At 43.3% G+C, this 127469-nt stretch overlaps 2 protein-coding genes across 27 annotated transcripts; one reads left to right on the top strand and one right to left on the bottom strand.

Annotated features, from left to right (window-relative positions):
• Positions 1 to 7654: 7654 nt before the first annotated feature.
• FBXO10 (F-box protein 10) lies at positions 7655 to 93639 on the top strand. Of its 26 annotated transcripts, none has more exons than XM_067039719.1 (14): positions 7655 to 7806; positions 18035 to 18127; positions 31487 to 31613; positions 50594 to 51184; positions 54473 to 55294; positions 60037 to 60186; positions 62707 to 62843; positions 68000 to 68070; positions 69727 to 69879; positions 71238 to 71504; positions 73451 to 73761; positions 74898 to 75079; positions 77259 to 77642; positions 93099 to 93639. In XM_067039719.1, exons 4-13 carry the CDS (start codon positions 50597 to 50599, stop codon positions 77431 to 77433), a joined length of 2856 nt encoding a protein of 951 aa, XP_066895820.1. In that variant the 5' UTR covers positions 7655 to 7806; positions 18035 to 18127; positions 31487 to 31613; positions 50594 to 50596; the 3' UTR covers positions 77434 to 77642; positions 93099 to 93639. The 26 variants fall into 26 exon arrangements, with proteins under 26 accessions (XP_066895820.1, XP_066895822.1, XP_066895826.1 ...); XM_067039729.1 differs by having other exon boundaries at positions 7693 to 7806; positions 74853 to 75079; XM_067039707.1 differs by lacking the exon at positions 18035 to 18127 and adding an exon at positions 19585 to 19643 and having other exon boundaries at positions 7702 to 7806.
• A 1257-nt stretch (positions 93640 to 94896) lies between these two features.
• On the bottom strand, positions 94897 to 115797 carry POLR1E (RNA polymerase I subunit E). The gene is made up of 12 exons (XM_059073265.2): positions 115617 to 115797; positions 114946 to 115049; positions 113659 to 113735; positions 111919 to 112004; positions 107833 to 107891; positions 106909 to 107053; positions 105078 to 105185; positions 104351 to 104447; positions 102481 to 102614; positions 97296 to 97377; positions 96391 to 96522; positions 94897 to 95236 (listed from the first exon to the last, which is right to left on the bottom strand). The coding sequence occupies exons 1-12, from the start codon at positions 115690 to 115692 to the stop codon at positions 95077 to 95079; spliced, it is 1260 nt and encodes a 419-aa protein (XP_058929248.1). The 5' UTR covers positions 115693 to 115797; the 3' UTR covers positions 94897 to 95076.
• Positions 115798 to 127469: the final 11672 nt, after the last annotated feature.

Raw genomic sequence — 127469 nt, 5'->3', positions numbered from 1 at the left:
TTATAAGATGTTTCAATTTGTGAAAACCCAGCAAGTTGTAGACTTAGGATATTTGCATTTTTCTATAGTTACATTATATTTCAACATATTTTTTTTTATTACAAGCTCTTCGACACTCTATACCCCTCTTCTTTATTTTTCTTCCTGGCACTTATTTAATATATTTTTTTCCTTATTTATTTTGTTAATTGTCTCCTTTCGCTAAATATATGCTTGATGAGGACAGAGGTTTTATCTTACTATGTTCACTGTAGTATCCCAGTACCTAGAAGAGTGCCTGGTACCTAGTAGGCACTCAGTATTCATTGAATAATAGAATGGAAGTAGAGTGGTTTTAACTAGTTGTGTGAAGTGTGAGAGTGAGCTAACTAGAAAAAGGTCAGATGGTATTAGAACCCCAGTTAAGATAGGTGATCATAAATTTGCAGTGCTTGGATGTGGGCTTTTTCTCTAGCACTGCTTTGCTGCCTAAGCTCAGAGAAGGTGGAGGGTTGGATTCTTCGGTGGGTGGGGCTTGCCACGTGGATAAGATGATCTGACAGGACCAGGGAGTGACTGAAATAATGCACAAAGCATCTAAGCTTGGATAAGGAGGAGAAAGCAGGAGGGAGCTGATGGCCAGGAAGAAAACAGAAGGGTCAGTCCTGCTAAGGGCAGCTGTAGGAGTGGGAAGTAGCCCTGAAGACTTGTTATGCCCAAAATACCTTTCCTTCACTTTCATTGGAGAGAAAAGTTCCTATCCTGAAAAACAGAATCCATTCATTTTGTTTTCCGAAGAGAGATGTAATCTCTAACTTGTGGCCTTTCAAGCTGTTAGCACAGGATCAGAGTTTGTTTGTTTCACAGCTAAGCATATATGGAGTAATCTGACAAGGACTACATCTAACCTACTACCACAATTTACCCTCCCCCAAGTTATATGTTTATTTAGGAGGAAAGAAAGTAGCTAAGTGCAGATATGTTCATGATACCAAGAGACTGAAGACTAATTTTTATGGGACAATGCGAAACATAAGGAAGACTACTGCTGGGTGTAATACGTATGGCAAATAGGAGGTTATATGATGCTTTTCTTCCCCAAATTCCAATTGCATTGTCTCTGATTATTTGAGCTGATAGAAGGGAAGCTTAAAATAATAAAGATATTTCAAAAAAAGTTTTTAGAAATATGGTAGATAAGAGTTAAAGCTAGGAGATGATCAAATAAATTGCTCATCTTAACATCATTAGTAAAATTCAGCATTTATATGTTTTCAGTGTACTTCTGAGTAAAATTTAATAAGCTTACTATTGAATCTTTACGTCAATTATAGAATTTCATACTCTATTTTTGTAATATCCATTGTTTTCATTGGTCACAAGCATGTGAAACAAATGAGAAGGATTCTTTACTGAACATAAAAGTGTAAGTAAAATCTCAAACCTATTAAATAAAAAAAAGTCATTCTTAGTAAAATACTTTTGTTAGCTTAGTGAAACAATGATGCTGTTACAGAAGTTGAAGAGAAATGCATTTAGTTTAACATCTACTTTTCCCTCTTTAACCTAACCCTCCCTGTTAGCAAGCTTTCTACTACTGTTTAGAAATTCATCACCATAGGGCTTCCCTGGTGGCACAGTGGTTAAGAATCCGCCTGCCAATGCAGGGATCACAGGTTCGAGCCCTGGTCTGGGAAGATCCCACATGCCGTGGAGCAACTAAGCCCGTGTGCCACAACTACTGAGCCTGCACTCTAGAGCCTGCGAGCCACAACTACTGAGCCCGTGTGCCACAATTACTGAAGCTTGCGCGCCTAGAGCCCATGCTCCCAACGAGAGAAGCCACTGCAATGAGAAGCCTGCACACAGTAATGAAGAGTAGCCCCCGCTCACCGCAACTAGAGAAAAGCCTGCCTGCAGCAACAAAGACCCAACGCAGCCAAAAATAAAATAAATAAAATAAAATAAATTAATTTAAAAAAAGTTCATCACCATAAAAAGAATTTGTATTTTTTACATTGTTGTTCCCTAAGTTGCAAGGAGCTTATTTATTCCTGATCTGACAGAAAGCACTTAATTTTTTTCAGCCTGTTTTCTTAAGTGTATTGAACTTAGATCACTCTTAATTATCTCACCTTCCTTGAGTTTACACAGAATAGCAGAGGAAGAACTGGGGGGAGCCTAGAAACTGCTAGATACTATAGACTCAGACTATCACTTATTTCCTTCTTCCCAATTCCATGTGTAAATAAGATGGTAAAATAGCGTATTTTTAATACTTGTTTCTTAGTAGGAAAAGGACTTAAGATAAATATGTCTTCATGTTTATGGGTAACTGATGTTCTTTTCACACAAAATTTAAAGAGTAAATGGGTGCTAGGTGTCATGTACTTGGGAATTAAAGAATGAATACTAGGGACAGTTGGGAGCATTTTCATGCACAGATACCTGCCAAAGGAGAAGTTCAAGTATAATAGGGAAAAGAACACTGGCAGTGTCAGGCATCATGTGCAGAGGTCTTTTCCAAAACAAGCTGCAAACCACACAAGAAGCTTTTAAACAAAGACCTACTGAATCAGAATTGCTATGGATGGAGCACAGGACTCTATTTTGTGAAGCATCCAGGTGACTTAATTGGCCCAGGATCTGCTTTGGGTAACCAGACCTTAAATTAAGGTCTTTTCATGTTCTGAAATTCTGGACTGGTTTAGGAATAAGATCAAGCAAAATTAAAGATGAAAGCAATTTTTTAGGTTGCATTAGTAAAATTACAACACTAAGGTCTCCGGGTCTAACAGATGCCTCAGGAGTAGCCCCCTTGGCAGAGTAGAGTTTGGCACAGTACTGAAGGTATCTGGAAACCATGCTGCTAGAGAGATTGAAAGAATTAGAGGTGGTTAGCCTTGAAAAGACCTACAGTAGGAGTTTGAGAGCTGTTTTTTAAAAACTAAAAGGGTTGTTATGTAAAAGAAAGTAATGGTCCCAGAAGGCACAATAGGATAAAGGTTTGGAAGCCAAGAGGGAAGATTCCTTCTTGAACTCACTAACAACTACTGTGACCAAGATGAGCTGGGTCACAGAAGGGGCACTTCTTCACTGGAAATGTGTAAGAAGCTGAACATGGATACCCTACAGCAGGGAAGGGATTGCCACTGCGAGGGAAAAGTTTTTGTCATTGTCTTTTCCTCTTGAATACAAGTATTATCCCACATTTTTCTTCCCCACATAATATCTTTACAAAGAAGGGGCTGAATTGAAGGCGGAAAGATTGACTTTCGGACGCTACCTGTTGTCCAGGCCTCCAAAAAAATATTCCCAGTCTACCTGGTGGAGGTGTTCACAATCACAGATATTTATTTAGTGACTACAGAGGACCAGGCACTGTGGTAGGTGAGGGATACAGAAGAGAAGAATGCGGTCATTGTACCAAACCTTAAGAGGCTTACAAAATAGCAGGGGAGTCGCACATTACCTAAGTTCATCAATAATTATGTCATTATATAAACTGCTAGGAGAGTGAAGTAAAGATAGCTGTGAGAACATGGAATAAAGGAACCTGGCCTGTTGGGTTGGGGAAGAAGCAGGGAGGGCTCCCTGAGGAAGTGACGAAGTAAGATTTGGATGAATGGCGGGGGGAGTGGGCTTTGAAAAAGTGTTAAAGCATATATGTTTAAGGAAGAAGAAGGCAAGTGTGACTTAAGTGTGTTGTGCACAGAGGAACAAGAAGAACTTCAGTTCTTTCAGGAACTCCTGTTATTGTGTTTTCATACTTCAGTCTTAAGAAAGAGATCCCATGCTGACATCTGCTGGCTAGTATATATACAACTCCAAAATATACTACACAACAAAGCCTTAGTAACCTTGTTTTTTAAGGGCTACAATAATAAACTAGAAATAAAGTACCAGGTCTCTTCCCTACTCTATTATAGATGTCACCCAGGAGACCATGAACAGTTGCTACTTCTGTGCGCTCAGTTTTACAGCTATGCTTATGTGGTGTCATTTGCCTGCTTTTGTGCAAGTTCACGAAAACATAGAAATCACATGTATAAAAGTTGAACAGACTTGTTACTGAGAGGTAAAAACATTACACAATCACTTATACACTTTGTCTTTTTGTTTTTTTGCGGTACGCGGGCCTCCCACTGCCGTGGCCTCTCCCTTTGCGGAGCACAGGCTCCAGACGCGCAGGCTCAGCGGCCACAGCTCACAGGCCCAGCCGCTCCACGACACGTGGGATCGTCCCGGACCGGGGCACGAACCCGCGTCCCCCGCATCAGCAGGCGGACTCTCAACCACTGCGCCACCAGGGAAGCCCCACTTTGTCTTTTAAACACAGTATCTTATGAAATATTTTCAGATTTATAAAAGGTTCTTAAACTGTTTTCTTCAGAAACACACAGCTGGCTTTAGTCCAATAAGCATTCTGCTAAGGCTAAAGATCTGCTTTAAGCATGTCTGATTATTTTCAGCTTTTTCTCTGTCACATTAGTAGTAGTATTTTCATTTTCCATTTTATGCCTATAATGGACAAAAATACAAAAAAAATTCAATATTACATAAACAACTGTACAGTGATACTGTTACATCTGAAACTGAATGTTCCACTGGCAGCTGCCTCACCATACAATTGCTTGAAATATTCATTAATCAGCTGACATTAAAAGATAAATTTGGTGAACAAAGGGTGATTTAGAGACATCGATATGTAATGTAGAAAATGTGGATTGTTGGAGAATACAGATTTATGTTAGGAAGGAACACTAGAAATAGTTCAAAGTCCTCAGCTCTGCTATTAGTTATGTGACTATATGAGTCAGATTTTTAACTTGTAAACACCAAAATCCAGTTTTAGTAGATTTAAGGAGAAAAGTAATTCATTAAAAGGATTATAGGTAGTTTAGCATCACCAGGAGGCCTGGAGACTAGGCAACTGGAATATCACCCTTTGTCACCTGGTCACTCCACACAACTGGTGCAGTGAGGACACCATCTCTGCTGAAGATTAGATGCCACTACTTATTACCAAGGCCACAGTTCCCTGGACTATGATAGCAGCCAGTATTGCTCAAAGAACTTCATCTTGCTGTATCTGTCATGGTCACCAAAGAGAATTACTCCAAGATACAACTTTGCTGTGTCTCTGGCTCCCAATTCAAAGTCCGAGGAATATTTAATTTGTAGTGTCAGGGTCACGTGGAGAAGTAAAGAAAAAAAATCAATTTCACTTCTATAGTGAAAGGCATGCTCTGATTCCCAACAAGCTCTCATAAGATGGGGAATTCCCAAATGTGGGAAGGGAGTTCAGGTACTGGGCAGTCAAAAAGGAATGACAGATGTCTACTATGTTGACCCTGGGCAAATCACTCTGAGCCTCCCTTTTCCATAAAACAAGGTAAGTAAAGTTCACATGGCTGAGGAGATGCTGTATGTGTACTTACTCATTTTATAATAAATACCAACTATGTATCAGGATGCAAAGATGAGCAGGTCCTCTCCAGTCTAATGGAGGAGAGAAATCAGTAGACGTCAAGTGGTAGGATAGAGGCAAGCTCAGGTGAGATGAGGGCAGAAAGAAGAGGGGACTCAACTGTGGTTTACAAATGATGTTCTTATAGTTAAGTACTTATATTTAAAAACATTTTCTATGTGACAAGTGATGTTTGCACCGCTAATAAGAAAGACAGACAGCATGCTCTTATAGAAAGCAGCTGTTGTACTCCCTTGAAAGGCTTAGCTGTTTTATAGAAATGCCAAAACAATAATGTTGGCTGACACAAATCCGGAAACTCGGGCTTTTGATTGCTTTTTGACAGACATCTAGACTACCAGTTTCATACAATGGGACACTCTTCAAAGGATTAAACATGTTATAGCTTTGCCAGTCATACATAATGAGATAAATCATCATGCTCATTGTAGCGTGAACCTCACCTGTTCTGATCTGATCTGACCTAAGTCAGAGTGGTCTACTATTTGTATCTAGCTACTGTGTGTACAGCTTTGTCTTTGCTTAAAATAAATTGTTGGCCTTAGGGTGTGTGTTTCTTTGTGGTTTTTTTCCATTTATAAAAGAGAAGCTGCATAGTAACTTGGGCCTCACCTCAGTTTAGTAATAATACTAAATTCATCATATGATAACAATTGATGTAATATATTTTTATAGAATACACTCTGTAGAACTAAGGACTGAGATAGGTCAATGGGATCACAGAGATCAGCTGTTACAAACCTCAACAATGATTTCTTTTTCACAGCAGTCTTAAGTTAGATTTCTGAGGCTTACATTCTCTTCTAAAATCCAGAGGTCTGTATCCAAATGTGTTTTGATCTCTTCATTTGGATGGCACACAGGCATTTAAAATTTAACTAGTCAAACATTGAGTTCTTGATCTTCCACCCTCCTCCCCAATATGTTCCCCTTACAATAGTTCACTAAATAGCACTTTCATGGGCCCAGTCAGGAGATTAAGCTAGAACACTGGGGAATCCCCTTAATTTCCCACATCAAGCCAGATTGACTACCTCAAAAAAATATCTCAAATCTATTTCTCTCCATCTTCACTACCATCACTACCATTACTCCAGTCCAAGTCTTAACCAATCTACTTGCTTCCACCCTTCTGTGTATTCTCCACATAGTAGCTGGCATACTTTTTTTTCCCAATTACTTTTTGAAATATCATACTTTAAAAAGAAAAAAAGTGTCAAATCACTTGACAAATCACACCCTCCACCCTTTCAATGGCTTCCTTTTATATAAAATTTGAAAATCCTTATTGTGACCTAAATGTTGCATGATCTGGTCCCTACCTGCCTTTAATTTCACTTACACTGTTCTCTGTCAACACAATGAGCTTCAGACAAACTGGACATCTTCCATTTACCCAAAGGGCAATCTTCTTTCCTCTGCCCCACTCCACCCAAGAGCTTTCACACAGGCTTTCCCTGCCTCTCTTCCAGCTGGCTAACTCCTTACCTTTCTCTGAAAGGTCTTCCCTGACCACCCTCCCTTGCCCCCTAGTTTTAAACCTGAGTTCCTTCAATGCACTTACCACAAATTAAAATACATATTTATTTAAGTGCTATCTGATTAATGTCTACCTTCTCCAATCAAAAATTGAGGACAGAAACCATATCAGCTTTGTTCTCTGTGCCCATAATAATAACAGCAGCAACAACAACACTTAGGTAACATTTACTATGTGGCAGGTATTGTGCTATACATAAAATTATGTACTATATACTCCCAGCATATTGTTTGGACCATAGCCAGCGGTCAGTTTGTTGAATGCATGAACCCAGCCCCTATGTGCACACCTACAAAGCTGCTCACTACCTCCTGGAACATCCCATTACACTGATAGATAACTGGTGATTGGAAGAATCTTCTTTATATCGACCCCAGCTGCCTCCCTGCAATTTCCACCCAGTGATTCTATTTCTGCCCCTATGGGGCCACGCAGTACAAGCCTTAATTGTCCTTCCGCAAACTCGACTTCGCAGCACCTGAAGACTCATCCTCCCCGGCTACCGTCTCCCTTCCTGACCCTCCCTGCGCAGACTCCGCAGTGCTCCTTTCCGCCGCGGTGGGCCGGAAGCCCAGCCCTGCCGCGCCACCGCCGCTCCCGGCATCCCCTGCCCTGCGCGTCACGTGACAGCGCCGCCTCGCAACGGCCCAGCAAATACCGCCCCTGGGCGGGGCTCAAGGCGTGACCGGCAGCCCGTGGCCGGCAGCCGGTGGCCGCGCGCCGGCGTCTTCGTTGCGGCCCCGACGCCTGCGGCCGTTACTTCTGTGGGTGAATGTCCCGGACAGCTCCCGGCGAGGTAAGGGGGGACAGCCCGCGGAGGCTGCAGGCAAAGTGGTTTTGCTCGCGTCCCCGGGATGCCCCGGCCCCGGAGCGGGGAGCGGCCTGGGGGAGGGGGCTCGGGCGGCCGGGGGCTGCCTTCCGGGGACCTGGGGCGTTTTGTGAGGCGCGCGGCCGAGGAGGCTTGGTTCGGTCCTGCCGGAGGCTGAGCACCTGACCCCGGCGGGACCAGGAAGGGTGCCCTCAGGCCGTCCTGGTCCCCGCGCTCCCGCACTCTGGGCACCTGGAGGCTCAGCTGCGCCGGAGAACAGCTGTGCCTTGGTTTCCGCTCCTGTGAAACGACCGGGCCGGGAGGGTGGATCTCTGCGGTTGCCTTCAGCCTTGAGGTTTCGCGAGTGTGTTAGTGAAAGTGGAAGAGGAAGAAGCAGACTCGAGATGGGAAGAACCCTCACCTAGGAACGCAGGAGCGAGTGTCTGAGGCCGGGCACCTTTTAAGTGTCTTTTGTATTTTGTGCAAATCGCAAGCCTCTCCCGAGACTCGGTTTCTCTATTTTTACAGTAAAGACGATAACCCCTGACCTCCCTTGCTCACAGGACTACAGTGAAGAACAGTTGGAAAAGCCATTTGAAGAGCCAGAACTCAGGAGTCAGTTACACCTGGGTTCAGATCCTAGTTTTGCCACTTACTATGCGTTTTCGAGCCAGATAGAACCCTCCTCTGTTAAAAGAAGATAATAACCTTAACAGCTCATGAGATTGTTGTGAGGATTGAGTGTAATAGGACTTAGCACAGTGTCCGGCAGAGAAATGCTCAGTAATTAGTGCTGTTTGTACAAGTGTTAAATTAAAAAGCTAGAGAGACATTCACGTGAGGGATGTTTAGAATAATCACACAGCTGTTTCTGTATATTTAGTCCTAAAAAGAGTGCTGTTTTGATTTCCTAAGAAAGGGGCCAAGTGGAACCCTTTCCCCTTTTTTCTGTCTGGTCCCCCTTTGCCTTCTCATTTACATTGGCATGTGAACCCGTTGTTTCTACCAAATGAGTCAGGCAGGATGGGAACATTACTGGAGCAGACGGGTATCAGATTCCCTCTGAGGGGAAAGAAAAGTGCCAGGCATGTGCTGCCACCAAAAAAAGCACAATACAGTGATTGACTGTCAGAGCTGGAAGATGCCTGAGAAACCATCTGATCCAGCTGTCTCCTTAGGCAAATGGAGAAACTGGACCCAGAATTGAGGACAGGACTTTGATTTTCTCAGGACCCAACAGAATGTTGGCACTGGGTGGTGGAAAGAACACACACTGTTTACCAGACGCTTTGCTTTCCGTGAGTTCTAGCCTGATTCTTCATTTATTCAACAGGTATTTATGGAGCACTTTGTGCTTGTATACCTGCTAGGAGCTGGAGAGTAAATACACATACACACATTCCTCTGCTGGGTTTTGGTACAATTTAAAATAATAAGTTCCAGCTCCCAGGGAGCCTTCTTCATAGCAGCTGGCCCCAAGGGACAGAGAAGCACACAGAGAGGCCTGAATTGTTTCATGATCAGTCACAGCAGTCCCAAAAGCCCTTGTTGAAGCCTGGTGAGATTTTAGAGACTGGAGAAAATGCTGCTTTGTCAGGGCTTTTAGTGAAGGATTTCCTCTGGCCTGCAGCGCTTGGATTTCTTTTTCTGATTTCAGGCCTCTTACTGTTTTTAGATTTCTGAAAAGAGCCACCCTCACCACAGTGCCTTCATTTTGGTTTCCATGGTTATCAGATGAATTGTATTTTTATGATAGCACAAGTAGCTGTTAAGTAATATATGGTCAAGAAGTCCCCATTTCCCTATGGGTTTGTTTTCTGATGGTGGTTCTCTGTTTTTTTTTTTCAGTTACAATGCAGTCATACTATTCTTTCCTCCCTCCCCGCCTGTTTCCTTTAACAATCGTGCATCAGTGGCAGGGCCAAGAGGAGTGGGAATAAGTAGAAACAGAGATAAAAACACGTATAGACCCTGGTTTAGGTATCTCAGAACCTTTGGAGGGATAATCCAAAGGCATTACCACATGCAAGGGGCAAAGCAGTGGGGCTCTGCTAAAGATGTAGATTGCAAGCCAGCAAGAGCTTGCAGAGGTGGGAAGGATCCTGTCCTGGGCAACCAAGAAGACATCACATACTGAGAAGCTTTTCAGGGAAGATGTAAAAGAAACAAGTTCCTTTTACGTATGTTAGTCACATAGTAATAATAGACAGTACAAGAAGCATTTTGTTCTTTCAGTTTGCGTTAATGAATGAACCTTCTCTTAAGTCATCTATCACGGGCTGATGTTTCCTTATTTCTCTCTTTTTTTTTTTTTTTTTTTTTTTTAAACATCTTTATTGGAGTATAATTGTTTTACAATAGTGTGTTAGTTTTCCCTCTACAACAAACTAAATCAGTTATACATACACACATGCTCCCACATCTCCTCCCTCTTGCATCACCCTCTCTCCCTCCCTCCCTATCCCACCCCCCCAGGCGGTCACAAAGCACAGAGGTGATCTCCCTGTGCTATGCAGCAGCTTCCCACCAGCTATCTAATTTACATTTGATAGTGTATATATGTCCCTGCCACTCCCCCACTTCGTCACAGCCCACTCCTCCCCCTCCCCATATCCTCAAGTCCATGCTCGAGTAAGTCTGTGTTTTATTCCCGTCCTACCACTAAACTCTTCATGACATTTTTTTCCTTTAGAGTCCATATATATGTGTTAGCATACGGTATTTGTTTTTCTCCTTCTGACTTACTTCACTCTGTATGACAGACTCCAGGTCTATCCACCTCATTATAAATAACTCAGTTTCATTTCTTTTTATGGCTGAGTAATATTCCATTGTATATATGTGCCACATCTTCTTTATCCATTCATCTGTTGATGGACACTTAGGTTGCTTCCATGTCCTGGCTATTGTAAATAGAGCTGCAATGAACATTTTGGTACATGAGTCTTTCTGAATTATGGTTTTCTCAGGGTATATTCCCAGTAGTGGGATTGCTGGGTCGTATGGTAGTTCTATTTGTAGTTTTTTAAGGAACCTCCATACTGTTCTCCATAGCGGCTGTATCAATTTACATTCCCACCAGCAGTGCAAGAGGGTTCCCTTTTCTCCACACCCTCTCCAGCATTTATTGTTTCTAGAGTTTTTGATGATGGCCAATCTGACCGGTGTGAGATGATATCTCATTGTAGTTTTGATTTGCATTTCTCTAATGATTAATGAGGTTGAGCATTCTTTCATGTGTTTGTTAGCAATCTGTATATCTTCTTTGGAGAAATGTCTATTTAGTTCTTCTGCCCATTTTTGGATTGGGTTGTTTGTTTTTTTGTTATTGAGCTGCATGAGTTGCTTATAAATTTTGGAAATTAACCCTTTGTCAGTTGCTTCATTTGCAAATATTTTCTCCCATTCTGAGGGTTGTCTTTTGGTCTTGTTTATGGTATCCTTTGCTGTGCAAAAGCTTTTAAGTTTCATTAGGTCCCATTTATTTATTTGTGTTTTTATTTCCATTTCTCTAGGAGATGGGTCAAAAAGGATCTTGCTGTGATTTATGTCATAGAGTGTTCTGCCTATGTTTTCCTCTAAGAGTTTGATAGTGTCTGGCCTTACATTTAGGTCTTTAACCCATTTTGAGTTTATTTTTGTGTGTGGTGTTAGGGATTGTTCTAATTTCATACTTTTACATGTAGCTGTCCAGTTTTCCCAGCACCACTTATTGAAGAGGCTGTCTTTTCTCCACTGTATATCCTTCCCTCCTTTATCAAAGATAAGGTGACCATATGTGTGTGGGTTTATCTCTGGGCTCTCTATCCTGTTCCATTGATCTATATTTCTGTTTTTGTGCCAGTACCATATTGTCTTGATTACTGTAGCCTTGTAGTAGAGTCTGAAGTCAGGGAGCCTAATTCCTCCAGCTCCATTTCTCGTTCTCAAGATTGCTTTGGCTATTCGGGGTCTTTTGTGTTTCCATACAAATTGTGAAATTTTTTGTTCTAGTTCTGTAAAAAATGCCAGTGGTAATTTGATAGGGATTGCATTGAATCGGTAGATTGCTTTGGGTAGTATAGTCATTTTCACAATGTTGATTCTTCCAATCCAAGAACATGGTATATTTCTCCACCTATTTGTATCATCTTTAATTTCTTTCATCAGTGTCTTATAGTTTTCTGCATACAAGTCTTTTGTCTCCTTAGGTAGGTTTATTCCTAGATATTTTATTCTTTTTGTTGCAATGGTAAATGGGAATGTTTTCTTAATGTCACTCTCAGATTTTTCATCATTAGTGTATAAGAATGCCAGAGATTTCTGTGCATTAATTTTGTATCCTGCAACTTTACCAAATTCATTGATTAGCTCTAGTAGTTTTCTGGTAGCATCCTTAGTATTCTCTATGTATAGTATCATGTCATCTGCAAACAGTGACAGCTTTACTTCTTCTTTTCCTATTTGGATTCCTTTTATTTCTTTTTCTTCTCTGATTGCTGTGGCTAGAACTTCCAAAACTATGTTGAATAAGAGTGGTGAGAGTGGGCAACCTTGTCTTATTCCTGATCTTAGTGGAAATGGTTTCAGTTTTTCACCATTGAGAACGATGCTAGCTGTGGGTTTGTCATATATGGCCTTTATTATGTTGAGGAAAGTTCCCTCTATGCCCACTTTCTGCAAGGTTTTTATCATAAATGAGTGTTGAATTTTGTCAAAAGCTTTCTCTGCATCTATTGAGATGATCATATGGTTTTTCTCCTTCAGTTTGTTGATATGGTGTATCACATTGATTGATTTGCGTATATTGAAGAATCCTTGCATTCCTGGGATAAACCCCACTTGATCATGGTGTATGATCCTTTTAATGTGCTGTTGCATTCTGTTTGCTAATATTTTGTTGAGGATTTTTGCATCTATGTTCATCAGTGATATTGGCCTGTAGTTTTCTTTCTTTGTGACGTCTTTGTCTGGTTTTGGTATCAGGGTGATGTTGGCCTCATAGAATGAGTTTGGGAGTGTTCCTCCCTCTGCTATCTGTTGGAAGAGTTTGAGAAGGATAGGTGTTAGCTCTTCTCTAAATGTTTGATAGAATTCGCCTGTGAAGCCATCTGGCCCCGGGCTTTTGTTTGCTGGAAGATTTTTAATCACAGTTTCAATTTCAGTGCTTGTGATTGGTCTGTTCAAATTTTCTATTTCTTCCTGGTTCAGTCTCGGCAGGTTGTGCATTTCTAAGAATTTGTCCATTTCTTCCAGGTTGTCCATTTTATTGGCATACAGTTGCTTGTAGTAATCTCTAATAATCTTTTGTATTTCTGCAGTGTCAGTTGTTACATCTCCGTTTTCATTTCTAATTCTATTGATTTGAGTCTTCTCCCTTTTATTCTTGATGAGTCTGGCTAATGGTTTATCAATTTTATTTATCTTCTCAAAGAACCAGCTTTTAGTTTTATTGATCTTTGCTATTGTTTCCTTCACTTCTTTTTCATTTATTTCTGATCTGATCTTTATGATTTCTTTCCTTCTGCTAAATTTGGGGGTTTTTTGTTCTTCTTTCTCTAATTGCTTTAAGTGCAAAGTTAGGTTGTTTATTCGAGATGTTTCCTGTTTCTTAAGGTATGATTGTATTGCTATAAACTTGCCTCTTAGAACTGCTTTTGCTGTATCCCATAGGTTTTGGGTCGTTGTGTCTCCATTGTCATTTGTTTCTAAGTATTTTTTGATTTCCTCTTTGATTTCTTCAGTGATCACTTCGTTATTAAGTAGTGTATTGTTTAGCCTCCATGTGTTTGTATTTTTTACAGATCTTTTCCTATAATTGATATCTAGTCTCATAGCGTTGTGGTCGGAAAAGATACTTGATACGATTTCAATTTTCTTAAATTTGCCAAGGCTAGATTTGTGACCCAATATATGATCAATCCTGGAGAATGTTCCATGAGCACTTGAGAAAAATGTGTATTCTGTTGTTTTTGGATGGAATGTCCTATAAATATCAATTAAGTCCATCTTGTGTAATGTATCATTTAAAGCTTGTGTTTCCTTATTTATTTTCATTTTGGATGATCTGTCCATTGGTGAAAGTGGGGTGTTAAAGTCCCCCATTATAATTGTGTTACTGTCGATTTCCCCTTTTAAGGCTGTTAGTATTTGCCTTATGTATTGAGGTGCTCCTATGTTGGGTGCATAAATATTTACAATTGTTATATCTTCTTCATGGATCGATCCCTTGATCATTATGTAGTGTCCTTCTTTGTCTCTTGTAATAGTCTTTATTTTAAAGTCTATTTTGTCTGATATGAGAATTGCTACTCCAGCTTTCTTCTGATTTCCATTTGCATGGAATATCTTTTTCCATCCCCTTACTTTCAGTCTGTATGTGTCCCTAGGTCTGAAGTGGGTCTCTTGTAGACAGCATATATATGGGTCTTGTTTTTGTATCCATTCAGCCAGTCTGTGTCTTTTGGTGGGAGCATTTAATCCATTTACATTTAAGGTAATTATCGATATGTATGTTCCTATTACCATTTACTTAATTGTTTTGGGTTGTTCTTGTAGGTCTTTTCCTTCTCTTGTGTTTCTTGCCTAGAGAAGTTCCTTTAGGATTTGTTGTAGAGCTGGTTTGGTGGTGCTGAACTCTCTCAGTTTTTGCTTGTCTGTAAAGGTTTTAATTTCTCCATCAAATCTGAATGAGATCCTTGCTGGGTAGAGTAATCTTGGTTGTAGGTTTTTTTCCTTCATCACTTTAAATATGTCCTGCCACTCCCTTCTGGCTTGTAGAGTTTCTGCTGAAAGATCAGATGTTAATCTTATGGGGATTCCCTTGTGTGTTATTTGTTGTTTTTCCCTTGCTGCTTTTAATATGTTTTCTTTGTATTTAATTTTTGACAGTTTGATTATTATGTGTCTTGGCGTGTTTCTCTTTGGGTTTATCCTGTATGGAACTCTCTGTGCTTCCTGGACTTGATTGACTATTTCCTTTCCTATATTAGGGAAGTTTTCAACTATAATCTCTTCAAATATTTTCTCAGTCCCTTTCTTTTTCTCTTCTTCTTCTGGGACCCCTATAATTCGAATGTTGGTGCGTTTAATGTTGTCCCAGAGGTCTCTGAGACTGTCCTCAGTTCTTTTCATTCTTTTTTCTTTCTTCTGCTCTGCAGTAGTTATTTCCACTATTTTATCTTCCAGGTCACTTATCCGTCCTTCTGCCTCAGTTATTCTGCTATTGATCCCATCTAGAGTATTTTTAATTTCATTTATTGTGTTGCTCATCGTTGCTTGCTTCCTCTTTATTTCTTCTAGGTCTCTGTTAACTATTTCTTGCAAATTGTCTATTCTATTTCCAAGATTTTGCATCATCTTCACCATCATTATTCTAAATTCTCTTTCAGGTAGATTGGCTATTACCTCTTCATCTGTTAGGTCTGGTGTGTTTTTATCTTGCTCCTTCATCTGTTGTGTGTTTTTCTGTCTTCTCATTTCGCTTATCTTACTGTGTTTGAGGTCTCCTTTTTGCACGCTGCAGGTTCGTAGTTCCTGTTGTTTTTGGTGGCTGTCCCCAGTGGCTAAGGTTGGTTCAGTGGGTTGAGTAGATTCCCTGGTTGGGGGGACTAGTGCCTCTGTTCTGGTGGATGAGGCTGGATCTTGTCTTTCTGGTGGGCAGGTCCTCGTCTGGTGGTGTGTTTGGGGATGTTGGTAACCTTATTATGATTTTAGGCAGCCTCTCTGCTAATGGATGGGTCTGTAGACCTGTCTTACTCTTTGTTGGGGATAGGGTGTCCAGCACTGTTCTTTGCTGGTCCTTGATTGAAGCTGGGTCTTGGTGTTGAGATGGAGGTCTCTGGGAGATTTTCGCCGTCTGATATTACGTGGAGCTCGGAGGTCTCTTGTGGACTAGTGTCTTGAGGTTGGTTCTCCCACCTCAGGGACACCGCCCTGGTGCCTGGCTGGAGCGCCAAGAACCTTTAATCCACACGGCTCAAAATAAAAGGTAGAATAAATAGAGAGGAAAGAAAAGGAAGGAAGGAGGGAGGGAGGGAAGGAAGGAAGAAAGGAAGGAAGAAATGAAGGAAGGAAGCAAGAAAGCAAGGACGGAAGGTGCAGAGGAAGAAAGGGAGGAAGGAAGAGAGGAAGGGAGGAAAGAAGGGGGGAAGGAAGGAGGGAAGGAGGGAAGAAAGGAAGAAAGAAAGGGAGAAGACAGAGTAGTATAAAGTATAGTTATTAAAATGAAAAATAATTATTAAGAAGAAAAATTTCCTTTTAAAAAAACAAACAAACAAACAAACAAACAAAAAACAGAAAAATGGGTCGGTCTAACCCTAGGACAAATGGTGCAAGCAAAGCTATACAGACAAAATCTCACACAGCAGCACACACATACACACCCACAAAAAGAAAAAAAAGGGGGAAATAATAGTATATCTTGCTCCCAAAGTCCACCTCCTCAACTTGGGATGATTCGTTGTCTATTCAGGTTTTCAACAGATGCAGGGCACTTCAAGTTGATTGTGGAGCTTTAATCCGCCGCTTCTGAGTCTGCTGGGAGAGACCTCCCCCTCTCCTCTCTGTTCGCACAGCTCCTGGGGTTCAGCTTTGGACTTGGTCCCGCCTCTGCGTGTAGGTTGTCCGAGGGCGACTGCCCTTCGCTCAGACAGGACGGTGTTAAAGGAGCAGTTGATTCGGGGGCTCCAGCTCACTCAGGCTGGGGGGAGGGAGTGGCACGGGGGCGGGGCGAGTCCGCGGCGGCAGAGGCCGGCGTGACGCTGCACAGGCCCAAGGCGCGCCGTGCGTTCTCCCGGGGAAGCTGTCCCTGGATCCCGGGACCCCGGCAGTGGCGGATTGCACGGGCTCCCGGGAGGGCCGGTGTGGAGAGTGACCTGTGCTCACACACAGGCCTCTTGGTGGTGGCAGCAGCAACCTTAGCGTCCGACACCCGTCTCTACTGTCCGTGCCGACAGCCGCGGCTCGCGCCCGTTTCTGGAGCTCCTCTACGCGGTGCTCTTAATCCCCTCACCTCACACCCGAGGAAGCAAAGAGGCAAGAAAAAGTCTCTTGTCTCTTCGGTAGCTCCGCGCCCGGTTCTAGGGCTCCTTTAAGTGGCGCACTTAATCCCCTCTCCTCGCGCCCAGGCAGGAAAGAGGGAGGAAAAGGTCTCTTGCCTCTTCGGCAGCTCCAGACTTCTCCCGAACTCCCTCCCGGCCAGCCGTGGCGCACTAGCCCCCTTCAAGCTGTCTTCACTCTGCCAACTCCAGACCTTTCCCCGGGATCCAACTGAAGCCCGAGCCTCAGCTCCCGGCCCCGCCCGCCCCGGCAGGCGAGCAGACAAGCCTCTCGGACTGGTGAGTGCCGGGCGGCACCGATCCTCTGCGGGAATCTCTCCGCTTTGCCCTCCGCACCCCTGTGGCTGAGCTGTCCTCCGCGGCTCCGGAGCTTCCCCCTCCGGCGCCCGCAGTCTCCGCCCGCGAAGGGGCCTTATTTCTCTCTTTACTCTTTCTGTTAGCTTAGTGATGTATTAGTTTCCTACACATACACATGATATTGTGTACGTGAAGGTAGATAAGCAGAGACTTTTGGTTAAGATTTTGTCTGTTTCATTTTGGATGTTTAACCTGTGTGTCTCATTTCACCAGTTGGGTTCTAAGCAGTCACATATTTCTTTATTTTTCCAAATAACCTCCCAAGTCCCTTAATGCCCTTTTTAGTGAGAATTCCGATGTCTCCCACTTCCAAGCCCCACGGGGGCTCAAACACTCCAAAGAAGTCAGTCAGTCTTCCACTCTCCAGAGGGGAGAGAACTGCAGAGTCTGAGCTGTCCACCCACATTGTTATTTCTGACACAGCTGTATCATGTCTCAGTTGAAGAGCTGCCCTGCACGGTCTAAGGATGTGTGGTCACTGCTGCTCAGTGCCTTTATTGGACCACGTTCCTGCCAGCTTGATCCCATGCTTGACTTCCAAGTTTAGAGCTTTTTCAGTTTATGCTGATGTGGTTAGCCATTCTCCCAAAGCACCACACTCTGGGCCACATGTGGAGCTTGTCACCAGGCTGGGTTCCTCCAGTCTCCCCTGTTTGGGCGGCACATAGGGCCCTTTCTTACTAGCAGCCTTGGTCAGGGTCACCCCAGACCACCCAATAGATTTCCCTATTTTCAATCCTTTCATCAGGGTTTGGAGGCTGAATCCCTTCTCTGCCTAACCCTAACCCAAGGCTTTTTGGCACATTGCTTCTACTCTCCAGGATTCTGCCTACTGAGGATACTCAGGAATGCTAACCTTTAACCAAGATATCTACTCCAGGACTTTGGGTGCCTACTCACCTCACCTTTCGTAGGTAAGAGGAATCCTCTGGTGACTCTTGGAAAAGCATATACCTGTTCCCGAGAGACTCTGTCCCCCTATAGTCCTAAGAGAAGCAGGCATTATTGAAAATTTACTTGACATGTATCCTGTTAGGGATTTGGGGTGCAAGTTTTTAATTTATAAATGAAGGATTTTCAGTTCCCTCAACTTGCCTAAGAACCAAAAAATAATCAGTATGTTTATTTCATTGTCTTTGTTTTAAACATTTAAAAATATGAGATACAACAAGAGTACAAGTGAGTAAAGCCCATAAGTGTATAGTTTAACAATTCTAAGGAAAATACACATGTAACTACCGCCTGTCAAGAAATAGAACATTGCCAGTACTCAGTACCCTTTCCAAATCATAAGTGCCTCCCCAGAAGAAACCACTGTTTTGACTTTTGTGATAATCATTTCTTTGCTTTTCTTTGTAGTTTTGTCACCTATGTTTGCATTCCCAAACAATACAGTTCATTTTTACTAGTTTTTTATCTTCATACGTATAGAATCATACTGTGTGCATTTTGTGTTTGCTTCTTTTGCTCAGCTTGTTTGTGAGCTGAATCCATGTGTTGACCGCACTTATTTTTATCGCTAACAGTGTTTTATGTTATGAATGTCACAATGTAGTTATTCATCCTATAGGTGACACATACTTGGTATTCAGCAACTATAAGCAACACAAGAACAATGCAGCCAAGAACATCTTTAGACATTTTCTATTGTGTATGTGAACGAGTTTATATGTGTTGAAGTGGAATTGCTTTGCTAGATAATGCCAGACAGTTTTCTAAGTGATTGTACCAATTTACTTTCCTACCAGCAATATATGAGAGTTCTAGTTGTTTCTTATCCTTGCAAATGACTCGGTATTGTTGGTTTAAATTTTTTAAACCATTCTCATGGGTGTATAATGATATCTCTGTGGTTTTAATTTTCTTTCCTTGGTTACTACTGATGAGCACTTTTTTGTTGGTTAATCAGATGGCCTGTTTTGTAAACTGCCTATTAAGTCTTTTTCCTGTTTTTCAGTTTTCTTATTGATTTATCGGAGTTCTTTGTAAATTTTGGTTAGTGGTTCCTTGTCAATTATATGTTTCAAAAGTATGTCTTACTCCGTGACTCTCTTTTCATCCTCTTAAATGTTGATATCTTAAACCCTATTCTGTAGAAGCAGGACCTGAAGTGGGGATTCATGCTCAAATGCTATACTGGGAGAAGTGCTCAGGAAGAGAATGAGGGAAGCAGGATGGGAAGAGGAGAGGAAGAGAACTAGTTGAGGTGGCAGTTTTCTGGAGAAGGGACCTCTGTGTGTTGTTATCAGCTGACACTTCTATCTGGGGAATGGATGTGCTAGCCAGTAAAGAGGATCTGGGTGGGACACCAATGGTTTTCTCTATAGTCCATCTGATACATTCCCTTCTATGTTAAATTAATTCCATCCAGATACAACTTCTCCAGGATTCCGGTTGGTCACAATTGCTGGGGAAACTTACAAGAGGAAGGTTAGTGGGACAAACTACAATCCCTGATGCTGTGGTTAGTCCAGAGATCAAACTAATGCCCATCTTCTTCCACCTCCACCATCCATATTAGTTTCCCCTCCTTTGTCCCTTGAATGTTGGAGAGAACTCAGTGATGAAGCCACCTGGGTCTGGAAGTTTATTTTCTTATGTTATTTTTAACCATAGATTCAACCTTTTTAATGGTTCTAGGACAATTTTTTCAATTTCTTCTTACGTTAGTTTAGTAAGTAATATTTTTCTAGGAATTTGTCTCTTTTAAGGTTTAAAATTTATATAAAGTTGTTTATAATATTTCCTTATTCTTTTAATGTCTGCAACATCTGTAGCAATATCCCCTTTTCATTCTGATTTCATTTTTATGCTTTCTCTCTATTTTTTTCTTCTTGAACTTCAGTAGAGGTTCCTTTCAAAGAACCAACTTTTGTCTTCATAGGTTTTTATCCGTAGTAAGTTTGTTTTCTATTTCTTTAAGTTCTGCTCTTTAAAAAAAAAAACTGGGGGGCTTCCCTGGTGGCGCAATGGTTGAGAGTCTGCCTGCCGATGCAGGGGACACGGGTTGGTACCCCGGTCCGGGAAGATCCCACATGCCGTGGAACGGCTGGGCCCGTGAGCCATGGCCACTGAGCCTGTGCGTCCGGAGCCTCTGCTCCACAACGGGAGAGGCCACAGCAGTGAGAGGCCCGCGTACCACCAAAAAAAAAAAAATATTTTACTTTTCCTTGTATATATTTTGGTTTTTCTTCTAACGTTTTGAAATGGATGCTTAGTTCATTAATTTTTATACTTTTTATTCTTTCCATTTAAGGTTAAACATTTTTCTCCAAATACCGTTTAGCAAGAGCTCACGAGTTTTGATAGACGTAGTATTTAATCATTTATTTCTAAATATTTTCTAGTTCCCGTTGTGATTTCCCCTTTGACTCATAGGTATCTTAGAAATGTGTTTCTTTTTTTCTTTCTTTTTTTTTTTTTTTTTTTTTTTGCTGTACGCGGGCCTCTCACTGTTGTGGCCTCTCTCCCGTTACGGAGCACAGGCTCTGGACGCACAGGCTCAGCAGCCATGGCTCACGGGCCTAGCTGCTCCGCAGCATGTGGGATCTTCCCGGACCGGGGCACGAACCCGTATCCCCTGCATTGGCAGGCGGACTCTCAACCACTGTGCCACCAGGGAAGCCCAGAAGTGTGTTTCTTAATTTTCAAACATATGAGTATTTTCTAATTATCTTTCATTAATTGATTGTAGTCAGTGAGCTTGTTCTGTATAATCTTAATCTTTTAAATTTGTTGATATTTCTGTTAGGGTTCTGTTTATGGTGAGTTTTGATAAATGTTACATGTGTGCTTGAAAATAATATGAATTCTAAAATTATTGGATTTTATGTAATGGTTCTATGTAATGCCAGTAGATCAGGTTTATTAGTTATATTCATATCTTCATCCTTACTGATTTTTTGCCTATTCTAGCTATTATAGAGAGAAATGTGTTAAAATATACAACTGTGATTATGAATTTGTCTATTTCTCCTTTTTAATTTTTTGCTTTATATCTTTGAGCCCAATTGTCAAGTGCATACAAATACAACGTTGTTATACTTCCTAGTGTGCTAACCTTTTATCATTATGAAGTTGCTCTTTTTATTTCTAGTAAAAGAATTTTTTAGCCTTAAACTCTTTTATCTGATATCAGTATAGCTACACCATCTTTTTTGGTTAATCTATGCAGTGTATATCTTTTTCCATCCTTTTAGTTTCATCCTTTCTGTATATATGTGTTTTGGATATGTCTCTTATAAATAGCATATAATTGGGTTTTGGTTTTTTATAGCCTTTGTCTCTTAACTGGAACATTTAGTCTATATTCATTTTATACAACCACAGATGTATTTAGGTTTAAGTTTGTCTTCATATTTTATGCTTTCGGTGTGTTTGTCCTGCTAGAACTCCATTTCATTTTAGCTCATTTTCCCTTTTTTTTGAGGTGGAGGGGCACTATTTTTAATCATTTGCTTTTTTTCCTTCTAGTTTGGACATTATGCACTAGCTCTTCTTTAGTGGTTACCCTTGAAATTTTAACTTAACCAAAGTTGATAAATTATGGAAGTGATAAATAGCCCTACTCTCCTTTTGGACAGTACTGAGACGTTAGACCACCTGAACTGTCTTTTCCCCTTGATGCTTAGTGGTAGACTTGTTGTAATACAATGTGTCAGCTTTGATTAGAGTCATTTAAGCGTCCACAAATGGAACAAATGAGATGAGGGAGGAAAAAAGTGAGAGAGCAAAGAATTTCCTTGAGAAAACTATGTGTATATTTGTCAGGACTCTTGGTTGCAAGTGACCAGCTTAGGCACTATTAACTTTAAAATCTATTGGCTTATAAAACTGCATAGCTGGATCCAGGGGCTCAAAAAATATTTTTAGGGTTCTCTCTCTGTCTCTCTCAATTACTCAACCTTGCTTGTCTTAATTTGGCTTCATTCCTCATATGGACTCTTCTGAGTTGTCCCCATCTCTGGCAAGGGGGAGTGGATATTCTGATCACCTACTTTGGGTCAAGTATCCATCCTTGGTAGATGGAGGACTGAGGCACTCTGAATGACAGCCCCACCAGGACTAAATGAAGTGGGAGTGGGGTTCTTCTAAGTGGGGTTCTTCTAAGAAACCAAAAGAGGGAAGGTGTGCCAGGCAGACAAAAGTTACAGCTACCAACCATCCCTACACTGAGTAATGGCTGAAGGAGAGATACAAAGAAAGAAGAGTGTTAGAGAGGTTGCAGTTGGAATTAACTCAGTTAATCTGTACAAGAAGAAAAAGGGGAGGACATTACCTGTTCATGAGCCCACTGACAGGGAAGGAGGAGGCTGGTCAAATTACCCCCTCCTTCACCCACCAGCATTGGTCACTTCAGCATTGTTGGCTGAAGACATCTTGGTGGTCCACAGCAGCAGAGGTGTGGGGCTCTCTAGTATGTGGAGATGTTTTCAACATGTCAGCCATGGTGCTTGCTATTCCCCCAGCCTTTTCTAAGAAATTTCTACATCCACAACTCCTGTTCATGAAGGGGCAGCCCCAGACATCCATGTTTCTAACATAAAATCTTGCTCTATCCCTGCCCCCTGGTCAGAACTTACTGAACCAGAGATGGACATCAGACCCAAGAAGAGCCAATTCATAGTCTCACCAGGGACCTCTGATGTGACCTAGTGGAAAGAAAGATGCATGTTCTCTTAGAAATTTGAACTGGAGACTACAGTTGGACACTTAGCTATAGAAATTGAAGCTGAAATGGTATATAGAAAGAAGCCACGAGGTAGAGTCAAGCCTTTGAGGAGTCCTGTCTAGCTGATCTTAGGAGGAAGCAGAAGCAATGAGGTAGAGAAAATTTTATGTAGCCTCCAGGCACAAAGAGAATGGAGCAGACCCTTGGAGAGTGACTGAATCATGCGATGAGTGAAGACCCAGACTCCAGCTTCTGAGGGCCTTGGGGCTGCCATCGATCCAGACCTTTCTAGACTCTGGGAAGCCCAGACCTACTATGGTTCTACTCTTGTATTTCCATAAAATCCTATACCCTTAATACCACATATACTCTTACAATAAGCTCTCCCTTATTTTCATTTGCAGTCAGAAGACTCACTAGAACAGACATTCAGAACTTGGGGGCAGTGCCTACATAGGTGGATTTCTGTCGCTGCCAGTGCTCTTCCAGTACTACAATTCTGAAAAGAAAACTCATGCTCTTTGCTGTCAGATGGTCGACATCTACAAACGTTGTTAGCTCAGTTACAATGAAGAATCCTGTACACCCAGCACTTGGCCTAGTGGGGTAGTTGGTTCGGGTTGGTTGGGGCCGGCTTAAGGTCTGTATTCATTCCTCATTGCTGCTGCACAGCTCCCTGCTGGCCACAGGTCTGCTGCTGGCCACAGGTGCCTTGATTTTCCCAAAATCTGGCTTGAGGTCCTAAATCTTTGGGCCAGGCTTCCTAACAGAGTACTGCTGTGTCACATCCAACTCAGCCACTATGTGATACTCTACTGCATAACAGTTGCAGGAGTAAATTCATTCTTATTTCATGATCTGTTGAGTTTATATGTAATGGTGAGGATAGAAGGTCCTTGACTATCATGTCACAAGTTAGGAACCCCAGAACCTCAGAAAGGAAACTAGGAAGCAGGAAACTAGGAGGCAGGCTGTTGTAGTGGAAAGAGCAGGGGCTTTGGACTCAGTCCAGGCTAGGAACAGCAGCTCTGCTGCTTGCTAACTAAATAAAAAATGGGTTAACCATTTATTCCTGGAATTGGGCATAAGAAGACTACCACCTCTCTGGTTGTTAGAAGTGTTTATTGAGATGACATACAAAAAACACCTGATATTTAATGAGCCCTCAACACACCTTTCCCTGCCCCCTCAAGGTCACCCAGTGAATTAGAATCAGGACTAAAAGCCAGGTTTTGGGCTTCCTGACCCAGGGCACTCTCCTAGGTGAGAATGAATGGGCAGTGCATTGAAGGAGGGAGAAAGGGTCTTTACAGCTCCCAGCCACAGTCAGAACACACTATACGTGCATCAGAACACAGCATTCTGGTCTGTGTTACCAAATTTCAGAGCTGAAAATAAGAAACAGTGTTTATTTCTCAGGCTGAAGAGAACTGAGATTTGAAGAAGTGATAAAAAGCCCAGATGACATTTTTGTCGTCTTCAAAGTTTTAAGTTTTGTTTCATTTTCCAATAGTGTGTGTAAGTGTAGGTATGTGTATGGGGCTCTTTCATGGTTCACCATATTTTAATCTCTGTACTTTTAAACTAAAATCCACAAAACTTTAGGAAATGTACTTTGATTTGAAGAAAAATCTAAAATCATTAACCCATTACAGTTCCTCAACGAATGCACTTTGTATAATAGTTATTTGCCCTGGTGTTTAGTATGTCTCATAATGTGGGAGGAAAATATCTTTTTTTCCCTTGAAAATATTAAATAGAGTTCTGAACTGTCCTGGCTTTTCCCCCCACCCCTTTTTTATTAAAAGCAAAATTCCCACCACTTTGATACTGATGTGGCCTCCCCTAAGTGCATTCTTTTTTATTATACAAAGTTGGGACATGAACACAGAGTTAAGTCCCTGCCTTCAAGATTACCCAGTGAGAGAGAGGCAGAGCCCCAACTAGAAGCCGTTTGTGTCCCTTTTGTCTGACTCATCTCAGTATGGGGTAGGGCCATCTGTGCTGGGTCTCGAGGCAGCTCCTCACTGCCCCTCAAGTTAACAAAAACTGCGTGAACTGATCCAGCTGATCTCTCTCCCTGACCCCTTTAGGCTCTCAGAGCTTCGGCCAGACGGAGCTTCTCCTTACTGTGTCCTCAGCCCAGCTGGAAGTTTCCTGCCTGGAGGCTTGGCTGACACTGTTTCCTCTGCCCACACAGTCCCCCTTCCTGCATTCTCTGGATGCCCCAATTTTACCCATATCTCAGAGTCCAGCTCAGATGCCAGCTCTTCCATGAAGTTTGGCTTAATGGTTAAAAACCCAGACTTTGGGGTCAGGTCTGGCTTCAAAAGGGGGCTCTGCTGCAGTCTAACAGAGTGATTTGGGGTAAGCCGTTTGTCACCTAAGTTCTCTCACTTAGTTTTTTTATCTGTAAAATGAAGACACATACTTTAAGTTAGTGCTTCTTAAACATATGGTACATATGGATTCTCTGGTGAAATTGTTAAAGTGCCAATTCTGATCCAGTAGGTATGGGATGATGCCCAGGAGTTGGCGTTTCTAACCAGTTCTTAGGTCCTGGAAACAACATTCTGAGTTGTAAGGCTTTGAAGAGATGTTGAGAGAATAAAAGGAAATAATAATGCATGAAAGTGCTTAATGCTGTTCCCTTCAGACAGTCGTGCTAAGTAAACGGTAGCTCCTGATGTTTTTGCTGCCTTCTATTATAACTGGCTGATTCCACTAGCTAAGGGTCACATTTTTATTCACACACATTTTTATTTACACACGGGCTTTCCCTCTTTTATGGCACTTAGCACTTTTTCCCTGTATTGTGGGGTTTTCTGCAGGGGTGGGGGTGGCGTGTTGGGAGTGATATCTTTGTCTCCTACCAGACTTGAGGGTGGGGTCTCTATCTGATTCCTGACTCCTCGAAGTGCCTACCACACAGTCCTATACATAGCAAGTGTTGACTACATACTTGGGTTTTATTTACTTTTTTTTTTTATTCCACAAAGATCTATCTCGCAGTATGGATTCTATAGCTGAGACTATTCAATAGTCTCAGCTGTTCTGATATACCAGATAATGATGATGGGATCATTCATTCATTAAGTGTTTATTGAGCACCTACTGTAGGTCAGGCATAGTTCTAGACATAATACAAAGCAGTGATACAGAGTTTCTGCCCTCAAGGAGCTTACATTTTACTCAGGGGAGACAGACAATAAATAAAAGTATTATATAAAATGTAAGTTCCTTGAGGGCAGAGAATGTCTAGTTTGTCACAGTGAATTTCTTCACAGCAGGTGTTCAGGCCATGTGTCACCTGGCCGCCCTACATCTGCATGTGCTGTGTCACTTCTCACAGGGGTAGTCCCTGTGCTGTAACTCGGTACTTCCTCGCGTCCCCTTCACCCACCCCACACATCCACTCACACAAAAGCGTTAGTGAGTTGCAGAGATGTCACTAGAGGTTTTATTCCTGACCCTAACTTGCCGACCCATCATGATGCTCAGTGACCTAAATGGGCACAGCAGCCACCCTCTCAGAAGCAGTGGCAGCCTAGACAGCAGAACAAAGCACAGCAATGCTTTGGTTCTGGTGCCTCACGTTGCCCAGAGTTCTGTACAGTTTTCTCAGGGTGTTCAATCCCAATCTCTCCTTTATCAAGTCCTTTTCTCATGCCCTTTAGATGTTAGGCTGGCAAGGCCTTGGTCATCTTCACTCTCTCTAGTGATCTTATGCCATGGCTTTAAATGTCATTCAGGTCTCTGTTCAAATGTCAATTCCTCAATGACCTTCCTTGACAACCCTATCTAAAATAGCACATGTGGGGGGTTTCCCTGGCGGTCCAGTGGCTAAGACTCCATGCTCCCAATGCAGGGGGCCTGGGTTCCATCCTTGGTTGGGTTGCTAGATCCCACATGCATGCCCCAACTAAGAAGTCTGCATGCTGCAACTAAGAGTCCACATGCCACAAGGAAGATCCTATGTGCTGCAACTAAGACCCAGTGCAGCCAAAATAAATAAAATAAATACTAAAAAAATAAAGTAGCACATGTGTGCATGCATGCACACATACATGCCTTAGCCTGCTTTATTTCTCTTCTTAGCATTTATGTTATTATTTTTTAAATGTATTGCCTGTCCCTGAGGGTCTTGTCTTATTTACTACTTGTCACTACTTGGAAGAGTGCCTAGCATAGTAGTAGACAATTGACAAATATTTGTTGAATAAATGATTTTTTTCCTTTGGAAATTCTCAAAATTCTCATGAGGGGTAGCAAGATAGCCATCTAGCCTCTTTACAGATGAGGAAATAGGCTCACTTTAACCTCACTTGAGGTTAAAGGATTTGCCTCAAGTCACGGGGCTGGGAAGCAGTAGAGTCTGCTTGTCGAGAGCCAAGTTTCATGGAACTCATCTCCCAAGAGGGTGGCCTCTGCCTTCCCCACTGAGGCTGGGGACACCAGGTGGCCCAGTGGCATGTGGATCCCTCCACTGTGCAGTTAGGTAGAGGCCACACAGAAACCTTGAGTTCTCACACTCTTGGGAACACATTAAAAAAGGAACAGCTTGAGGTCTACCTCAGGACCTGCTCCCTCCCATCCAAACAAGTTCCCACTGTTGTTTTTTTACAGGCACAGGCCTTGGGGGATATTTGTTTCTTTTAATTCCATAGCTCAGAGGCCCCAGTGGCAAAAAGAAGGGCAAAACTTGAATACATTTTTAAAAATTGAAGTATAGTTGATTTACAATATTGTGTTAGTTTCAGGTATACAGAGTGATTTAGTTATATATATTTATTTTTTAGATTTTCTATTATGTTATTGCAAGATACTGAATATAGTTTTCTGTGTTATACAGTAATTTCCTGTTGCTTATCTACTTTATGTATAGTGTAATAGTTTGTGTCTGTTAACCCCATATGCCTAATTTACTCCCCCCCTGCCCTTTGGTGACCATGAATTTGTTTTCTGTGTGAGTCTATTTCTATTTTGTGTATAGATTCATTTGTATTATTTTTTTAGATTCCACATATAACTGGTATCATGTCTTTGTCTGACTTACTTCACTAAGTATTGTATAATATTCTCTAGGTCCATCCGTGTTGCTGGCAAATGGCTGAGTAATATTCCATTGTGTATATATACCACATCTTCTTAAACCATTCGTCTGTTGATGGGCACTTGGGTAGCTTCCTTATCTTGGCAATTGTAAATAGTGCTGCTGTAAACATTGGGGTGCATGTATCTTTTCAAATTAGAGTTTTCTCTGGATACATACCAAGGAGTGGGATTGCTGGATCATATGGTAGCTCTATTTTTAGTTTTTTAAGGAACCGCCATACTGTTCTCCATAGTGATTGTACCAATTTATATTCTCACCAACAGTGTAGGAGAGTTCCCTTTTCTCCACACCCTCTCCAGCATTTTTTATTTGTAGACTTTTTGATGATAGCCGTTCTGACTGTGTGAGGTGATATATCATTGTGGTTTTGATTGCATTTCTCTAATAATTAGTGATGTGTGGCATCTTTTCATGTGCCTGTTGGCACATGTCTTATTTGGAGAAATGTCTATTTAGGTCTTATGCCCATTTTTTGATTGAGTTTTTTTTTGATATTTAGTTGTAGGAGCTGTTTATGTATTTTGTATATTAACCCCTTGTTGGTTGCATTGTTTGCAAATATTTTCTCCCATTCTGTAGATTGTTGTTTCATTTTGTTGATGGGTTTTTTTTGCTGTAAAAAAGCTAAATTTTGCTTTTATTTCTTTTGCCTTGTGAGACCTAAGAAAACATTGCTATGATTTATGTCAGACAAGGTTTTGCCTATGTTCTCTTCTGGGAGTTTTGTGGTGTCATGTCTTACTTATAGGCCTTTAAACCATTTTGAGTTTATTTTTGTATATGGTGTGAGAGAGCGTTCTAATTTCATTGAGTTTACATATAGCTATCCAGCTTTCCCAACACCACTTGTTGAAGAGACTGTCTTTTCTCCATTGTATATTCTTGCCTTCTTTGTTGTAAATTAATTGACTATAAGTGTGTGGGTTTATTTCTGGGTGCTGTAATTTCTGGGCTCTCTAGTCTGTTCCATTTGTCTATATGTCTGTTTTTGTGCCAGTACCACACTGTTTTGACTACTGTAGCTTTGTAGCATAGTCTGAAGTCTGGACGGGTTATACTTTCAGCTTTGTACTTTTTTCTCAGGATTGCTTTGACAATTCTGGGTCTTTTGTGGTTCCATATAAATCTTAGGATTATTTGTTCTAGTTCGGTGAAAAATGTCATGGGTATTTTGATAGGGATTGCATTAAATCTGTAGATTGCTTTGGGTGGTATGGCCATTTTAACAATATTCTTTTTCAATCCAAGAGCCTTGGATATCTTTCCATTTCTTTGAATCATCTTCAGTTTCCTTTATCAGTGTTTTATAGGTTTCAGCATTTAGGTCTTTCACCTCCTTGGTTAAATTTATTCCTAAGTTCTGTTTTTGGTTTTTTGGGTTTGTTTGTTTGTTTTTTTGACATGATTTTAGACGGGGGTCGCTTTTTTACTTTCTCTTTCTGATATTTCATTGTTAGTGTAAAGAAATACAACAGATTTCTGTATATTAACCTTATATCCTGCTACCTTGCTGAACTCATTTATTCTAATAGTTTTTGTGTGGAGACTTTGTGTAGAGAGAGTATCATGTCATCTGCAAATAGTGACAGTTTCATCTCTTCTTTTCTAATTTGTATACCTTTTATTTCTTTTTCTTGTCTGATTTCTGTGGCTAGGATTTCCAGTACTGTGTTGAATAGAAGTGATGGGAGTGGGTATTCTTGTCTTGTTCCTGAATTTAGCAGGAAGGTTTTCAGCTTTTCACTGTTGAGTATCATGTTGTCTGTGGGTTTATCATAAATAGCTTTTATTATGTTGAGATATAGTCCCTCTATACTCACTTTGGTGAGAGGTTTTTTTTGTTTGTTTTGTTTTTTTTGCGGTATGCGGGCTTCTCACTGTTGTGGCCTCTCCCATTGCGGAGCACAGGCTCTGGATGCGCAGGCTCAGCGACCATGGCTCACGTGCCCAGCTGCTCCGCAGCATGTGGGATCTTCCTGGACCGGGACACGAACCCGTGTCCCCTGCATCGGCAGGCAGACTCTCAACCACTGCGCCACCAGGGAAGCCCTGGTGAGAGTTTTTATCATGAATGGATGTTGAATTTTGTCAGATGCTTTTTCTGTGTCTATTGAGATGATCATGTGGGAACACATTTTTTTTTAAGTGTTACCTGGTTATAGAAATCCCTGTTGCTCTGTGGATCCCCATGATTAGTGTTGTAAAGATATAGTAAATAATGCCAAATGGAACAACAGAGAATAGGACGTTTTCATGAAAGGAAATCCTCTCTAAGTTCAGAGGGCTCTTGAGGGGAGAACTGTCAGCCCCAGTCTCGATTTAGCCTTGCGGTATTGCCTAGAGTTGGGGACATGGGAAATTTTGGAGGAAGACAACTGCTGAAGGATGGAAAAATCCCCTGCTGGGAAATCCTCCTTCCCGCAAGAGGCCAGATCCAATACCCTTTGCTTCCCACTGTGGGGTGAGCTTCTTGGAATCCCAAGAAAACTGAAGCCCTAGTATTTTCTGTGTCAGGCACATTTGCCCCAAATCCACCAGCGACCCTCACATCATCCTGAGGGAAAGAAACTGTCATTTAATATTTGCAAAGTTGTGAGTTTCTTCCCTCAGTGTTCCACCCAACATTACTCTCCTGGATGGATCTCCTTAAAATGCAGCTCTAATCAGCCACTCCCTCCTGAGGAAGCTACAGTAAGAGTACAAGCTTCTGAGTTTGTCATCTAATGCTTGTACCAAATATGCAGCATATATAAGGGAGCAGAACTCCAATGACCCCAGGGGGATACAACAGAGACCAACTGAGGAAGTAACTAGGATCCAGATTTCAGCTCAGTATTGGGAAATATGATATTGAATCACTACAGACAAGCCATGGAACGGGTAGTCTCCAGGAGCTTCATAATAGCACTCTTTAGAGTTTCACATGCTCTTTTATCAGTCAGGAAGGGCAAGGTTAGCTGTAGTAATAAACAGTCCCCAAATTCTCAGTTCCTTAACCCAACAGACAGGATTATGTTTCATGCATGGTATCCATTTTGGGTTGGCAGGGGAACTCTGCTTTTCCTAATCACTCAAGGACCCAGGCTACCAGAGTAGCCATCATCTCAAATGTTGCCAGTTGCTGTGCTGGAAAGAAGAGAGCTCTGGATGATCTTGCACAGGCAGTGAAGTGCTCCAGTTAAGAAATGACACACATCCCTTCTCAAAACTCATTGATTAGTACTGGTCATGTGACCCTACCCAACCAACCACAGGAGGGACCAAGAGTGCAATCCTGTCATGTGCCAAAAGGAGGGGCAACTGGAAATAGCTGGTAAAGAGAACTAATTATCAACACAGTATGCATTAGATCTTTTAATCCACACAGCAATCCTTTGGGGTGATATCAAGCTCCCCAATTTACATATGAGGAAACCAGGCCCAGGGATGTTAAGTGACTTGCTCAAGTTTGCATACCACTTAATCCTAGGTCTTCTGACTTTGCAGGATACTGGGAGAGCCACTCACCAAAAGGGTTGAAGCTGAGGAGAGCCCTTTACTGGGAGTGCTGCATCAAAGTGTGGAAAAGGGGCCCTTTCCATTACAGTCACCAGGGATCTTGGTAAAGTTGCAGGTAATTGGTTCCATTCCAGAGATTCTTTTTTTTTTTCTTATATTTTATTTAATTTTTTTTTTAATTGAAGTATAGTTCAGTTACAATGTTGTATTATTATTATTAGTTTTGGGTGTACAGCAAAGTGATTCAGGTATATATTATATATATATATATATATATATATATATATATATATATATATATACACACACACACACACTTCTTCAGATATATGTACTTCTTCAGATTCTTTTCCATTATAGGTTATTACAAGATATTGAGGATAGTTCCCAGTGCTATACAGTAGGTCCTTGTTGTTTACCTATTTTATATATAGTAATGTGTATATGTTAATCCCAAACTCCTAATTTATCTCCACATCCCCCAACTGTCCCCTTTGGTAACCAAAAGTTTGTTTTCTTTGAGTCTATTTCTGTTTTGTAACTAAGTTCATTTTTTTAGATTCCACGTATAAGTGATAGCATATGATATTTGTCTTTCTCTGTCTGACTTCACTTAATATGATAATCTCTAGGTCCATCCAGGATGCTGCAAATGGCATTATTTCATTCTATTTTATGGCTGAGTAATAGTCAATTGTATATATATATATACCACATCTTCTTTATCCATTCATCTGTCAATGGACCTTTAGGTTACTTCCATGTCTTGGCTGTTGTAAATAGTGCTGCTATCAACATGGGGGTGCATGTTTCTTTTCACATTAGGGTTTTCTCCAGATATATGCCGAGGAATGGGATTGCAGGATCAGATGGTGGTACTGTTTTTAGTGTTTTTCTTTTCTTTTTTTTTTTTTTTTTTTTTTTTTTTTTTTTTTTTTGCGGTACGCGGGCCTCTCACTGCTGTGGACTCTTCCGTTGCGGAGCACAGGCTCCGGATGCGCAGGCTCAGGCGCCATGGCTCACGGGCCCAGCCCCTCCACGGCATGTGGGATCTTCTCAGACTGGGGCACAAACCCACGTCCCCTGCATCGGCAGGCGGACTCTCAACCACTGCGCCACCAGGGAAGCCCTGTTTTTAGTTTTTGAAGGAACCCCCATGCTCTTCTCCATAGTGGCTGCACCAATTTACATTCCCACCCCAGAGATTCTGATTCTGGAGATCTGAATTGGAGCTAGGAACAGGCCCTGGGTGATTCTGAGGGGGAATGGTCAAGAGCCATGTTTTAAGAACCTCTGGGAAGTCCCACCAAGTCTGGTTTAAAGATTTTCTTTCCTCTTGAGCTCTGTAAGCTGCAATTATGCTTAATACTTTCTCTTTCAGGTTGTTATTAGCTGTGTCCATTTCCTGTCACTTCTTTCTCATCCTAGAATCCCTCACATAGCCCTCTGTAAGGGCTATGTTTGCAAAACAAAAGAACAAGAAATAAAAGGGATTTTTAATTCTCTAATTTTTTAAATTCACAGTGAAACTTTAAGAATTTCTGTGTAAGAATTTCTGTGTAGATGCAGGAATTTTGTGGGGGGAGAGAGGGCCCTTGAAACTGTGTTTATATAGTAAATTTATATAAATTTGCAAAAACTAATTATTCACCAAAAAATTGGGGTAGAGGCATGATGGCAATTTACTTCTGTTCATTCATTTACTTAAAGTCATGCTTTGTGCTAGGTATTAGATGGTGTGTTTGGTTCTTGCTGTATTCTCTATAGCTCAGTTTTGGTGGCCCAGTGTATTCCTTATTGATGGGCTGATGTGGCGACTCATCTGGGACAGGAGTTGGCAGTGCTGGGTACTGTGGGATGTCAAATGGAGCATTCAGTGGGTTGACTGGGTTGAACACTAGTAGTGAAATAGGTTCAAGTCAGCAGTGAGGTTGGATGCAGTAATCGGGCTTGGTGGTCGTAGTTTGAGTAGCTGTGATTTGGGTCTCTACATTCTCCTGAGAATTGGAGTAGTGACCATTAGCACTGGGTCCCAGAGAGGGCCCTCCTGGGCAGACTTGCATGACGCCATAGGGAAGCCTGTCACCTGGAAGGCTGTTGAGATTGGGTTTCTTTAGGATTCTCTGATTCACTCTTGAACACCTGTCAGAGTTGTCCCTTGTAGAAGGAAAGAACATTGTGGATACGGCACATTGGAAAGTACACATTAGATGGTGCCCCTGGAAGAACAGCATACAGTTATAATCAAAGATGCTAATAAATTGGAAAGTGAGAGGTGGGGATGAGGAGAGCAAGGAGTCTGAGAAGTAGGTCTGAGTTCTTAATAATGACTGAAATACTCCTTCCACATGCAGCAAGTGGTCCTTCCTGGGATGGGATCACCCTCTGGGAAGAAATGTTTGGGTGGTTGACTGTTTGTATTCTTTTATATAGGAACTTGTTAAAATGGTGATAACAGTGTTCTTCTGGTGGTTTTAAATTGAAGTAGCAGTATAATAAGGAAAAAAGAAGTGAAGCAAGGACAGAGAAAAATATTGTAAATGAGCTCCTCTTAATAGGGAGATAAAAAATTTACAAAGATAAATGTGAACTGTGTGGGACACAGGGTAATCAGAGGAGGCATCTGTTATGTGGAAGAAGGAGGCTAAATCTGAGGTTTCAGGAAGGGACTGTGTGAAGGGTCAGGGTTAGAAGAAATGTGACATATGAAGTCACTGAACTCAGAGAATCATGTACAGGTCACCAAGACCTGATGGACAGGCAAGATAACATTTTAAATTAAATTACCTCATAAGTGAGCCAAGAACCTAGTTGGAGGAGAGGCCCACCTAAAACTGAACTGCATTCAACCCACTCAGAGTCCTGGCATCAGAGCTCCTCCCTCCTGCAAATGACACTGTAATGAGAAGAGCAGCAGTCAAATTAGGAAAGGTGCAGTTAGAGGCAGAGTTGCAGAAGGTCTGGGAGATGTTTGGGAGGAATGTGGAGTGCAAAGATAAGAAGTTGTGAGGGAAAAAATGAGTTATGTGAGAGTTGAATATGAAAGTGTTAACTTAATCTTACCAGAGGTACTGCTGACTTGTTTTTTTCTCCCAGTGACTCTGGTCAAGTCACCTGTGGGTAATAATAAATCATGTACTTTTCTCCTTTGGTTTACTTATTGGCAGCATTTCCTGAAAGAACTTAGAGCCTCAGAAAAGTCAGAATCCCACTCTCATGGTACCTGAGACATGTGGACCCAGTGTTGCAGTAATCTAGGCACTCTGTGGCTTAGAGTGATTTTCTTTCCTGTTGCTCTGAATGATTGGAGTAGAGAAGGGGGTCAACACCAGGTATTGGGTCTTCAGAGAGCAAGGTATCCAGTCCTTGCCAAAGAAACCCACATTCTGGTGGAGGAGACAGAAGTCTGCTGAAAAGGCTTAGAAACCATGACCAAACCTAGTAGAAATAAGCATCTCTAATACCCAGATTGTGGTCTTGAAATGTTGCTTCTACTAAAAGAAACCAGAACACTAAGCTCAACTGATTTTTGACAAAAGTAGAAAAGCAATTCAATGGAGAAAGGATAGCCCTTTCAACAAATGGTGCTGGAACAGTTGGACGACCAGAAGTCCAAAAAAAAAAAAAAAAATGAACTTCAAACTAAGTCTTATACCTAAATCAAAAATTAACTCAAAATGGATCATAGACTTAAACATGAAGGGTAAAACTATAAAACTTTTAGGGAAAAAGAAAAAATAGGAGAAAATATTTAGGATCTAGAGCTAGGTAAAGGGTTCTGGGACTTGACACTAAAAGCCCAATTTATCAAAGGAAAAATGTAAAATTGTAGTGTGGTGCTGGCATAAGGATTGACAAATAGTTCAATGAAACAGAATAAATCACCCAGAAATAGGTCCACGCTACTGTCATTTGATTTTTTTTTTTTTTTTTTTTTTTTTTTTTTTTTTTGTGGTACACGGGCCTCTCACTGTTGTGGCCTCTCCCATTGCGGAGCACAGGCTCCAGACGCGCAGGCTCAGCGGCCATGGCTCACGGGCCCAGCCGCTCCACGGCATGTGGGATCTTCCCAGACCGTGGCACGAACCCGTGGCCCCTGCATCGGCAGGCGGATTCTCAACCACTGCGCCACCAGGGAAGCCCCTGTCATTTGATTTTTGACAAAGGCACTAAAGCAAGCCAATAGGGAAAGGAGATTCTTTTTAACAAATGGTGCTGGAATAACTGGATATTCACATAAAAAAATTAACATCAGGCCTTCCCTGGTGGCGCAGTGGTTGAGAGTCCGCCTGCTGATGCAGGGGACACGGGTTCGTGCCCCGGTCTGGGAAGATCCCACATGCCGCAGAGCGGCTGGGCCCGTGAGCCATGGCCGCTGAGCCTGTGCTCCACAACGGGAGAGGCCACAACAGTGAGAGGCCTGTGTACCGCAAAAAAAAAAAAAAAAAAAAAAAAAATTTAACTTCAACCTCCACCTCATACCATAACAAAAATTAATTCATGATTGTATCATAGGTCAAAATGCAAAAGTTAAAACCACAAAGCTTTTAGAAGAAAATATAGGAGAATATCTTCATTATGTGGGGAGTAACAAAGGCTTCTCAGGTAAAAGAAACCAATAATCATTTTTTTTAAAGAAAAGGTATGTTCAGCTTCATCAAAATAAAAAACTTCTCATCAAAAGATACTATTAAGAAAGTGAAAAGACAAGCTACAGAGTAGAAGAAAATATTCACAGAACATTTATCTGGCAAAGGATATATAAAGAAGTCCTATAATTCAATAATTAAAAAGATAACCCCATTTTTAAAAAACTAGACAAAAGATTTGAACACTTCAGAAGAGATATATGAAAGGCCAATAAGCACATGAAAGTGTTCAACATCATTAGTCATGAGGGAAATGCAAATTAAAACCAAAATGAGATACCAGTTTCGAAAAAGATACATGCACCCCTATGTTCATAGCAGCATTATTCACAATAGCCAAGACATGGAAGCAACCTAAGTGTCCATCAACAGATGAATGGATAAAGAAGATGTGGTATATATATATATATATACAATGCAATATTTCTCAGCCAGAAAAGAGAATGAATTATTGCCATTTGCAGCAACATGGTTGGACCTAGAGATGATCATACTGAGTGAAATAAGTCAGAGAAAGACAAATATTACATGATATCACTTATATGTAAAATCTAAAAATAATACAAATCAACTTATTTATAAAACAGAATCAGACTCACAGACAGAAAACAAACTTACAGTTACCAAAGGGGAAAGGGGAAGGGGAGGGATAAATTTAGGAGCATGGGATTAACAGATACATGCCATTATATATAATATAAATAAACAACAAGGACCTACTGTATAGCACAGGGAACTATATTCAGTACTGTATCTTGTAATAACCTATAATGGAAAAGAATCTGAATCTGTAACACTATATTGTAAATCAACTATAGTTCAATAAAAAAATTTTTTTAATGAGGTACCATTACACATCCACCAGAATGATACAAGACTGACCACAATAAATGTTAGTGAAGTTGTGGAGCGATGGTGTTTCTTATACATTCATGATGAGAGTGTAAAATGTTCTTTGGAAAAAGAACCCAGCAATTTCCCTTCTAAGCATTTACTCAAAAAAAATTAAAACATATGTCCACAAAGCACTTGTATAAGAATATTCACAGCAACATTATTCATAATAGCACCAAACTGGAAACCGTTTTGCTTTCTACCAATAGGAGGATCGATTTTTTTTTAAACTGTGATATATTAATGTACAACGAACTACTACTCAACAATAAAAAGGGATGAGCTACTGATACATGCAGCAAAATGGATGAGTCTCCAAAATGTTCTTCTGAGTGAAAGAAGCCTTACACAAAAGAATACTGGGCTTTCCTGGTGGCGCAGTGGTTGAGAGTCTGCCTGTCGATGCAGGGGACATGGGTTCATGCCCCAGTCCGGGAAGATCCCACATGCCGCGGAGCGGCTAGGCCCGTGAGCCATGGCCGCTGAGCCTGCATGTCCGGAGCCTGTGCCCTGCAACAGGAGAGGCCACAACAGTGAGAGGCCTGCATACCGCAAAAAAAAAAAAAAAAAAAAAAAAGAATACTTACTGCATGATTCCATTTATATGAAATTCTAGAACAGACAAAACTAATCTGTGGTAGAAAAGTCACAATAGTGGTTGCCTCTTGAGATTGGGGTTAGGGATTGACTAGGAGAAGTCATGAGTGAACTTTCTGGGGTGATGGTAATATTCTATATTGGTGGGGTTTGGCTTAGATGTGTGAATGCATTTGTGAAAATTCTGCAAATGTACACTGGTGCATCAACACTGTGGAATGCTACTCAGCATTCTAAAGGAACAAAACTAGTGATACACAGACTTGAATGCATCTCCAAGGAATAATGCTGAGAGAAAAAAGCCAATCCCATCCTTACACACTGTAAGATTCCATTTACATGACATTTTTAAGTGACACAATTTTAGAATGGAGGACAAATTAATGGTTGTCAGGGATTAGGGATGGGAAGAGGAGTCAGGAGGGTGGTAGGTGTGATTATGAAAGGGTAGTATGAGGGGTCCTTGTGTTGGAACTGTTGGTGTCTTGACTATGGATAGTGGATACATGAACCTACACAGGTGATAAAACTTGTACGGAATATAATATAGACACACAAAAACGAGTATAAGTAAAACAGGAAATCTGAATAAGGTGGTGGATTGTATCAGTGTCACTATGCTGGTTGTGTTATTATGCTGTAGTTTTGCAAAATGTTACCACTGTGGGTAACTGGGCAAAGCATACAAGAGATCTCTATTATTTCTTACAATTTCATACAGACCTACAATTATCTCAGTAAAAATTTCAATTTAAAATAAACACAAATTCTTTCTTAGAGAATTGTCTGATACCATGTCTGGGCAAGAAATGTAAAAAGTGAGCCAGAAACATCTTGAAGTACCACATAGCAAGGAAACGATCAAAGATTACTGAGGTTGTGCCAGAAGCACTGAGGAACTAAATCGATGCCAAAGCTGGCTCAATTTGAGCTTCAGGAAGAATAGCAAATTCAAAGACTTGAAAGCCATAAAATATGTTTAAATCCATGTGTTTATAATAATAGTTTAAACACACACACACATGCACACACAGACCCAAATTGGTTACCTTCAAAGTGTAACGGGACAAATTCATCATCTTGAAACCTGGGAAATGAAAGAGTCAAGCTGGTCTTTCCTAAGTGGACTGTACCTCTGGGTAACCAAATGATGGATGAAGAGAAGACTCTCCTATTTGCTGAAACTTATTTCAGCAAATAAATAAAAACCAGATGATCCATTTGGAGTTTCACCGTTTTTTTAACCTCCAGGGAAATGAATGGGTCTAGGCATTGGGCATCAGTGGGCACTGACATCAAAAAAGCGACAGCCAGACTTGTGAACATCTCCTGATAAAAAGATACACCACCACTTGTAGACTTGCTAAAGGGATGGAACCTGAGTCTAGTCTAGCCCCTGATCCAGCTGCCAATACGCAGGAAATCAGCTGACAGGGCAAAAAAGTGAACTCTCCCATGAGAACATACGCAGTCGGCAAGTCCAGACTGAGAAACTTTGGTCAAATGGTTCAAGTTCTTCAACAGATATGTAGTAAAGAAAAGAAAAGGATGGAAGGGGAACCTGTAGATGGAATGAGAATCAAACACTTATCAAGCTAAAAACCTAAGGACAAAACTAAAACTGTACTATCTAAGAATGCATGCTTAGGTGATAGATCCACAAAGAAACCTAAGGAAGGGATTACTACAGACTCAGGAGGAAAATGTTTACTCTGGGGGGCAGGATTGGAATGGGGCACATGGAGAGGCTTCTGGAAGCTTCTGGCTGGCAAAATTGTTTTTTGACCTAGGAGGTGGTCAACAAGATGTTTGCCTTATAAATCAGTTCGCTAACCTACACATTTGCTTTGTGTCCTCTGTCTTGTTTTACATTTCAAAGAGGCTGTGATAGAGCTGTTCTCAGGTTGCCATTGGAAGCCACAGAGGCACTTCATATCTAAGGAGAGAGGATGAGGAAAGGCCCTCTGTAGAGATATTATTGGGAGAGTGAGGGTAGGGTGGGAAGAATGTCAGGGATGAGGCCAGAGAAATAAACAAGCTCATGACCTGTCTTCTGTACTAGACTTTATCCTAGAAGCCATGGGGGGGCCACTGAGGAATTTCACACTAAGTGACCAGACCAGATTTATATTTTAGAAAGATTCCTCTGGCAGCTGAATGTCAGATGGATTGGATGGAGGCAGGGGTGGTTCCAGAGAGACCGGTTAAGACTCTACTCTAGTAATCCAGACTAAAGATGGTGAAGCCAGAAATAACACAGTGACAGAGAGGGTAGAGAGCAAAGACTAATTAGAGAGTACTTCAGGAGGCAGAAACATAGGGCTTGAGAGGCTATCTGGGAGAGAGAGGGAGGGAAGGAGACAGAAGAGAAATTAAGGAGGTTTCCCTGAATTTGAGACAAAGTTTACACACAATAAAATGCACAGAACGGAAGCATACAGTCCAGTGAGGATTTTTACATGTATGTACCTATATAACTCACATACCAGTGAAGCTGTAAAGCTTTTCCTTTACTCCCAAAGTTTCCTCTTGACCCCTGCAAGTCAATCCCTACCCCATTGGCAAGCACTGTTCTGATTTTTATCACCATAGATGATTTTATCTGTTTTTGAACTTCACCTAAATGGAATCGTACAATATGTAGTCTTTTGTGACTAATTTCTTTTGCCTAGCACATTCTTTTTGCAATTCATCCATGTTGTGTGTTATCAGCAGTTCATCCCTTTTTATTGCTGAATAGTATTCCATTGTACGAATACACCATTATTTGTTTATCCACTCTTCTGTTGATGGACATTTGGGTTGTTTCTAGTTTTCTGTCTGTTTGTTTTACTACTAGGAATAAAGCTGCTGTAAACATTCTTATAACAGTCCTTTCGTAGATACACATTTTCATTTATCTTGGGTAAATATCTAGGAGTGGAATTTCTAGGTTACAGGATAGGTATGTGGTTTTTTTATGATTTGTTTGTTTTTTAAAATATTTATTTATTTACTTTTTGGCTGTGTTGGGTCTTAGTTGCGGCACACAGGATCTTTTGTTGTGGTGCCCCGGCTCTTCGTTGTGGTGAGTGGGCTTCTCTCTAGTTGTGGCTTGCAGGCTCCAGAGCGCATGGGCTCTGTAGTTGTGATGCGTGGGCTTAGTTGCCCCATGGCATGTGGGATCTTACTTCCCTGACCGGGGATTGAACCTGTGTCCCCTGCATTGCAAGAAGGATTCTTAACCACTGGACCACCAGGGAAGTCCCGGGATAGGTATATGGTTTAACTGCAGAAGAAATCGCCAGTTTCCTAATGTGCTTCTAGTATTTAATACTCCTACCAACAATGTATGAGAATTCTGGTTACTTCACATCTTTGATGCTTTCAGTGTTCTTCATTTTAGCCATTTTAGTGTGTGTGAAACACACATTTATCATCATGGTTTTAATACAGATTGAGTAATAATGAATACTAATGATGTTGAGCATCTCTTCATGAGTTTATCGGCTGTTCATTTTTCTTTTTGAAGTTTCTATTCAAATCTTTGCCTGTTTTTTTATTGGGTTTTGTTATTACTCAGTTGTAGGATTTCTTAATATATCCTGGATTCAAGCCCTTTGTCCTGTATATGTTGTATTGCAAATATTATTCCCTGTTCTATCATTCTCTTTTCCTAATGATATCTTTTGATAAACACAAAATTTTAATTTTGATAGACCAATTTACTAGGTTTTTTTTAATGATTAATGCCTTTTGTGTTCTCAGAAATCTTTGCCTACCCCAAGATTGCAAATGGATTTTCCTATATTTTCTTCTAGGAGCATTATAGATTTAGTTTTTATGTGTATGTCTATAATCAATCTTGAGTTACTTTTTCATGTATGGTGTGAGGCATGAGGCAAAAGTTCTTTTTTTTTTTCCATACAGATATCATTTTTCCAGCACCATTTGATGAAAAGGCTTTTCTCCATCCACTGAATTGCATTGACGTTTTGTGAGAAATCAGTTGACCAGTATACGTACAAATCTATTTCTGGATTCTCTAGTTTTCTTTTTTTTTTTAAGTTTCATTTTTATTTTGTATTGGAGTATAGTTGATTTACAATGTTGTATTAGTTTTAGGTGTACAGCAAAGTGATTCAGTTATACATATGCATATGTCCATTCTTTGTCAGATTCTTTTCCCATATAGGTTATTACAGGATATTGAGTTGAGTTCTCAGTGCTATTCAGCAGGTCCTTGCTGATTATCTATTTTATATATAGTAATGTGTATATACAGAATGTATATGTACATTTATCCCTCCCCTCTGCCACCTTTCCCCTTTGGTAACCATAAGTTTGTTTCTGAAGTCTGTGAGTCTTTCTGTTTTATAAATAAGTTCATTTGTATCATTTTTTTTAGATTCCACATATAAGTGATATCATATGATATTTGTCTTTCTCTGTCTGACTTACTTCACTTAGTATGATAATCTCTAGGTCCATCCATGTTGCTGCAAATGGCATTATTTCATTCTTTTTTATGGCCAGGTAATATTCCATTGTATATATGTACCACATCTTCTTTATCTGTTCCTCTGTGGATGGACATTTAAGTTGCTTCCATGTCTTGGCAATTGTAAATAGTGCTGCAGTGATCATTGGGGTGCATGTATCTTTTTGAACTATGGTTTTCTCTAGATATATGCCGAGGAGTGGGCTTGCTGGATTATATGGTAGTTCTATTTTTAGTTTTTTAAGGAACCCCCATACTCTTCTTCATAGTGGTTGTACCAGTTTACATTCCCACCAACAGTGTAAGAGGGTTTGCTTTTCACACCCTTTCCAGCATTTATTGTTTGTAGACTTTTCAGTGATGGCCATTCTGACCAGTGTGAGGTGCTACCTCATTGTAGTTTTGATTTGTATTTTTCTAATAATTAGCAGTGTTGAACATCTTTTCATGTGCTTTTTGGCCATCTGTATGTCCTCTTTGGAGAAATGTCCATTAAGATCTTCTGCCCAAATTTTTTATTTGTTTGTTTGTTTGTTTTTATATTGAGCTGCCTGAGCTGTTTGTATATTTTGGAGATCAATCCCTTGTTGGTTGCATCATTTGCAAATATTTTCTCCCATTCTGTGGGTTGTCTTTTCATTTTGTTTATCGTTTCCTTTGCTGTGCAAAGCTTTAAAGTTTAATTAGGTCCCATTTATTTATTTTTGTTTTTATTTTCATTACTCTAGAAGGTGGATCCAAAAAGATATTGTTGCAATTTACATCAAAGAGTGTTCTGCCTATGTTTTCCTCTAAGAGTTTCATAGTATCCAATCTTACATTTAGGTCTTTGATCCATTTTGAGTTTGTTTTTCTGTATGGTGTTAGAGAATGTTCTAATTTCATACTTTTACATGTACCTGTCCAGTTTTCCCAGCACCATTTATTGAAGAGACTGTCTTTTATCCATTGTTGTAGATTAATTGACCATAGGTGCATGAGTTTATTTCTGGGCTTTTTATACTGTTCCATTGATCTATATTTCTGTTTTTGTGCCGGTATTATACTGTCTTGATTACTGTAGCTTTGTAGTATAGTCTGAAATCAGGGAACCTGATTCCTCCAGCTCCATTTTTCTTTCTTAGGATTGCTTTGGCTATTTGGTGTCTTTTGTGTTTACATACAAATTTAAAAATTTTTTGTTCTAGTTCTGTGAAAAATGCCATTGGTAATTTGATAGGGATTGCATTGAAACTGTAGATTGCCTTGGGTAGTAGAGTCGTTCTGACAATATTGATTTTTCCAATCCAAGAACATGGTATATCTTTCCATCTGTGTCATCTTTGAATTTTTTCGTCAGCATCTTATAGTATTCAGGTCTTTTGTCTCCTTAGGTAGGTTTATTCCTAGGTATTTTATTCTTTTTGATGCAATGGTAAATAGGATTGTTTCCTTAATTTCTCTTTCTGATCTTTTGTTGTCAGTGTATAGAAATGCAAGAGATTTCTGTCCATTAGTTTTGTATCCTGCAACTTTACCGAATTTATTGATGAGCTCTAGTAGTCTTCTGGTAACATATTTAGGATTTTCTATGTATAGTATCATGTCATCTGCAAACAGTGACCGTTTTACTTCTTCTTTTTCAATTTGGATTCCTTTTATTTCTTTTTCTTTGATTGCCATGGCTAGGATTTCCAGAACTATCTTGAATAAAATTGGCAAGAGTGTACATCCTTACCTTGTTCCTGATCTTAGAGGAAATGCTTTCAGCTTTTCACTGTTGAGTACCATGTTAGCTGTGGGTTTGTTGTAGATGGCCTTTGTCATGTTGAGGTAGCTTCCCTCTATACCCACTTTCTGGAGAGTTTTTATCATAAATCAGTGTTGAATTTTATCAGAAGTTTTTCTGCATCTATTGAGATGATCATATGGTTTTTATTCTTCAGTCTGTTAATGTGGTGTATCACATTGATTGATTTGCAGATATTGAAAAATCCTTGCTCCCCTGGGATAAATCCCACTTGATCATGGTGTATGATCCTTTTAATGTATTGTTGAATTTGCTTTGCTAGTATTTTGTTAAAGATTTTTGCATCTAGGGTTTCCCTGGTGGTGCAGTGGTTGAGAGTCTGCCTGCCAATGCAGGGGACACGGGTTCGTGCCCCGGTCCGTGAAGATCCCACATGACATGGAGTGGCTAGGCCCATGAGCCATGGCCGCTGAGCCTGCGCGTCTGGAGCCTGTGCTCTGTAACGGGAGAGGCCACAACAGTGAGAGGCCTGTGTACCGCAAAAAAAAAAAAAAAAGAAAAGATTTTTGCTTCTATGTTCATCGGTGATATTGGCCTGTAATTTTCTTTTTTGTGCTATCTTTGTCTGGTTTTGGTATCTGAGTGATGGTGGCCTCATAGAATGGGTTTGGGAGTGTTTCTTCCTCTGCAGTTTTTTGGAATAGTTCCAGAAGGATAGCTGTTAACTATTCTCTAAATGTTTGATAGACTTCACCTGTGAAGCCATCTGGTCCTGGACTTTTGTTTGTTGGAAGTTTTTAAATCACAGTTTCAATATCAGTACTTGTGATTGGTCTGTTCATATTTTCTATTTCTTCCTGCTTCATTCTTGGAAGATTGTACCTTTCTAAGAATTTGTCCATTTCTTCCAGGTTGTCCATTTTATTGGCATATAGTTGCTTGTAGTAGTCTCTTATGATCCTTTGTATTTCTGTGGTGTCAGTTGTAACTTCTTCTTCATTCTAATGTTATTGATTTGAGCTCTCTACCTTTTTTTCTTGATGAGTCTAGCTGAAGGTTTATTAATTTTGCTTATCTTTTCAAAGAACCAGCTTGTTCTTTTCTATTGTTTTCTTCACCTCCATTTCATTTATTTCTGCTCTGATCTTTATGGTTTCTTTCCTTCTACTATCTTTGGGTTTTGTTTGTTATTCTTTCTCTAGATACTTTAGGTGTAAGGTTAGGTTGTTTATTTGAGATTTTTCTTGTTTCCTGAGGAAGGTTGTATTGCTGTAACCTTCCCTATTTGAACTGCTTTTGTTGCATCCCATAGGTTTTGGATTGTTGTGTTTTCATTTTCATATGTCTCTAGGTATTTTTTAATTTCCTCTTTGATTTCTTCAGTGATCCATTGGTGGTTTAGTAACATACTGTTTAGCCTCCACATGTTTGCTTTTTTGTGTGTGTGGTACGCGGGCCTCTCACTGTTGTGGCCTCTCCCCCTGCGGAGCACAGGCTCCGGACGCGCAGGCCCAGCAGCCATGGCTCACGGGCCCAGCCGCTCCGCGGCATGTGGGATCCTCCCGGACCGGGGCACGAACCCGCGTCTCCCGCATCGGCAGGCGGACTCTCAACCACTGCGCCACCAGGGAAGCCCTGCTTTTTTTTTTTTTTTTTTTTTTTTTTTACTGTTTTTTTCTTGTAGTTGATTTCTAATCTCATAGCATTGTGATTGGAAAAGATGTTTGATATGATTTCAGTTCTCTTAAATTTACTAAGGCTTGCTTTATGGCCCAGCATGTGATCTATCCTGGAGAATGTTTTGTGTGCACTTAAGTAGAATGTGTATCCTGCTGCTTTCGGATGGAATGTTCTATAAATATCAATTAAGTGCATGTGATCTAATGTGTCATTTAAGGCCTGTCCTTCCTTATTGATTTTCTTTCTGGATGATCTGTCCATTGATGTAAGTGGGGTGTTAAAGTCCCCAACTATTATTGTGTTACTGTCAATTTCTCCTTTTATGGCTGTTAGCATTTGCCTTATATGTTGAGGTCCCCCTATGTTGGGTGCATATATATTTACAGTTATATCTTCTTGGATTGATCCCTTGATCATTATGTAACCTCCTTCTTTGTCTGTTGTAACAGCCTTTATTTTATTTCAGATCTTTTTTTTTTTTTTTTTGCGGTATGCGGGCCTCTCACTGTTGTGGCCTCTCCCGTTGCGGAGCACAGGCTCCGGACACGCAGGCTCAGCGGCCATGGCTCACGGGCCCAGCCGCTCTGCGGCATGTGGGATCTTCCCGGATCGGGGCACGAACCCGTGTGCCCTGCATCGGCAGGCGGACTCTCAACCACTGCGCCACCAGGGAAGCCCCAGCCTTTATTTTAAAGTCTATTTTGTCTGACATGAGTGTTGCTACTCCAGCTTTCTTTTGATTTCCATTTGCATGGAATACCATTTTCCATCCCCTCACTTTGTCTGTATGTGTCCCTATATCTGAAGTGGGTCTCTTGTAGACAGCATATATACGGGTCTTGTTTTTGTATCCATTCAGCCAGTCTATGTCTTTTGGTTAGAGCATTTAATCCATTTACATTTAAGGTAATCATCAATATGTATGTTCTTACTGCCATTTTGATAATTGTTTGGGATTTGTTTTTGTGGGTCTTTTTTTCTTCCCTTCCTCTTTTGTTCTCTTCTCTTGTGATTTGATGATCTTTAGTGTTGTGCTTGGATTGCTTTCTTTTGTGTGTGTATCTATTGTAGATGTTTGGTTTGCGGTTACCATGGTTTTGGTATAGCAGACTATATATATGCATGATTGTTTTAGGTTGCTGATCTCTTAATTTCAAATGTGTTGCAAATATCCTGCATTTGTATTCTCCTCCTCTCAAAATTACTGGTTTAAGTATCATATTTGTGTGTGGATGATTTCCTACCTTAACTGTATGTTTGCCTTTACTGGTGAGCTTTTCCATTCGTAATTTTCTTGTTTCTAGTTGTAGCCTTTTCTTTTCCATCTAGAGAAGTTCCTTTAACATTTGTTGTAAAGCTGGTCTGGTGGTGCTGAATTCTCTTAGCTTTTGCTTGTCTGTAAAGCTTTTGATTTCTCCCTAGAATCTGAATGGGAGCCTTGCTGGGTAGAGTATTCTTGGTTGTAGGTTTTCCCCTTTCATCACTTTCAATATATCGTGCCACTCCCTTCTGGCCTGCAGAGTTTCTGCTGAAAAATCAGCTGATAACCTTATGGGGATTCCCATGTATGTTATTTGTTGCTTTTTCTCTGTTGCTTTTAATATTTTCTCTTTGTCTTTAATTTTTGTCAATTTGAATAGTATGTATCTTGGCATGTTCCTCCTTGGGTTTATCCCCTATGGGATTCTCTGCGCATCCTGAAGTTGAGTGTTTCTTTTCCCACGTTAAGGAAGTTTTCAACTATTATCTTTTCAAATATTTTCTCAGGCCCTTTCTCTCTCTCCTCTCCTTCTGGGATCCCTATAATGTGAATATTGGTGCATTTAATGTTGTCCCAGAGTTCTCTCAGACTGTCCTCATTTCTTTTCATTCTTTTTTCTTTATTCTGTTCTGCAGCAGTGATTTCCACCAGTCTGTCTTCCAGCTCACTTATTTGTTCTTCTGCCTCATTTATTCTGCTAGTGATTCCTTCTACTGTATTTTTCATTTCAGTTATTATATTGTTCATCTCTGTTCTTTAAATCTTCTAACTCTTTGTTAAACATTTCATGTATCTTCTCAATCTGTACCTCCACTCTTTTTCCGAGATCTTGGATCACCTCTACTATCATTACTCTGAATTCTTTTTCAGGCAGATTGCCTATTTCCAGTTCACTTAGTTGTCCTTCTGGAGTCTTATCTTGTTCCTTCGTCTGGGACATATTCCTCTGCCACCTCATTTTGTGTAACTTTCTGTGTTTGTGGCCTCCATTCCTCAGGCTGCAGAATTGTAGCTGCTCTTGCTTCTGGTGCCTGCCCACTGGTGGGTGGAACTGGGTCTTAGGACTCTCTAGTTTTCTTATGCCAACATCACAGTATCTTGTAGCTGACATGTTGAGGGAGTCTAGATTATGTTGTCCTTTTTTTTTTTTTTTTTTTTTTTTTAGGACTGTTAAATTTCATTCTAGCAGGCATAAGTTACTGGCAGAACCCTTTGATCCTATGAAGCTTGACTTTATTCTTCCAATTTGAATTTATTCCCATGGCACATCCTTTTTGAGTCTCAGTATGAATGCTCCATATTCTGGGTGGAATTCCATGATCTCCCAGCTCTGCCTGATCTCAGGTATCACCACTTACCCCAGAGAAGGCAATTTCTACTAGGTCTGTGGAAGTCCCATCCTGTACATGTGTGGTCCAGCTTTCAGCCAAGAAACTGCCCGCCAAACCCACCCCCACTCTGTCGCTCACTCCCTCTGGAATACCCTGCCTCGCAGATTTCAGCCACTTCAGCCCAGAACTCATATCTGCCTGCTCGGTAGATTTATCACTCTGCCTGGGCTCCATCTCCCTACCTTACAATGAGAAGGCACCCCAAGATGACAGCTGGAGCAGTCATGCACTCTCCTCCTGTTCCTTTGCTCTCTAAGATCACAGTCCTGTGTGGCTTGCTATTCAGTGCCTGAGAGCATGTATTCTGTTGCCTCATTTGTGGCAGGCGGGAGAATCCAGTTCTGAGAATTCTGTCATGGCCTAAATTGGAAGGTGAGGTTCCATTTTAGATACGATGCTGAGTTTTAAGTGTCTGTGGAACATTCAGGTAGAAACGTCTGGCCAGCAATTGGGTGTTCATGTATGGCTTGAAAGAGACAGCTGGGGCTGGAAATTCAGGTTTTGAGGTCCTGAATTTACACTGGTAGTTGAAATCAAGGGAATGAATGTGATCACTTAGCTAGAGAATAGTTAGAGAAGGGATAGAAGAACATTCTTCTCCTTAAAAGGCTGGGAAGGTGTGGCTAAAGAAGGGATGAGGAACAGGAGACACGGGTGTCACAGAAACCACCGTGAGTAAAATTGCGTTCGCCTGGGGGAGTTGCAGTATCAGGAGCCCAGCCTTTTTCCTCTCTACATCATGCTTACCATTCCAGAGCCAGCTCTTCTCCAGTGCTGCTGAGAACTTCATAAAGTCTCACTGGGTGATCATGATGGAAGAACCTGCATATCTGGGCTCTGATACTAATCTGTAGAGTTAAAGCCATACCTGTGTGGAGGAGGCTCAGAATTTCTATCAGATGTAATCACACATCTGTGTTTTTAGCCTTCTTGGGGCTAATGGCTGACAAGTTTGATCATCATTTTTATAAAGTTGAGGGGAAAACTAAGGCCCTGGAGAGGTGGACAACTTGATTATTAAAGTCAGTGATGGAGTTGGCCCTGTTTCCGGTTTTAGTTTCTAGTTGTCTAGAGACCTTACAGGGTTCAGACTTGGAAGTTGCTCTAGGTCATCTAATTCAGCCGCCTTGTTTTTTAAGTGGGTAAACTACTGATAAATGAGAGAGCTTAAACAAGGTGTAAACAACAGAAATGCAGTGAAGCCAGCTTAGGCAAAAAGGAGAATTTGCTAGAAGAGTACAGAGGTAGCTGAAGGGATTCAAAAGGCAAGGATGGAGCTGAGCTTTGAGAGTAGACTGGAGCTGTGACCTGCAGTGCTGGAGAAACACTGGGATGCCCCTTGTTTCTGCCCTTTTCTCTGCTTTTTTCTGTATCTCTCATTCATCCTCCTCTCAATGCAGACCAGCTTCTTCTGCTTCCACCCTCCCCTGCCCCCAGAGAAAATGGTCATCAACAACTATTCCTGAGTTTATAGGTTAGGAAACAAGCCATTCATTCCCCTCTGTTCAGGAAAGAAGTCAATCTGATTCTAGAATTGCAACTCACGTTCCCCTGAAGATCTCAGTGGCCCAGTGGAGCCATCCAGAGTCCAGTCATTTGCAGCCAGGGGTCTGGCTAGTGTTATTCCACACACACGGCTGCGGAAAGCCCTACCTCTATAAGCAAGTGGTGTAAACTGTTGGTGGGGGGAGGGGTATTTTCCCCCAAAAAGTCATGGGAGCAAATGGTTGGGCAGTTAGCCCAGTAGATGCTTGGGACACTAAGGTTATGTCAGTAACCATTGGCAGAGCCAGGACCGAAAACCTCAGCAGCAGTTTTCCTGAGGTTGCCTCCCATAAGGATTTGATCTGTGATGAGGAGAGACAGCTCTAGGACAGTAACAGCCAAAAGTGGGTTTCCTCTGTATTAGTCCAAACTCTTAGCTACAAGTTACAGAAATTGAAATCAAACCAGCTTAAGCAGAAAGAGAATTTATTAGAAGGCCATTGAGGTACCTCACAGACTTGAAGGAAAACTGAAGATTCCAGGGCATCTTCAAGAATACGGAATCATACCACCAGGGCACATACACACATACTCACTATGTTTCTTTCTTTTTCAATTTTCATCTTTCATCTCCTCATTTCTCCTTGGCTTTGGTAACACGAGGTTTTATCCATAAGGTAGGGAACACGGCTGCCAGCAGTTCCAGGGTCATATCCTTATAGTGTCTTTAAGAGAAAAGAAAGTTTTCCCTGCTGATTTGCAGGTAGAAAAATCCCAGGGAAGGATTCTGACTCAGTGGGTGGAGTCCTGTGATTGGCTGGGCCTAGGTGCCTATTCACTCCTGGGGTCAGAAGGCAGGGGATATTTTAAGAAGGCGGACTGTAAGCAGCGTAGACAAAAACCTCTTTTGTTCTGTGTCTGTCTCCCAGGTGATGATGGAGGCTGGCAGCCTCCCCCTGGAGCTGTGGCGCATGATCTTAGGCTACCTGCCCCTTCCTGACCTGGGCCGTTGCAGCCTAGTGTGCAGGGCCTGGTATGAACTGATCCTCAGTCTTGATAGGACTCGCTGGCGGCAGCTGTATCTGGGCTACACCAAGTGCCGCCACCCCAACTGGCCCAACCAGCCTGATGTGGAACCTGAGTCTTGGAGGGAGGCCTTCAAGCAGCATTACCTTGCCTCCAAGATGTGGACCAAGAATGCCGCGATCTTGGAGACCTCTGTGTGCTTTTCTTTATTTCGCCGGAGGAGGACACGTCGTACCCTGAGTGTCGGGCCAGGCCATGAGTTTCACAGCCTAGGCAGTGCCCTGGCCATGTCCAGCCTATTTGACCGAATCCTGCTGTTCCCAGGTCTGCATGAAGAGCAAGGTGAAATTATCTTGAAGGTGCCCGTGGAGATCGTAGGCCACGGGAAGTTGGGCGAAGTGGCCCTGCTAGCCAGCATTGACCAGCAGTGCTCAACCACACGCCTGTGCAACCTCGTCTTCATGCCAGCCTGGTTCTCACCCTTCATGTTTAAGGTGGGTGTCTACCTCAGATGGATAGCCTCTCCCAGCCTGACACTGGGCCTTGGCCTCTTCTCAGTGGGTTTGTAACCCTTTTTTTTTTGTTGGGATTAAAAAAGAGAGAGAGTTCAGTCATTAGTCCTATAACACACTCCTCTGAGTTCTGCACCAGTTGAGAAAGAGGCACAGGGATCATTAGAGATCAACATTCTGCTTTATTCCTGAAAAAGCTGTACGTTAAAAAATGAGCCTTGCACTGGAGGCTAAAATTGCTTTGTACTTCTTCTTTTCCAACCTGGACCAACTGGGGCCACAGGTAGAGCAGCCAGGTTCCAGGAGCATACCACATGGTGACCGGAAGCAGAGAACAGGCAGCGTTCCCAGAGAGATGACCAAAGAGGGGGGCTCTGCAGGCCAGTGACCTTCAGCACATTAGCCCCACTCTGCAGAGGGTCATGGAAGGTCGGGCTTTTGCCAAGGGTGACTGGAGAGAGGGTCAGGAAATATCAGGAGAACACATTCCTTCTAGGAACAGAGCAGTTGTTTTCAAAGACAAGCATGTGTTGGGATGTTGGTAGCTTCTGGCAGAACAGTCTAGAGCTAATAGCTGTAGACTGCCAGGAGCTGCATTGCCTAGAAAACTGATTGTGATACATGGATTTTGTACCTAGTCAACAAAAATTATATTGCCACTATTCTACCAATAACAACCAAATTGTCTCTCACGTTCGTAATAATCATTATGCCACCAATCACTTATGATGCACTTACTGTGTGCCAGCCACGTGCTTTACAGCCATGATTAAGATGGATAGTGTCAGCTGGCTTTATTGATGAGGAAATGGAGCCTCAACAAGAGTCTCAGACTTTGTAAGGGACAGAGGTAGGGTCCAAAGCCTGTAATCATAAGATAGGTGACTTTCCATTTGTGGCCTCGTTTGATCCCCACAACAAACAGTTGTGGTAGACAGAGTAGGTGTGTCCCCATTTTGCAGATGGAGGACACTGAGGCTCAGAGATGCTGAGTAACTTTCTCAAGTGGATAATTAGTGAGGTTAGAACTCAAATCCAGGCCTTTGAGTCTAACCACTTTTGAAATTACATTGTTCTGCATTCCCTGGAAGCTTAAAAGGCTGTTTGCTACTTAGAACGTTTCAGAAGAACCGATGGGGTCCTTCTGTGCTCATCTGCAGATCTGGAAGAACGGTTATTTTCCATACCTTCCACATTTCATAGTCATTTATTCTTCAGCCTCCACTTCCCCCTCACAGGTGCAGCTGCAGATCCTCAAGGGGTGGGTCCTGGCCGTAGACTTCTTTGTAGCCCAGCCCACCATCTGGCTTAGTGATTGGCATATATTAGTACTCAGTCCATGCTTGTCTTTTTTTTTTTTTTTTTTTTTTTTTTTTTGCGGTACACGGGCTTCTCACCATCGTGGCCTCTCGCGTTGCGGAGCACAGGCTCCGGACGTGCAGGCTCAACAGCCATGGCACACGGGCCTAGCCGTTCCGTGGCATGTGGGATCTTCCTGGACCCAGGCGCAAACCCGTGTCCCCTGCATCGGCAGGTGGACTCTCAACCATTGCGCCACCAGGGAAGCCCCATGCTTGTCTTTTAACTAAAAGCAGGACAAGGGGCTAGGATGACCTTTCCTGAAAAACGCAAAAGCCAGGGTGACTTCACAGCCATTTTTTATGACTTCTGAGGAATGCCAAGACGCAGAGCAATGGCTCTGCGTCTCTAGAGAGCCGGAGGTTTTCTACAGAGCGGACCAAGTAAGAGAAAATAGACTTAAATTGCAGCAAGAAAGTTAGGTTAGCCATAGGGAACAACTAGAGAGGTTAAGGGGAGTTAAGTTCTGGGACAAGCTCTCAAGGGGAGGTCACTGCTAGAGAATGTAAAATTGTCCAAGGATTACTGAATGGGATCATGAGACACTACTACCTCATTTTGTGGTTCAAGTACATCTCATGGAGCTTGGCGTGGAATCCAGAAGCAGTTCTTCAGGAATGCAGAGTGGCTGGGCTTCTCCGTCAGGCCTGGAGGGCTGAGGGTCTCAGGTGGGCTGTTCTGTAGGGCCGAGCAGTACCCCCACCCCAGAGAACTCTCTGCTCTCCACATCTCTTGACCCCAGATGATAACAGCTGGCTTTTCTCACGTGCCAACTTTGTGCCTGGCTCCGTGCCTGGTGCTTTGTTAGTTTGTGAGCCCCGTGTTACAGACAGAGAAACTGAGGCTTAGAGAAGTGATATGTTTATCCAAGATAACATACCTGGAAGAGGCAGAGCTGGGAGCTGGGCCCTGCAGCTGGAGCCCAGAGCCCACACTTAGCCACTGCTCAGGGCACTCACCCAGTCATGGCAGTATACATTGTCCCTCTCTTTAGGGACGTGGCCTGCTGTCTCCTGCCGTCGTTCTGCACCAGCACCAGTTCCCACGCAGACTTTCCCAGCGCCTGTGTCTGGGCCTCCCACTGCTGGCCCAGCCCCAGCAGAGCTCAGCCCCTCCTGGCCCAACCTGGCCTCTGTCAGCCCTCCAGCTTTGCCCAGCCCTGTCCTGAGTCCACACTCCAGGCTGGCCTATGTGGTGAACCTCAGGGCTGCAGGCTCAGGTGAAGCAGGCTCGCAGGGCCAAGGGAGGATTTGAATGAAGGGATAGTGCTTTGGAAGGAGAGACCCGGAGGAACACCACCTGGTGGGACACAGTCTCTGTGTAACCGAGACACCACGTGGGACCCTCGCCCATCAGAGGGCTTGGTAAAGTTGGGCTCACATCCCAGCCAGTTCCTGTGTTTGTGAGAATCTAAAGCTCTCCCCCATCATTTCTTCCTTTAGCGACGGTCTCCTGGTTCATCTCCAGTATTAACATGTCGATTCCATTTCACGCAGCATCCCTCTGAGCATTCAGCATCTTCCCCCTTCTCCATGTTACCCCTCCCCCAAACTCTTTATTCTCGCTAAGTGCTTCATGAGCACTGGTGGAATTTACTTGAGATTTGAGAGTTTGGGGAAAGGCCCTGCTCCAGAAAGTGAACTTTTCTGCCATTATCCGTTTCCACTCTTGTCCCCTGCCCTTTGGGATTGGAAGGAGGGAAGGGCAGGCAGCTCCAAATGATCTTCCTGATGCACAGCAGCTCCTGGTTCCTCCTGGAGCTGGCAAGACCCTTGCCCTGTGGGGAAGGGAACATGACCAGCAGGACAGATGGCCTTTCCAGGTGCCACCCCCTTACAGAACAGTTAGAGCTCTGACTAGCAAAACAGATCTTATCCCTGTTACACCCACTTTCTCTCTTTCATTCCCCAGACAACTTCAGGTCACGTCCAGTTTGACAACTGCAACTTTGAGAATGGACACATCCAGGTCCATGGTCCGGGCACCTGCCAAGTGAAGTTTTGCACCTTCAAAAACACCCATGTTTTTCTGCACAATGTTCCCCTGTGTGTCCTGGAAAACTGTGAATTTGTGGGCAGTGAAAACAACTCTGTGACTGTTGAGGGCCACCCATCCTCAGAAAACAACTGGGCCTACACGCATCTCTTAGGGCTTATCAGGTCCTCTCCCAGCGTGCTCCCGACAGAGGACTCTGACTCTTTAATGTCCTTGGACCTGGAAAGCAGGGACCAGGCCTGGAGCCCAAGAACCTGTGGCATAGTCATTGAGGGTAGCCAGAGCCCTACCAGCCCAGCAACTGGCTCCCCCAAGGCTGGCTCACAGGAGGCAGAGGTGGGCAGCGATGGGGAAAGGGTGGCCCGGACCCCAGACAGCAGCGATGGAGGCCTGAGTTCCAGCGGTGAGGATGAGGATGAGGACCAGCTCACGTACAGACTGTCCTACCAAGTGCAGGGCCCGCGGCCCGTCCTGGGGGGCTCCTTTTTGGGCCCACCACTGCCGGGAGCATCCATCCAGCTGCCCAGCTGCCTGGTGCTGAACTCACTACACCAGGAGCTGCAGAAGGACAGGGAGGCCATGGCGCTGGCCAGCTCTGTGCAGGGCTGCCTCATCCGCAAGTGCCTGTTCCGGGACGGGAAGGGAGGCGTCTTCGTTTGCTCTTATGGCCGAGCCAAGATGGAAGGAAACATCTTCCGGAACCTGACTTATGCGGTGCGATGTATACATAACAGCAAGGTGCGATGTATACATAATAACAAGGTGCTGTCATAAGGCTTACTGTACAGACCCATGAGACCTGGCTGGGTCACAAGGAACATGATTTTTGAGTGGTGAGAGGGCTTCAATGGCTGTATGCAGGAGGGCTTGGATGGTGCTAGTATGCATTTTTTTTAAAAATCATCTTTTAAGCTTATAACACACACTTGCCTCATGTCCATCTGATTTTTTTTTTTTTTTTTTTTTTGGCGGTACACGGGCCTTTGTTGTGGCCTCTCCCGTTGCGGAGCACAGGCTCTGGACGCTCAGGCTCAGCGGCCATGGCTCACGGGCCCAGCCGCTCCGTGGCATGTGGGATCTTCCCTGCATCGGCAGGCAGACTCTCAACCACTGCACCACCAGGAAAGCCCTAGATGCAAAAATCTTTAACAAAATAGTAGAAGGAACAAGGGCTCTTTATCCTGGATGCAAGATAATTTTGCGAAACGTGATTGCTGCCTGTGATCCAAACTGTGTGGATAGTTGAGAAGGCTTCCCAAATGAGGAGATGTCTAAGCTGAGTAGGATGAGGAGAGGAGAACCAGGGAAAATGGGCTGCATGTGGTGAAAAGGAGGTGCATTGAGGGTTCAGGCAGCAGACATCCTGTGCTGGGGCCTGAATGTGAGGCCAAGTTCAGCAGTGTGGTGGGGACTGTTGGAAAATGAGCAGGGAAGGTGAGCAGAATCCACCTTGCCCAGGGCCTAGAAAGCCCCGTTGAGATGTATGGACTTCATACTAAGAATGGGTCATCCTGCTCTGCATGCCATCAGCGCCTTGTACCTGCAACCCCCTCAGGCACCACAGGACAGTAACAGCTCAGGATGGGAAAGGCTTCTAAAATGAAAGACAGGGCCTTTTAGAAGGAAGCATGACATAGCTCCTAGGTTTGAGTCTTACCTCTCCTCTAATTCACTGTGAATGTTGCCTTCCTCTCGTGTGAAATGGAAATACTGCCCCACCTCTTTGACTGGGGGTTTGTGAGGATCCAGTGCCATAATATTGGCAAAAGCACTTAGAAAACTGAAGGGCATTGTGCAGATGTCACATGTGAGTCTTGCAGGTCTTTGAAGGCTTCTAGAATGGTTAATAGCAATTGCATGTTAATTGTATTTTACCCATTTCCAAAGAGGATTTCAGGTGGTGTTACCCTGAAAAGACAATATAAAACTGTGCTATGAACAGAGAATAAAAGGTAAAGGTCAAATAAAAGGGGTGGGTGACAGCTTTGCTCTCAGGGAGACCACGATGAAAGGATCTGGGGTGAGCCCTCAAGGAGGGCTTTCCTCCTTGCATAGTTATTAAGAGAGTGGCTTCTGAGTCAAATTCTGGCTCTGCCCTTTATTAGCTATGTACCCTTTGGACTAATGATACTACCTACTCCAAGGTGTGGTGAGGATTGACTGAGGTCATATATATGCATATATATATGTAAAGTGCTTAGCAGTGTGTCTGGTGCATAGAAAGTATTCCGTAAATATGTTTGGTGTTTTTTTTAAGACTTAAAAAAAAAATCTTTCCCGGAGGAACGGTGCCTGGCCAAGCTGTCTAGGAAGATGAGGAGTTGGCAGGGTGAAGCTGTGAGGCAAAGAAGGCATGTGGGAAGGCCCAGACAGACAGAGGACACAGGACACTCAGGGAGTCGCAAGTAACCTCAACAGCCAGAGCGTGAGGTGAGGGCTAGTCAACAGGAGTCAGTCATCTCAGGGGCAGGTGTCTTGTCAGAGGGATGGGAATTGTCTTGAGGGCAGTGGGAACACACTGAAAGATTTTAAGCAGAGAATTGTGGTCAGATCCGCATTTGGAAAGCTCCTCTGTCAGCTTTGTGTGGAATGGAGTGGAGGGGAACAAGACTGGAGACACAATCAGTGCAGGGCAGTGGGTAATTAGGGTCCATACATGGAGAGGAGGAACAGGGCAGTCCGGAGAGGTGGCGAGGAGAACCTCGGGAGGGGGTGGTCGAAGTTATGTGGCTAGATTTCTGGTGCGAATGGCTGAGGCAAAGGTAGGAACTGAGAAGCCAAGAAGGTCAGGATGTGGAGAGAAAGATGCTGAGCGTGGTTCTGGGCACGTTGAGTTTGGAGCATCAATGACATCAGGCAGAGGTGCCATCTGGTTATGTGGGGCTGGAGCTTTGAAGAGAGATGTGCCCTGACGTGCAGACTTGAGAGCAGGTGCTAACTGGAGTCATGGACAAGGAGAGACAAAAGTTAAACAGTTTTCGTTGTAGCCCTCTGGAACTGTTCCCCCTAGGGAACTTGTGGCAGGAATTGTGCAGCCAACTATAAGTGAGTCTCCAAAAAGGAACTTGAAAAGCTGATTTTGGCTGACTTTTGACTAAAACAACCCATGGTGTCTTGTGAGTATGCAGCTTTCGGGAACACATATATCAAATGGCATCAATACAAGTGGGGAGCTGTGGGTGGGAGTGCCGGCTTACTGAGCTGGTCCCTGTGGCCAGGAGCAAGGCCTTGTTGATCCAGTGGCCAGAGATCAGCCGCCCTAACTCTGCCCTCCAGAACATTCCTGAGAGGGTTAGAGGCTGGCAGAGGGAATGAAGAAAAGTATCACTGACCATGATTTTTTTTTCTTGCTTCTTTGTGTATCGTAATTTTTAGTTGGAAGTGAGGTAACTTGTATAGACGGTGGAGACAGGTAAATGGTGTTTACGTGTGGGAATGGGCATGCCTCTGCTGTGACGCTTGGATTTTGTTGCTACGATTACCTTCAGTGAACCACAGGCTCCTGATTCCTCCTGCATTACTTTGGCTGGTTTGCCAGTGGACTTTTCTGTTTTAGTTCTTCCCTTTGCATCTGCTCCTCTGTGCTCTTGCCCCTCCCAGCAGCAGGCCACTGCCATTGCTCTCGCTGGCCAGCCTGGTGGCACAGTGGGTGGTAGGGAGCCTCTCGTGTCCGCATTTATCCTTAGTCTTAGGAAGGTGCTGTGTCGGTGGATATAGGACCTTGGCACTAGGCCCTTTTCAGTGGTCCTGCCTCACCCGCCAGCACTAGAGGGGCTCTAATGATCGAGGCCTAAGATATTTTCCTCCCACCTCCCTGAGGGGTAAAGCGTTTATTGTTTTTCTGTTCCCTCCCTTGAGAGCCACAGGGTTTGCTGCCCTTCCCCCAGCTACTTAAGGCTTGTTCTTTGGGACAGTTAGGGGAGAAAAATCCAGGAGGGGCTTAGTGCTTTTCCCACAGTGGCTGTACTTTCCCCCAAGCTCCCACCAGGAGGGATGCTGTCTCCCGTCTCTCGTCCTGCCCTCAGTCTTTCTCCATGAGCACCTGGCGAGGTCCATGGAGAAGTGAATAGATGCAGCTGCTCCCGGGGCTTCTGTGCTCTCACTAGTTCACAACTGGCTTTTAACAATTCATGGAAACGGTTAGCTGAACTCTTCTTACTGGCCAGTATGGCATCTATGTCTTTTCAGACAAACAAGTACTCACGTCTTGTGTCCTTTGAAGGTGCCTGTTTCCCTTAGATTCCAGGCTAGTTGGTTGTCCTGCAACCTCAGCTCACTGATGGATTCAAGAAAGGTTATGTTTTTGTATCTTCTTGTTGTAAGTGTGGGAGCAATGCTCTTTCCAACTTTCCCCATCCTAAGCAGAAAGCTTCTCCTTGAAATTGTACTTCCATTATACTTTACTCCTCCCAGAGTTTTATCCTAATGTAATACAGTGTTTATTGTTAGTACACAATTTACCTTAATGTAGTACATTTCATTGTTAATACATAGTTGTTTAAAACAATATGTATTCTAGATTTTTAGAATTGCTAAAAAGAGAATATAAGTGGCAGTGCATCCCCTTAATAAGCTGTTTACTGAGTTATGGTACCTTGTTTTAAAGAGGCTTCTTTATCTTATACCAACACTTGGAATTGTCTCTTAGCTTGGAGTTCCATTGGTTTTTCCACCCCAGGATAATAATTCAGCAAGAGAGATGCAAAACGGGCAAGAATGGGTGTTTGTCTTAAAAGTGGAAAGCAGGGGCTTCCCTGGTGGCGCAGTGGTTGAGAGTCCGCCTGCCGATGCAGGGGACACAGGTTCGTGCCCCGGTCTGGGAAGATCCCACATGCCGCGGAGCAGCTGGGCCCGTGAGCCATGGCCACTGAGCCTGTGCGTCCGGAGCCTGTGCCCCGCAACGGGAGAGGCCACAACAGTGAGAGGCCCACGTACCACACACACACACACAAAAAAAGTGGAAAGCAAAAGGGAAGGTGGGAGAGGACAGCCTACGAGGTACTTTACCCTCAGGTGCTTCCTCAGGCAGGTGAAGTTCAGCAAAGGCGCGTGTGGAAGTGGTGGATCTGGTACTCAGTTCCATTCAAAGTAGCTATGCCCTTGGACCCCTGGAAATCTTCATGTAACTGCACTGCATGTAGAGTTTGTAGACCACTAAATCCCACCTTCTCTAAGCGTCCTTTCCATGCCATCATCCTGTTATTTATCCTGCTCAGAGGCTGTGAATGTGGAGCTCAGGGCCAAGCTTCCATCCAGGTTTTAGTAAAGAACTGGCGTGAGGTTTGTACAGTGCCTGTAGGGAAAAACCAGGAAGGACACGGAAATGGCTCAGTCCTCACGAGCACACGGCGGAGAGTGGTTGGTCTGGCATCAGGTAGAACTGCACGGACCAGACAGGAAGGAAGACTCAGGTATTCCCCAAGCAGTTTTTAAAATACCTTTGTGACAGGAAAATGAATGGCTCTCTCTTCTCTGCCTAGATCATCATGCTCAGGAACCACATTCACCACTGCAGAGCATCAGGCATCTTTCTTCGCTTGGAGGGCGGAGGCCTGATCGCTGGCAACAACATTTATGACAACGCGGAGGCCGGTGTAGACATCCGGAAAAAGTCCAACCCTCTCATTCTGGTACTTCCTCCATCTTCTTGCCCTTTCAGGGTGGCTCTTGGTGCTCAGAAACCTTTTCTAAGGATGTTTAAGCAAATGTTGCCATCTTGAATTTCTGTTGCTTCCTATTTGCAGGTAGTTCCTGCCCTTTTCTCTGTGTGTCCTTGTGACTCTGGGTCTCTTTCTCCATGTGTTGAGAGTGACTTTGCATAAGTCACATACGTCCCTGCAGTCACCCCCAGCAAGGAGGAGGACTGGATAGACAGGGAAATTCACAGGGCCTTTCCTCCCTCAGCCCTGATACGCTCTTGTGGGCTTTGAGTTCGGTAAGAATAAAGATATGTCTGCCATGAAAGACACTTGGATCAAAAATAAAACACCAAATTAGTTCATTCTTTACTGTTAAAAGGACATGTAGGATATTTATTCTGAAGATTATTTGTTTCGTGGATATTGTGAGGCCATAGTGAGTTTGATCTTAGCCAGTGTGAAAACCACTTAAAGTCCTAGAATATGAGACCAGTGACATGAAAGACCTGCCACATAGTTTTGCTCCAGGCTTCTCTGAGAGACAGGTTTCCCAGAAATTGAGAAACATAATGGACTTTTTATGGGCTTGGAAAAGTAATATCCGTCATATACATAGTGCTTATTATATGCCAGATAGTATTCTAAGCACTTGGTATATATTTATTTAATCATGGTTTAACTCTTACACAACCCTGTGAGATAGAATTATTATTATTCCCATTTCATAGCTGAAGACGCGGAGGCACAAAGACACTAGGGACCTTGCCCTAAATCACACATCTAGTGCTAGAGCTGGCCTTTGAATCCAGGCAGTCTGACTCAGGGTGGATGTTCTTAACCCAGTATATTAGACTGCCCTTGCAACTTCAGAGAAAGGCAAGTTCTTAACTATATTTCAAGAGACATGCTTGGCCAGTGTCTTCTGCAGCCCCTTCCTCTCACTCTTTCTGCCATGCAACTGATATTTGATGCATGGCCTTGGCTTAGGAAATTATTGCCACTGTTGCCAGAGAGATGAGAGGAGTTTGCCTTCCCAGGGATGGGGGGACAGGACAGTTTAGCAGGTGGAGGGGGAAGGGAGTATTACCTCCCTTTGTGAAACAGTGCAGGATAGAAATACCATTGCTTACACCTCTCTCCCTGTGCTTTTCAACCCTGTGAGGGACTTCTGTAGGCCGCGGTTACCCTGGTGAGTCTGCCAAATCCTTCAGGGGAAAATCTGAAAAGTGAGTAAGAATAGGAGAGCTTGCAACATGAAACACTTTAAAGCAAACTAGAACTTTGTTTCCGTGAAATCATTTTGGAAGAGAAACAGCTAGCTTTCTGGTTTAAATATAGGATTGTATTTAGGCTGTAAATTAGCAATTAGAGTGGAACAATTTTATTATAATTTATTATAACCTAAAATTTTCATCACTGTCCAAAAGCAACTAACTGACTGGGAAACAGAAAAACTAGGTTTCAGATACGGCCCTGCCACAAACATACTATGTGACCCTGGGCCTGTTTCCCCATTTGCATGGTATGAAAATCTCCAAGTGTCCTTGTAGCTCGTACACCTTCTGGTGACCTCATGCCTCATGGGACACCTAAGCTCCCTGGGGCTGTACCTTCCACAGGTCCCCCCTGAATGAGAAGGGAAGACTAGAAGCCAATGACCCACTCATTCCCTGAGTGGCGCCTTGGGACTGCGCTTAGCCAAAGTTCCCATGTACTGGGGCACTGCCCCCTTCCTGAGAGGTGGGCGCCCTGGGCTCTGGGGTGACATGGCCTAGCCAATGATCGTGTGTTTTGGGGACTCTTGGGAGACTCAGAAATTTTCAGTAGTGTGCATTGCAGATGAAGGGCAGGAACCCTTAGCAGTAAGTGCCAGCATAACTACATCCCAAGAGTCTGGGTGGGGAAGACTCCTCTCTTGGGAGTCTCCCTCATAGGTGTCAATGTGTGCACCTGTGCAGAGAGGGCAGGGCTGTGTCCATTCACTTAGTTTTTTTGTTGTTTCTTTTTAAAAAATTTTATTTATTTATTTTTAATTTTTTACTTTTTGGCTACGTTGGGTCTTTGTTGCTGTGCACGGGCTTTCTCTAGTTGCGGCAAGCGGGGGCTACTCTTCATTACGGTGCGCAGGCTTCTCACTGTGGTGGCCTCTCTTGTGGAGCACAGGCTCTAGGTGCACAGGCTTCAGTAGTTGTGGCACACAGGCTCAGTAGTTGTGGCTCGCAGGCTCTAGAGCACAGGATCAGTGGTTGTGGTGCATGGGCTTAGTTGCTCTGCAGCATGTGGGATCTTCCCTGACCAGGGCTCGAACCCGTGTCCCCTGCAATGGCAGATGGATTCTTAACCACTGTGCTACCAGGGAAGCCCATTCACTTTGTTTTGTGCTAGGTATCTTCCAGCAACATAGTTTTCTCTGCTGGTTTATACTGGCCCTCCTGTGGGGCAGTAGTGAGCACTCTGCTTCTCAGTGACGTGTCTGAGCTGCCTTCTGTGGTGTCTCATGTTCACTTGCAGTGTAACCAGATCCACCACGGCCTTCGCTCTGGCATTGTTGTCCTTGGCAATGGGAAAGGCATCATCCGGAATAATCAAATCTTTTCAAACAAGGAGGCTGGCATTTACATCCTGTACCACGGAAATCCTGTCGTGAGGTATGTGCCGCTGTACCCAGACCATCCTGCCCACCCATGGTCCCTCTTTCCTCTCTGATCTCTGTGTTTCCCTACTCTCTATCTATGCTTCGTTTGAAACCATTTTTGTTTATGAAAACAACTGTACAGATGCAAGCAGGGAAGAGACAGAGTTCACCCATAATCCCACCTCATTCACACAAGCTTTTGTGGTATTGCATCTGTGTTCTGTGCTTTTGTGTCTGTGTTTCCTTCCAGTTAACTAGGTGGGGGCATTCTATTCAGCAAACATTACTGAGCACTTCTAATAATGATAACAAAGGTAAACAAGGGCAGACTCCACTCCCTAGGAGCTTACTTTAGTCTGGAGGACATGTGTGCTCAGAAATAATGCTAAGATAGGAATGGCATAGAGATTTCAATTCACCTGACAACTCCGGTCAGTTGATTGTGGCTACCTGGGATGCTGTATTAAGATCTGGAGGCTCCATCTGACCTCAGCATGAAAGCATGCTGTGATCAATCAGTGGTGTAAGCTGTAGGTGGGAGGGGCCATGGATTTGCCTTCCCATCTATCATATGGCACAGACTGTGATAAATACTAGCATCAAAGTGGTTCCAAGAGAGGGGGAATCATTCTGACTAGGGGGCTGTGGGAGGCCTCATTTAGGAGATGGCATTGGAGTTAGACTTTGAAATACGGGTAGAGCTTGGACTCTCATGGAGATGGGGAGTGGACATTCCTAGTGAAGGAAGCAGCTTGAGTAAAGCAGCAGAGTGCAGCAGATTCAGGGGTAGCACACGGCCCACTGGCGCTTGAGAAAAGGTCTGACACAAGTTGTGACATTAGTATAAAACATCTTAAATTGGGACTGTCCCCGATAATCTTGGGTCCTTTGGTCACTGCAGCTTGAACGTTAAGGTTTTGAGTAGAAGACCCACACAGTTATGTCTGCAGTTTACAAAAATCACTGGCATTAATGTTCAGCAAATGTATTCTGAGAGTTTTTCCCTGCATTATTCCATGTGTATTTTTCCATGCTGTTGCAGCACCTTTGTATTTATCACTTTGGACAGTTTCAGAACTGTTCCATTGTTTTGATATTCCCTCGTTTTTGAACCAGTCCTATTACTGTTCCTCTGGATTTTTTTTTTTTTTTTTTTTTTTGCCACACCGCATGGCTTGCGGGACCTATTACTGCTAGGCCTCTATTTTTTCACTGTTATAGACAGCTTACTAAAAACAATTAGTGATCACAGAACTCTTTTTCCATCTTTTGCATTATTGCCTTAAGATAAGAGTATGGGTTTGCATGTATGCATGTCATTCATTTAACACACATTTGAGGGTTTATTCCATGTAAAGGGACAGCAGTATAAAAAGTATGTACAAGTAGTCTCTGCTTCGTGGAGCATGCAGTCTCATTCTGGACACAGGAGCCATGAGGGAAGATTCACCAAAGCATATGCTTTATAGGTCTTCATGCAGTTGCAGAAGAAGCCCAGCCACAATTTCAGCTGAGCAAGTCAGGGCAGGGCACGTGGGGCGCTGACGTTTGAGTTGTGCTTGAAGGATGAGGTGGATTTTATGGCCATAGAAAAGGCATTCTGGGCCTGGGGCAGTGAAATTTGGGGTATGTCCGGGGGAAATGGTGTAAAAGATGTGGTGGTATGTCTGGGCATGTGATGCCCAGGGGGGTTGAGTAGATGATCAGCCTACCAAGTGGGGTTGATGCTGGAGCACCGAGGACCTCGAATACCAAGTGTGGTGGGTAGAATAATGGCCCTCCAGATGTATCCATTTCCTAATGCTTGGAACCTGTGCATATGCTGTCTTACAAGGCAGAAGAGACTCTGCAGATGTGACTACGTTGAGATGGGGAGAGTATCCTGGGTTATGCAGGTGGGCCCAGTGTCATCACAAGGGTCCTTAGAAGAGGGAAGCAGGAGAGTCAGAGTCAGAGAGAAGGAAATGTATCAACAGAAGCAGAGGTCAGAGTGATGAGGCCACAGGCCAGGAAATATGGGCAGCCTCTAGAAACTTGAAAAGACAAGAAATGGATTCTTCCCTAGAGCCTCCAGAAGGAATACAGGTCTGCTGGCACCTTGATTTAACCCCATCAGATCCATTTTGGACTTCTGGCCTCCTAAACTGGAAGATAATGAATTTGTGTTGTTCTAAGCCGCTAAGTTTGTGGTAATTTGTTACATTAGCCGTACACCCAGAACTTGCGGGGCTGGTGAACTGTTGAAGGGTTTTGAGCAAGGAATATTACAACCAGATCAGTGTCTTGGGTTTTTAAAACAGTCACTTTGAGAGAATAGGTTGTGCTTTTTTCCTTTGTTTCTTTGTGATGGCAGATAGGGATCTGTGGGAGGGTACAGAATGAATTTCGAGATCCCTGAAATGGCCTAGATAAGTCAAACCACAGCATATTTTTTTGCCGGGGAGTTATATAACCTATGGTGTTTCTCTTTTTTTGCCTTGGCTGCAAGGAAGCACAGGACTCAGACTGGCTCATCTGTCGTTAATATCCCATCCTTGGTTCTTGGAACAATGATCTGTCCCCTTTTCCTACTGTTTTCTGATACCTCTTTTATCTTTGTTCTGCCCACCCTGTGTACACACACATATATGTTTCTCCAAGTGGCCATGGATCCTTTCTGAAGGTAAGTGAGATTTGTATTAAAAGATTAAAAGTATACCACTCATGCATTTGCTGCTATGGCACAGCTCTCAGAAATATGGATGAGGCGTGCCTTGCCCAGGGACTACATCTGACCCTGAATTCTAGAAGCCCAGAGTAACCATCAGCTGATTAAATTGTAATCACATCAAAGCAGATACTTCAGATCTGTCTGAATAAAAACATAAGGATGGGGCTTCCCTGGTGGCGCAGTGGTTGAGAGTCCGCCTGCCGATGCAGGGGACACGGGTTCGTGCCCCGGTCCGGGAAGATCCCACATGCCGCAGAGCGGCTGGGCCCGTGAGCCATGGCCGCTGAGCCTGCGCGTCCGGAGCCTGTGCTCCGCAACGGGAGAGGCCACAACAGTGAGAGGCCCGCGTTACCGGAAAAAAAAAAAAAAAAAAAAAAAAAAAAAAACATAAGGATGTTTTTTGTTTTTGTTTTTTGTTTTTTGCAGTACGTGGGCCTCTCACTGTTGTGGCCTCTCCCGTTGCGGAGCACAGGCTCCGGACGCGCAGGCTCAACAGCCATGGCTCACGGGCCTAGCCGCTCCGCGGCATGTGGGATCTTCCCAGACTTGGGCACGAACCCGTGTCCCCTGCATTGGCAGGCGGATTCTCAACCACTGTGCCACCAGGGAAGCCCAAGGATGTTTTTAACCTTGTTCTACTCCAAACACATAATGTAGATGCAGTTGGCATTTGACTTCCTCCGAAGGAAGTAAACCATTTGGACCCTGCCCTAGGAGATGGGAAGACTTATCAGCCAACTGCTAATCACTGAGGTTCTGTGAGGAGCCAGGCCCTGTGTTAGGCTGTAAAGAGCCAGGTGAATATTGGGATCTAAATCCTTCTGCTGCATGCATGGTAGAAAGTAGAGGGGCACCTCCTAAGAGAGGGGGCCGGTGCCCCTCCAGTACAGAAGGAGAACACAGCATTCCTTGTAGTAAAAGCAACAAACAGCAAATGTGTATGCTCCAGGAATAACCCAGTTCTGCTAGGGTCTGGGTGTGACTGGCTCTGTATTTACAGGCAAGAAACCAAGGTAGAGAGACGGGAGAGAAATACATGTCCTTTAACATGCTCAGGTGTCTGGTTCTAAAGAACTCATTCACGAGGCCTTGCCATGGTAGTAGGGCTGTGTGTAGCCCAGCCCATGGGGTTTCACATATGTGTTGTCTGATGTTCTTAAAACCCTCTTTTTAAAATCTGGTTTTCTTCTTATAAGGCATGTCATTATTTTATGTTTTCATTCAGTGGATAGGCGACTGAGTTAACAGAAAATAGGCTAAAGAGTAGCTGCTGGATACAAACAGAAGATGGTAGGCTTGTTACAGGCAGAATCTGATTCAGGGACATAAATCACTCCCAAACAAGCTTAACACAGCGTCCTAGGAATTCTTGACACTACCAAGACTTTACCTGTGATCATGCATCATGATGACTTTTGTTTAAAATGGTGTTTATATGAATAGTAAGTATTGGCAAGAATGTGGAAAAAAGGGAACCCTTGTACACTGTTGGTGGAATGTAAATTGGGGCAGCCACTGTGAAAAACAGTACGGAGGTTTCTCCAAAAACTAAAGATAGAACTACCATATGACCCAGCAATTCCATTCCTGGGTATATATCCGAAAACAAAAACACTAATTCAAAAAGATACATGCAGTCCAATGTTCATAGTAGCATCATTCACAATAGCCAAGATATGGAAGCAGCCTAAGTGTCCATTAACAGAGGAGTGGATAAAGAAGATGTGGTATATAAACACAATGGAATACTACTCGGCCATAAAAAAAGAATGAAATTTTGCATTTGCAGCAACATGGATGGGCTTGGAGGGCATTATGCTAAGTGAAATAGACAGAGAAAGACAAATACTGTATGATATCACTTATATGTGGAACCTAAAAAAATGCAACAAACTAGTGAATATAACAAAAAAGAGGCAGACTCACAGATGTAGAGAGCAAGCTACTGGTTACCAGTGGGGAGGCAGGAGGGGCAATATAGAGGTAGGGGAGTAAGAGGTACAAACTATTAGGTATAAAATAAGCTACAAGGGTATATTGTGTAACACGAAATATAGCCAATATTTTATAATATCTATAAATGGAGTATAACCTTTAAAAATCATGAATCACTATTGTACACCTGCAACTTAGATAATATGGTACAGCGACTGTACGTTAATAAAAAATAAAATAAAATAATAAAATGGTGTTTATATGTGGATAACAGTCCAGAGAGGCTGCAGAGACATGGGTATAATGATATGTGCTTCCGTGGCACAGTTGTAGGTTGTTTGGGGTCAGTGGTAACTGAAGATTGCTAACTGCCTGGCTTCTGGGGCTTGAGGAGGTGCTTCATCCCCCTGTGGACCTGAGCCATCTGGGAAGCCCACAAAAGAAGGCAGGCACCTTGGATGGGCTTTGTCTTTGATACATGACATTGGTCTGGTCTCACCTTTTGTCTTCTCCTTCCATTCTAGCCGGAACCACATTTTCAAGGGCAGTGCAGCAGGCATAGCTGTGAATGAGAATGGCAGAGGCCTCATCACAGGTAGGGGTAGGACTGCCTGGAGCTGCAGCCCCCAGTGACCACAGCCAAGCCAACGTCCCAGGCTTCCCACCCACCCAGTCCTTCACCTCAACAGACTGGCCTCCTTGATAGTGGCTAGCACTTGGGGATGCTGGCTCCATGCACTGGCCATGCTTATCAGGCAGGGAAAGAGCGTCTGCTCTTTGCCAGGCCTGGTGCATACAGGATCTGAATGGATGGCTGTTTCTGACATAACACTGTCAGAAACATTCATGCCACACAAACTGTCTGGATCCCTCCTCTTGGCTTTTATGGGCTTGTGCCTGCTCTGGCAGTCCATCCCCATTTCCCCTCTGCCTGGCCAACTCCTGCTCATTCTTTGAGTCTCAGCCTAAGTGTCACTTCCTGGGGGATGTCTGCCCTGACCTCTCATTATACATCTACACTCACTCTACCCAGTAGGCCTGCTCTACAGGACATTTTACTTAATTTCTTATGATCTGTTTAATGTGCATCTCCTTTGCTGTATCCTTTAAGGCAAGGATCAAGTCTGTCTGGTACGTCAGTGTAGCCTCAGCACAGAGCATAGCCATACCTAGGACATTAAGAAAATTCAGTAAATATTGGGCCAGGGAATCCCCCTGACTGGATCCAGCCTTCCTTCATTTATCGGACATTTTTTGAGCACACGCTGTATGCAGGAGCTGGGGATACAGCAATGAACAAAACAGATGATTTCTTCTGTCAGGAACCAACATTTTAGAAGGGGAAAAAAACAGAAGCATTTTTTTTCCCCAAGGAAAGTCATATCTGAGGGTGATAAGTGCTTTACAGATAATTAAAATAGGTGATAGAGGAACTGTGTGGGTATTTACTATTGTATGGTCAGGGCAGGCCTTTCTGAGAAGGTGACATGTAAGCCAGAAGCTGGATGATGGGAAGGAGACCAGAAAAAGAACGAGGATTCCACACGTTGCTGGTTACCTGTGGGAAGAGACTTTGCATGCCTGAGGAGCACAGAGGTTGCTCATTTGACTGCAGTGTGGTGAGCAAGGGACAAGGAGTATGAGATGGGGTCCCAGAGGCAGGCAGGGAGGGGCCAGCCACACAAAGTCTCATGAGCCATTGCAGTCCTGTCGCAGGAGGCTGAGAGTCTGCCCTGCCACCATGCTGGGGCAGCAGTGTCCCAGGACACCCCTTCTAACTTGTGGCTCTTCAGCCCAGAGACATGGTGGAGGAGAGAGGAGAGGAAGGCTGTGGTCAGTCCAGAGCTGAGGCTGAGAAGGACAGGCTAGCGCCTTCCCAGGCATGTGGGGGAATGGCTGGATTCTGCTTCAGCCCTCCCAAGGACAGCCCCCCAGGACAGACAGTCCTGCCTGACCTTGGTCCAGGGACTCTAAAGCCAGTCTGTTCTTAGTCATCAATCGTCCAGGCCGCTGGGTACAGTGGATGCTGGGGATATAGGAGACCCCAAGACAGACACGAACGTTGCCCTTGAGGAAAGCAGACAGTAGATAAGTCCCTAGAAAGTCAAACACCAGACAAGATTCGGGGTGCTGACTGCTGACGGGAAGGCCTAGGCATCCTTGTCCAGATTTGCCTTTCTATCAGCTGTCCAAGTCCTCGTTGCCAGCACTGTAGGTGACTCTTGACCCTCTTTTCTGCCTCTTCCCATAGAAAATGTCATCCGAGAGAATCAGTGGGGAGGTGTGGACATCCGCCGAGGAGGGCTCCCCATCCTCAGGAGCAACCTCATCTGCTTTGGCTATTCCGATGGTGTTGTTGTCGGGGATGAAGGCAAAGGCCTGCTAGAAGGAAACACCATCTACGGTGAGGGCGCATTCCTGGGGGAGGGGTTTGGGGCCCAGTCCAGCCTGGAGGCAGGCAGCCCAGGTTCCATCTCCAGCCTGTGGGTCCTGAGAAAGTTGCCGCCTTTCCCTGGGCCTCAGAGATCTCATCTTAAAGAATAGCATCCAGGGCTTCCCTGGTGGCGCAGTGGTTGAGAATCCGCCTGCCAATGCAGGGGACACAGGTTCGTGCCCCGGTCCGGGAAGATCCCACATGCCGCAGAGCGGATGGGCCCGTGAGCCATGAGCCATGGCCGCTGAGCCTGCGCGTCCAGAGCCTGTGCTCCGCAACGGGAGAGGGCACAGGAGAGAGAGGCCCGCATACCGGAAAAAAAAAAAAAAGCATCCATCTCAGGTCACAGCCACATAGACCCTCACAGAAGGCACAAGGCTCTCATAAATCACCTTCTAATCCAGATTGACCCCAAGGGGTCAGCAAAGCAGAGAGCTTTATCCCCCACTTAAAACAGCAAAAGGCAGGAGTGGATCTTGCATAAGGCCAGGGCCATTTAATTTCTCACACATGGACATCTAACTTTTCTTATCCTTTCTTTTGATCCAGAGAACTAAAATTATAATGGGAGAAATAGGGTAATCGTAGAAGGAGAAGTGTTCTCACTCATTCTGTGCCTTTAGGCAAAGCTTCCATCTTTCTGGACTGCATTTCTAATAATAATAATAATTATACTAACCTACATTCAGGCGCTGGACTCTTGCTAAGCCCTTTATATGCATTAGCACATTTAATCCTCATGACTACCTTCTGAGGTAGGTACAGTTATTAAACCCATTTTATTTTATTTTTTAATTAATTTTTTGGCCACACTGTGTGGCTTATGGGATCTTAGTTCGCCAACCAGGGATTGAACCCGTGCCCCCCTGCAGCGGAAGCGTGGAGTCCTAACCACTGGACCTCCAGGGAATTCCTGAGGTTCAATATCCTCAGTGTCACACAGCTAGGAAGTGGTAGGGCTGGAACTCAAACTGAAGCCACCTCCATCTCTGTGCAGGGAGGAGTTGGGCTGGATGAGCTCTGAGGGCCCCTTTGACACTGTCACCGTGGGCTTGTGTGCTTCTCATCTGGAAGTGGGGCCTTGACAGTTCCCAGAGCACTTTTACACCCCCTGGAATGATTGCAGTTTTGAGATTGACCTGTTATTACCCCTCTTGTATGAAGGAGAAGCCTGCAGCCAGGCCCTAAAGTGACTTGTCTGAGGCCATTTGCAAATCAGGGACTCTGTCTCCAGGCCAGCGCCTTTCCTGCTTCCCCTCTCGGGGAGGCACTGAGTGCTGCCTCGCCCGTCACTCGGCCTTAGTGACCAACTCCTTTCACTGTCCCAGCTAATAAGGGCTGTGGTGTGTGGATGATGTCGTCCAGCCTGCCCCACGTCACCAGCAACCACGTCAGCTACAATGGCCTGTATGGAGTGGCAGTGTTCAGCCAGAAGGATGGCTCCGGGGAGTCCCCTGGAGGCCACGTGGCCCACGAGAACTTCGGCGAGGACGGGGACGCCACCTGGGAGACGGAGCTGGAGAAGGATGATGACCTGCTGCGCCGGCCCATCACCGCAGCTCTGGTCGAGTCTAACACTGTTAATCACAATGGAGGTGAGTGCCCCTCCCCGCAGCCCCTGCTCCAGGGGCTCCTGTGCTCTGCCTGCCCTAAGGCCCTTCTAGCCTCATCAGCCACTTCCCTTCAGCCACTTACCCGGTACCCCAATCCCCTGGACTTCACATGCCCTTGACTTGAATCCATTCTTTTCTGTTCCCACCCACCCCACCCTGCCTTTCTCTTACTATTTCTTTTGCCTGAAATTCCCTTTCTCCCATCCACACGTCCCAAATAATTCAGACCTCAGAGCCCACTGCAAACTTGCCCTCACCCTCTGTCCTTCTCTCTTTGACCTGTGCTCTCCTCCAGCCCCAGTGGCACTTGTTAGGGGGCTGGGATTGTATTTGTTTCTGTGGCTGTTTCATCAAGTCTGACGGGCTGTGAACTTGAGGCAAGGAACTGAATCCCACTCCTGTTGGTGCCCCCTCCCCTCAGTACCAATCCCACACCTGGCAGACACGTTTCCAATCAATTCTGAGACACATTTTTCACATTTTAACATCTCTGATGAGATGCACCTTACAGTTGATGGCATATTATGGTTTAATTGGCAGTGGTTTTTCTTTCTTAGAGAACACAGAAAATAAAAGTATTTAAAATCCATGTTATCTTAAACTTGATTAAAAAAATGATAGTAGGTGTTTGATGTTTATTGAATTGGAAAAAAAAATGATTGTGAAGTTCATCCAACTCCACAGCTCCCAAACCTGGCTGATTATCAGAATTACTCTGGGGGGCTGATGGAGGAAGGCTTATTAAAAAGAGGTCCCTGGGGCTTCCCTGGTGGCGCGAGAGTCCGCCTGCCAATGCAGGGGACATGGGTTCGTGCCCCGGTCCGGGAAGATCCCACATGCCTTGGAGCAGCTGGGCCCATGAGCCATGGCCACTGAGCCTGCGCGTCCAGAGCCTGTGCTCTGCAACGGGACAGGCCACAGCAGTGAGAGGCCCGCGTACCGCGAAAAAAAAAAAAAAAAGTCCCTGGGCCCTAGTAAGCTCATCCCCCTGGGAGTGGCAGAGGCAGGGAGATGGGTAGCCAGTGGCCCTAGCCCACTTATCCAGAAAATGAGTTCTCTGCCTTCCCATTTCAGGGTTTCCTCTACATGGCCATGCTGTCCAATAGGACAGTCAAAGCCACATAAATTCACAAATACTTGATTTATTTTTGCTGTTCTCAACCAAGCCAGAAGCAACAGGCAGTTGGCACCAAAAGGTTTGGACTTGCAAGCTCACAGCTCAGACTGATCCCATATGACCCCACAGTCGACATCCTCCCACAGCCTCCTCCTGGTGCTGCCGGCGCCTCTTACCACTGGGGAGAACTCCTCCTCACCCCGGGTCCACCTGCCATGCTGCCTTTCCCCACGCGGCTCTAAGCCTGCTGATTTTGTGCTTTTTTCTACAAATACATAGTGTCGCTAAGAAATTTCTTATTTCTTAAGAAATAAGAAAATTTCCCAGAATAGTAGGGAGGGAGATTCTAGCTCAGAATGGGAAGCAAAACAAACAACAACTTTCTAGCAGGTGGATCTGTCTGTCTAGAGGTGGAATGGGCAGCCTTGAGCATGTAGTGAGCCTCCAGTCACAGGTGGTGCAGATGGGGGTAGGATGAGGCTGCTGTAGGAGGCATGCCAGCACATGACGAGAGCCTGGGCCAGATGACCAGCTGAGCCTAGGGAATTTCCTCACATCATGTTTCCCTGGCCACTTCAATGAGGACTTGGTGCAGAAGGAACAGTTTCCTTGCTGGTCCTGGGTTTCCTCCTGCTCTTCATCCAGCTTGGAAGATGCAACCCCCAAGGGCTGGTTCTGCATGTTGCTACCTCTCCTCCCCCTCCCCCTCTCCCGGGTGCACATTTCTGGGAAGGCTTTTCCTAGTGGTATTGTCAGCAGTGACCCTGGGACCACCCTGTGCTTTCTCTGCTCCCAACCCCTCTATCCACAGCTTCAGGAGTCTATGTCCAGAGTAGCGAGGTGCTGCACGTCATCACCAATGTGATCCATGCTAACGGGGACAGAGGCATCACTGTGGCCCAGAACAGCCAGCTCACCTGTGTGGCCAACAACAGCATCTCCTGCAATCACCAGAGTGGGGTCAAGGTCGAGGCCCAGTGCAAAGTGGAGTTCCGAGGCAATGGTATCTATGACAACAGAGGCCATGGCATCATCACCAAGGGTGACAGCACCGTCATTGAAAACGACATCATTGGCAACTGGGGTAGCGGGCTGCAGCTGCTGCCCACGTCCGACACGAAGGTGTGTATGTGTGTGTGTGTGTGTGTGTGTGATGTGTGTGACTATGCAGGGCATGGCCCTAGGAGAGCCCTCGTGCCCTCTGCTGGGAAGCAGAACCTTAAACGCTCAGCACTCTGCAAGGGTGCTGCCAAAACCCAGCCTGGGAGATACAGGGGGACTTCACGCAAGAGGTGATGCGGGAACTGGGCACTGAAGGATGAACAGGGGATACTGGCAGGAAGCTGGGGCGGGGGTGCCACCTGAGGTATCTTCGTGGTCTTCAGTTCAAGATCAGGGCTATTTTAGCTCTCTTCTCCTAACAGAATAATCTCTCACAGGACCTAGTATGCCGTAGGTGCTTAATGGAGAGAAGTCTTGCCTCGGGGCCTTGGCACCCACTGTTCCCTGTATACACGGAGTAGCCCTCTCTCCCCTTTTCCTACCTACCAAGTCCTACAGCTTGGCTCTCCCTTTCTTCTGGAAGCCCTTCCTGACCCCCCCCCCCAGGCTGTTTGAGGTGCCCTTTTTTTTGTACTTCTAAGGTGCTTATGCCCACCCTTCACAGGGCACTTCCCACAGTGCTCTGCGTCTGTTCCTTCACCTGTTTTTCTTCCCCACAGGACCTTGAGCCCCAGGCTCCGTTTTTACACAAAGCACTGAGCTGGGTGCTAGAGTTTCAGTGTTGAGCCAGACAAACCCAATCCCTGCCCTTGTGAAGTTACAGTCGTAAAGCCTCTTTTCGGCTTTGTGACTTAATGAGTCATTGACTTCAGCAAGGAGTGAGGAATCCCTTGGCTTTGCATCCTAGCACTGTGGGAGCAGAGGAGGGGAGGAGGGCTCACTGTTGCCTCATTTGGGTTGCCAGTGGCTCACACCTCATCTGCTGGGTCTTTGCACATTGTTCCTTCTTCCTGGAACAGCTCTCCTCTGCTCTGTACCTGATAAACTCCTACCGCTTACCCATCACCTCCTCCAGAAAGCCTTTCCTGTTCTCTCTGGGCTGGTCTCAATAGCCTTTCCCTGAGCTTGCATGGCTCAGTGCTGACCTACCTAGCATGCTCTTACCCCTCAGTTTTATAACTGGTGATTCACTTACCTGGCTCCCCTACCAGTCTAGGAGTCCCTGAGGTGTGACAAGCTCTGGCTGCCTCTCCCAGGTAATAAAGAACCGGATCCATTCGTTCCGGGCCTACGGCATTGCTGTGCAGGGCCATGCCAAGGCTCTGCTGCAGGAGAACACCGTCTTCCAGGGCAAGACCAACAGGACCATCTTTCAGCAGATCTCAAACAACCAAGAATGCATCATGCAGAACAACAAGTTCTTGGTCTTCAAGAAAAAGTAAGTGCATGGGGTTGCCTAAACCAATCTTCTAGAACCACAGTGAGGTCACTGGGGAAGCCAGGCTCAGAGACTGCAGCTGCCTTTGCTCCCTAGTCCTGCCAGCTTTCGGCTCTGGTCAGGTAAAGGCCTCTGCTTGGGTTTTGTGTCAGGCCTGGGCTGAGGACCTGAGCCTGACTCCCTAAGAGGGAATAAGCTTTAAAATAGGGGTATGTGGTTTCAAATCTCACCTCTGCTAGTTACTGGCTGTGTGACCTTGGGCAAGTTACTCAACATCTCTGAGCCTTACTTAGTAAAATCCAGTTAATAATGTCTGCTTTGTAGTACCAGTTTAAATAAGATCATGTGACCTAGCAGCATATCTGAGGTATCACACAAGTGTTCATTGCTGTGGCCACTGTTGCCCCTTGTTTCTGGTATTTCTGCCTCAGTGTACAGTTGCTTCACACTCACCTTCCCCAAACCCTTGTCTTTCCCTGTTCCCCATTTTGATGACATCACCATCCATTCTGTTCCAGCAGCAAAACCTCTGCCTCTCCTTCTCCCTGACACTGAAGTTCAGTCAGCTACCAGGTTCTCTTGATTCTGCTTCTAAAATGTTCTTGTACCTGGCACCTCCTCTTCCCAACTGCTGCCACCCTTGTTCAGGTCAGCACCCCTCACCCTGACCCATGGCCCCTTTTCCCATTACCGCTGTTTCAGTTGTTTATGGATGGACTCCATTCTGGTTGGTTGATACTTTGCCATACTGGTTGCAAAAATAATAATAATTAGTAATTATTATTGATACCATTTTTGTTGGTATCACTCCTGCACTGTTAATCCTGTCCTGTTGCAGCAGCTTCCTGCCTGGTCCCCCTGCTCTTGGGCTACCCCCGACCTGCAGGCTGTCCTCTGTATCCTACCAGAGTAATCTTTCTAAATCAGCTCTGGCCACATCACATGCATGGTCAGAAACCCTGGATAGAGCCTCTTTTTCTATAGTAATGATCTCTACTCTGTTTTTTTATTATACACTTTCTCAGTAACAAATATTTTTTGAGGAAACCCCCTCAGTATGTATATTTATATAGTCATAAAGTATGATATAAGTAGAAATTCTAATATTGTCTTCCCAAATCCCAGCAGATCATATTGTAGACTCCCTGGGGTCCACTTCCTCCTCCGGCTTTGGAGACCCCTGGGTACAGGGTACAGCCCAGACCTGTTGACCTGGCATTGTCCCCTGTGTACTGTCCACTCCTAATTTCCTCTCTTTTCATTGCTTCTTCTCAGGAGCTCACTCTGCTGCCAAATGTAAATGCTTGCAGATCTTTGAACATAGCCCCAGGCTTTTACTCACCCCACAGTAGCCAGCCTCTGACTCTACCCATACCTTTACAGTCCCACTTGTAATATTATTATCATAAAAATACGTAAAAGCCAATGTTGCTGGCTTAAGCAATTTAGGATTTGATGTGTGTAAGAGGCGATCCCTTGTAACTCAGGACAGGTTCCTTGTAACTTAGGACAGAAAGCCCTAATCAAAACATAACTACCATTTGATTTTTCCCCAACCCTTCGTAATCTCCACGAGAGCTTGAGGGACTGGAAATCCACCAACTTCTGTCCCCTGTAGATCTGCACTTTCCAGAATGTCATATAAAAGAAATAACACAGTGTATAGTCTTTTGAGTCTGGCTTCTTAACACTTAGCCCAGTGTATCCCAGATTCACCTGTGGCATCTGTCATTCATTCTTTTTGTCGCTGAGTGGTGTTCTATTGTGTGGACTTACCACACAGTTTATCTGTTCATCAGCTGAAGCGTATTTAGGTGGTTTCTAATTTTTTGGTGACTATGAATAAAGCTTGCATGACATTTACAGTCATACAGGTGGGGAAAAAAATGGGGCTGGGGGAATGAAAGAAAAACAAGCAAGCCACTGGTCTTATCTAGATCCTTGTTTAAAGATGGGGAAATAGAGGACAAGAGGTAACCTATCCAAGGTTACATGTAGATCTGAAGGTAGAGCTAGAACTAGAATTAGTTTTGCACATGTTCCACCTCCTTTTGCTATCACTTAACTAGGGAGATGCAGCCTATACCCAGATTTAAACAAAGCCAAAGGTAAGTTTGTACAGGGCATTCAGCAAATGCTCTAGACTCCCAAAGGGTTCACTCTCATTTTGCACCTCCAGGTCTGATACGTGGCGCCTGGCGAACCCACCAGCACGGCCTCACCTTGAAAACTCTCTCCGAGGCCCCTCTGCTGCCCACAGTGGGCAGGAGGTGACAGCTATGGCAACCAGGATCACAGCCCATGTGGAAGGTGGTTACCACAGCAAACGCAGCATCCTCTGCACCATCCTGTAAGAATGGAGAGCCATGGAGTGGGGCAGTTGGGGGCTGTCCTCAGACTCCGAGAAGGAGGCACATACCCTGCTCTCAGGCTCGGGCCCTGCCCAGCCAAGCTGAGAGGTTGTGGCCTTTGGGATGGAAGAATTAGTGCTTGTGAAGGCTCCTGGTCTCCTATCACCGCCCTGAAAAACAAGCTCCCAAGTCTTCTGGGGACTAAGAACAAGGTACCTTCAAAACCCTTTGGCTCCACAACCCTCAGCAGGAAAGAACTTGGATTTTTTGTTGGTTGGTTGGTATTTTTGGCCACGCTATTTTGCTTGTGGGATCTTAGTTCCACAACCAGGGATTGAACCCAGGCCCTCAGCAGTGAAAGTGTGGTGTCCTAACCACTGGACCACCAGGGAATTCCCTGGAATTATTTTTCAAGGAGAAAGGGGGAACCGAAGTTGGTGGGTTTCTAGTCCCTCAAGCTCTTATAGAGATTATGAAAAGTTGGGGAAATTGATAATGAAAACCTTGGTCAGGGTTTTCTGTTTGAGTTACAGGGAACTAACTGCGTTTTATATACAGCAAACCCAGAATATTCTCAGGGAAGAACGGATTTACTTCTAAGGGAGAGAAGTGATTCTAGTGAGATGGAAAGAGCCCCAGATTTTCCCCTTTCCTAGACCTCACTTTTGACCTGCCGGGGACACTGCTACACCCACCCTGCTGCCTGGGGAGGCTGGAGTAGTTGGGTTTGGTTTTCTTAAGGACACAGTTCTCTTGGACATGGACCTGTGAGGGAGGGGAAGGGGCTTGGGATAAGGAGCCCCTCTTGAAAGGCTGCCCCAGGGGTGACAGGGACATGCTGAAAACAAGAAGGGGCATGTGGAGGTGGCTTCCTTCATGTGGCTTAGGTGTGCAGGCGTGTGCTGGGCTGGGTGGTGCAGGGATGCACCTGACTGCTCTACCTTCAAGTTGCTCCCAGATTCAGGAGGACATTGGCTCAGTGCTTGCTGCACAGGGAGGATTCAAATCCCACAAGCACACCCAAACCAGCCACCCCTCCTGGGCACAAGACTGGCAGAGACCGAGGTGCTAGGGCCCTCGTCTGTGTCCACATTCTCATGAATGACCACCTGCCTTTACTGACCCTACCAAGGTTTCCCACTCTGTGCCTTGGCTCATGCTCTCCCCTCTTCAGGGTGCACCCTCCTCGCCAGCTACACATGCCTAGGTACCACCCATTCTTCCAGGCTCAACACTGCCACCCAGATGGCTGTGCTCTGCCCTCTCTGAGCCTCCTCGGCCCTTCCTCTGCCCCCACAGGGTATATTCTGCCTTGCTTAGGAGTTACCCAGGCCCATCCTTGTCCCACTGACCTGCCTGTAAGCTAGCTCCATTAGGGTCACCACCTGTGTCCCCAGTCCCCAGCCCAGGGGGTAGGGTTAGCAGCCTGAATGAGGAGAGGAAGGCTGGCTCCCAAAGGGCTGTGCTGAACCCAACTGTGAATGTGTTAAGGTTCCAGAGCCAGGCAGGCTTAGACCCACTGCTCTAGGAAGGGGGCCCAATGCAGACCTGGTTCAGCCTGAACAGTCCCCTGCCCACCCGGCCATTCATGTGGGGCCTCACCAGCCTGGTAGGATCACTGTCGTGCACCTCACAGATGGCTTCCCAGGCTGGTTCTGCCAGGCCCTGGGTGCTGCTCTCCCGGGTGGAGTAGGTTGGGCTAGAGGGAGCCAGGAGCACTGGCTACCCCCTGAGGACTTCGGGCATGAGAGTGAGGGCCCCTCCCATCCCCAGCGCTGTCCTTTGCACTTATCTATGGCCCCAATGTGAGTTGCTGTACGAAATGCTGCCTTTTATTATTTTGTAACAAATGACTTTTCTGTGAACCAAGTGCTTATGAAAGTCTCAGCAACCAAAATAAAGTTCTGTATTTTAAAGGAGGCACTTTTGGGGGTACTTTCCTTGGTCTGGGTATGTGCTAGGGTTCCTGAGTGCTGGATGTAGGCCTCTCACCACTCTCACCACTCTGTCCCCCCCCGCCCACCGCCCAGGCACCACTGCTTCCACTGAAGGAGACAGGAGACCAGGGCCATCTTGTCCATCCAGCTTGTTCCCACCTGATTCCAAGTTCCAAGGTCTGTGTCCTCACATGTCAGTCAGGGACTGTAGTTGCAGTCCTGCCTGCCCCTTGGGCTTTGTGAAGAGTAACAGTGAGGTAGGTCCCTGGTGTGGATGACCTGAGATCCATGGCCACATTTTTCCCAGCTTCAGTCACTTAGCATCTTACAGTGTTTGCCATATCCACATGTCACTTGAGGAGAAAGCTAGTACTTAATATTTTTCTTTAAATCATCTTTTAATTAAAGACTTTATTTTTTAGAATTTTTTCTCTTAAGTCTTTTTATTAACAGATATAGTTGATGTATAATGTATGTTTTAGGTGTACAACACAGTGATTCACAATTTTTAAAGGTTATACTCCATTTATAAAATATTGGCTGTATTCCCTGTGCTGTACATCTTTGTAGCTGATTTATTTTATACATAGTAGTTTATACCTCTTAATCCCCTCCCCTCGCCTTGCCCCTCACCCCTTCCCTCTCCCACTGGTAACCACTAATTTGTTCTCTACATATGAGCGTATGTTGTTCTTTGTTATATTCACTAGTTTTTTTTTTAGATTCCACATATGTGATATCATACAGCATTTGCCTTTCTCTGACTTATTTCACTAAACATGATACCCTCCAAGTGCATCTTTTTGTAAACATCTTTATTGGAGTATAATTGCTTTACAATGGTGTGTTAGTTTCTGCTTTACAACAAAGTGAATCAGCATCCAAGTGCATCCTTGTTGCAAATGGCAAAATTTCATTATCTTTTATGGCTGAATAGTATTCCATTGTGTATATATATATATATATATATATATATATACCACATTTTCTTTATCCATTCATCTGTTGATGGATACTTAGGTTGTTTCCGTATCTTGGCTATTATGAATAATGCTGCTGTGAACATTGGGGTGCATGTATCATTTCAAATTAGTGTTTTCATTTTCTTCAGATATATACCCAGGAGTAGAATTGCTGGATCATATGATAGTTCTCTTTTTAGTCTTTTGAGTAAACACCATACTGTCTTCCATAGTGGCTGCCCCAATATACATTCCCACCAACTGTGCACAAGGGTTCCCTTTTCTCCATATTCTCACCATTTGTTATTTGTGGTGATGACAGCCATTCTGACAGGTGTGAGGTGATATTTCATTGTGGTTTTGATTTGCATTTCTCTGATGACTAGCAATGTTGAGCATCTCTTCATGTACCTGTTAACTATCTGTATCTTCTTTGGAAAAATGTCTATTTAGGTTTTCTGACCATTTTTTAATCAGGTTGTTTATTTTTTTGATGTTGAGTTGTATGAGCTTTTTATACATTTTGGATATTAACCCCTTATTGGTCATATCACTTGCAAATGCTTTCTCCCATTCAGTAGGTTGTCTTTTTGTTTTGTCTATGGTTTCCTTTGCTGTGCAAAAGCTTTTAAGTTTAATTGGGTTCCATTTGTTTATTTTTGCTTTTGTTTCCTTTGCCTTAGGAGACAGCTCCAAAAAATATTGCATGATTTATGTCAAAGTGTGTTCTGCCTGTGTTTTCTTCTAGGAGTTTCATGGTTTCAGGTCTTAACGTTTAGGTCTTTAATCCATTAGAGTTTTTCTAAAACCACACACACAAAAAATGTTCTAATTTCATTCTTTTTCATGTAGCTATCCAGTTTTCCCAGCACCCCTTACTGAAGACTGTCTAGAAGTTTTAGATTTACAGAAAAAGTGAGGAGATAGGTGGTACAGAGTTCCCGTACTACCCTTCCTGCCAAGCTTCCCTGTTATAAACACCTTACATTAGTATGGTACATTTGTCAAAATTAATGAGCCAGTAGACACATTATTATTAACTAAAGTCCACAGTTTATTTGTATTTCCTTAGTCATTACCTAGTGTCCTTTTTCCATTCCAGGACCCTATCCAGGAACTTAACTAAAAAGAAATGTTTACATTACTTCACTACTATAAATGAAAAGCTAGTGGTTTTAATACACACTAAAATAAACTGTTAAAATGAAAATATTCACAGTATCACAAGCAACTAAACCTTTGTTGAAACCAAACATTTGGGGGAAATTTGTTACTGCAGTTTAGCCAAGTCAGCATAACCTCATATATCCTGATACACCCCCATGCCACTAAAATCATCTTATATCCCATCAATAGTTTATTAAGCACTGACTTGGTGAGGCTATTGCCCCTTTTTTACAGAAGGAATTGAGTTTTTTGTTTTTTAACTGTAGTTGATTTACAATGTTGTGTTAATTTCTTTGCTGTACAGCAAAGTGCTTCAGTTATACATACATACACATATATATATTATTTTTTATATTCTTTTCCATTATGGTTTATTATAGGATACTGCATATAGTTCTCTGTGCTGTACAGTAGGACTTTGTTGTTTATCCATTCCACATATAATAGCTTACACCTGCTAACCCCAACCTCCCGCTTTTTCCTTCCCCCAACCCCCTCCCCCTTGGCAACCACAAGTCTGTTCTCTATGTCTGTGAGTCTGTTTCTGTTTTGTAGATAGGTTCATTTTGTCATATTTTAGATTCTACATTATAAGTGATACATGGTATTTGTCTTTCTCTGACTTCACTTAGTATGATAATCTCTAGGTCCATCCATGTTGCTGCAAATGGCCATTATTTCGTTCTTTTATGACTGAGTAGTATTCCATTGTATATATGTACCACATCTTCTTTATCCATTCATCTGTCACTGGACATTTAGATTGTTTCCATATCTTGGCTGCTGTGAATAGTGCTGCTATGAACATAGGGCTGCATGTATCTTTTTGGATTAGAGTTTTGTCTGGATATATGCCCAGGAGTGGGACTGCTGGATCATATGGTAATTCTGTTTTTAGTTTTCTGAGGAATGGAATACTGTTTTCCATAGTGGCTGTACCAACTTACAGTTCCACCAGTAGTATAGGAGGGTTCCCTTTTCTCCACATCCTCTCCAGCATTTGTTTCTAGAGTTTTTAATGATGGCCACTCTGACCAGTGTGAGGTGGTACCTTGTTGCAGTTTTGATTTGCATTTGTCTAGTAATTAGTGATGTTGAGCATCTTTTCACATGCCTATTGGCCATTTGTATTTCTTCTTTGGAGAAATGTCTCTTTAGGTCTTCTGCACATTTTTCGATTGGGTTGTTTTTCTGTTGTTGAGTTGGATGAGCTGTTTGTATTTTGGAAATGAAGCCCCTGCTGGTTGCATCATTTGCAAATATTTTCTCCCATTCTGTAGGTTGTCTTTTCGTTTTGTTTATGGCTTCCTGTGCTGTGCAAAAGCCTGTAAGTTCGATTAGGTCCCGTTTGTCTATTTTTGTTTTTATTTCTGTTGCCTTGGGAGACTGACCTAAGAAAACATTGGTACGATTTATGTCAGAGAATGTTTTGCCTATGTTCTCTTCTAGGAATTTTATGGTGTCAAGTCTTACGTCTAAGTCTTTAAGCCATTTGGAGTTTATTTTTGTGTATGGTGAGTGTGTTCTAACTTCACTGATTTACATGCAGCTGTCCAACTTTCCCAACACCACTTGCTGAAAAGACTTTTTCCCATTGTATATTCTTTCCTTCTTTATCTAAGATTAATTGACCATAGCAGTGTGAGTTTATCTCTGGGGTTTTTACTCTGTTCCATTGATCCATATGGCTGTTTTTGTGCCAATACCACGCTGTTTGGATTACTACAGCTTTGTAGTATTGTCTGAACTCTGGGAGGGTTATGCCTCCTGCTTTGTTCTTTTTCATCATCATTGCTTTGGCAATTCTGGGTCTTTTATGATTCCATATAAATTTTAGGATTATTTGTTCTAGTTCTGTGAAAAATGTCATGGGTAATTTGATAGGGATCACATTAAATCTGTAGATTGCTTTGGGTTGTATGGCCATTTTAACAATATTCATTCCTCCAAGAGCATTGGCTATCTTTCCATTTCTTTGAATCATCTTTTTTTGTGTGTGTGTGGTACGCGGGCCTCTCACTGTTGTGGCCTCTCCTGTTGCGGAGCACAGGCTCTAGATGCACAGGCTCAGTGGCCATGCTCACAGGCTCAGCCACTCCGCAGCATGTGGGATCTTCCCGGACTGGGGCACAAACCCGTGTCCCCTGCATCGGCAGGCAGATTCTCAACCACTGCGCCACCAGGGAAGCCCTGAATCATCTTCAGTTTACTTTATTAATGTTTCATAGTCCTCAGCATAGAAGTCACCTCCTTAGTCAGGTTTATTCCTACGTATTTTATTTTGGAGGGTGAGATTTTGAAAGGTATAGTTTTTTTACATTCCCTTTCTGGTATTTCATAGTTAGTGTAAAGAAATGCAACTGATTTCTGTATGTTCATCGTGTATCCTGCTACCTTGCTGAATTCATTTATTCTAATAGTTTTTGTGTGGAGACTTTAGGGTTCTTTGTATAGAGAGAGTATCATGTCATCTGCGAAGAGTGACAGTTTTACCTCTTCTCTTACAATTTGGATACGTTTTATTTCTTTTTCTTGTCTGATTGCTGTGGCTAGGACTTCCAATACTATGTTGAAGAGAAGTGGTGAGAGTAGGCATCCTTGTTTTGTTCCAGATTTTAGTGGGAAGGCTTTCAGCTTTTCACTGTTGAGTATTATATTGGCTGTGGGTCTGTCATAAATAGGTTTTATTATGTTGAGATATGTTCCCTCTATACCCACTTTGGTGAGAGTTTTTATCATGAATCGATATTAAATTTTGTCAAATGCTTTTTCTGCATCTATTGAGATGATTGTGGGTTTTTTCTTTCCTTTTGTTTATGTGGTGTATCACATTGACTGATTTGCATATGTTGAACCATTCTTGTGAACTTGGGATGACTCCCATGTGGTTACAGTGTATAATCTTTTTAATGCGTTGTTGGATTCTGTTAGTGAATATTTTGTTGAGAATTTTTGCGTCTATATTCATCAAAGATATTGGCCTGTAATTTTCTTTTTTGGTTGTGTCTTTGTCAGGTTTTGGTATCAGGATGATGGTGGCTTCATAAAATGTCTTCGGGAGTGTTCCTTCCTCTTCAATTTTTTTGGAAGAGTTTGAGAAGGATCATTATAAGTTCTTCTTTGCATGTTTGGTAGAATTCGCCTGTGAAGCCATCTGGTCCTGGACTTTTGTTTGTAGGGAGTTTTAAAATTACAGATTCTATTTCACCTCTAGTGATCAGTCTGTTCAAATTATCTATTTCTTCTTGGTTCATTTTTGGTGGGTTGTATGTTTCTAGAAACTTGTCCATTTCTTCTAGGTTGTAGAATTTGTTGGCATATGATTGTTCATAGTGTTCCCTTATGGCTTTTTGTATTTCTGCAGTATTGGTTATTATCTCTCCTTTTTCATTTATTTTTATTTGGGTTCTCTCTCTTTTCTTCTTGATTAACCTGGACAGGAGTTTGTCAATCTTGTTTACCCTTTCAAAAAACCAGCTCTTGGCTTTATTGATTTTTAATATAATTTTTGAGATCCTCTTTCCTCTCTGATCTTTATTATTTCCTTCCTTCTGCTGACTTTAGGTTTTGTTTGTTCTTTTTCTAATTTCTTTTTAAGTGGTAGGTTAGGTTGTTTGAGACTTTTGTGGTTTTTTTGAGGAAGGCCTGTATTGCTATGAACTTCCCTCTGAGAACTGCTTTTGCTGCATCTCACAGATTTTGTATGATTGTGTTCTCATTGTCATTTGTCTCAAGGTTTGTTCTTTTTTTGTGTGTGTGTGGTACACGGGCCTCTCACTGTTGTGGCCTCTCCTGTTGCGGAGCACAGGCTCCAGACACGCAGGCTCAGCGGCCATGGCTCACGGGCCCAGCCGCTCTGCGGCACGTGGGATCTTCCCGGACCAGGGCACGAACCCGTATCCCCTGAATCAGCAGGCGGACTCTCAACCACTGCGCCACCAAGGAAGCCCTGTCTCAAGGTATTTTTAAATTTCCTCTTTGATTTCATCATTGACCCATTGGGTTTTTTAGTAGTATGTTGTTTAGTCTCCATGTAATTGTTTCTGATTTCTTTTTCTGTGGTTGATTTCTAGTTTCATGCTCTTATGGTCACAGAGATGCTTGAGATAATTTCTATACTCTTAAATTTGTTGAGGCTAGTTTTGTGCCCTAATATGTGGTCAATCCTAGAGAATGTTCCATGTGCATTAGAAAAGAATGTGTATTCTATTTTTGGGGGGTGTAATGTACTGAAAATATCAATTAGGTCTAACTGTTCTATCATTTAGGATCCCTGTTGCCTTACTGATTTTCTGTCTAGAAAACCTGTCCATTGGTGTGTTTGGTGCTAAAGTCTCCTACTATTATTGTATGATTGTCAATTTCTGCCTTTATGTCTGTTACTATTTTATGTATTTGGGTGCTTCTATATTAGGTGCATATGTTGACTGTAAAATCCTCTTGTATTGATCCTTTTATCATTATATAGTGTCCTTCTTTATCTTTCTTTACAGCTTCTGTTTTAAAGTATATTTTGTCAGATATGAGTATTGCGACCCCACTTTCTTTTCATTTCCATTTGCATGAAATATTTTTCCATCTCCTCACTTTGTCTATGTGTGTCCTTTGCCCTAAAGTGGGTCTCCTCTAGGTAGCATATTGTAAGCTCTTGTTTTTCTAATCCAATCTGCCACTGTGTCTTCTGATTGGAGTAGTTAGTCCACTAATAAATAATTATTGCTATGTGTTTATTACCATTTTAACCTTGGTTTCCTGTTGATTTTATAATTTCCTCTTTGTCGCTTTTTGTTTTTCCTTTTGTGGTTTGTATTATACTTATGTTCTCTTCTTTTTGGTTTTTGTGAATCTATCATATGTTTTTGATTTGTGGTTACCCTGTTTTTCAAGTATGTTAACCCCCATCTTCTATCTCCTTGCGTTAGACTAGTAGTCATAGAGGCTCAAACACATTCTAGGAAATGAAAAAAAAAAAAAATCTACATTTTCTGACCCTCCTTCACCACATTTTATGAGTTTGATGTCCTCTTTTACATCTTATGTTCATCCTTTTGCTGTTCATTGTGGTTATCATCACATTCACAGAAATTTTTTGATTTTTTAAAAATCTGTGTACTGGCTTATTTATAGGTGATTTGCTCTCCAATTGTGATTTTCTCTTTCCTATATATTCTTTTCTATTTAGAGACGATTCCAGTATTTTCTTTAGGATAGGTTTTAGTATTACTGTATTCTTTTCATTTTTGCTTGTCTCAGAAATTCTTTCTCTCCCCTATTCTGAATGATAATCTTGCTGGGTAAAGTATCCTAGGTTGCAGATTTTTCCCTTTCAGGACTTTGAATATATCTTGCCACTCCCTTCTGTCCTGAAACGTTTCTGTAGAGAAATCAGCTGATAGCCTTATGGGGCTTCCCTTGTAATTAACTTTTTCTCCTGCTGCCTTTAGAATCCTAATTTTTGCCGTTTTTATTATAAAATGTCTTGGTGTAGGTCTGTTTGGGTTTACTTTGTTTTGGACCCTCTGTGCTTCCTGTACGTGGATGTGTTTCCTTCTTTAGGTTTAGGAATTTTTCAGCCATAATTTCTTCAAATACATTTCCAATCCCCTTTACTCTTTCTCCCCTCCTGGATTCCCTATTATGCCTAGATTGGCATGCTTTGTATTATCCCATAGGTCTCTTATATTGCTTTCATTTTTATTCATTTGGCTTCCTGTCTGCTGTCCTGATTGGGTGATCTCCATTATTCTGTCTTCCGGGTTACTTGTTCGTTCTGCATTATTTATTCTATTCATTGCCTTTAGTTCAGTTTTTGTCTCAGCAAATGAGTTTAATTTTTCTTGGTTCCTCTGTATAGTTTTCAGTTCCTTTTTACAGTGCTCTGCATTTTTGTCAATAGCCTTTCTTAATTCCTTCAATATTTTTATTATCTCCTTTTTGAAATCAGTGTCTTTTTGAAATTGGTGTCTGTTAGACTAAAGAGGTCTGTTTCATTGTTCTTTCAGGGGAATTCTCGTGGTCTTTTAACTGGGAGTGGCTCCTCTGCTTCTTCATTTTACTTATATTTCTCATATTCTGTGAGTTTAGGAGAAACAATTATCTACTGTGGTCTTAGAAGGCTCTTTATATGTGGGAGCATCCCTGTGTAGCTTGTGTGGGTTTAACATTTTTGGTTCAAGGGCTGTTCTTAGTATGGCTGCCTATCACCTCTTTCCTCAGCACTTGCTGGCCATTATCCCCTTAACAGGGGGTGTGCAGATGTGGCGGCTGGTGCCCAGTCATGGGACTCTCAGTGGCAGCTCATGCATGGCCCTGGAGCACGCCATGGGAGCAGAGGCAGCTCGCAGAGGCAGCTGCTCCCTGGGAGGGCAGAATCAGCAGCTCGAGATGGCTCCTGCAGCGAGTGTAGGAAGTGTTCCGCTGGCTGAGAGCTTGCACAGGGGAAAAGGCTGTAATGGCAGGTTCCTCCCCTCCTCTTGCACACTGCCCACACAATGGTGCCTGGCCTCTAAGGCAGCCCAGGCTTCCTCCTCATGCAGCCTCAGGTGTGGATGCACCAGACTCCAACCCCTTCAGGCTGTTTCTGCAGAGCCCACCCCAGCCCTCTCCCCAGGTCTGATCTCCAAAGCCCAAGCTTCTTCATCCAGCCCCTGCCCGCACCAGTGGACATGCATCTCAGGCTGGGACGTGCAAAGCAGTGGCACTGACCATCTGTCCAGGTCTCTCTCCATTCTAGCTGCTGCAAATTGGTTGCTGTGCTCCACTCCAAGGCTCTGAAGCTCTCTCTTGTAATGGCTGATCTCTCCGCCAGTGAAGGAACTTCCAAGGGTACAGGAACCTTCTTTTACAGCTCCCTCCCAGGGGCCCAGGTCCCATCCTGATTCCTTTCTCACTTTTTTCCTTTTTGTCTTACTGACTTACATAGATTTTCTTGCTGTTTCAGAGGTATGAGGTCTTCTGCCAGCATTCAGTGGATATTCTGTGAGAACCTTTCCACATGTAGATGTATTTGTGAAAGGAGTTAGTGAGCTTCACATCCTACTACTCCGCCATCTCGATTGCTCTCCCCAGAAGGAACTGAGGTCTGATGCCTGTCAAGGCCAGTAGTTGAACGTTCCCTATCAAATGTTAAGAGCTTGCATACAGAAGACATATGAATAAGGCTGTTATCTAGGGCTTCTGTAATAGGAACAGCTGGGACACACACACATACAGTGCCCATCTTCCGCCAAGGCATTTGGAGGCAGAAGTGGGAGGAACACAGAACACTTATCCTACCCTAGCTCTTCCGTGGTTGGGGAAGCATCTGGAAGGAGACTGCTCTGAGTAGCCTGCGTTGGTTGACTATGCAGGGCTTGCTCTCCCATACAGGCCAGACCCACCCAAGATAACCTACTCCATCTGATTATTTTTTCCTTAATTGAGCCAGAAATCTGTCTCCCTGGCTAAATCCTACCCATACTTCAGGATCCTACTTCATCATCATTCCATGGAACACTTTCCTTGATCTCTTCAAATCTTAGTTATGTGCCCTTTCTCCATGCTCTCCTACCCACCTACCCACCTGTGTTATCCCCATGGTGGCAATGAATCCTCTGCACTGAAAAAGTCTGTTGATGTGTCTGATTCCCCCCCTCTCCCATGCCCTGTGAGGTCATGCCCTGTTGATCCTCTATACCCAACACCGAGCAAACTCATTAAGTGTTGGACACATAGATGGATGGGTAAGGAAACAAACCCAACCCCATTCCTAGTATTTCTATCTTCTGGAGCCCCCAAAGGACGTCTTTTCCCTCTGTCTGTGGCAACTCTCCAGAGATTTACAGACAGCATCCTTATCCCCCTGGGATCCACTCTGCTCCTGCCCTCCATTCACACATACCAGTTTGCAGACTGTCTCCTCACCATCTGGTCATTTTTCCAGATCCACTCCAGCGGCCTGGGTGGGTCTGGGAGAGCCCAAAGAAGGCAGAGTTTAGGAGTCTCATCCTGTGCCTCAGGAGGTATGTTCCGGCTCTTATGTGCAGCAATTATGGATCGGAAGATAGGCTTCTCTAAGGGTGCTGTGCTTCCCTCGGGTCACCTGATTCAGTCTGCAGTAGCTAAGTCCCCTCGGCAGGGTGACTTCCCACAGGTGAACGTTTAACCCTTGTGCAGAGCTCACAGGTCTCAGCTGCCCCCTACCCAAGCAGCTTACACTGTGGCCTCCTCCCCCTGGCCTTCCCCGCTGGCCAGTCAGGCCCAAATATTGATGCCTGCTGATAGAAGTGTACAAGCACAGCAAAGACCAATATGGGGAGAGGGGAGAAAAGTTAGGAATTTGGGATTAACAGATATACACTACTATATATAAAATAAACCACAAGGACCTACTGTATAGCACAGGGAACTACATTCAGTATCTTGTAATAACCGATAATAGAGAAGAATCTGAGAAAGAATATACATATAGTAACTGAATCACTGCTCTACACCTGAAACACTGTAAATCAACCATACCTCAATTTAAAAACAAAAAAGACCAAAACAACTTCATCATCCAGACCTCCCAGTCCTGTTGAGGCCACTGCCCCTTGTAGCCAGAGGAGACCCTGACTATAGGGAATGGTGGGCATGCTGTGGCCAGACCAGACGAGCCAGAGCTGGGTCTTGGAAAAGCACATGAGCCTACACTATCCTCAGCAACAGCCCTGGACCCACCTTCTTCCCTTTCCTTCCTTCCATCAACACAGAGAAAGTCTCTTCTCCAAATGGTTCCTCATGGTGGACTCACATGGGGCCTGCTGGGCTTGTTCCAACCCTGAGTAGTCTCCCAATATGAACACCCTCATCCCACTAGTTCTTTCTCCCTTCCTGTCCAGAACTTTGCAGGATGCAGTTATGGCCATGGGGCTCGGGAGCCCATTCTCTGTGATTATCGTCCTTTTTAAATGCAGTCAAGCCTAGCATGGCCCTCTGATGCAGTCTGAGTGACTCACAACACAACTGTCACCCCTGCTCAGAAACCAGTTCTTGCCTGAGTGCAGCTGAAAGTCCTGTCTTGATTGTTAGGATGGTATTTCATTTCTTGGTTTGGGCCCATCATTTGCCACCTATCCAGGCTCCTTGGATAAAAGGCTGATTCCAGGGCTGGAGCAGGCAAAGTACAAGACGGCTAGAATATCTTGTGGCAGAAATTAAGGAAGCACCCTTAAAACGATGGGGATACAGGAGCTAGCTTGAAGGAACTCAGATTGGCCAAATGTGGTACAATCTGAGTATCAAAATAAATGATGATAACAATGTTCACAGGATAAGAATATGAGTCCGTACTGATAACTAAATGAACAAAAAATGTTTAATGGAAAAGAAAGCTTCTCCATAGAATAGAATACCACAATAACTGTATAAGAAATTATGGGAGTTAGAAAATCACTCACCATTTTGCAGCCATCTTGATAATTGATTCAGCAAAAATTATCAATCCAGGCTAAAACGTAGCAGTAGTAGTTTGATGAGGAACAGGACATTTAGAGGCTCAAAGTATCTTTCCACAAATTACTTAGTAAATACAAAAAGAAAAGTAGTAACTTCACAGTTGAGAGAACATAACCTTAACCAAGGAGTAAGTTATCAGCAAGAACAAGATAAACCAACATCTCGTGCCTCTACTGTGATGCGTTTGGGACACAGCACCATGTCTGTGAATTCCCTGCCAAAAACGTATATCCTGAATCTAATCAGAAGGAAACACCAGACAAACCTAAATAGGGGGATACCCTACAGAATAACTGATTTACTCTTCAGAATATCAAGGTTAAGAAAGGCAAAGACTGAGGAATTGTTTTAGATTAAATAAGACCAAAGAGATGTGACCAGCAAAATCTGAATATGAGCTGTGGGCCAGATACTAGTATTGTATCATTGCTCTACTTCCTGCTTTTGATAAGTGTAATGTGCTTATGGAAGAGAAAGTCCTTATTCTTAGGATGTACATACTGAAGTACTTAAGATTAAAAGGGTAAGGTGCTTTTCTCAAATTGTCCCAAATGGTTCAAAAAGAGATATATAAATATATAAAGCATATAATTAATAGGACAATGCATGAACAGTGAACAGTTGAAGCATCTGGGTAAAGGATATACAGGAGTTCTTTGTACTATTCTTGCATCTATTTTCTAAGCATGACATTATATCAAAATAAAGTTCTTAAAAGAAGGCACTTAAAAAAATTTTACCTAATTAGCTATTTCCAGGTTGGGTCCTCTGCAGGTATGTTAAATATACCTTCTTTGACTTCATCACTGTTAAATGTCCAGCAGGTCAGGGCCACAGAAACTTCCCTCCAGGGAACAGACTTCATTCTGTTAACGCCTGTTATTCCACAAACTGCAAATCTTATTAAAGGTACAAGCATCTAGCCCACAGTCTCTTTTTCTTCAAAGAGGTTATCAGGCAGCATTATGGCAAATAACTTGGTTGGATCAAGGAATCCTCTGAATGTATCAGTAAATAAATATGGTTTTAGAGCTAGGAAAAACCTAGTACGATCCCATTATTCTACAAGTGTTTACTGCCTAATAGCTCTGCCAAGGAAAGAAGGTGCAGCTCATGCACTATGATTCATTCCACAGACACTGGTGCTTATATGCCAGGCACTGTGTTAGGCACCCTCTCACGAGACTTGTTGAAAAGGGCCCTCTTTTGAGCCTTTTGACCCCAAACCCCTTGAGGAACAGAAACTTGTGTTTCAGTCAACCTCTGGGACTGCATCACCTACAATTAGTGAAGTATACCTGTTGTCACCCAGGACAAGTATACAGCTGACCCCTGAACAATGCAAAGGGTTAGGGGCACTGACCCTCCATGCAGTTGAAAAATCCACATATAAATTTATGTCAGCCCTCCATATCTGTTCCACATCTGCGAGTTCAACTAACCACTTGCATGGTACTATAGTGTTTACTATTGAAAAAAATCCATGTATAAGTGGACCCAGGCAGTTCAAATTCATGTTCAAGGATCAATTGTATATTTACCATCCTAGGCTTCTCCCCATCAATATCACTCCTCTTGTTGAGTGACTAAAGAAAGCTGCTTCCCCACTAGGACAGAGGCTCTTCAGAGGCCAGGTCACATGCTGTGATCTAATCACTGCTGGAAATTAAGCCTTAAGGTGTCAAAACCACCGGAATCTAAAAAGTATGCATGAAAACACATTTTAAGCCATAAGCACACTAGTAATTCTTTTCCCAGAGACAGATCAGGATATTATTTTTTTTTCTGATGCAGAGTCACATACCTGATTTTCACAACAGCTTAGGTAAAGAAAAACCAGAGGCACTTAGATTTCCTGCTCACATCTCTGCTGGAGGGAGATCAAGTATGCTACAAGTGCCCGCTACCCAGGATCAGATACAAATGGGGACAAGCCAGACAAGAGCATGGAAAATGTGCACTTTAAGCCTGGCCTTGCCATAGAAGTGGCTCTGATAACCACATCCCAGTGCTCAAAGAAATATAAGGATCACCTGTCCCAAATGAGTCATCCAAGGCCCATTTTTACCATGTATTCCCTAACGGATGTCCCAGCTGCTGTGTAAACTTCCTCCTTTCTCATTTTCAGAGAGAGCTGGATTCTGTCTTCCTTCCTCCACTGCCCCTGGCCCCCAGTACGAGTACCACACACCTCAGCTGCTCCCACTGCCTCAGAAGAACCTTGAAGAGCTGAGTTTGGGGGACTTTCCTGGTGGCACCGTGGTTAAGAATACACCTGCCAATGCAGGGGACACTGGTTCGATCCCTGGTCTGGGAAGATCCCACATGCCGCGGAGCAGCTAAGCCTGTGTGCCACAACTACTGAGCCTGCACTCTAGAGCCCGCGAGCCACAACTACTGAGCCCACGTGCTGCAACTACAGAAGCCCGCACACTCTAGAGCCCGCATGCCACAACTACTGAGCCTGTGTGCTGCAACTACTGAAGCCTGCACACCTAGAGCCTGTGCTCCGCAACAAGAGAAGCCACCGCAATGAGAAGTCCACGCACTGCAATGAAGAGCAGGCCCCTCTCGCTGCAGCTAGAGAAAGCCTGCACACAGCAACGAAGACCCAACGCAGCCAAAAAATAAATTTAAAAAATAATAAAAAACACAGATGTTTAAAAATATTTTTAAATAGTTACCTTCTCTTTTTTTTTAAAAAAAAGAGCTGAGTCTGAGCATTAGCCACATACCTAAGTCTCTCCATGTCATAGTCCCGTTCCTCACAGCACCCCTCTGGACACTGACTTCTCCATCTCCCCCTGGCAGATAAGGTTGGTGGCAGTCAGCATCCCTTCCCATCTGTTTCTGGTATGGCTTCCTGTAACTAGAGGCTGAAACCTATTTACAAGATTCCCTTGCTGCTAGGATTCTAGTTGCAAATTAAGTAAGTTCCTATATATGTACTCAGAGAAGAAGGAAGCAAGATGGAGGCCAGCCTCTTAATCTTTTGGCTGTTTGTGCTGACAAGCAAGGAGGTAGAGCATGGGTACTGATAGCATGGGTGGCTGAACCAGAATTTCAGTGTCAAATTGCCAGCTTCATGAGTTCAAGAAGCAGCTGAATTCAAGTAGCTTCATGAATTCAAGTGGCTTCTTTCATGCTTGGCTGGCCACCCCAGCTCTGTTCTTGAACTCAGCAGTTCCAGTAGCAACCTCCTGATTCCCGCTCCTGCAACCCTTTAACAGTTCTATAGTACTTTATATCCATGTATTAAACTCCTTTCTCCTTAAGAATATCTAGGACCATTGGTTTTCTGTACTGAACTCTGACTGATTCACTCCCCTCAAAAATGTAGTTTTCAGGGCTTCCCTGGTGGCGCAGTGGTTGAGAGTCTGCCTGCCGATGCAGGGAACGCGGGTTCGTGTCCCGGTCCGGGAAGATCCCACATGCCACGGAGCGGCTGGGCCCGTGAGCCATGGCCGCTGAGCCTGCGCGTCCGGAGCCTGTGCTCCGCAACGGGAAAGGCCACAACAGTGAGAGGCCCATGTACCGCAAAAAAAAAAAAAAAAAAAAAAATGTGGCTTTCAGAGCTGACTCCTGCCCTCTGTGTGGCCTGAACCAGGCAGAGCAAATGGATTAATCATTTCCTCTGATTTGGCTCTGCTGTTTTAGCAGCCTGGAACTAAATTAGTCTGTTTTGGCAAGCCCAAACAAGCCTCCTCTTCCAGCCCTACTGGGCTTTGTCCTCACCATGTACTCCTCCACTGGGCCTTCCACAGCACTTCACATTTTTCTTTATTAACCTTTATCCATCAGATGTGGTCCAAAGTTCAGCCTGTGAGATCTTTTGCCTCCGCCTACCCCAGGCCCACCCTCCCACATCCCACACACGAACCATCTGCCATTTACAACCACAGCGACACCAAAGGAGGGAGATGGAGTCCAATAGGGCCAACACTTTATGTTTCTGCTTAAGACCAGCACAACTAATATGCTGGCTTCTGGCTTCATACCCGTGCCAAAGCACAGCTTCTTTATCCCTTTCTTTACAAACAAAAATGCAAATGGATAGAAGGAGTGGCTATGATGTGGCCAAAATGCTCTGTCTGGAAAGCACACCTCTAGGTGATTTTCCTCCGCTTTGACTGACGGTCCAAGGCCTGGGCTGGGGGCAGTGGGATGGACAGGGTGCCGAGTTTGTGATCCTCCTCCCTGCCCACTGTCAGAGAAACCCTTCTTTTAGAGATCTTCAGTCTCATGGCTTTCGCTATCTCCATCATCCTAAGGAACAAACACAAACACATAAAACAAATGGAGAGTCTCCTCAATGCGAATGCTCAGGGAGGCTTGGCAGGAGGGGGCAGCACATTCGTGCTCCAGGCCATGAAGACAGAATTCCCAAGATAGCCACGAGGGGCAAAGCTCCCAGCAGAGAGGCAGACAAGATCCCATCGAGAGCCATCAGATTCCCATTTTAATGTGTTGCCATTAGAAAGTACCTATATAAATGATGGAAAACCAGGTTATCTAGATCCTACTGATAACTGTTTCCTTCTTGTAGCAAGGATTAAGCACTTGCTAGAATTTTACAGACTTCAAGTATCTGTTTCTCTTGTATGTTCAAACTCACTACTCATGAGAATGCCATCTGTGGAGCCCTCAGAATAATCCCTCTCTGGACTGCTAGAAGAGTACAGATAAGGGTGTTTTCCTAGGCTCTCCAGAAACACCATCAGGGTCCTTGGAGGTCAGAGGCTCCTAAATCACTGACAAAGGCCAATATACCCCACGGTTCAGCATTCTGGGAGGCTCTGCTCCCCACACTCAGTCTGAATCCCTTCTAGCGGGGCTAGAAAGGGCCTTAAAGGTTGCCAACTCTGCCAACCCTCCCAGTCAGGTCAGAGAAGCCCAAATGTGACATCCCTGCCAAACTGCAGCTCTGCCTTGCCTTGGACAACCCCATGGCAGCTCCTTCCATCTGACTCTGAGAAAAGTGCTTTATGCTAAGCTGAAATTGGGGTTCTCTTATATAATTTCCACCCCTAGTTTACCCCATTGGGACCATACAGAGTCCCTCTTCCCAGAGACAGCAGCTTGGAGACTGGAGGTTGCTCAGTTACACAGGGATGGAAGGCTCAGGTTTGAAGCCCAACTATTCCCCTTCTTGGCTGTGTGACCCTGGGAAAGTCACTGACTTCTCTGAACCAAAGATTCTTCCACTGTTTCTTAGCGACATCACTGAGCTATTACGACAGATTTGGCACTATGCCTAGCAAAGCGAAGGCATGCGGTAATGTCTGGTTGCCCATCCATTCAATCAATTATTCATTCATCTGAAAACGTCCCCAGGTCCCTCAACAGTGCCTCATGCTTTCCAGCAGTACCAGAACTACATCAAGGCGCCCTAAGGGAGCTTTTTCTTCTTTTGTGCTCACCTTTTCTCACTGAGCTTCAAGTCCCTCTGTAACACCGTCAGGTCAATCTGGAAGTCGTTTATGTGCAAAGCCAGTATGATCACATAGGCAGTGATCTTTGCCTTCATAGAGTCTGAAATTAAGTTCCGCAAACTGCAAATCAGTGGTAATAAAAGAGAGGCAAAATTAAACTCTGAGATGATTTCTCCAAAAGCAAAGGAAAAACATCCAAGCCTGTTCCCTTATGCATTCAAAATGTCTTCTCATCCAGGGGAGAAGAAAAGGAATTAGAGCAACATCCCTTGTCCCGTTGTGCTGCCCAAGCCTTCACGCATAGTGGAGCAGTGAGCCAATGCCAGTGTCCCTCCAAGGGGACAGAGAAGGCCGCACCTTCCCCAGGCACAGTCAGAGCCTCGCACTGGCGAGGACCCTCCCCATCTTCCTGGCCTGCTCAGCAGGGCTGCTGGGAAAAGTCATCCCAAACTCAGCTGCTGATGATTCTTCCAAGCACACTCAGGGCAGGACACACACTACAAGCAAGTGACAGGAAGGAAGCCCAGGTGTGCTGCTTGGGGTGCTTTCCTCAAAGTCATCCCACTGGCCTGCCCTTTCCTGCAACACTACCTCTCCATACAACAGTAGTTCTGTGGACATTAGGCAGGGGTCCTTGGAAGAAGCATGTGACATGAAGTCTTTGTTACAGGATTTCCCAGAGCCTTTAACGTGAGCTTCTCCCAAAGGGATAGAGTCTGTACTACAGTGTTGCCTAAACTCGACCCCAGGAGCCCTCCAAATGGCAGTGCCCTCTTCAGCACAGTGTCTCTGTGGATACAGACTGCAATCCAAGCCCCCCTCCCCACTCTCACCACCCTCCCTGTCCTGCTTTCTCCTTTACAGGCAGAAGCTGAGAAATCAAGCCCCCTGACCTGCCATTGTTGTAGATCAAGCACGTAAAGTGCTTCAGCAGTTTGGTGTTAATGATGTGGGGAACTCCAGGTCCCAGGGCACCTACAAGACAAAATAGAGTCTGATCGTTTTCTTTCAAAACTCTCAGGATACACCTTACCTATGAGCTGGGAAAAGAGGACAACAGTTGGGACACTGGAATAAACAGAGGCATGTGGGAAGAGAAAAAGGGGCTTGTGAAACAGAACAGCCACTTTCAAATGAACACGTGCTCAGGTGTGCTTCAGCCTGCAGACCATATGTGCACAAGAGATGTTCATGACAGGGCAGTGATAGGAAAGAAAAGCAGACTCCAGTGAGGCCTAAAGATACAGAGTTCAAAAGATGTTAGAAAGCAAAACAGATTGTGGAGAAAGCCCAGGGAGAGGGAAACAAAGGGAGGTTGGAATGTGAAAATAACAATTAAGCAAATAGTGAAAAACATGAGTACAGGCATAGCTCAGAGATATTATTGCAGGTTTGGTTCCAGACCACCACAATAAAGCGAGTCACATGAACTTTTTGGTTTCCCAGGGCATATAAGTTATGTTTATAGTATACTGTAGTCTATTAAGTATGCGATAGTATCATGTCTAAAAAAAAGTGTCCAATAATTAATTAAAAATGAAAATTAAAAAACAATGTCCAGAGGAAACTTGCACAAGCCTAATCCACCAGAGGGCAGACAGAAGCAAGAAGAACTACAATCCTGCAGCCTGTGGAACAAAAACCACTTTCACAGAAAGACAGACAAGATGAAAAGGCAGAGGGTTCTGTACCAGATGAAGGAACAAGATAAAACCCCAGAAAAACAACTAAATGAAGTGGAGATAGGCAACCTTCTAGAAAAAGAATTCAGAATAATGATAGTGAAGATGATCCAGGACCTCGGAAAATGAATGGAGGCAAAGATCAAGATCAAGAATATACAAGAAATGTTTAACAAAGACCTAGAAGAATTAAAGAACAAACAAACAGATGAACAATACAATAACTGAAATGAAAAATACACTAGAAAGAATCAATAGCAGAATAACTGAGGCAGAAGAACGGAGAAGTGACCTGGAAGACAGAATGGTGGAATTCACCGCTGCAGAACAGAATAAAGAAAAAAGAATCAAAAGAAATGAAGACAGCCTAAGAGACCTCTGGGACAACATTAAACACAACAACATTCGCATTATAGGGGTGCCAGAAGGAGAAGAGAGAGAGAAAGGATGTGAGAAAATATTTGACGAGAATATAGTCGAAAACTTCCCTAACATGGGAAAGGAAATAGCCACCCAAGTCCAGGAAGCGCAGAGAGTCCCATACAGGATAAACCCAAGGAGAAACAGGTCGAGACACATAGTAATCAAATTGGCAAAAATTAAAGATAAAGAAAAATTATTGAAAGCAGCAAGGGAAAAATGACAAATAACATACAAGGGAACTCTTATAAGGTTAACAGCTGATTTCTCAGCAGAAACTCTACAAGCCAGAAGGGAATGGCATGACATATTTAAAGTGATGAAAGGGAAGAACCTACAACCAAGATTACTCTACCCAGCAAGGATCTCATTCAGATTCGATGGAGAAATCAAAACCTTTACAGACAAGCAAAACCTAACAGAATTCAGAACCTTCAAACCAGCTCTACAACAAATGCTAAAGGAACTTCTCTAAGTGGGAAACATAAGAAAAGGACCTACAAAAACAAACCCAAAACAATTAAGAAAATGGTAATAGGAACATACATGTTGATAATTACCTTAAACGTGAATGGATTAAATGCTCCAACCAAAAGACACAGGCTCACTGAATGGATACAAAAACAAGATCCATATATACGCTGTCCTGTCTAGAGACCCACTTCAGACCTAGGGACACATACAGACTGAAACTGAGGGGATGGGAAAAGATATTCTGTGCAAATGGAAATCAAAAGAAAGCTGGAGTAGCAATACTCATATCAGATAAAATAGACTTTAAAATAAAGAATGTTACAAGAGACAAGGAAGGACACTACATAATGATCAAGGGATCAATCCAAGAAGATATAACAATTATAAATATATAGGCACCCAACATAGGAGCACCTCAATACATAAGGCAACTGCTAACAGCTATAAAAGAGGAAATCGACAGTAATACAATAATAGTGGGGGACTTTAACACCTCACACCAGTGGACAGATTATCAAACAGAAAATTACTAAGGAAACACAAGCTTTAAACGACACAATAGACCAGATTTAATTGATATTTATAGGACATTCCATCCAAAAACAGCAGATTACACTTTCTTCTTAAGTGTGCATGGAACATTCTCCAGGACAGATCACATCTTGGGTCACAAATCAGTAAATCAGTAAATTTAAGAAAATTGAAATCATATCAAGCATCTTTTCTGACCACAACACTGTGAGATTAGAAATCAATTACAGGGAAAAAAATGTAAAAAACACAAACATATGGAGGATAAACAATACGTTACTAAATAACCAAGAGATCACTGAAGAAATCAAAGAGGAAATCAAAAAATACCTAGAGACAAACGACAATGAAAACATGACAATCCAAAACCTATGGGATGCAGCAAAAGCAGTTCTAAGAGGGAAGTTTATAGCAATACAAGCCTACCTCAAGAAACAAGAAAAATCTCATAAACTTACACCTAAAGGAACTAGAGAAAGAAGAACAAACAAAACCCAAAGTTAGCAGAAGGAAACAAATCATAAAGATCAGGGCAGAAATAAATGAAATAGAAACAAAGAAAATAATAGCAAAGATCAATTAAACTAAACGCTGGTTCTTTGAGAAGATAAACAAAATTGATAAAACCATTAGCCAAACTCATCAAGAAACAACAGAAGGAGAGGACTCAAATCAATAAAATGAGAAATGAAAAAGGAGAAGTTAAAATAGACACTGCAGAAATACAAAGCATCCTAAGAGACTACTACAAGCAACTCTATGCCAGTAAAATGGACAAACTGGAAGAAGTGGGCAAATTCTTAGAAAAGTATAATGTTCCAAGACTGAACCAGGAAGAAATAGAAAATATGAACAGACAAATCACAAGTAATGAAATTGAAACTGTGATTTAAAATCTTCCAACAAACAAAAGTCCAGGACAAGATGGTGTCACAGGTGAATTCTTTCAAACATTTAGAGAAGAGCTAACACCCATCCTTCTCAAACTCTTCCAAAGGGCTTCCCTGGTGGTGCAGTGGTTGAGAGTCTGCCTGCCGATGCAGGGGACACGGGTTCGTGCCCCGGTCCGGGAAGATCCCACATGCTGTGGAGCGGCTGGGCCCGTGAGCCATGGCCGCTGAGCCTGTGCTCCGCAACGGGAGAGGCCACAACAGTGAGAGGCCCCCGTACAGAAAAAAAAAAAAAAAAAAAAAAAACAACTGTTCCAAGAAATTGCAGAGGAAGGAACACTCCCAAACTCATTCTATGAGGCCACCATCACCCTGATACCAAAACCAAAGATACTACAAAAAAAGAAAATTACAGACCAATATCACTGATGAATATAGATGCAAAAATCCTCAATAAAATACTAGCAAACAAATCCAACAACACATTAAAAGGATCATACACCATGATCAAGTGGAATTTATCCCAGGAATGCAAGGATTCTTCAATATACGCAAATCAATGTGATACACCATATTAACAAATTGAAGAATAAAAACCATGATTTTAAAAAAGTGCATATCTTAATTAAAAAATACTTTACTGCTGAAAAATGCTAACCATCATCTGAACCTTCAGTGAGTCATAGCAGTGACATCAAAGATCACTGACCACAGACCATCATAATAAATATAACAATGAAAAAGTTTAAAATATTGTGAGAATTATCGAAAACTGACAGAGAGACACAAAAGTGAGCAGATGCTTTTGGAAAAACAGCGCCAACAGACTTGCTCAACACAGGGTTGCCACAAACCTTCAATTTGTAAAAAAACACAATATCTACGAAGGACGATAAAGTGAAGCACAATAGAACAAAATGTGTCTGTACAGACCCTTGGGTGCCCAATCACAGGAACACGACTGCATATGCACCTTATGCCTAAAACCACAGGTGTCTCCCTCTGGGTTTCTGACTCTGGGTGGATGTGAGTGTGTGGTGGCACCACCCATGCCCTGGTGATCAGTGGCACGAGTTACCAGCAGAAACTGACTTCTCTCCCAGTCAGAAATAGCTGATACAACAACGTGCCACAAGCCTGCACAAGCAAGGCCAATTTTGCTCCCCATACAACTCTTTGTCTAACTGTCCCTTAAAACGTTCATTTGATTTGACTGGATATTCAACTTTGCCTAACACAGAAGTAGTGAATGTTAGCTCTGAGCAATCGTATAATCCAACCCGACCCTATTTTCTGAGTAAAGGGCTTGGCAAGTTCTCTCAGCATGTCAGCAGTACCAATCAGAATCCCACTGTTACACAGTTATAAACAAAGAAATGGAAAGACATGTCCATTTCCTCTCTCACTAGAGCTAGTCTAAGAATTATAGACAAATAACAGACTGAAAATAACTAGAATAAAATGTCTATCATGATATGTGCACCCCAAAGTTCACAGCACTATTTACAATAGCCAAGACATGGAAGCAACCTAAATGTCCATCGACAGATGAATGGATAAAGACGATGTGGTATACATATATACAATGGAATATTACTCAGCCATTAAACAGAATGAAATAATGCCATTTGTAGCAACATGGATGTACCTAGAGATTCCCATACTAAGTGAAGTCAGACAGAGAAAGACAAATACCATATGATATCACTTATATGTGGAATCTAAAAACATGATACAAATGAACTTATTTACCAAACAGAAGCAGACTCACAGACATAGAGAACAAACTTATGGTTACCAAAGGGGAAGGGAGGGGAGGGAGGGATATTAGGAGTTTGGGACTAACAGATACACACTACTATATATAAAATAAACAACAGGACCTAGTGTCCTTGTTGTTGTTCCTTGCACAAGGAACTTTATTCAATATCTTGTAATAATCTATAATGGAAAAGAATCTGAAAAAGAACATATGTATGTATAAATACATATGTAACTGAATCACTTTGCTGTACACCTGAAACTAATAATATAAATCAACTATACTTCAATTTAAAAAAAAATGTCTAGCATGGACTTACTTTTCCGCTTAATCACTTTCTGTGCTCGAAATCTGATGAGAGTGTCCAGAAACCATATGCACCGGGCCTGGCGGTCTCGGCTCTCCTCACTTGATGGCAAAGACTTCAACGCTTCTATGACAAAGGAGCAGTGACTAAAACAAGGGAGGGAAAAGGAGGAATGTGTTAAGACCGGCTCTGTCAGGAGCCATTCACTCCTTCACAATGAAAACAGCAGGCACCCCTCACACCTGGTACACAGTCAACAGCTGAGGAAGGGCCATCCAAACAGCTCCTTATAATAGGAGGACCATGATTTAGTGCACGGACAGTAAAGGTCTAGATAACAAATATTATACATTTGGTGGGCAACATGGTCACTGCCATGGTAATGCAAAGGCAGCCATCGATAACATATAAATAAATGACTGAAGCTACGTTACAATAAAACTTTATTCACAGGCAACGGGCCAGACTCGGCACTCCGGCCATAGTGGGCCCAATCCTAATGTGGCGGTCTGGAGCACAGCCTCTCAACTATCTGGGTTTGAACCCCCATTCTGCTATGCAGTGGCTTGGGCAAGCTTCTGAACATCTCTGCCTCGGTTTCTTCACCTGTAAATTAAGGCCAATGATAGTACTCTTGTCCTATGGGTTTTTGTGGATTAAATGAGACAAGGAAAGCAGTGCTTGGCACATGTAGGAGCTCCATCAATGTTGGCTATTATTTTTACATACTGTTGTTCTACCACTATCAGGATCATGAACTCGCAGCGATAGAAGGCTCTTCAAGATCATCTTGCATCGGCCTCATTTTACATATAGGAAAACTGAGGCTCAGACAGGGGAAGATCACACAGTCCATCAGGCAGATGGGGACATGGTTCTCCAGACTCCCAGCCCAGAACTCATTCCTGCACCTGCCCCTGAGCCACAATCACATTAAGACAATGAAGAACCAGTAAAGAGCACTTCTTTGGAGAGAGGGAAAAACATGTATTTTCCAAGACTTTGGATTTCACTGACCAGTAAAATTTCCAAACGAAAATTGGGGGGACCAACCTAGGGTTGACAACTTTTTATTTTCTCAAGATAAAATTATTAAAAGAAAAAACTCAAAAGCAAAAAAACCTCATCATCATTTTTTAAAAAGCTGTTTTAAAAGCCAAAAAGCGGTGGGGGGGGGCAAAGGGAGGAGAAGAAATCATCTCTGATTTAAAATATACTATATTTAAAATACATAATTTAGGGCTTCCCTGGTGGCGCAGTGGTTGAGAATCCGCCTGCCGATGCAGGGGTCACGGGTTCGTGCCCTGGTCCGGGAAGATCCCACATGCCGCGGAGCAACTAAGCCCGTGAGCCATGGCCGCTAGGCCTGCGCGTCCGGAGCCTGTGCTCCGCAACGGGAGAGGCCACAGCAGTGAGAGGCCCGCATACCGCATAAAAAAAAAACAAAAAACAAAAAAAAAACATAATTTAACTTTCACTCAGCACATCACCACAGATAAACCATCACTTCAGCTGGCACCTACTCCCAGGCCAGCACTTGGGCCCCATCAGTGACAATTGGCAACAGCATAACATCGGCTTGGGTGGGGGGACCGATACAGGTCAGCTCCAGTTCCAGCCCCAGACTACAAGGCCTCACCACCCTCTGCCCAGTCACAGGTTCCATGTACTCAGAGGCCAATTCTCTCCTTTGAAAGCCATCCACAGCCTTGGGACAACAGGCCTGGGAGCTCAACCAGTTGAGAAAACACTAGCTAGTTCATGTTCAAATGCTGAACAGACGTATATCCTCACTGACTAACACCCAAGGTCTGCTTCATGTCTGACTACTGTTGTGTCCCAAAATCACTCCCGAGACACTCCATCTGCCCAAGTCGGGTACCTGTTCTCTTCAATCATCTTCAGTATTTCTTCTGAGGTGACATTCCTGAAAGCTTCAGATGGGCTCTTAAGAGCGTCATACTCCGCAGGGGAAAGAACTAGTTATAGGTCAAGAACAACCTCTCCAAAATGGAAACATCCAACTAGCTAGATCATCTTATATCAGCCATATTTTACAGATGGGAAAATTTGAGGCTTAGAGAGGGGAAGATTACACAGTATGTCCGTGCAGAGCTTCAGGACTCAGTTCTCCAGACTCCCAGCCCAGAGCTCATTGCCTGCCTGGGCTTTCTGCCTTCTCTTATCACAAAGCCACTGCAGGCACTTTCCATCTGACTAGAACCACAAATACGGAAACTCTACATTCCAACCCTTCTTTATAAAATCAGTCTGCCCTAGACTTTGGGCACTGGCCAACTTAAAAGTCGTATTTTGACTCTTCATGGAAGGTGACCCCCACAGGGCCAAACTGTGGGCATTCTGCATTTTGCTGAGGGATGGGTTTGAATCCCAAGGCCTGAGAGGCCACTGCTGCAGCAGGTGCCTCAGCTAGTGAGGAAGCCTTGCTGACTTCCCAGCAATAGCGCTAGGGCAACTGCAAGAGTCTGGGGCGAGCTTCTATGAGTATCACAGGACCACTGATACCCTCAGAGAGCCTGGCCATGCCACTCCTGTGCGCATATCCCAACCTGGGAAATGAGGTGGCGTTTCTCCCACAAGAAGGATACGGTCTTCAAATTTATACACATCTTCAGGCTTGGCTGCATCAGCATGGCAGGGAGGGAGGTAGAGGGAGTCATCCGGCAAGTCATCATGGATGGCGTCACTGACCAGGGCTTTTCAATGAAGGAAGAGTCAGTGTCAGTGTCACCCTGCTCAGCTTCAAGTTCCTCAACACTCTGCAACCCGTGCACTCAAGATCATCGTCGCCCAGAACCCCCTCATCTGAACTCCACATATTGTCAGTGAAAACGAAAAATCAAATTATAAAGCTAACTATCACACAGGAATAACCATGTAAGAATTAAGTATGCACACAGACAAGAACAGAGAGGAAAACAGGAAAATTGTAATAGTTGGTCTTGTAGAATGATGGGAAAATGGGTGAATTATTTTTCTTTTTAAATGTCCTTTAGTAGCTGAGAGTAAACTGAACAAAAAAAAATTGAAAAATTTACTGAGACATCTTTGACTAAATGGAGACATGTTTCTATGTTCCTGGATGGGAAAACATAATATTATAAAGATGCTGATTCTCCCCATATTAATCCCAATTGGATTGTGAGAGAACTTGACAAAATAATTCTTAAGATCACCTGGGAAAAAAAAGCATGCTACGGGACTTCCCTGGTGGTGCAGTGGTTAAGAATTCGCCTGCCAATTCAGGGGACACGGGTTCGAGCTGTGGTCTAGGAAGTTCCCACGTGCCATGGAGCAACTAAGCCCGTGCGCCACAACTACGGAGCCTGCGCACCCTAGAGCCTGTGCTCCACAACAAGAGGAGCCACTGCAATGAGAAGCCCGCGCACTGCAATGAAGATTACCCCCCACTCACCACAACTAGAGAAAGCCCGCATGAAGCAACTAAGACCCAATGCAGCCATAAATAAATAAATAAATAAGCAAGCATGCTACAATAACCAGTACATCTGTGAAAAATAAGGATGGAGGATAAATTTGCCCTATCAGACAACAAACTGGAAGGTGAGGCTACTACAATCAAAAGGACCTGATGCTGCTACAAGAATAGCCAGTCAGAATGATGAGCAAGAACACAAGATTGTGGTAAAATGATACAGATGATTTTTTTAAATCATTTTTTACAAAAGGAAAGGATGGAGTTGGGGACAGCTGGCTAATCATTTGGAAAATATAAAATTAGGTTTGTACCATAGACCAAGAAAAATCATTAAATTGTAAATGTAAAAAGTTAAACTGTGAAAGTACTGAAAGACAACATAGGAAAATATATAATCATCGGGTATGGAAAGATTTTCTAAACCTTACTAAAATTCCATTTTAATAGAAAAACTGCTCTCATATATATATATATATATATATATATATATATATATATATATAACTTTCTCTTATGTTCTTATAATGCATTTGAACAATAAACACATTACACATTTTAAATAATAAAATACTCAAGCTGCTGAACAAAGAAAAAAGATCCAGTGACCTCAAAGTGTCTCTAGAGGCTAGCTTATCATCATCACATCAGCCTTTTTGACTAAAACCTCCCTGTAACTCACAGAGACTTGAGGCCGTCTCCCTCTTCTATGCCCTGCAGGCTGTAGCCCTGGCACCAAGGACACAGAGGGCACATAACCATTCCCATGTTTGTCTACTCGACTGTGAGCTCACTGAAAGCAGGCCATGTCAGATGTTTCTTATGATTTCCAGAGTCTGTTCCTAAGAAGGCCCTCAGGGAGAAGCAGGAAGGAATCCAGCCCTAACTCCCATCATTTCCATCTGTGGGGCAGGTGAAAGATCTCAAGAGGAGGGACAGCTGTTTCTACCAGCAGCCTCTTACCCCAAGTTCCAGCTGCTTACCAGTCACACCCTTTGTATCAATTATACTCTCTGCAGCTTTAGCCACTGCACTATTCAAAGATTCACTGCCAACTTTGTTCATTCTCCTGGAGTTCAGAGCCCGCTTCTGTTTGGTGGTACCAAAGGCTTCAATGCAAGAATCCATCTGTGCAAAAGACAAATTTGGTCACTGGGAACGGGCTAAGCACTGCTACTCCTAGCTGTGTGACTACGGGTAAACAGCCTCTCTGAGCCATTAATACCACTTCTGTAAATTGGGCTGACTCATACCTAACTACCTCATAGGCTTGTTTTAAGAACCAAAAGATATTAAGAGATCTGAAGTACTTGCTTTATAAACTGTAATGAGCTATTTATAAATCAATAGTGTTTTCACCTGTAAAATAAAAAGACTAGAATTAGGGTTGGTAAATCGCACACAGCTTACCGGTTTTCCAATCCTACACCAAAAACAGACATTACTAATAGATAGCTCACTATCCCTCTGAGCCTGAAGACAGCTTCACTCCCCTCCAGGCAGCACTGGAGATTCAATCAGTTTGCCATCCTGGGGTGAGATGACCTTTGTAGGGAGCTTCTACATTGAAAATCCTAAAGTTTACTTTGTCTTGATGTGAAGTTTCCAAGCTTCCAATATTTTCACAAACTTGGATTAAATCCTGAAAATAAGTGTTATGCTACAGCCCAGAGAACCAGTTCCAGACACTGGCACAGAGCTGTGTATAGCTGCCCCAGAGAGGAGGTCTGCAGTCTGTGAGGCCAAGGAGGCCTGTGCAGTTAGGAACTGTCCAAAGAACCACAGACTGAATGAGCTGGGAGCAGCTAGGAAGACCCCTGTGTTCAACCAGCTCATTTTACTGGGAGCAACCCAAGGCCTGGAAGGAACTTGCTTTAGGTCTCACATCTTAGTTCTGTCATACTTACCTTTTCTCTAAATGATTTGGTGTGACTCTCTAGTGTCGAATCACTCTGAACTGATTCATCTACAAAACACAAAACAAAAACAAAGAAAAAAAGCAAACTGTTAAGGCCTACAGACCGTAATAGTGTTTAATATTTGTTTAACAGTTAATCTAAGAAAAACAGATTTCTTTACTACAGGACTTCCCAGAGCTTAACATGAGTGTATACTGTGAACATTTAGTATGAAGCTTCAGTATACAGTTAGAGGATTTGGAGAATAAATTAAAGTCAAGTGAAGGGGTCATCGGATCCAAGCCCTTAATTTCACAAATAAGGAAACATGAGGCCTCCAGGTGAAATGACTTGCCCCAGGCAATGCAGAGATGGGATTAGAAACCAAGTCCTCCGCTCCTCCCAGTATACAGTTCTGCCCTCCTTGTAAAAGACCTAAGGAGGAGGGATCAAGAGGGGGATCTGGAGCTCACCTCCCCCAACAAATACATCAAAAATATATCTACATGTGGAACAATTCTCACGAAAAACTAACTGGAAACCGGCAGAAGAATTCCTATACAACCAAAGCGCACTGGTGTGTATAAAATGGATGACTAATAAGAACCTGCTGTATAAAAAAATAAATTAAATTTTTTTTAAAAAAAGAAAGATTTCAGGGGCTTCCCTGGTGGCGCAGTGGTTGAGAGTCCGCCTGCCGATGCAGGGGATATGGGTTCGTGCCCCAGTCCGGGGAGATCCCACATGCCGCAGAGCGGCTGGGCCCGTGAGCCATGGCCGCTGAGCCTGCGCGTCCGGAGCCTGTGCTCAGCAACGGGAGAGGCCACAACAGTGAGAGGCCCGCGTACCGCAAAAGAAAAAAAAAAAAAAAAAAAGATTACCAGGTAGTAGGGTCAGGACCCCCCACCCCACCCCGCCCTGAGAGGGATCTGAAAGGAAGAGAAGGTCTGCATGGGCTCACTCCACACCACAGCTTGGTTCAGGATCTGGGCCAACCAGCCCCTGGAAGAAGACTGGGTCTAGCAGCTGGGGAGCAACCCCTGCCCTTGACAAGGCAGTGACAGTCATGGAGCAGAAAGGAAGGACCACCTCACACCCTCCTTGGGCTTTAGACCCCCAACACCAACCACACCCCATATCAAGGTAATAGCGGCCACCACACCCTGAGGACATTCCATTGTGTATGTATGTAAAGTTGTTCATTTATTTCTTAATTAAACACATTTTTGTTTTTATATGTAAAAAAACATTGTAAATATTGGTTTATTCTAGCCATTATACATATATACACAATGGAATACTACCCAGCCATAAAAAAATAAATGAAATTTTGCCCTTTGCAACAAAATGGATGGACCTGGAGGGTACTACACATAGTGAAATAAGTCAGACAGAGAAAGACAAATACTGTATGCTATCATTTACATGTGGAATCTAGAAAATAAAACAAACTAGTGAATATAACAAAAAAGAGCAGACTCACAGATAGAAAGAGCAAACTAGTGGTTACCAGTGAGGAGAAAGAGAAAGGAGGAGGGGCAATGTAAAGACAGGAGAGTAAGAGGTACAAATTATTATGGATAAAACAAGCTACAAGGATATACTGTGTAACACAGGGAATACAGCCAATATTTTATATTGACTGTAAATGGAAAATAACCTTTAAAAACTGTATAAAAATAATTTAATTAGAAAACATTCTTTTAAAAATACCAATGAATGTATATACAAAACAGAAACAGACTCACAGGGCTTCCCTGGTGGCTCAGTGGTTAAGAATCTGCCTGCCAATGCAGGGGACACGGGTTCAAGCCCAGGTCCAGGAAGATCACTCATGCCGTGGAGAAACTAAGCCCATGTGCCACAACTACTGAGCCTGTGCTCTAGAGTCTGCAAGCCACAACTACTGAGCCCATGTGCCACAACTACTGAACCCTGCAGGCCTAGAGCCTGTGCTCTGCAACAAGAGTAGCCCCTGCTCACCACTACTAGAAAAAGTCCACGTGCAGCAATAAAAACGCAATGCAGCCAAAAATAAATTAAACTTAAAAAAAACAAAACAAAAACAGACTCACAGACATAGAAAACAAACTTATGGTTACTAAGGGTGTGGGGGAGGTACAAATAAGGAGTATGGAAGTAACAGATACAAACTACTATACATAAAATAGATAAGCAACAAGGATGTACTGTATAGTACAGGGAATTGTACCCAATAGCTTGTAATAAGCTATAATGGAATATAATCTGCCATATATATCATATGCCATACACCTGAAACAAAATACTGTAAATCAACTATACTTCAATTTTTTAAAAAAGTTTAAAAAAAATTTTTTTAAGACCTAAAAGCAGGCATAAACATGAGGTATGTATTATTTACATGAAGCTCTGTAATCTCCCACAGAGTATTCATGTAAGGGACAATATAATCTAGTGGACAGAAGCACAAGCTCTGGAGTGACCGTGCCACATTTAAATCCCAGGTCTCTCATATACGCCAGGAGTACTATCCTGCCAAAGTCATTTAGCCTCTGGGCAAGGTTCATCATTGATTAAACAAAAGGAATATAATACCTACCCCACAGGGTTGTTATGTGACATAGTGCATTTCAAGTGCTTAGAACAGTGCCCAGAGCATAGTAAGGACCCAATAAATGTGCGTATTTTTGATATATGCTGGTTAGAATTAACCGATATTTACAAATTTTTTACTTGTAAAAACAAAAATGTGTTTAATCAACAAATTAATAAACAATTTTCTTTGCCTTCTCAGAAGACAGAAGAGCATTTGGAGGATAACTTATATGCAGTTATATTTGTTTGCAAAGCAGGGAATTCTTAAACTAGAGACTATGGACCCCTAGGAAATTCACAGCTGGGCTTTGGGATGCAAGAGCCCTTTAAAATTATATGCAAAATCTCGTATTTTTTGTAAATTACGTATGTTTCTAGGAGGTAGGTCCAGGTCCTTATGAGAGTCTCAAAAGGGCTGAGACCACTGCTTTGAGAGAGTGAAGTTATTAGAACTAATGCCTCTGAAGGTATTGAGCAGATTCACAATGATCCTAATGATCCTTATCTAACTCCCTCCCCTACCATGGTTCTCAGTATTTAAGATTTAGGAACAGGAGCCCCTTGAGTTTGACCCTCTTATCTATCATTTTGGAAGATCCCACTCTAGCCCTGAACATTCTAAAATGCCAAAGTGGAGAAGTACTGTAACTTCTCCCAGTGGATTACAGAGAAAATGGATCTCTTCCCAAATTAGAAAGTAGAGACTTTGCATCGACCTGGAAGTTACTGTCCAACCTATAAGCAACTTCTATCATCTACGAGAGATTCTAAAACCTCTACTCCAGGGCTTCCCTGCTGGCGCAGTGGTTAAGAATCCGCCTGCCAATCAGGAGACATGGGTTTGAGCCCTGGTCCAGGAAGATCCCACATGCCATGGAGCAACTAAGCCTGTGTGCCACAACTACTGAGCCTGCGCTCTAGAGCCCGCGAGCCACAACTACGGAACCTGTGTGCCACAATTACTGAATCCCATGCTCCACAACGAGAAGCCACCGCAATGAGAAGCCTGCACACCTCAACAAAGAGTAGCCCCTGCTCGCTGCAACTAGAGAAAGCCTGCACGCAGCAACGAAGACCCAACACAGCCAAAAATAAATAAATTAAATAAATAACTTTTTAAAAAAAATTTAAACCTCTACCCCAACTAGAACAATTAAAAATTAAGAAAGGCCCTCGATGGAAAAGAATATCATGTATGCCCTCCAATACTCTGCTCTGATCAGTGTTCAACTTGCTTGAACTAAGATTAGTTTCCTGATCTTAAGTCTATAAACACTGTAGGGACAGGATCTGTTTTGCTATATTCACAGCCCCTAACTTGTGCCTGGAGCACAGTAGGTCATCAATAAATATTTGCTGAGTAAAAGCACTTTTAAAACTTTTTCAAATGAGAAAAAAAAAAAAAAACCTTGAAAAAATAGCTACAAAATGTATTTTACAAATCAAAAAGTCAAACCGACTCATCCAGGAAACCTAAAATATTCAGCATTTCTTTGAGCCTTCATGACTAGGACCTACCAGAAAACAGCGGCTGCATATTGAACAATTCAGCATCATATACTTCCATTTGGCCAGAGGTCTTGTTCAAAATTCCCACAAAGTGCCTGAATAAAGAAGGAATAATACCAGTGACAATGGATTATTCAAAAGGTATTATTTATACAATCTCCTTTTAGAAGTTCTCAACCTTCTTTCTGCCCCAATACACCTGAGGAAGACATCACTTGCTCATGAATAACAATAATCCCCTACAGCAGCAATTCTCTGCATGGGGAGGGAAAAGAGGAAAGGGTTCATGAAGAGGCTCCGGGGGCAGCAGCGGGGAGCCACCAGGTGATTCTTATAGCTGATCACATTTGGGCTCACTGCTGTAGTGGGAAACCCTTCTGGAATATAAGAATCTAGAATTAAACACTAGAATTTACTGCACGTATAAATTATATGGAGGCAAAGACAAGTAAAACCTTGGTAATTATGAGAAGACCAGTTTAAACTAGAAAATCTTTGTAAGGGGATGATAAAAGTTAAAAGTTTCAAGCATATACACACTAATCTGACTTCTATCAGGGTGGTTAAGGGGGAACCCTGAAAGGGGCTTGTTTGTGATTCACTGATGGTTACCTTCACAAGGACACTGCATTATGCCAACCCCTGACACTTAAGACTGTTCAGGCTGGACAATCTTCACTGTACCGAGGAGTAGACTGGGGGTCAGTAAAGGGCAGAGTTGCCCCAAGTCAGTAATCTTTCCAGAGCTAGACAGAAATTCTGGAGCCTCAGACACTACCAAATCCTTTTCTTGTAGTTAGTCCCAAGGCAGACTTCTGGTAAACTCTGGCCTATTGATCACACATTCCAAATTAGTGGAGGCAGCTGCCTTTCGGGAACAAGATAGTTATGAGCAAAGAATATTGCAAGTTAATGATGTGGTCAGAAATAATGAAGGTGGTCAAAAGGTACAAACTTCCAGTTATAAGTCATAGAGATGTAATGTACAGCAGGGTGACTATAGAAAATAATGCTATAGCGTATATTCGAAAGCTGTTAAGAGAGTAAGTCTTAAAAGTTCTCATCACAAGAAAAAAATTTTGTAACTATGTGTGGATGTTAACTAGACACTGTAGTGGCCATTTTGCAATATATACGTACATTGAATCATTATGTTATACACCTGAAACTAATATAATGTTATATGTCAATTATATCTCAATTTTAAAAAATTTGGGGGACTTCCCTGGTGCCACAGTGGAATCTGCCTGCCAACGGGGGACATGGGTTCGATCCCTGGTCTGGGAAGATCCCACATGCCGCAGAGCAACTAAGCCCGTGTGCCACAACTACTGAGCCTGCGTGCCATAACTACTGAAGCCTGTGTGCCTGGAGCCCGTGCTCTGCAACAAAAGAAGCCACCGCAATGAGAAGCCCGCACACCACAATGAAGAGCAGTCCCCGCTCACCGCAACTAGAGAAAGCTTGTATGCAGCAACAAAGACCCAACACAGCCAAAAATAAATTATTTACAAAAAAAATTTTTTTAAGATTACAAATGAATGAGGTTTTCAGGAAATTAAACAAATGTAAGTCATTTTTCAATTTCAGGAATGTCTGTATGCTGGTGTGAGGGCCCCGGGGTCTGGCAACACAGGAACTGGGTAAATCTCTCTAGATTTCCCCCACTGCCCCTAAAATAAAGACAGAGAAGAGCAGTGCCAGGGCCACCCCCCACCACTTCCCACAATTCCTTTCCCCTGTCCCTACCTGCAGAGAGTGTTGCATTTCAGGGCTCCAGTCCCAAAATTGTTTCCCACATAGTAAAGTCTGTCTGTTTCAGCTGCCTAAAATGTAGAGGGAGGGGAAGCTCCATTACAACCAATGTTGAAAGATAGTAAATATCCTGACTCCCTTTTCCATGTTTGCAGAAGCTTTAGAATCCAAACCACAGGTGGATCAGAAGGAGAGCCTCCTTGAGATGATCCAGCTCCCTATCGCTAAGTGAATCTGGGGTATCCCTGGGGGAAAGGCAAGAGGACTTTTGAAAAGTCCCAGGTAGTGCTTGCTTCTAGCTGGTCTGAGAAGTTCTTGGGGGAGCTGTACCACAGGACTTGGAAGATGGGCCCGGGGCTCTCAGCACTTAGAGGCATGCAACAAAATGATTCTGCAGGCAACCCCAAAGTCCAAGCCCTTCTTGAACCTCTTTGCTCTCCTCTATCATGACTGCTCCTTATATGCTCTCAGGACCATGGAAATGGTTAATTCATTCCTCAATCAGAGCCAAGCTTTCCTGCTTCCCCATGTTTGTCCTGGCTATCCTCTTCACCTGGAGTACTAACTTCAGCTGTTAAACCCTCCTCCATCCTTCAGGGTTCAGCTCCCATGAACCCTCCCCCAGGAAGACATTCTAGCAAGCAGAGAGACTTCACTGACTGAACTCACTCTGCCCTGCTCTGTACTCTCTCTCCCAGGGACCCTAGCTTTATCTATTTCTGTATGAGTGTCCCTCACATCCAGTTCTCACCTCTCTAGAGCAGTGGTTCTCAATCCAGGGAATTACCCTTCAGGGGATATCTAGGCATGTCTGACATTCTGTTTGCCACAACTGGGAGGTGCTCCTGGCAGCTAATGGGTAGAGGCCCGGAAAACTGCTAAATATCCAGTGCTGCACAGGAGAGTCTCCACATCAAAGAATTATCTGGGTCAAAACGTCAATAGTGCTGAGACTGGGAAACGCTGCTCTGGAGTCCGAGCTCCCTCAGAGTGGGGCCAGCTCTCACTTAGCTGTTTCCCTAGCAGCTTTCAGCCCAGGGCCACAGTGGGGCTCAATAAATGCTTGTTGAATGAACAAATGGATAAAAGGCCAGCACTTCACCACAAGTGTGTAACTCAGTGGAACCTGTCCCCACACCCCAGCCTGCTGGGGCTCAAAGTTCTTCAAAGGCTCACTTGCTATCCCCACTTTTCTCCATTCACTCCCTCCTACCTCCACCCACACCCAGGAGGCCTCCTGAGGCCTGAAGAGTGGAGGCGACTGGCCACGGCAGCACTTACCAGGATCCGCTGACTCCTCTTCCTGGGGTTTGTGGAGTCATTGCTCTTGTACAAGGTAAAGCGCATGTTGCCTGGATTCTGTAGCTTCCCATTGGAGAACTGGACTGTAAGATTGCAGCCCAAGAATGAGATGAGAGCACAAGAATATGGTGGGGAGAAAATGGATTGTCAAGAGGAGGGAGTGACTGGAGGAATGGGTATGGCAAGGAACCCCAGGTCCTAACCCAAAGGGGGACTGAAGAGGTCCTGGTCCAGGTGGGAAGAGGGGCTGGGGAGGGGCTCTGACAGGAAGGAATAACTAGGGGAATGGGGCTGACTGAGGAGACCTCGGCCAAATCTAGAAAGACAGAGGGAATCCCTGGCCAGTAGAGAGCAGGAAATGGAGCAGGTGTGAGACTTGATGGGTGAGGAGATGACGGGCTCCTGGGTACATACAGCCCTGGAGAGGGGGTAACTGGGATTTCCTCATCCAGGTGGGAGGTGGTACCAGAAAGATGGTGCGATGACAGAGGAGCCCTGGCCGAGCCCCAAGTAGCGGGGGAGACTATAAGGGATCTTGGCCCAGCTGGGAACGGGCACCCGACGGATGTGGGAAGTGGTGGGCTGTAGCGGTACCGAGACGGAAGGGGAGAAAGTTACGGGAAACTCTGCTCCAGCTTCGCAGTCTTTACCCAGTAGAGCTCTCTGGCTCTCGTCGGGCTCTCCACAGTACAGCCACCTCGCACCCGGCAACACCTCCGCCGCCATCTCGCCTCTCCAGACGCCAAGCCCAAGAGCTAAAACAGCTGTGGCCAGTAGCGCGTTTAAGCACACGCGGAAGCAACGCTCCGGGCAGGAAGAGGCGTGGCCTCGCCGGGCACCGCCCTGCACGCTCAGAGACGCGTGGTTCCGCCCCCAGCAGGCACCGCCCCGCTCTTTCCCTGAGCTCTGAGCGCCATCCCCGCCCACTCTTCGCCACGCCCCTCCGCGCGGAGAGGCGTGGTCTCCATCCACACCCTGTCCCGCTCCCTCCTCCGCCGGCCTCTCCAAGGCGCAGCACCTGATTGGCCCAGCACTCGGCCTGCGCATTTCAGGATGTGTACCTGTAGAGTGAGCAGGGCACGCAAGTCTTGCCTAAACGTTGTGTGGGGTTTCTTCCTCAGCCCTGTCTAGGAAGGGTATGGTTTGTCTCTACTACGGTGTAAATATGTCTTACTAAGATCTGAAAGTCCGAGTTCAAATTTAGAATTCTCTGATAGGCAATCCTTGAGCTCCAGCTAAATGTGGCGACTCGCAGAGAACAGCAATTCTCCAGGACCTCCTTCCACACACCTGGACATCAGTCCTTAAGCCCCAAAACTTGGTCCACAATCCTGTAAACAGCAACATGATCAGTTCTCGGGTCTAGACGTACATACTGTGGCTCAATCAACCCTCCGAGGATGGACCAGGGGGAGAGGCCCAGCAGGCTCAAGGATTCTGGGGTGAACTAGAAGGGAAACCTAATCTGATGGGCATGTCCTTTCATCCCTGTGGATTCGACCCTCCCTCCTGCATGGGGAGTTATTAGAACAAAAGGAGGGTCAAAGCAGGGCCTGCAGGGCCTTTGAGCATGGACCCAAGCCAGGGCCCCTTTTGCCCAGTCAAAGGCAAATACTGTTGAAGGGAAAGAACCGTGTTGACTAATCTCTGTTCTCCAAATTGCCTTCTTTCGAGACTCATCCTCTCCCCCACACATACCTCCAAAATGATCCGAATAACCTTAACACCTGAGCTCCCCTTTGCCTGAGCACGTCACTTTTCTAATTACTCAATCTCAAACTTACAAAAACATTGCAAGTACAGTGCAAAGAACTTTTTTTGCTCTGAACTTTTTTTTAATAGAAATCCATTTTTAATTATTTTATTTTTGGCTGCATTGGGTCTTTGTTGCTACACGGGCTTTCTCTAGTTGTGGCAAGCGGGGCCTACTCTTTGTTGTGGTGCACGGGCTTCTCATTGAGGTGGCTGCTCTTGTCGTGCAGCATGGGCTGTAGGCACACGGGCTTCAGTAGTTGTGGCACATGGGCTCAGTAGTTGTGGCTCGCAGGCTCCAGAGAGAAGGCTCAGTAGTTGTGGCACACAGGCTCAACTGCTCCGTGGCATGTGGGATCTTCCTGGACCATGTCTCAAACCCATGTCCCCTGCATTGGCAGGCAGATTCTTAACCACTGCCCCACCAGGGAAGCCCTGCCCTGAACTTTTTTGAATGAGTTACCAACCTGATGCCCCATCACCCCTGAAAATCATGTATAGTATTTCCTACAGACAGGAACATCCCTAAATAGCTACAATACATCCATCAAAATCAGGAAATTAACATTGCTGCATTACTACCATATAATCATCGTGCCCCATTTAAATTCACCGACTGTCCCAGTAATGTTTTTATAGCAAAAGATCTTGTCCAGAACCACATGTTGCATTTAGCTGTCATAGCTCTGTAGTCTCCTTCAACCCAGAACAGTTCTTCACTGACTTTGAATTTTAAATTTTAAAGTTTATAGGCCAGTTATTTTGTAGAATGTCCCTCAATCTGGCTTTATCTAATGTTTTCAAGTGATTAGTCTCAGTTTATGCATCTTTGGCAGGAATATTACAGATATGACGCTGTTCTCATTGTATCATGTCAGGTGGTAGACAATTTCGATTTGTCCCATTACTGGCTATAGTAACTTTGATCACTTTATTAAAGTGGTATTAACCAGGCTTCTCCACTGTAAAGTTTATTCTTTTCCCTTTGTAATTAATAAGCATTTTGTGGGCAGGTACATATAGACTTAGAAAGTATCCTGTTCATCACACTTCCTACTTATTTATTTATTTATATCAGTATGGACTTGTGGATTCCTATTTTACTCAATAGAATCGAATCTGCTACTATCTTCATTTAGTTTTAAGTTCAAATTTTCCCAGATTGGGCCAGTGGGAACCCCATAAGCTGGTTTCTGAGTTCTTTTAACATTTTCATATCAGTTTTTTGAACATCTTTGCTTTCTGGCACAAGATATTTCAGTTGACCCTGTACTTTCCCTGCCTCAGCCCTGAAATCACACATTTCTCCAAGTTCTGGTTTCTTTTGGTAGGGAATGGTATTTAGAGACCAAGATCTATGTGTTAGGTATGGTCTGCTTTGGGGATGTCACTCCTCCCAGGCCTGAATTAACTGAATTAGGGAATATATGTAGACACAATTTTACAACTAAAAGTGATTTATTTCTAAATCTATATATATTGGAAACAATAAGTCCAACTCTAATTCCAGTCCATCACCACAAGGTTCATTCTGGTTTTCTTCCCCCACCCCCATATTTATAACTTCTTTCTCTGACAGTGGGAAACCTGGTTCCAATTAGCTTTAATATATTTACTTATTTGATCAGTTCGCCTGTAAGTAACACATCTCCCATCACCATCAGCCGACATGAAGGCTCTTCTTATCCCATTCAGGCTCCCATATTGAACCAAGCCCAAGCCCCTACATGGATGCTGTATTAGTTAGGGTTCTCCAGAGAAACAGATCGAGAGAGAGAGAGAGAGAGACAGAGAGACAGAGAGACAGAGAGAGACTGATTGATTATTATGAGGAATTGGCTCACAGGATTATGGAGGCTGAAAGTTTCTACAGTCTGCCATCTGTAAACTGGCAGGAAAGCTGGTGGTGTAGTCTGAAGGCCTGAGAACCAGGGATGCTGACAGTGTAACTCCAAGACCTGAGGGCCAGAGAAGATAAGATGAGATGTCCCAGCTCACAGATGAGGAAAGAAAAACATGGGCAAATTCCTTTTCCCTCCACCTTTTGTTCTATTAAGGCCCTCAACAGATTGGATGATGCCCATCCACTTTGGGGAGGGCAATCTACTTTACTGAGTCCACTGATTAAAATGCTAATCTTATCTGGAAACACCCTCACAGACACACCCAGAAATAATATTTAATCTGGGCACCCTGAAGCCCATCAAGTTGACACATAAAATTAACCATCCCAGATGCCCTCCTTACTCTGCTCAGGCTCTGACAACCCTCACAAGGTTGCCTCCTGCCCAGATGCCCGTCTCACCTAGCTTAAGCTCAGACACTATATCAGGCCACCCTTTCCACACGGATAAACTTCTCATCCTGCTTGGACTCCAGTACTCTTGCTCTAGGCCACTGCAGGCTCCCCTTCCCCTCTGAGTGAAAGACTACCCACCAAATGGCTTTCAGATTGAATTGCTCAGGAAGGGAAAAGGAAGAAGGAAAAAAAATCTTAATTGTCTAACTATTTGCCTGTCTCCCCCATTGGAGACAGACTCATTTGGGGTTAAACAATAAACAGATTTGTTTGTTTTGTTCACTGCCATATCTTCAGCTCCAGGAGCAGTGCCTGGCACATAGTAGACCCTCAATAAATGTTGAATGAATGAGTGACAAGGCAAGGAATGAGTCTGAACCATCACAAATCCTAGGAGCCTAGCGTAGGGACTGGAGCTCAAAGACACTAAAGTTGCTTAAATTTAACTAGCATTGAGTTTACAAATAGCAGATTCTCTGTAAACATTGGTTTGTTGAATGAAAACAGGAACACTTATTAACGAGTGACAGGGGACTTCCTTGGTGGTCCAGTGGGTAAGACTCCACACTCCCAGTGCAGACGGCCCAGGTTCGAACCCTGGTGGCTGAACTAGATCCCGCACGCATGCTGCAATTAAGACCCAGCGCAGCCTAAAAAGATAATTTTTTAAAATATTTTTTTTAAAAGCTAACGAGTGACATAGAAGACAGAAGTGGATACAAAGAATCAATTATAGTTCTTGAGAGAAGTGTCCTGGCCCCTCCTGATATAGGGTCATATTATATGTCCCTTGCTACTCAAAGTGTATGATCTTTGGGCCAAGAGCATCAACATCACCTGGGAACTCATTAGCACTGCAGAATCTCCTGCCCTATCAAATCTTCTGAATCAGAATCTGCACTTTAACAAGATGCCTAGATAACTAATGCACCCTTCAAGTTTGTGGAGCACTGCTGTACAAGAACGTTTCTCTTTATTTTATTATTATTATTTTTTAAACATCTTTATTGGAGTATAACTGTTTTACAATAGTGTGTTAGTTTTTCCTTTACAACAAAGTGAATCAGTTATACATATACATGTTCCCATATCTCTTCCCTCTTGCATCACCCTCTCTCCCCCGCTCCCTATCCCACCCCTCTAGGTGGTCACAAAGCACAGAGGTGATCTCCCTGTGCTACGTGGCAGCTTCCCACTAGCTATCTAATTTACATTTGGTAGTGTATATATGTCCCTGCCACTCTCCCACTTCATCACAGCCCACCCTTCCCCCTCCCCATATCCTCAAGTCCATGCTCTAGTAAGTCTGTGTTTTATTCCTGTCCTACCACTAATCTCTTCATGACATTTTTTTCCCCTTAGAGTCCATATATATGTGTTAGCATATGGTATTTGTTTTTCTCCTTCTGACTTACTTCACTCTGTATGACAGACTCCAGGTCCATCCACCTCATTATAAATAACTCAGTTTCATTTCTTTTTATGGCTGAGTAATATTCCATTGTATATATGTGCCACATCTTCTTTATCCATTCATCTGTTGATGGAAAGAACGTTTCTCTTTAAAGGCACATCTTTACCAGTCAAAGTCTGTGAAAGCTCTCAGAATTTTCAGCTTTACAGGTGAGTGGAAGAGTGAAGACTATGACACATGGTTTGAGAGCAAAGGCTCCCAGAATTACCACAGGCAAGAATTCAATGTGACAGACATTCTGTCAGGAGAAGGAAAGTATTAATGGCAAGGTGATTGGGAAGGGGACTGTAGTATACCCCTATATTGTTTACCTATTTAACAATTATTCTACATACAAAGACACCATATACATATACATACATGCATACATAACTGGGATGGGGCAAGAGGGAGGGAGCCCTACTCAGGCAGTGACGAAAATGCCAAAAGCTATAGTGACCTCTTCTAAATTAGAGTCAGGGGTAATCACAGGCAGAATTTACCACAAAATGTTTGTTTATAAATTTAGTTTGGAAATTTGGAGACTTCTGGAATTCTCTCTTAGCATTATTTTTCAGAGGAAGAAAACGATTTTTTTAAAGTAAGGAATTGGAGGGTTCGGGTGGGGTCAGGCAGAGTCCTCCTTTCCTGGGGTAATATCTCCATCTGCTGGCGTCTCCGGATATCACTAGCAAAGACGTGAAGGCAGGTCAGGTCATTTGCTGTAACTCACATAGAGCTCTCAAAACTGTATCTTCTGCCTCTCTGCCTCTCTTTTTTATTCCTTTGTCTCTTTTTCTGTGTTTGTCTCCCTCTCCTGCTCTTCCCTCTCTTCCCCTTCCTCTTTATATTCCTGATGCAGACTCTGCTTGCATACCTATAGACATGGATGACTTATTCCTTATAAAGCAGACTTTTCACCTTGGACACATTTTTCCTTACACAAAGCTGAATCTGCCTTTTGTAGCTTCCCTTGTAGCTCCAGTTCTGCTCTCTAGGACCACACAGAGCATGACCAACTCCTCTGCCCTGAATCCTTCAAAAGCCTGAATATTCTGATCATGCTTTCCATTTATCTGCCCCTCTCCTTCTCAGCAACTCCCCCCAACCCCTTGATTTTTTCCCACACCAAAGTTTCTAGGTCTCTCCTCATCCTGGTTACCACTGCTGGACACACACCAATATCTCTGTATCCTTCTCGCACTGTGGGACCCCACACAGATCAATACTTTAGCTCTGGACACACACCAATATCTCTGTATCCTTCTCGCAGTGTGGGACCCCACACAGATCAATACTTTAGCTCTGGACTGGGTAACACAGAACAGAAAGGATCCATCACCTCCCTTGTGCTATTTGCCATGCCTCTCCTGATGAAACCAATAAGTGCTTTTATTCTAAGCATCTATACTGTTTGGTTAACTTATTTAGGTTAACAATAAACAAAAATTCTTGACTTCGCTTCTGCTAAGTCACATCATCCCTGCAATTTTTTAAAAACAAAGATTCAGACCTTAAATGAAGGCCTGTTAAATTTAATTGTGTTAGATTCAGCCTGTTCAGATATTTTAATTTTCCCCAATAACATTTATTAATTTAAAAAAATTATCAAACAAATACATATTTGATGTCCAATATTGAGGAAAACACAGAAAAATATAAAGAATGCAATTATACTGACCCATGGTCCCTTCCCCATCTGAAGGCAAACATTGTTAACATGTTTTTATTATTTTCTACATTTTCTCTGCACATATGTATATTTATATAACTGGTATAATATTGTATTCAATTTTGTATCCTCCTTTTAGAAATTTAACATTATCTTGTAAGCATTTTCTCAAATCTCACATGATTGTATATTGAATGTTGTCACAGAGTTTATGTATCCAATCCTCTAGTAGAACACTTAAGCTGTTCCCAATTTTTTCACTGTTATGTGGAACATTTCAGTGAATTTTTAAAGCATAAAACTGCTTTTTTGGATGGATTCCTTTGGATGGAGTCCTAAGACTTGCATTAATGAATCAAAGACCATGAACATTTAAAAAAAGATTCTTAACACACCCTGCCAAATTTTTCTCCAGAATATTTTCAGATCTTTTAAAAATCCTGATTCTAACGCTATCCAAGGCACTTTGGAAGATATAAGAATGAAAATACACTATCCTTGCCCTCAGGAATTAACTTCTTAGGAGGAACACAAAAATGGAAAAAAGCATGCTCGAGGTAGATACTGTTAAGTCTCTACAATTTCTCTTCAGTTCTGTCAGTTTTATTGCCTTTATTTGTTTCTCTCACTGTTGTGGCCTCTCCCGTTGCGGAGCACAGGCTTCGGACGCGCAGGCTCAGCGGCCATGGCTCACGGGCTCAGCCGCTCCGCGGCATGTGGGATCTTCCCGGACCGGGACACGAACCCGTGTCCCCTGCATCGGCAGGCGGGCTCTCAACCACTGCGCCACCAGGGAAGCCCTGTCCTCTCTTCTTGATGGATTAACACTTTTATCATTGGAATTCTCCTCTATCTCCTATAATAGACCTTGTCCTGAAGTCCACTTTAGCTGATATTAGTAATACTTCACTGTATGAATATAACCACATTTACTTATCCACTCCTCCATTGATAGACATGTGGGCCGCTGTCATGTTTTAGATATTACGAACAATGCTGCTATGAACATGGGTGTACAAATATCTCTTTGAGATGCCGCTTTCAAGAATTTTTGGTATATATCCAGATGTGGACTTGCTAGATCACATGGTAATTCCATTTTTAATTTCTTGAGGAACCACCTTACTTTTTTCCATAGCAGCTGTACAATGTTAAATTACTACCAACAGTGCACAAGGGTTCCAATTTCTCCACATTCTTGCCAACACTTGTTATTTTTTTTTTTTTTTTTTGCGGTATGCGGGCCTCTCACTGTTGTGGCCTCTCCCGTTGCGGAGCACAGGCTCCGGACGCACAGGCTCAGCGGCCATGGCTCACGGGCTTAGTTGCTCCGCGGCATGTGGGATCTTCCCGGACCAGGGCACGAACCCGTGTCTCCTGCATCGGCAGGCGGATTCTCAACCACTGCGCCACCAGGGAAGCCCAACACTTGTTATTTTTAATTTTTTTGATAGTAGCCATCCTAATGGGTATGAGGTGGTGTTTTGTAGTTTTGATTTGCATTTCCCTAATGATCAGAGATGTTGAGCATCTTTTCATGTGCTTATTGGCCATTTGTATATCTTCATTGGAGGGATATACATTCAACTCCTTTGCCCATTTTTGAGTTATGTCTTTTGGTTTTTTTGGTTGTTGAGTTTTACTTCTCTCTATATATTGGATATTAATCCGTTATCAGATATATGATTTGCAAATATTTTCTCCCATTCTATGGGCTGCCTTTTTACTCAGTTGATTTTGTCTTTTGATGCACAATATTTTAAAATTTTCATGAAGGTCCAGTTTTGACTATTTTTTCTTTTGCTATCTCTGCCTTTGGTGACATAGCCAAGAAATTATTGCCAAATCCAATGTCATGAAGCTTTTATCCTATGTTTTCTTCTAAGAGTTTTATAGTTTTGGGTCTCACATTCAGGTCTTTGATCCATTTTGAGTTTTTTGTATGTGGTGTTAAGTAAGGGTCCAATTTAATTATTTTACTTGTGGATATTCAGTTTTCCCAGCACCACTTGTTGAATAGACTGAACTTTCCCCATTAAATGGTCTTGGCATCCTTCTCAAAAATCATTTGACCATTTGTATATGCAACGGTTTATTTCTGGGCTCCCTGTTTCATTCCATTAGTCTATATGTTAGTCTTTATGATAGTACCACAGTTTTGATTACTGTGACTTTCTGGTAAGTTTTGAAATCAGGAAATATGAGACCTCCAGCTTTGTTCTTTTTCAAGATAGTTTTGTCTATTGGGGATCCCTTGAGATTTCATATGAATTTTAGGATGGGTTTTTCTATTTTGGCAAAACATCGTTGAGAGTTTTTATAGAGATTGCATTCAATCTATAGATTGCTTTGGGTAGCATTGACATCCTAATAATATTAAATTAAGTCTTCCAATCTATGAACATGGAATGTGTTTCCATTAATTCTTCTTTCAGTAACATTTTGTAATTTTCTTTGTACCAGTCTTTTGGTTAATTCCAAAGTATTTTATTCTTTTAGATGCTATTGTAAATGTCATTTTCATAATTTCCTTTTGAGATTGTTCATTGTTAGTGTATAGAAATGCAACTAATTTCTGTGTGTTGACTTTGTATCTTGGTACTTTGCTGAATTAATTTATTAGCTCTAACAGTTGTGTGTGTGTGTAGGATTCTCTACATATCAGAATATATCATGTGCAGAGATAATATTACCTCTTCCTTTCCAAGTTGGATGACTTTTGTTTCTTTTTCTGCCTAATTGCTCTATCTAGACATTCTAGCATTATGTTGAATAGAAGTTGTGAAAGTAGGCAGCTATGTGTTGTTCCTGATCTCAGAGGAAAGGCTTCAAGTCTTTCACCAATGTGTATGTTTGCTGTGGGTCATCATATATGGTTTTTATTATGCTGAAGTAGTTTCCTTCTATTCCTAGTTTGTTAAGTGTTTTTAAAAGAGTGTTGAATTCCGTTGAATGCTTTGTGTGCATCATTTGAGATGATCATGTGATGTATTACACTGATCAATTTTCACATATTGAACTATCCTTGCATTCCAGGAGTAAATGTGACCTGGCCATGGTGTATAACCCTTTTGATATGCTGCTAAATTTAGTTTGCTAATATTTTATTGTGAGTTTTTGCATTAATGTTCATAAGGGATATGGATCTGTAGTTTTCTGGTAGTGTCATTGTCTGGCTTTCATATCAGGGTAATGCTGGCTTCATAGGATAAGTTAGAAAGTGTTCCCTCCTCTTCAATCTTTTGGAAAAGTTTGAGATGGATTAATATTCATTCTTTAAGTGTTTGGTAGAATTCACCAGTGAAAATATCAGGTCCAGGGCTTTTATTCATCAGGAGATTTTTTTTATTACAGATTTAATCTCCTTACTAGTTATAACTATTTTCTATAACTAGTCAAAGTCAGATTTTCTATTTATTTGTGATTTGGTCTTGATTGGTTTTGTGTTTCTAGGGGTTTGTCCATTTCATCTAGGCTATCCAATTTGTTGACATATAATTGTCCAGAATACCCTCTTATAATTATTTTTATTTCTACAGAATTGGTAATAATATCCTCATTTTCATTTCTGATTTTAATAATTTGCATCTTATCTTTTTTCTTAGTCCATCTAGCTGATGGTTTGTCAATTTTGTTCATCTTTTCAAAGAACCGCTTTTCTGTTTCATTAATTATCTCTATTGTTTTTCTATTCTCTATTTTACTTATATCTGCTCTAACCTTTACTATTTTTTCTTTTGGCATCTTTGAGTCTAGTTTATTCTTTTTTCTTCCAGTTTTTAAATTGTGAAGTTAGTTTGTTGATTTGAGATCTTTCTTGGGTTTTAATGTAAGAATTTATAGCTATAAATTTCCCTCTTAGCACTGTTTTGCTGTGTCCCTTAAGTTTTGGTCTGCTGTGTTTTCATTTCCAATAATCTCTAAGTATTTTCTGATTTCCTTTGTAACTTCTAATTTGAGCCATTGGTCATTTAAGAGTCTGTTGATTAATTCCCACAAATTTGTGAATTTTCCAGTTTTACTTCTGTTACTGATTTCTAACTTTGTACGATATCTTTTAAAATCTATTGAGAAAATACTTTGTGCGATACCTTGTAAAATCTATTGAGATTTAATTTGTGGCCTAACATGTGGTCTATCCTGGAAAATGTCCCAGGTGCACTTAAGAAGAATGTGTACGCTGTTTTTGTTGGGTAGAGTGTTTTGTATACGTCTATTAGCTCTAGTTGGTTAATTGTGTTAAGTCCTCTATTCCCTTACTTAGCTCTGTCTGGTTGTTCTATCCATTATTGTGAATGGGATATTGAAATCTCCAACTATTATTGTTGAACTCTCTATCTCTCTTTTCAATTCCGTTAATTCTTGCTTCAAAATCCCCGGAAGACACATCAGGTGGTGGTGATTGGGGGAGTTTGCAACAATGGTGGATGAGGTACAATAACAATGGCTGGCTTCCTACCTCTTCATCTGCACCTCTATGATCAAAAGCAGCAATCAGTGAGCCCCAATATTTGGAGGATGGGGTCCTTTTTGCCCACTTTGGCCCTCACAAACTGGTGCAAGGTTCTTCAGGAACCTGTGCACAGCTGTCTGCCACATGACTGAGAGGTAGGGGATGGGTAGCTCTTACTGAGCTAAGAGCTGACTTGACCCAAACCAACTGCAATTTACCATGCAAGCCTCCCCCTAGAAGTTACAAACCTTCAGTAGACTCCAGAGTTCTGAAATAGTTACATCAAACAGATTCTGCCAGTGTAATTATTGTCTGGGTGGGAAGACACACTCTTGGTGCTTCCTACTCTCCCATCTTCCCAAAATTCCTCCCCCACCCCGTCTTTTTTTTAACATAATAAAGCATTATGAAATATATTTATAATGGTGAGGGCTATGGCTGCCTTGCTAATTTTTCCCAGATTTTTCCTGGCTATTCTTGCAATATTATCCTCTCATGAATAGAATCAGTGTCTAGTTTCCAAAAGTATCTTTTTTTGTTGTTGTTGTTGCTTTGATTTTGTATTAGCTATAGGGTGATCTTTATTTGCCATTTCCCCTCAAATTAGGGAAAGATTATGCTTAAGAGAAGTGAGATGGTTCTATTCATTCTGGTTTTTGACTATTAGGTTTGTATGTTAGTTTCTATTTGTTTTTTTACCATCTTTATTGGAGTATAATTGCTTCACAATGGTGTGTTAGTTTCTGCTTTATAACCAAGTGAATCAGCTATACATATACATATATCCCCATATCTCCTCCCTCTTGCGTTTCCCTCCCACCCCTCTAGGTGGTCACAAAGTACCAAGCTGATCTCCCCACGCTATGCGGCTGCT

The sequence above is a fragment of the Kogia breviceps genome, chromosome 8, assembly GCF_026419965.1.
Source record: "Kogia breviceps isolate mKogBre1 chromosome 8, mKogBre1 haplotype 1, whole genome shotgun sequence".
In the NCBI taxonomy this organism is placed as follows: domain Eukaryota; kingdom Metazoa; phylum Chordata; class Mammalia; order Artiodactyla; family Physeteridae; genus Kogia; species Kogia breviceps.
Note: the sequence above shows the minus strand (reverse complement) of the source record. Positions and strands in the feature narration are given on the sequence as shown.

What these genes read in the sequence shown, in the direction of transcription:
- FBXO10 (XM_067039705.1), top strand. Translation starts at nt 7,783, where the DNA reads ATGTCCCGGACAGCTCCCGGCGAG. An exon ending in GATGTATACATAATAACAAG is followed by an intron (nt 55,319 to 60,036) that starts GTGCTGTCATAA and finishes TTCTCTGCCTAG; the next exon opens with ATCATCATGCTCAGGAACCA. An exon ending in TTCTTGGTCTTCAAGAAAAA is followed by an intron (nt 75,080 to 77,258) that starts GTAAGTGCATGG and finishes TTGCACCTCCAG; the next exon opens with GTCTGATACGTGGCGCCTGG.
- POLR1E (XM_059073265.2), bottom strand. Translation starts at nt 115,692, where the DNA reads ATGGCGGCGGAGGTGTTGCCGGGTGCGAGGTGGCTGTACTGTGGAGAG. An exon ending in AAATGCAACACTCTCTGCAG is followed by an intron (nt 112,005 to 113,658) that starts GTAGGGACAGGG and finishes TTCTTTATTCAG; the next exon opens with GCACTTTGTGGGAATTTTGA. An exon ending in TATGCAGCCGCTGTTTTCTG is followed by an intron (nt 107,892 to 111,918) that starts GTAGGTCCTAGT and finishes TGTGTTTTGTAG; the next exon opens with ATGAATCAGTTCAGAGTGAT.